At 42.1% G+C, this 144,179-nt stretch overlaps 3 protein-coding genes across 7 annotated transcripts in view; 2 read left to right on the top strand and 1 right to left on the bottom strand.

Annotated features, from left to right (window-relative positions):
- The window catches only part of slc35f6 (solute carrier family 35 member F6), a 43,236-nt gene extending 912 nt beyond the window's left edge, over positions 1-42,324 (top strand). Inside the window, exons 2-6 of the mRNA XM_043685142.2 lie at positions 24,619-24,691; positions 25,201-25,372; positions 33,596-33,811; positions 38,810-38,920; positions 41,106-42,324. Of these exons, the coding sequence (XP_043541077.1) occupies positions 24,619-24,691; positions 25,201-25,372; positions 33,596-33,811; positions 38,810-38,920; positions 41,106-41,578 (1,045 nt within the window). The 3' untranslated portion in view covers positions 41,579-42,324. The remainder of the gene's footprint in view (positions 1-24,618; positions 24,692-25,200; positions 25,373-33,595; positions 33,812-38,809; positions 38,921-41,105) is intronic.
- A 5,949-nt stretch (positions 42,325-48,273) lies between these two features.
- clu (clusterin) lies at positions 48,274-83,559 on the bottom strand. Of its 3 annotated transcripts, none has more exons than XM_043685127.2 (9): positions 83,417-83,559; positions 71,496-71,612; positions 65,578-65,726; positions 63,098-63,262; positions 60,533-60,920; positions 56,762-56,887; positions 54,366-54,586; positions 50,609-50,823; positions 48,274-48,468 (listed from the first exon to the last, which is right to left on the bottom strand). In XM_043685127.2, the coding sequence occupies exons 2-9, from the start codon at positions 71,578-71,580 to the stop codon at positions 48,459-48,461; spliced, it is 1,359 nt and encodes a 452-aa protein (XP_043541062.1). In that variant the 5' UTR covers positions 71,581-71,612; positions 83,417-83,559; the 3' UTR covers positions 48,274-48,458. The 3 variants fall into 3 exon arrangements, with proteins under 3 accessions (XP_043541062.1, XP_043541071.1, XP_043541068.1); XM_043685136.2 differs by lacking the exon at positions 83,417-83,559 and adding an exon at positions 82,237-82,260; XM_043685133.2 differs by lacking the exon at positions 83,417-83,559 and adding an exon at positions 78,372-78,473.
- A 74-nt stretch (positions 83,560-83,633) lies between these two features.
- On the top strand, positions 83,634-143,398 carry scara3 (scavenger receptor class A, member 3). 3 transcript variants are annotated; one of them, XM_087981422.1, is made up of 7 exons: positions 83,634-83,791; positions 84,546-84,645; positions 101,793-101,849; positions 114,908-115,057; positions 116,609-116,707; positions 130,741-131,787; positions 140,008-143,398. In XM_087981422.1, the coding sequence occupies exons 2-7, from the start codon at positions 84,639-84,641 to the stop codon at positions 140,418-140,420; spliced, it is 1,773 nt and encodes a 590-aa protein (XP_087837548.1). In that variant the 5' UTR covers positions 83,634-83,791; positions 84,546-84,638; the 3' UTR covers positions 140,421-143,398. The 3 variants fall into 3 exon arrangements, with proteins under 3 accessions (XP_087837548.1, XP_043541048.1, XP_043541054.1); XM_043685113.2 differs by having other exon boundaries at positions 83,634-83,813; XM_043685119.2 differs by lacking the exon at positions 83,634-83,791 and adding an exon at positions 83,904-84,371.
- The last annotated feature ends 781 nt before the right edge of the window (positions 143,399-144,179 follow it).

Below are 144,179 nucleotides of genomic sequence, written 5' to 3'. Positions count from 1 at the left end.
CAACAGTGGGTCTCCAACCTGTTTTTTTTGTCTTGCTGACAGTCTTAGGCACCTAAAGTAGAAGGTAGCTATAATCATGATGTAGATCACTGAGATCCAGTGCCATGATTAAATTAGTGATCTGTAAGGTTTGTTGGTGTACTTAGGACATGCAGTACCATGTTAAGTCATTACTATGAGTGATTATTTAGAATAAATAGCCTTCTGTTCCTCTGAAGTGCACACTGTCCTCCCCCACCAAAAGAATCCATACTCCAATCAGATCATAAGGCTTCCCCTCATGAGAGGTGACTGGTGATTTAACACTGCCCCCCCTCCCCCTCCCTGCTGTGGGCAGGAGGAGAGATTGAGTCCTTTTGAGGTATGTTTGGCTGGTCATGCATGAATATTTAGTGTTTTATTTGTTTTCCTTTAGGGTGGAAAGGTTTGCAACATTACCAGGGTCCACTTCAAAAACCTAGCAACTGATCAGTTTCCCCCTGATTTTGGGGATCAGGGGTCTGAAACTTTTTTATTGGGGTGGTTGAAATGATTGTGGTGCTTCTGCTCTTGAATTCTTATCTCCTGGTGAGACCCATGTAACTAACTTAAACAAAAGTAGTGATGTCTCTTTAAAACTAAGTTTTTGGTTTTCTATTTGCTCATTTAGAGCAAAATTGTATCAATCTGTACATGTAATCAAGTCTAGATATGTAACAATCTCTCAACACCAGGTTATAGTCCAACAGGTTTAATTGGAAGCAGTTTTCGGAGCACTGCTACTTCAGGTGGTTGTGGAGGACACCTTTGCAATACACAGAATTTATAGCTGAAAATGTGTTGTTGGAAAAGTGCAGCAGGTCAGGCAGCATCCAAGGAACAGGAGAATTGATGTTTCGGGCATAAGCCCTTCCGGCTTGGGTGCTGCCTGACCTGCTGCGCTTTTCCAGCAACACTTTCAGCTCTGATCTGCAGCCCTCACTTTCTTGCTCAGAATTTATAGCAAAAGTTTAATGTGATGTAACTGAAGTTATACACTGAAAAATGTTGTCTGAGTCTTTCATATGTTTGAATACCATGATAGTTTCACTAATTTCATATGTAAATCTCTTAACTTTCTCCAGTTGCATTCTCAGGTTAACTGCAACATTTGATGTTAGCTAGACAACATATCAAGTCTAGTCTGATACAGTCTTAATAGTGCTCTCTACCAATAAAGTAAGACTTGCCTGCTCTTCTACTGTCATTGTATCAAAGAGGGTAGGGGTAGGTTTCTTCCTATCTGAGCCACTCAAAATTATGTATTTCAATAATGTGTCTCTTCAGCCTCCCCTTCTGAGGGAAAACTACTAAGTCTATCTGATCATCTCATAACCAAAGTTATGGTGAATCTCCTCTGCACCCTTTTGGTGCAATCACATCCCTCCTATCATGTGGATTCCAGAACTGAACACAAGATTTATAGTTGTGGTCTAACCAATGTTTGAGTTTCATTATCTCTTCCCTGCTTGTAAACTGCCTTTCCTTTTTTAATAAAGGTAATACCCCATATGCTGCCTTGGAGTTCAGACTTCACCTAAAATTCTACAACTAGAAAAATTCTCGTTTGTTAGCTTCTGTAGAGAAACTCTGTTGATATTGAGTCCAACTCAATTACTTTGAAGTGTTAACTTTCTACTTTCATAGATGCTGCCAGTCTTGCAGTGTTTATCCAGCACTATGTATTTCTGCTTTTCATCATCTGTAGTACTTGGGTTTTATTCATACTGCATTCCCCCTACAATAAAAGCCATTTGATTTTTTCTTTAACTTTCTGTACCTGTGATTCATGTATAAGGGGGCATCCCTCTGCATCACAGCAGTAATACAATGCTTTTCTAATCTCTGCCAAAGTTGATGACATTGCATTTTATCACATGATGTTTCATCTGGTTACTTTCCCATTCACTTAAACCCATCTGTTTCCCTTTGTGGATTCTATCACTATTGTATGAAAACTTGGATATAATGAAAGGTCCCTTTTAATCAAATTATTAGTAGCAATTCAGAATTAGTTGAGGTCCCAGCATGATCCCTGTAGTTCCAGTTTGTCAAAATGAATAAGGCTCCTTTAATTCTAGTTGGTTTTATTTCAATCCTCTATCCATACTAGATCACTCTATTCCACAAAATAGAATACATGAAGTGTAGAATTTTAAATTTTGCAAATCTAAAGATGTTACACTTACTGCTGTTCTCCACCCCCCCCCCCCCCCCCACCTCCTATCCTGGCCAATCCACCCTTCGTTGCATCCTCAAACAACACTATTTCCAGAGTCACAGGTAGATAGGATAGTGAATGAGGAGTTTGGTATGCTTTCCTTTATTGGTCACTGTATTGAGTACAGGAGTTGGGAGGTCACTTTGCAGCTGTACAGGACATTGGTTAGTCCACTGTTGGAATATTGCTTGCAATTCTGGTCTCTTTCCTATCGGAAAGATGAGGTGACCCTTTGAAAGAGTTCAGAAAAGATTTACAAGGATGTTGCTGGGGTTGGAGGACTTGGACTATAGAAGAGGCTGAACAGGCTGGGGCTGTTTTCCCTGGAGTTTCCCTTACAAAATCATGAGGGACATGGTTAGGATAAATAGTCTTTCTCCTGGGGTGGGGAGTCCAGAACTGAAGGGCATAAAGTTTAGGGTGAGGGGGAAGATGAGGCCTATGGGGCAACTTTTTCCAGAGGGTGGTATGTTTATGGAATGAGCTGCCAGAGGAAGTAGATGCTGGTACAATTTCACCATTGAAAAGGCATTTGGATGAGTATATGAATAGGAAGGGTTTGGAAGGATATGGACCAAGTGCTGAAAGGTGGGACTAGATTGGGTTGGGATACCTGGACTGAAGGGTCTGTTTCCATGCTGTACATCTGACTGTCAGTGATTTTGTTGTCTCTGCCTAAGCAGAATACTTGAGATAGAAGTCTCACTTCAAAAACATTGAAATTAAATTGATTAGCCTGATCCTTTTTCAAATAATTAGGCTGATTTTTTTTTATCCCCACTCTAATGGGACTTCCTGGAATTCGTGTAGTTTCTGAAAGTCACCACAAATGCTTGGCACTTTCTGTAGCCACTTGCTTTAAAACACAGGGCATCAAGTCAAACTTGTCAATCTCTTATCGTTGTTTTCTCAGCACTTTTCCCATGATTTGCTTTAGTTCCTAACTCTTCACTTCTATTGTGAAGACAAAAATTGTTTCCCCTCCACTTTCCTGAATAGGCTGGTACAATTCATTCATCTATAATGAGATGGTTGCATTTTTGTGTAATCCCACATTATTGAAAACTTAAGAAACAACACTTAATGTTGGCATGCTTTAGAAACAGTGTCCCCAATTTGTCAATTGTTAGTGAATTTGTTAATGAAATCTGCATTGTAACAGAACAACCTGTGATGAATCTGTTCCTCTTACAAGGTTACCATGCTCTTGAGTTTTTTCAGAAGGGGGTAATTGGCCAGGCTCCAACTAGGCTGGATTTGAAAGGTTTATTGGGCCCTCTTTTGTTCTCCCATCTTGAGCACAAACTGTACAATCAAAGGGGAGCGGCCAGCTAGCTGTGTAGCTAGCCTTCATTTAGGTTAGTTTTGATTCAGTTCAGCAGCAGTATGCCTGAAAGATTGCTCGGGCAGTACAGCTCTGTCCTCCAGTCAAGCCTGTAAGTGTTTTTCACTTTTACTGTGTGCTAAGATGTTGTGACTGTTCCAAGTATTTTTGAAACAGCATCATTTAAGTCCAGATTCTGGGCTTTTAGAAGTTATTTGATTATTCTCTTTTCTGTTCATTTCATTCCATAATTTTGTAAGTAAATTGTTTGTTTAACTTGGCAGTCGGACTGGCTAATTCACCCCAGGACCTGAAACAAATAGGTACAGTCTGGGCGACCTGCTTAATGTTCTGAGGGGTCAGGCCAGGTCCATAACACCTGTAATTGAATGCTTGGGATTTGACTTTTTTGTGAATAGGAAGTAGTATAGTGAAAATTCTACTTGAAATGATGCCTGTAGTTGTATTGGAATAGCTTGGCTAGATTGTGTTCATTTTTGCAGCTTAGTAAGGACTTCAGTAAGGTGTTTAACAAGATTCCCCATGGGATACTTGTTAGCAAGGTGAATCTCATGGAATACAGGGAGAAATAGACATTTGGATACTGAACTGGCTCAAAGGTAAAGGGGGTGGTGGACAGTTGTGTTTCAGATGAGGGGCCTGCAACCAGTACTGTCACAAGGGTTGGTGCTGGGTCCACTGCTTTTCACTTATACTCACATCCAAATTGTTTATACAAGTATAGTTAAGTTTTCAGATGACTCAAATTGGAGGTGTAGTGGACAGTGAAGTTACTTCCAATTACAACAGGATCTCTATCAGATTGGCCAGTGGGCTGAGAAGTGGCAGATGGAATTTAATTTAAATGTGAGGTATTGCATTTTGGGAAAACACATTTGAGCAGGACTTGTACACTTAACGGTAAGGTCCTTGGGAGTGTTGTTGAACAAAGACCTTGGAGTGCAGGTTCATAGCTCCTTGAAAGTGGAGTTGCAGGTAGATAGGATAGTGAAGAAGGCATTTGGTATGCTTTCCTTTATTGGCAAGAGTACAGGAGTTGGGAGGTCACATTGGCTATATAGGACATTGGTTGGTCACTACTTTTAAGTGTGCCATTCTGGTCTCTTTCCCATCAAAGGATGTTGTGAAACTTGTAAGGGTTCAGAAGATTTAAGGATGTTGCCAGGGTTGAAGGATTTGAGATAGGGAGAGGTTGAATAGACTCTGACTATTTTCCCTGAAGTGTCAGAGGCTGAGAGGTGACATAGCTTTATAAAAGCATGAGGGGCAATGATAGGATAAATACAGTCTTCCCCCTGGGGTGGGAGAGTCCAGAACTAGAGGGCATAGGTCTCCTCTTCCCTCACCCTAAATCTAAGGGGCAACTCTTCCATGCAGAAGGTGATACATGTATGAAATGAACTGCCAGAAGAAGTGGAGGCTGGTACAACTGCAACACTTTAAGAGGCATGTGGATGGGGAAATGAAGAATAGGAAGGGTTTGGAGGGATATGGGCCAGGTGCTGGCAGGTGGGACTGATTGGTTTGGGATATCTAGTTGACTTGGACAAAAGGGTCTGTTTCCATGCTGTGCATCTGACTCTATGGATATGACCTTGCAAGGCTGTAGCCTTGGATAAATCTGGGGTGCTTTCATTCTTGTGTAAATTGAGCTGCTTTGGCTGAGCTGCTGGAAAAGCACAGGTCAGGCAGCATCTGAGGAGCAGGAGAATCAATATTTTGGGAATAAGCCCCTGATGAAGGGCTTATGCCTGAGTATGCTGCCTGACCTGTGCTCTTCCAGCATCTGCAGTCCCTACTTTCACTGAAGTCTGGCTTTGTGGTGATGGAGTCATAAGGAGGCAGAGATGGATCACTTGCTCCCCAGGTGTGGTGAAAGGTTTAAAATTGTGTCCCAATACATGTGTGAATCTAACCGAAAATGGAAGGTGTTGCTTAGTCCCGTGTGAATCTTCTTATCTGTATGTGACCAGAATGGAATGTGTTTTTCAGCCTTGCTCTGCTGTTCACATGAATGTTTAGATCTCAAAGAGTATATCAGCTGGAAAAGTCTCCAGTTCGGTAGAGTCTGCTCCGGGGTTGCGTTTAACCGCCGAGCGTGGGTTGTTGGCAACCGCTCTACGAGAACTGACGGCTCCCAGTTCCGGTAACACGTAGTGTGAGTATAAAGCAGACCCGTTGTAAGTACGAGACCTGGTTGTGGCAACGCTGCGGGGAATAAAACACTTATATTCTAGCAGACTCGCCTCTTGGCTGTTTGTTCTGTGTCAGACTACTTTCCTGCGAGCCTGGTCCTTGACCTTGAGAATTTTTTAAAACATTTTGGCGTAGTCGGCAGGATCAATCGCAATTGAGGAAAGATTTTGATACAGAACAATGTTTTGGAAAAAGGCTAAGAAACCAGAGGAACAAACTGTGGAGGTCCCGACTGTCCCGGGATGGCATGGACCGTGGCATGGCGTGGCAGTTTGTTTGAGAAATGGTGGGGGGCGACCGGAGAACTGGGAGGCCGAGGGCGTAGGAACCCCAGGGTCGCTGCTGTCCACCCTTGAGAGGATCCCAGTCCTGCCGAAGAACCCCTTGCCTGGGGTACAGCGGAGGATGTGGGCCTGTGCGGCGGCTTGTAGACAACAGTCAGACAAGCGCCAAAAAGCTGAAGCAGAATTAGCCCTCCTGAAACATGAGCAGGGACTCAGTTCGGGAGATGCCTCTATGTTGAGGCAGGAAATTATGAAGTTAAAAGCTGAATTGACAGCATTAACTGAACTAGCAGGACGAACTATTATGTATCTGTCTGCTAAGAAACGGAAAGAGAAAAGGAAGGTCCCTCGAACCCCGGACCCAGTACAAGTACGGGCGTTTGTAGCCCAGTTAAATAACGGGGATCGGTGGGATATCGATCATTGGGATGGGAACATTTGGGGAGATTCAGATGATCAGTACGAAGAGGACCCACCCGTACTCCAAGCTAAACCAGTGGTTAGGAGAAAGCAGGTTCAGAGACGTCTCCCAGTGCAACGGGAGGTAATGTTAGATGAGGAAGGAAACCCTATACGGAATGAACAAGGGGAGGCAATTATGCATGAATTACCGCGGGCTCAGCCTCCTGCAGAATTCTCTGAATTAACGGAAGACTTCACTACCGATGAGGTGCTGTTTATCACCCAGAAAACCCGACGTAATCCTGGGGAGCCGTTAGAGCTATGGCTAATTCGGCTCCTCGAGGAAGGGGGGCAACAAGTGCAGGTAGACTATCAGGATGCTCCCAAGTTTGGTGGATTAGCAAAGGATGCTGCCATAGACCTGGGGTACCGCAGACAAGCCAAGGATATGGTAATAGATCGCAGTATGGGGACCTTATTTGGGATGTATGCCAGGGCAGTGGCCGAACAGTATCCCTTCCCGTCCGATTGGCCCCCCTTGGAAGGAACTTGGACAACAATTAAGGAAGGGGTTCAGAGGCTAACCCGTTTGTGTGTGCGGGATGCCCTGTTGCTGGGAGTGCTGGACGAGGTAGATAACACAAATGTTAGTAGACAGACTAGAGACCACCTAGTGAAGACTGCCCCCCCCCCCCCCCCATTATAAACCACTGTTATTAACCATAATGTTGAGTGGACGGGGAGAAACCCTAAGAGATGCCCGTAGTATGATGAGGGAGATGGGTGGTTTGGGGGATTGGGGACCCACAACCCGTGCTTCTCAGGGGGGCACGGAGGGGCGTCGCCCTGAGGCTCAGGCAGGGGGAAAAGTAAACCCTAATCAAGGAAGTAACCAAGGCCCCTCACGGCGTGCTTTGTGGCAAGCTTTGATACGGGCGCAGGTCCCAGCATCGGAGATTGATGGCCTACCTACACCGGAATTAAAAGACTTATGCAGACAAAAGGGACTGAAGGTGTCCCGGGTAGAGACGGAGTCCCGACCCACTATGGAAGACCTAGTGGAATTACTAACACAAAAATGTCAGACACGGGGTCCGGTTGTTAATGAGCCTCGAAGGGGTAGAACTTCCACTTCCCAGCGGTGGGAATCCTCGGAGGACGAGGAGGAGGTACGGCCTCCCCTCTGAGAGTGTTATAAAGTGGATAGGCGTGGCTGGAAACCTAGTAAGAAAGGCAAGAACAAAGAAGGGCAAGGCAAACGTCTTTACCCAGTGCTGTCTGGGGAAGATGAATGGGAGGAACAATAGGAATCGGGCCAAGCCCCAAGGGTTTGCCCACGAACGAGCCAATGGTCAGCAGACGACATTCGACCTAATGTATCATTGACTATCTATTGGCGCAAATCCGTCCAAACCGTTATGGCTCTAGTGGACACAGGGGCGGAGGCCACCTTAATCTATGGGACGCCCCATAAGTTTAAAGGAACCCCAGTCACGCTGGTTGGGCTGGGAGGTAATCTGATTGAAGGAAAAACAGTACAATTGCCCCTAAAGATAGGTACAATGCCCATTAAAACTTATTCAATTATCATTACACCAGTTAGAGAATGGATCCTGGGAATGGACATTCTGGCCGGTTTAACACTTCACCTCCAACAAGGGAAGTTTGAATTTGGAATCACGAAAATGGCTTTGCGCTGTAGGACTGTTAGTGGGAAAGGTTAAAATGGACCCCTTCCCCATCCCGATCGCCGATCGCGTAATAAGTCTTAGACAGTATAGGATTCCCGGCGGACATAAAGAAATATCCGCCACAATTAAGGATTATTTGGAAGCGGGAGTGCTTAGGACATGCACCACGGCGTGGAATAACCCCTTATGGCCCGTACATAAAGCCGATGGGTCATGGCGGATGACGGTAGATTATCGGCAACTAAACCGTCACACTCCGGCCTTGACGGCAGCGGTCCCGGATGCCGTCACTATTATAGGACGAATCCAACATCATCCAGGGGTGTGGTATGGAGTAATTGATTTGGCTAATGCCTTCTTCACAATTCCTATTCCCGAAGATAGGCAGGAACAGTTCGCATTCACTTGGGAGGGTAGACAATTCACGTTCACGCGATTGCCCCAAGGATATCTGCATAGCCCTACTATCTGCCACCGGATAGTTGCAGAACACTTGGCTGCCTTTAAAGTGCCTGACGAAGTGATGATCTCTCACTATATTGACGATATGATGATACAGGGGACAAGTCAGAAGCAGGTTCAGGAATTGCTGGACCAACTGGTTCAACATATGCGAGGATATGGGTGGGAGATCAACCCAGCCAAAATCCAGGGTCCCTCACAAACGGTAAAATTCTTAGGAATCGTGTGGAACAAGGGGGAAAGGGAAATCACTGCGAAAGCTAAAAATAAGATTCAGGTCTTTGCCGTCCCTCACACCCAGAAGGACGTGCAGCAATTTATTGAGTTATTCGGATTCTGGAGACAGCATATTCCCCATTTAGGACAAATTTTAAAACCTTTGTATCGAGTTACGAGGAAAAAGGCAGCGTTCGAATGGACGGAGGTCCATCAAACTGCATTTGAAATGGCCAAGCAAGCGATACAGCAAGCTGTATCCTTGGGAAAGATACAGTCAGGACCTGTAGAACTGCAAGTCTCAGCACAGGGGGATTATGCCAATTGGAGCTTATGGCAAAAACAGGGAAGAACCCGTAAGCCATTGGGATTTTGGTCCTGAAAATTACCCCCGGCAGGGGAACGGTATACCCCCTTTGAGAAACAGTTATTAGCATGCTACTGGGGCTTGGTGGAAACCGAAGCCCTGACCATTGGACATGAAGTGATCATGAGAACAGCTATCCCTATTCTTCCGTGGGTACTTAGTGACCCCACTACCCACCGAATAGGAACTGCCCAAGAGAGCAGCATCATTAAATGGAAATGGTATGTGTCGGAGAGAGTGCGGACTGGACAGAAAGGAGTGTCAGTCCTACATGAGCAAGTGGCGGAGGCCCCTGAGGAAGGGGAAAAACGGTTTGAGGTGATTGAATACAAGGAATCACCCGTTAAGATGGGAAAACGGTATGATGAACTGACCCCGGATGAACAAGCCACGGCTTGGTTCGTAGATGGGTCAGCCCAATGGAAAGCAGGACAGCGTAGATGGAAAGCTGCCGCCTTTAACCCAAAACAAGGCACTACCCTAGAAGAATTAGGGGAGGGAAAAAGTAGTCAGTGGGCAGAATTAAAAGCAGTGCATATGGTAGTCATGCAAGCAGGGGTCATGGGAGTTTGTTTGTTCTGACTCGTGGTCAGTGGTTAACGGCATGACACAATGGATGCCAACTTGGCAGGCCAATCAGTGGATGATCCAGAATAGGGAAGTATGGGGTAAACAGTTATGGGAAGATATATGGGAGAAAGCTCCATACCTGGTCATATACATCACCCACGTAGATGCCCATACATCTCGAAATGATGTGGAAGCTCTACATAACCGATATGTGGATGGTATCATCCGAACCATGATTGTGCAAAGGGGCACCTCAGTGGACCTAGCTAGATGGGCACACCTTAAGGCTGGGCACTGGGGAGTGCAAGGAACCTTGCAATGGGCTCGAGACCGAGGAATAGATCTTATGGTAGATGATGTTAAGACTGCAGTAAACCAGTGTGAGCCGTGTCAACATCAGCGGCAGGGAGTGCCCCAACACATGATGGGACATATCCATTGGGGGGATGGTCCGGGACAGAGCTGGCAAATGGACTTTGTGGGTCCCTTACCCTCCTCACAAGGATGTAACCACATATGTACAGCTGTGGACACTATGTCTGGGGTTTTGGTAGCCCATCCCTGTCGTCACAACAATCAACAGGCTACCTTGCGATGTTTAGATTTGATTGAACAATTTTATGGATTGCCCATACAGGTCCAGAGTGACAATGGCTCCCATTTCACAGGAAGGGTGGTAAAGCAGTGGTGTCACAATAACCACGTGGAATGGGTTTATCATGTACCCTATCACCCACAAGCTGCGGGACTTATAGAACGAATGAATGGGCTTCTGAAGTCCTCACTACGAAAAGCAGGAGGTTGCAATGACTTAACAGGTTGGAAGAAGCAACTAATTCGGGTGGTGAAACAAATTAATAACCGCCCATTAGGAAATGGGGTAACACCCTTGAATAGGATGATACGAGTATGTGATACCCCAAAGACTCAGCCTATTAAAATGTGGAAATTCGCTGAGGAAGCTGATATTCCCGTAAGGGCCACGCCGGCTTCGGCTGGACTGGACCTACGAGCACTAACTGCCCAGACTTTGATCCAACAGAAACCTACGGTGATTAAGACCGGATTAGGATTGATTTGTCCCCCTGGAACCTGTGGGCATATCCTCCCGCGGTCGGGACTGTCACTAAAGGGGATTGATGTGATGGCAGGCATAATTGACGCGGACTACCAAGGGGAGTTGGGGGTGGTCCTGGTCAACATCACTGCTGAACCTTACGTGATACAGAAGGGGGACAGAATAGCGCAATTGGTCATTAAGCCATGTAACCTTACAACGGTGGAAGAGACGGGAGCTCCCGTTACAGTTACTGAGCGTGGGACGGGGGGATTTGGGTCTACTGACACTAAGGGGGCCAAGGTATGGGTGCGCCAGACGACCGGCCCCCCCAGGCCGGCCGAAATCATAGCACAGGGGAAGGACAGTCTGGTCACCATTATGTACCCCGGGGACCCGACCTGGGCAAACGTCCCGGCGAACCAGTGCTACTTACGTGAGACCTAAATAATGTAATTGCTATGCACCCGCAGGCTGGCCCTCCGCCTTGAACATGGGGTGGTCATGGGGATTGCGACTCCTATTGGCGATGTTCGCGATCGGATGGCCACTCCAGGGCATCGGTATCACGGCCTGGACGCTGGTACCGGTCGCCCGCCATGAGGTGCGGTGGGAGGCCAGTAGCCAGCGACGGACGCAGGACAATTTTACATGTGAAGCCGGTCAGCAGTGCGTTCTGACTCTCACCAGCGACTGTCAATTGTACACGTGTGCACAGTGCTACATGCACCGGGATGGGGAAAAATATGACATATCGTTCATACCGCCTAATTGCACCCTGGTGGTAAATGCCCAAGTCAAGACGTGTTTGTGGGACTGACGCACCCAGACATGCGGGACAACGGGGACTCATTGGAGCGTCACAGCTTGGGGGGGAAGATCTGTGGCTGCGCAATGCCACCGATATTCGGAATCGTCATCGATTCATGTGGTTAATAATGGTACTGCCCTCGATGAACGCCCCGTCTGAGGCGTTATTAAACCCCACGCGGGGCGGGCCAGCACCGAAGAGGGGTGCCACGGGGGGCGTGCGGTCGCATCGAACACAGTTGGCCCCTATTATGTCAACTTGTCAACAGATGGCCCGGGCGGTACTGCACACTGATGTTCATTGGCGGGTACAGTTGCCCCTCATACCAGAGTGTCATACCAAGAGGCGGCGACGAGCGTGGTACGACACCCCGCTGGGAGGCGCAGGAACTGTTATGGGTATCTCGAATGCCATTGACTCTGAGGTAACCCGTACTAAACTATCTAACACGGGACAGGCCACCTCACAAGGACTAAATACTATTGGAAGGTGGATGCCATCCGTAATGATGACTCAAGGAGAGACAGCTGAAATAATGATACGATCTCTGCAATGGGAACTGGATGTCTGGGGTGCCACTCAGAAACTGTTTGAGAACATTACGGCTCAGTTAAATTGGACTGCCTGTCATATTCAAATGTTGCATGCTCAAATACAGAACGCTTTTTGCGTGTGGTAACATCCCCCAATGTACAAGCGTGGAGGGGAATATGGAATGTATCTGAGAAATTGTGGATGATAACCCATCCAGAACGAACATGGTGTAACGCAACTATGTGTAACGGATACTTTGTTACCATGAATGTAACCCACACTGTTACGGTCTGTCGATATTATGTATTACCAGTGATTACATCTTCTGGATATTATTTTCTGAAGACAAGGGGACAGTGGTTTAGCCCAGATACCAATATTACCTATGATCTGTCCGCTTGTGAACAGACTGATCAGGGGAAAACTTGCCTACTGATGGACAGGTATCGGGACCCTTGCTTGACTAAGGGAACGGCCCTGTGCGAATGGACTGTTGAAACTCCAAGGGACATGATGTGGCAGATTGGGCCACACACGCTCTGTGTGGCTACCAATAATCCACATCCTATGCTTCCCTCAGCACCGTTCTCGGGATGCCTCTCAAATGTCTATCAGTGGCACTGGCAGAATCAGACCTATCTGTTGACCACTTATAGCAGTGCTCGCCACTTTACCAAGGTGCAGTGGAAAGTGCTGATGAATCCTTGGAACATTTCCCTGGATCGGTTTAAGCGAGCATTGGACCGATCCGAGGAGCTTAAGCAGATATTACGAAAGCATCAAACCAATGTCACCAAGGTTACGGTGTCTACCTTTATACATGGACAGGAGGTAGTACATGCTGCCCGTGTAGTGGACGTGGAGTCAGCTCATCATTGGTGGAACATATTGAGTGGTATGTCCTCCACTGCGGGGACATTCCTGTTCCCACCCTTGTCGATCCTGGTAGCGGTCCTGGTGATTTTAACATGCTGTAATGTCCTGACTTGCTTGTATATTTGGCGTGTACGTAGGCGCTTGTTAGAAAGAATACATATGGGCATAATGTAACACATGTATTGGGCCAAGCAGTGGAATGTGGTGAAAGGGTTAAAATTGTGTCCCAATACATGTGTGAATCTAACCGAAAATGGAAGGTGTCGCTTAGTCCCGTGTGAATCTTATTACACACCTTCCCGTGTGAATCTTCTTATCTGTATGTGACCAGAATGGAATGTGTTTTTCAGCCTTGCTCTGCTGTTCACATGAATGTTTAGATCTCAGAGTATATCAGCTGGAAAAGTCTCCAGTTTGGTAGAGTCTGCTCCGGGGTTGCGTTTAACCGCCGAGCGTGGGTTGTTGGCAACCGCTCTACGAGAACTGACGGCTCCCAGTTCCGGTAACACGTAGTGAGTATAAAGCAGACCCGTTGTAAGTACAAGACCTGGTTGTGGCGACGCTGCGGGGAATAAAACACTTATATTCTAGCAGACTCGCCTCTTGGCTGTTTGTTCTGTGTCAGACTACTTTCCTGCGAGCCTGGTCCTTGACCTTGAGAATTTTTTAAAACACCAGGCTGAAGGTGGTTGAACTTGGTGTTGAGGATGGCAATGCCAATGGAGTTTCCTCTTTAATGCCTTCATGAGGGCAGTATTTATTGCCCATCCCTAATTCCCCAAAGGATAGTTGAGTCAACCACACTATGGGTCTAGAGATACTCTTAGGCCAGACCAGCCAAGAATGGTAGTTTCCTTCCCAAAGTAAACCTGATAAGTTTTTCTGACAATTGATGGATTCAATGTCATTAGACTCTGAATTCAATACAAAAAACTAGAATTAAAAGTTCTCCACCTGTTGTGGTGGGATTCAAACCCAGGTTCTCAGACTCACTGGGTTGACAGTCCAGTGGTGATGCCACTAGGCTATCACCAACTCCATGGTTTAATTGGCATCTGCTCTCTACTTCTAAATGTAGTATAGCAACACAAGCTTTGACCTGATCCATTGACTGTGGTATTGCTTTGCTTTCTATAACATGCATGACCTCTATGCAGCTTTGACCTCACCTTTGATATGCCTGGTGCTCCATCCAGCAAGCTGACCTACAATCTTTTCAGTTAGGGCCAGGTCTTTGCTTCATGATTCAAATTTTGGTTGGAGACATACCTAATACAAAAAAATAGGGCTTGCTTGTTGGTTAGTCATTTCAGCTCCAGGAAATCTCTGCAAGAGTGTTTATGTAGTGTCCTCATGCCTTCAGTTGCTTCATGACCCCTTCCCCCCCCCCCCCCCCAATACGGTTGAGTAGAGATGCACACTACAGTCAACACTAGTCATGTCTACTGACATGAATGGTCTATGTGCAAACATAGAAAGATGTAGAGAGTATCTGCATTTGGATAAAATTCATATCTCAAGCCTCAGCCCCCTCCAGCTAGAGGCACTAACCATTGGCCACTGACATTCAGTGGCATCACTATCACAGTATGCCATATCACTAATGTTCTGGGAGTTATGACTGAAAACTGGACTCTTGTCAAAATACTGCATATTCAGGGTTAAAACTGTCAACACTAGGCAGTAATCCAACAGGTTTATTTGGAAGCACTAGCTTTTGGAGCATTGCTCCTTCATCAGTGGTTGTGAAGACAGTGCTCTGGAAGCTAGTGCTTCCAAATAAACCTGTTGGACTATAGCCTAGTGTTGTGATTTTTAACTTTGTACACCCCCAGTCCGATACCAGCATCTCCATCATGCCTCTTCAGGTGCAGATCTGAGGCTAGGAGTTGGCTGTGAATAACTCCTGCTTTTCCCCAGACCCTCCCCATCACTTAAAAGGCACAAGTCAAAAGGATGATGGAATACTTTTCACTTCTGTGGAAGAGTACAGCTCTAACAATATATCTAGGACAAAGCACAAGTATTCATTTGTTTCACCACTTACAGTAGCAGCAGTGTGCCATCTACAAAATGCACTATGGAAAGTTACCAATTTAATACCTTTCAAATCCAAAGTTTCCTTCTAGAAGGACTAGGATATATCACTTGCAATTTCCCCCTTCAAATGCTCTCTAATCTGCCTTGGAGATAGTTGCCACTCCTATTGTTGGATCTAAATCCTGGAATTCCCTTCCAACAGTATCATGCGTCTACCCACACCAAATAAGCAGCAGCAATGTTGTGGTTCTGTTCACCGAGCTGGAATTTGTGTTGCAGATGTTTTGTCCCCTGTCTAGGTGACATCCTCAGTGTTTGGGAACCTCCTGTGAAGCGCTTCTGTGATGTTTCCTCCAGCATTTAGTGATTTTTGTATCTACCGCTTCGGGTTGTCAGTTTCAGCTGCAGTGGCTGGTGTATTGGGTCCAGGTCGATGTGCTTATTGATTGAATCTGTGGATGAGTGCCATGCCTCTAGGCATTCCCTGGCTGTTCTGTTTGGCTTGTCCTATAATAGTAGTGTTGTCCCAGTCAAACTCTTGTTGCTTGTCATCTGCGTGGCTACTAAGGATAGCTGGTCATGTCATTTCACACAACACTACATAGGACAAACAGGAAGACAGCTAACAATCTGCATCCATGAACACCAACTAGCCACAAAACATGACCAGCTATCCTTAGTAGCCACACACTCAGATGACAAGCAACATGAATTCGACTGGGACAACACTACTATTATCGGACAAGCCAAACAGAACAGTCAGGGAATTCCTAGAGGCATGACATTCATCCACAGATTCAATCAATAAGCACATCGACCTGGACCCAATATACCGGCCACTGCAGCGGACAGCTGGAACTGACAACCAGAAGTGGCAGGTACAAATCACTATAAATGCCAGAGAAAACATCACAGTGCTTCACAGGAGGCTCCCAAACAGACTGTCACCTAGATGGGATGAAACGTCTGCAACACAAATTCCCAGCTCGGTGAACAGAACCACAATGAGCACCCAAGCTACAAATATTCTCAACTTTGTAGCAATTCTCAAAAGCAGCTCCTTGTCACTTCCTGAATGTCAGTTTGGGACTGATCATAAATTCCCAGCCAGTGAAGTTGACACTCCAAAAAGGAATAAAAACTCCATAGACTATGGATAGATTAGCTCACCAGATAGGCCATCACAACAAGGACATGCTCTGTGCTTCAGGGTTGGCCAACTTTGAGTTGCCAGATTTGTAGAAATCCCTTGTATTGTGGTACCACACCATGTGACAGATGTATTTTCATGTGTCAAGAGGACTTTTCTCTGGTTAGTCCTTCCTACCAGGAATGTAAATAGCAGATATCAGTATGAACATAGTCTTGTGACTTCATATTATGAAGGTCTGGGTGTGTACACTACTGTGAAAGCTGGCAAGGACTGAATGTGTGCTGAACAACTTTCACAACTAAGTGTTATGTTTTTAAACAAATAGCTGGAGCTGTGTTGCCATGGTACAAATTCAGCCAACCTGTTTAAATTATGCCCCAAGAGACCAAAAACTAATTGTTTTATGTCATTAAAAAATTCAATTTCGGAGCTAGTCTGATGTTTTGGGCAGTACAACAGAGCACCAAAAAGTCAACTGATTAACCAAATACCCCTCAAAGGTACCTGATCATAAATTTGTGCAGCAGAAGACTGAGTCATCTCTTCTGCAATCAGCCAGCTGTGTAGATTCTTGAAGTGATCTTTTCCTTTGGTACATCTTATTGGGGCTTTTATAGGACTAGTATTGTAGAGTGGGAGGTTTGAGAAAGGAGTTTAGTTTTTGGGCTTAAATCACTATTTTAAAGAATAAAATTATTTGAGAAAATTCTTTGCCACTCAATTTAAGATTGTGGGCAGCGCAGTGGCACAGTGGTTAGCACTGCTGCCTCAGCGCCAGAGACCTGGGTTCAATTCCTGCCTCAGGCAACTGACTGTGTGGAGTTTGCACATTCTCCCCATGTCAGTGTGGGTTTCCTCCAGGTGTTCCAGTTTCCTCCAGTCCAAAGATGTGCAGGTCAGGTGAATTGGCCATGCTAAATTGCCTACCTTTAGGTAAGGGGTAAATGTATGGGTGGGTTACACTTCGGTGGGTCAGTGTGGACTTGTTGGGCCGAAGGGCCTGTTTCCACACTAATGTAATCTAATCTAATTAGTGCAAGGTGAGCTTTTGTGCTTGGCCTAAATTAGCGGGTTTTACCTGTGTTCTAATATTTAGGTGTTTGAATCAAAGCTGATAACTATCTAATGAGAGAATGCTGACCTGGAACTTGTATTTGTACCAATGCTATTGTTAAATCGCTTCAGTACTGTCGAGGCTTAATGGAGGTAATCAGTTTCCTTCCTTAATCTAAGAGAAGCACAAGGTCGAGGCTTATCATTGTGCAGACTGATGTATGCTGCCTTTCAGTCTGCCACAAGATTGAGGGGGATGAAAGCTGAGTCTCCTACCAAAGGTGTCACTAAAGGGAACCTGTGGAATTCCACCATAGGAATAACCACTTGCAAGTTCTGAAAAGTTTATCATTTTTCTCAACCTCCTGGAACAAAAATATTTTGCTCCATTTTTGCACTGGTATTTCAGTTTTAACATTAAAATAAAGATTGGTCCTTTGAGTTTGGACATGGAGCTAATGACTAATTGGTGGTTGGATTTTCTTCTCTGCACTGGAAAAGCCCTTGAATTTCAAAGCCACAATATGACTCATTTCCTCTTGATTTAGAGAACAGCAGTGCAAGTCAGCAATTGTTGATCAGCTATATTATGCCTCACTGAGGGTGAGTCAAATTGGAGTGAATGTTCCCAACACTTGAACTGGGGGGTGGAAGGGACAATTTTATTAAAGATTCTACATGTAATGGATAATGGGGAAATTTCTAATGGACTTCCAAAAAGTCTGGAATTGAAGGTAAATGACCACCTAATATGGTTTGGATTGATGTTGACCTTCACACTTACAGTAACCAGGAACTGCACCTCAGTCAAAGACAAGGCAGAAGTAAAACTTGATAGGTGTGGTAATTTAAATGGAACTAGATCAGTTTAGATCATCTCCTTTGGATGAGTTGTACCAAAGGGTTTGTTTCTGTGCTGTTTAACTGACTAATGTAGCTGAATCAGCTACATTGTACATCAAATGTGTTCTGGTCCATATTTGTTTACCATAATACCATTCCTTTTGCAAAACAGTCCTAAAGATCCAGTCATGATAGAAGTGGCTTAATGCTCCAACTATTTTGAAATAAAGCTCCATTGAAGAACTGCTGGTTGCTCTGGTAAGCAGGCTCCAAGGTGGTGTTCTCACCTAGTCTATCATTTGGGTGAGTTTTGCAAGACCTTTCTTTAAAGGACAAATGGTGCCTTTTGTCAGGTGTTATGGTGCAACTATCTGTAAAAGCTATTCCAATCTCAACTATCAAACTTTAGTGACTATAGAACATTTCATTGAATCTCAAACTTTCTTGATTGCTGCCAAAATGCTAACTTTCCATTAAATATGTAACTCCTGAATAACCATAGCCTAGCAACAGTTGGATATTGCCAAAATGATCACCATCAAACAATAACTTTGACTGCTTATGGAATTGAAAGACCACTGATTAAGTGTCAGATATATGGTGAAATTGTTTGGTTTGTGCCTTAGACTCCTTTCCAACAGCTCAGTTTAAGCAGGGCTCTGAAGTGGGTTCAAAAACCCTAAAGGGGTGAAAGTATGATGCCAGAGTAAATCTGGATCTGTTGAATCTGTCCTCTTGTCAAGACCTGATTCATTCAGATGAAATGAGCTTAGAGCAGCCAATTCTAGAAGCTGACAAGTGGTGAGATTTGCCATCCAAACATGACTTCAGACACCAATTCTCTCCAACACCAAATGGCCAATTCATCAGGAGGAATCTCTAACAAGAGTCACTTGGTTTCAATGTTAACTGCTTATCTTATCACAAATGCTGCCAAACCTAGTGTTCTCATTTTTCATTACAAATGTAAGGATTTCTTCAGGAATATCTCAACAGTACAGTACAGGCCCTTCAGCACTCATGTGCCAACCCTTTATCCTACTCTAAATCAGACTAACCTAAATACCCTTAATTGTACTATCTTTCTTGTGCCTATCCAGGAGTCACTTAAATTTCCTAATGTGTTAGACTCTACTACCACTGCCAGCAGTGCATTCCCTGCACCCACCATTGTGTCAAGAACCTGCTTCTGACATCTCTGCTAAACCTTCCTCCAGTTAATTTAAAAGTATGCCCCCTCAAGTCTCTGGCTATCCACTCTAAGCCTCTCATCTGCACACTTCTATGAAGTCACCTCCATCTTCCAATGAGAAGCCCTTGCTCCCTCCACTAAGATATGCCCTACAGTCCAGGCAGCATCCTGGTAAATCTCTGCTGCACCCTCTAAAGCTTTCTCATCTGAGACAACCAGAACTGAACATAATAATCCAAGTGTGATCTAAACTGGGCTCTATAGAGCTGTAGCATAACCTCGTGGCTCTTAAATTCAATCCTCTTGCTAATGAAAGCCAACACATGTCTTAACAGCCTTATCAACCTGGGTGGCAACTTTTGAGGGATTGATGAACTGTTCCTCCACACTACGAAGAATCCTGTCTTTAACCCCATTTTCTGCATTCAAATTTAACCTTTCAAAATGATTAACTGCACCCTTTTTCCAGGTTGAGCTCCATCTGCCAGTTATCAACCCATACTGCATCCTGTCAATGTCTTGTTGCAACCTATAACAGTCCTCCACACTATCCACAACTCCACCAACCTTTGTCATCAGCAAACTTACTCACCCACCCTTCTACTTTGTCATTTATAAAAATCAGAGCAGAGGTCCTAGAATGATCCCTGTGGAACACCACTGGTCACCACTCCACCATATACCATCCATCCACCACCACCCTGTCACCTATGGGACAGCCAATTCTGTATCTGGATAGCCACATTTCCTTGTATTCAATATCTCTTCATTTCTGAATGAGCCTACTGTGGGAAACATTGATTTCAGCAAGGCATTTGATAATGTATACCACATCCACTGCTCTAGCTTCATGTTTTGTCACAGCCTCAAAGAATTCAATAAGGTATGACCTGTCCCTCAAACCATACTGACCATCTCTAATCAAACTTTGCTTTTCAAAGTAATCAATCTTGTCTCAGAATCCTCAAACTTTGCCCACTACTGACTTAAGACTGGTCTGTAACTTCCAGGATTATTGCTATTCCCTTTAATTTGCCACCCTCCAATCATCTGGCAATACTCCAGTGGATAGTAAGGATGCAAGGATCCTCAAAGGTGCAGCAATTTCTTCCCTGTAGCAACCAATGGTATATTCTGACTGGAGGATTTATCTAGCCTTGTGTTTTTGAAACTTTCAGCACATCCTCCTCCCCAATCAACTTTGCTTCCTTATTCAAAGACCTCCCCTACCAACTCCAGACACCACTCTATCCTCTATCCCTGATTTGGCCCTACCCTCACTCTGGCTATCCTCTTGTCTCAAGTGTAGAATGCCTTGAGAGTTTTCCCTAATCCTACCCATTAAAGCTTTAAGTGCCCCCTTCCAGCTCCCCTAAGTCTGTTCTGTCTCCTGTCTGGCTACCTTCTAACCCTCAACCTCTGACTGATCCTTGCCACCTCCACTTTAATCATCCTCCCTCTCTACTAGATGTTCCACATCTCTTGTCACCCAAGGTTCTTTCAACCTAACATTCCATGCTTCAGTGCTGGACAGGTTTGTCTATCAGCAAGTGCTTCCTAAACTCCTCACTTCTGCTGTGGCTTTCCCTGAACATCTGCCAATTTAGGCACCCCAGTTCCTGCCTCAGCATTGTAAATTCTTCTTCCCCCCCCCATTAAGTACTTTCCATACTGTCTGCTTGTATCCCCTCATGAGTACAGTAAAAGTCAGTTGTGATTACTATCCCTGAAATGCTCTCCCACTGAGGTCTGTGAAGATACACAGGGCTTTTGGACTTCATGCCAGAAGGCATTTTTCAGTAAACTGTCTGAGATTCAGTTAATTTTAAATTTTCAACTGAGTTGGACAGATTGTTTTCAGTTTCTACATTGGGAGATAAGTTCTAACTCATGTTGACTTGAAATAGCAGCAGTTCCTTTTAAAGGTCTGGCTCAGTTCTAGTCTAATGGGTTTGGGCTTTTTCAAACACACCTGATGTAGTGTGAAGATCCTTACGGTAATAAGTATCTGGTTCCAGTCACCTATAACCTTTCACAACCACCCTGTCTCATCACTAAACTCATTTTGGATTCAACTTGCCAAGTTACCCTGGATCCCATGAGCTCTTACTTTTCAGTTACCAGCATAAAACCTTGATAAAGCCCTTGCTGAAATCCAAATACTACCTCAAATGCCCTATCCTCATCCAAACACTTGGTCACCACCTTAAAATTCTACCAGACTTATTAGGCATGGCTTCTCTCTGACAAAGGTGTTGCTGACTATCCCTGATCAAATATTGTCTAAATGGAGATTAACTTTCTCCAATGTTTTCTTAGGTTAATTTCCATACAACTATTAGATCAGGTCACAAGACCAGTGAGTCTGTTCCACCCTGTGATGTCAAACCAATTAGCTGTCCTCCAATCCTCTGGCACTTCCTGTGGCTGTGGCCAGAGACCACTTTTAAATTGGGTAAGGGCCTCTGTCATTTCTTCCCTTGTCTTACAACACCCTGGGATATAACTGGATAGAGATGGACAAGTCCCCAGCTCTAAATCTGTCAAAGCCTCTAATGCCACTTGCTAATCAATCGGAATGTCACTCTCTTGAATGCTGTACTTTGCATTGTTATGAGTAAAGATAGATGTGACCTACTCATTTTAACACTAATGTTCATCTTCTCCTTCTCATTGATTTTATTTGCTGCCTTGTTACCTAATAGGGCTTCCTTTTGTTTTGTCCCGTTTTTCCCCCCATCATTCTCCTCCTCCAGTGATGTCCCACAAGGATCAGTACTGGGTCTGCTACTTTTTGTCATTACAAATGACTTTGATGTGAATGTAGGAGGTATAGTTAAATTTGCTGGGGCCAAAATGTTTTTCCCTGCTCCTTGGATGCTGCTTGACCTGTCTTTCAGCAACACTCCAACTCTGATCTCCAGCATCTGCAGACCTCAGTCTCCCAGTGAAGGTTAATTAAATACAATGGAATCCTGATCACTGGGCCAATGGATGGAGTGGCAGATAGCTTATCTAAATAAGCTGAGTTGCATTTTGGAAAAATAAATCAGCAGTACTCTTAATGGTAAAGTCCTGGAGTGTCTGAACAGAGACCTTGGAGTGCAGGTTCATAATTCCTTAAGTGGAGTTGCAGATAGATAGGATGGTGAAGGTGTTTGGTATGCTTTCCGTCATTGGTCAGAGTATTGAGTATAGGAATTAGGAGGTCAAATTGGGGTTGTACAAACCAATTGGGATTGGTTAGGCCACTTTTGGAACATTGTGCCATTCTGGTCTCTTCCTATCAGAAGGATGTTGTGAAACTTGAAAGGGTTCAGAAAAGACTTGCAAGGATGTTGCCAGAGTTGGATTTGAGCTATAGGGAGAGCCAGAATAGGCTGGGGCTGTTTTCCCTAGAGCAGCAGGGGCTGAGGGGTCACCTTCAGAGGTTTATAAAATGAGGGCCATGGATAGGATAAAAAGACAAGTGAGGGGAAAGATAAGACTTGGGGGGACAACTTTATCAGAGGATGGTGTGTGTATGGAAGTGATGGAGGCTAGTACAATTATAGCATTGAGTCATCTGGATCACTATATGCATAGGAAGGGTTTGGAGGGATATAGGCCAGGTACTGGCAAGTGGAACTAGATTAGGTTAGGATAACTGGTTGGCATGGACAAATTGGATCAAAGGGTCTGTTTCCATGCTGTACATATCTGACTCTTGATATACTTGGGTTTCTTTCTAATCTTGCTTTCCAGTGTTTTAACACTCTTTGCTCTCTAGTTGTTTTCTTGTTTTCCTTGCACCTTTTGTCCTTTTCTAGGACTTCTGTTTTGCTGCCTTCTGCATGTCTTTCCCATTTTTTAATCCAGACTGTTGTGGTGCAGTGCATCAGTCTGGGTCAAGTTATGACACGCTGCCTCAAGTGGACCCAGTGACACAGGTTAATAGATCATGACCTCTTTCAACAACCTGCTTTTGATGGCTGAAAGTGGTGTCCAGCTGCTGACTTGCATGTAATACACTTCTCCTCAAGTGAAGACTCTAGTGGTACTTGATGGTTCCAGTCATGAATGGATTGAGTTTTTTTGTTGATCAGGTGTGCTCTTGTGCTGGGTCAGCCTCAAATGGCAACAGCTGATCAGGATTTGAGGGGGTGGAATAGTGTGGGAGCAATAGCCCCTCTGTGAAAGCAGGCTGTTTGACCCACTTAGTCCACACTGACCTGCAGTGTGTCCCCCAGACCCACCTACCCATCCTTGTACTTCCCAAGACTAATCCACCTAGCCTACCCATCCCTGGCAATGATAGGTAATTTAGCATGACCAATCCACCTAATTTGCACAGCTTTGAGGAAACCAGAGCACCTGAAGGAAACCCACAATGTGCAAACCCCTCAGCCACTTGAGGGGGAATGGAACTCTGATCCCTGGAGATGAAAGGCAGCAGGGCTAATCACAGCTATTCTGCCACTTGCCTTGTCCCAGTCCCATGAGTCCAGAGATTTACATCTGCCTACTCAGCAGTTTGCCGAGCAGTGCCTTGGAATAATTGTTTCCAATCACCTTGTGTGGAACAGACTTTCAATCCAAGAAAACTTTTTTGCTGATGCATTTGAAATATTCAGACATGTTGCAAAATCTTGTAGCAGAATAAGCAAAATTTGAACATTACATCTTTCAAGACTGTAGTAACGATTGCTTTTTAAATTCAGCTGCTGACCAAGTGATACTTTCATGGAGAAGTATGATGCAGTTAAGTCAGCTGCCTAGCTTGCTTTATGACCAGTGAGTGCAGCATGGATACTTGCTGCTGACCAGAGAACTATGGTATTTGTTGTTGGAAATGCTGTTTTGGAAATTTTTCACTTAGAACTTGCATTTGAAGTGGTCTTAAGACTTTATTCAGTTTACGAATGAAAGTATACATGCTCAACACAGTAAAGAATATTTCTTCAACCATGGTAGTTCCACCTAGGATCCCTGAAGCCAAGGCAGCCATACTCAGTCAAATCATCAACTAAAGCATGATTTTTCATTTCCTTTAAATGATGAGACCATTTTTCCCCTTCGTCTGTCTCCTGTCTACTTTTCAGCAAGGTAATGGAAGTTTCCCAGTATTGGGTTGTATTGTTTGTCTTGACTTGCTTTTTCACTTGAGGGTAGTTGTTAAACCTTCATTTTTGTACAAAACAGGTTAAGATTAAGTGAGTCTCCATTATTTTCTAACTTGTAAGACAAGCCACACTCTTGCTACAATTGATCAAGCAATGAAAAATTGAATTTTTTGGACTTTCTCCAGGTGGGCTGATGGATTTAGTGCCAATGGTTGCAATGGATCACCAAAACATCTGTTTGATCATCCTTTCCTTCAGGTGAGTAGGCATTATCAGCATTACTGAAAAATCCTCTTAAATCTTAGCAATAATATCAGAACTAATTTGTCCAGCTTGTGTTTTTAAAAAATCATGCTTGTCAAGCAAGCAGAACAATCCCTCCAGCAGTAAGTATTGATCTGTTGTCAGTTTTTTCCCTTGTCTTTGACCTTCGTCACTGAAACAGTGGCTTCCTGTACCCTACTGACTGACCTTTTCATGACATTGCCCCACATTCTCTCTACTCCCATATCCCAGCTGTTCTGTCCTCCATTTAATCAAGATTTTAGCTTTTTTACTTTGGGGTCTGGGGAAAAAAATTCTGAATCATAACTTTGCTTCTGTCATCTGCCCTCAGATTTGCCTAAATGTAAGGCAGTTGGAGCCTAAATACCAACTGAAGGAGATTTTGTGAAGTGGAAGAAACTCTAGGGAATTCAACTGAGTGAGGGGCAGGACAGGGAAGTAGCTTTTCTCACTTACCACCATTATTTCTTGTCTCCTTTCAGGCAGTGGGAATGTTTCTTGGAGAAGTCTCCTGTTTGGCTGTATTCTACATACTTGTATGCCATGATCGAAGAAAACCAGAACCCCAAATGGCTTCTGCAAAGAAATTCAACTCTTTCATTTTCCTACCCCCTGCACTATGTGACATGACAGCCACCAGTATTATGTATATTGGTAAGCATTACTGACCTGACTCTTCCAAGGATTTTTGGTAAATAAACCAAAATACTCAGATCAAGAATAATTAAATATTAATATTTCTTTTGGCATTTTGGTGTAGTTCCACTTTCAATCAGTTAAATTATCAAAATTGAGTACACTAGTCAATTTAAGTATTGCCACCCAGTTAGACTTCAGTTACATTATAACTGATAGAACATTACAGCATAATACAGGCCATTCGGCCCTGATTCCATAGGTTTGCGCAACAATCTGAAGTCTAGCTCATCGTTGTCGATGTACAGCATGGAAACAGACCCTTTGGTCCAACTCAATCTAGTCCCACCTGCCAGCACCTGGCCCATATCCCTCCAAACCCTTCCTATTCATATACCCATTCAAATGCCTCTTAAATGTTGTAATTGTACCAGCCTCCACCACATTCTCTGGCAGCTCATTCCATACAAGTACCACCCTCTGAAAAAGTTGCCCCTTAGGTTTTTGTTATATCTTCCCCTCTCACCCTAAACCTATGCCCTCTAGTTCTGGACTCCATGACCCCAGGGAAAAGACTAATTTATCCTATCCATGCCCCTCATAATTTTGTAAGCCTCTAAGGTCACCCCTCAGCCTCTGACGCTCCAGGGAAAACAGCCCCAACCTGTTCAGCCTCTCCTATATAGCTCCAATCCTCTAACCCTGGCAACATCCTTGTAAATCTTTGTTGAACCCTTTCAAGTTTCACAACATCTTTCTGATAGGAAGGAGACAAATTGCGCACAATATTCCAACAGTGGCCTAACCAATGGCCTGTACAGCTGCAACATGACCTCCCAACTCCTGTACTCTGACCAATAAAGGAAAGCATACCAAACATCTTCACTATCCTATCTACCTGCGACTCCACTTTCAAGAAATATTGAACCTGCACTCAAAGGTCTTTGTTCAGCAACACTTCTGAGGACCCTACCATTAAGTGTATACGTCCTGCTAAGATTTGATTTCCCAAAATGCAGCACCTCTCTCGTCTGAATTAAACTCTATCTGCCACTTCTCAGCCCACTGGCCCATCTGGTCCAATCCTGTTGTAGTCTGAGGTAACCCTCTTTGCTGTCCACTACACCTCCAATTTTGATGTCATCTGCAAACTTACTAACTACCTCTAGTGCTCGCATCCAAATCAATTATCTAAATGACAAAGGAGAGCCCAGCACTGATCCTTGTGGCACTCCACTAGTCGCAGGCCTCCAGTCTGAAAAACAACCCTCCACCACCATCACCCTCTGTCTTCTACCTTTGAGCCAGTTCTGTATCCAAATGGCTAGTTCTCCCTGTATTTCATGAGGTCTAACCTTGCTAATCAGTCTCCCATGGGGAAACCTTGTCAAACGCCTTACTGACATCCATATAGATGTCATGTACTGCTCTGCCCTCATCAATCCTTTGTTACTATTTCAGAAAACCCAATCCAGTTTGAGACGCAATTTCCCACACAAAGCCATGTTGACTATCGTGAATCGGTCCTTGCCTTTCCAAATACATGTACATCCTGTCCCTCTGGATTCCCTCCAACAACTTGCCCACCTGTGAAGTCAGGCTCACCAGACTGTAGTTCCCTGGCTTGTCTTTACTACCCTTCAATAGTGGCACCACATTTGCCAACCTCTAGTTTTCCAGCATCTCACCTGTGACTATCGATGATACAAATATCTCAGCAAGAGGCCCAGCAATCACTTCTGTAGCTTCCCAGAGTTCTCTGGTACACCTGATCAGGTCCTGGGGATTTATCTACTTTTAACTGTTTCAGGATATCCAGCACTTGTAATCTGTAATCTGGACACTTTGCAAGATGTCACCATCTACTTCCCTACAGTCTATATCTTTTCCACAGTAAATACTGATGCACAATATCTCCCACATTTTCTGTGGCTCTACACAAAGGCTGCCTTTGTGATCTTTGAGGGGCCCTATTCTCTCCCTAGTTACCCTTTTGTCATTATTTGTCAAAACCCTTTGGATTCTCCTTAATTCTATTTGCCAAAGCTATCTCATGTCCCCTTTTTTGCCCTCCTGATTTCCCTCTTAAGTATACTCCTACTTCCTTTGTACTCTAAGGATTCACTATCCTGTCTATACCTTACACATTTTTTTTTCTTAACCAAACCCTCAATTTCCTTCATCCAGCATTCCCTATACCTACCAGCCTTCCCTTTCACCCTGACAGGAGTATACTTCTGGATTCTTGTTATCTCATTTATGAAGGCTTCCCATTTTCTAGCTGTCCCTTTTACCTGCAAACATCTGCCTCCAATCAGCTTTCAAAAGTTCTTGCCTAATGCTGTCAAAATTGGCCTTTCTCCAATCTAGAACTTCAACTTTTAGATCTGGTCTATCCTTTTCCATCACTATTTTAAAACAGAATTATAGCTATCCTACACAATTCAACTTGCATCCATATGTTTATCTAATGACTATTTAAAATGCCCTCAGGTTGGAGATTCTATTACTGTTGTAGGGGAGCAGAACAGTCTCATTATGTAAAGAAATTACCTCTGACATCTGTCCTAATATCTATCACCCCTCCATACAAAGCAATGTCCCCTTGTGAGCTGTCTGAGGGGGAAAAAAAGCTCAGTCTCCCTACCTAGCCTTCTGATTATCTTGTCTCAATTAAGTCACCTTTCAACCATCATCTCTCCAACAATAAGTCTCCAGTCCCTCAGCCTTTCTTCAGACCTTCTCTCCATACCAGTCAAATTCTAGTCCATTTCCTCTGAACCCTTTCCAAAGCTTCCACATCCTTCCTTCTAATGCAGCGATCAGAATTGTACACAATACTCAAAGTGCAGTTGCACCAGAGGTTTGTACATGGCTCTGACTCTGAAACTCAATCCCTCCACCAATAAAAGCTAACACCCAGTCTTATCAATCTGGGTGGCAACTTTCAGGGTCTATATACATGGGCACTCAGATCACTCTGCTCATCTACACTACCAAGAATCTTGCCATTAGCCCATAGCTTTTTATTCCCATTGCTCCTTCCAAAGTGAATCACCTCCATTTTCAACATTAAACTCCATTTGCCACCTCAGCCCAGCTCTGCAGCTTACCCATGTCCCTCTGTAACCTACAACATCCTTTGGCACTATCCACAACTCTAATGACCTTAGTCATCTGCATTTACTAACCCATATTGAAGGTTCAAAAGTATCTGGTTTCTAACGAATTAGAGGTTGTTTACTTTGTGTTTTGCCTTCTGTGCCTGTTTGCAAATGTGCAACCTTCTTTGCTTCTCTCCCAGCTAAGAGGTTGAGAAAACCTTTAAAGTTGGTATTGAATTACTAAGGGTGAAGCTAAGCCCTACATTTGGATTTTTGTCCTCTTGAAATTGTAAAGAAAACTAACTTGGAGACTGCATAGATTCAGTTGCTCTTCTTAACCAAAGAACTAATTCTTTTAGAGGAAACCAGCCGTAGAAGTAGATAGAGGAAATTCCCTAAAGAGAAATCCACTTCAGATTAGATGCTGATGTTGTCTCTTTTTTTTGGTGGCATGTGACTATCATGGCAGCAGTGGTTAGCACTGCTGCTTCATAGTGTCAGAGACCTGGGTTCAATTCCTGCCTCGGGCAACTGTGTAGTTTGCACATTCTCCCTGTCTGCATGGGGTTTCCTCCAGGTGCTCAGGTTGTGGGAGGAAACCAAAGTGCAGGTTAGGTGAATTGGTCATGCTGAATCGCCCATAGTATTAGGTGAAGGGGTAAATGTAGGGGAATGGGTCTGGGTGGGTTGCACTTCAGCAGGTCAGTGTGGACTTGTTGGGCCGAAGGGCCTGTTTCCACTGAGTAATCTAATCAACACCTGTCATCTCCTCACCAGAGGTGATATGGGTAAGGCTACACCTTAGACCTGAGCTGTGACATGCAGTTGGGCCCGAAGTGAAAAGAACAGTCTTTCAGTCGTGTCTGAAAGATTTTGGTGGACTGAATGTTGCAGTAAAGAATAAGCTTGTATTGTCAGCTGAATTAAGCTTTAGATAGAAGTTTATTGTTTAGACTAAGCGTAACAATAGATCTCTCTCCATGATTACTAATGACAAGCCTTTTGGTGTTAAAAATTTTTAATCTTGTTATCTCTTTCTTGATTCTTCCAGACCATGTATAAAGTCAGCTGCTTAAAGAGGAAATAGTCTTAATGTCATTAGTAATGTTGTCAAATGGTGACACTTCAATTCAACAAAAATATGGACTTGCAAGAGTTTAATGGTGAAAGGTGTCAATTGTTCTTGAACTCATCTGTTTATTGACTTTTTTGTTGGAAATTTCTACATGTCACTGTAGACTGGACGGATGTCAAGAGCCAAATGGACTGGACAGAATCTCAACTCCCTGACACATGGCAGTAATTTGGTTTGATTTACCCACTTTTTGTACATAGAGAAGTTGATTCAGATTTTTTCCTATAATCTGGTAGATGTTGGTGCTGAAAGTGTTGCTGGAAAAGCGCAGCAGGGCAGGCAGCATCCAAGGAGCTCATGCCCAAAATGTCAATTCTCCTGCTCCTTGGATGCTGCCTGACCTGCTGCGCTTTTCCAGCAACACATTTTCAGCTGATATCCAGCATCTACAGTCCTCACCTTTCTCCTCCAGATAGATGTTGGTGTTTAGTTGCACTCTAACCAAGCTGTTACAGTATAAGTTTTCAGAATATTGTCAAGGAGTACATGCCTTGTCATATCCAGTGCCTTTTGCCACTTCAGATGTTTCTTGGAAATAAGTGTAAGACCAGAAATTGATACTGAACCCCAGAAATAATCTGTCCAGAGATGGATCATCTACTTAATACCTCCTGGCTGATGGTAGATATTTCAGTTTCATCTTGGCACAGATTGGCCAAGCACCTCCTGAGACTAGTATTTATGGAGCTACCTCCTGAGGGGCTGTGGTGATGCCTGAACAGTCAATGTCAGCCTGTTGCTCAACTGGTCTGAGAAAGTTCTCTATTTTAGCATTATTCCCCAGATAGTAGCAAGATGAACTTTGCAGTCAGGTTGGCAAGCTGTGGCATCCTGAGTAGATGCTATTAACTTAAGCTTTTGAGACATTTTAATAGAACAGAATTGCTCGCTAACTCATTTTGAGTAGGAGTCAATCACATGGCTCTAACATGTTGGAATTTACTTTTCATTTTTAAAATGGAGATGTTAGCATTTAGCCACTTGATTTGATAACCAGTGGTTCTCAACTGGGGTTGCATGGAGTATGTCTGAAATAAATGATTGACTGACTTATTTGTTGAATTGCTTTGTCTTTAGTTTCTTTGAGTACGTAACTTGAGCTGTTATACCAGATTTTATTCTTGATGACAACTAGCAATATTTAGCAACAAAATTGTTTTTTTCTTTTAAAGACTTGTATCCCTAGTGTGAACACTGAACTTTAACCAGTTTTGCTTTTCTCCCCTGCTGTTCTAATGTCTGATCTGTGTGCATTTTAGTCCATCAGAATTGGAATTTTTTGGCCTGTATGACTCAGTACCACAGCACAACTGTTACCAATGAATCACTAACAGGAAAGCAAATTAGTGAATGCTGATCAAACATTCACTAATCAAAAGACTGCATTGAGAAAACCCAGTTGCTGCTGTAACAACAAATTTTCTTAATCCTACATTCCAGAAGTAGATCCATCAAGTCTAATTCTCCAAAGATCACACCCAGACACCTCTCCCTATCCCCAAAACTCACATTTTAACCATGGCTAATCCAGAGTCTACACATCCCTGGACAGGGCAGTTTGACATGATCGATCCACCTTACTCTCTCATCTTTGGACTGGGAAGAAACAGGAGCACCCAGTGGAAACAGACACATGCCAACTTCAGTCTCCAAGACTGGAATAGAACCCAGGTGTCTGCTGCTGAGGCAGTAGCACTAACCACTGGCCCACTATGCCCCCCTTCTGTTTTAACTCGTTTCCTGTATTAGTGTTCATATTTTACTACTATGCTGTGGGTGAAAATGACTAACACCTGAAATGTATTTTGATTTGTTCCTGCAGGTTGCAGGAAATTCAGTTTCCTTGACGAGGTTGGGTGAATGTAACTGATTCCAGGACGATTGCTGATCTAAATTGAACAGCATTAACTTGAATGTACAGTTTTTGATCACCTGGCCACCATCCTCATTAATATTCAGTTGTTTTCATGTGTTGTCTACTTGGCCACCTTTTACCAAAATAAAAGGGAAAGTGATGCTGTCCTGAGGTCCACCATTCTATCCTCATAGCACTAAATTTTCTGACTGGGCAGACTTCGTTTCTACAAATGTATAGTGTGCAGAAGTATCTTTGGTAATAAATATTGTTACTGTGGGAGGATGGCAAAACTAAACATAGCTAAAATCCAACGAGATCATCGATCAAGTTGAACAATGGCCTAAACCAAGCATCCATACTATTCTGCTCCTGTGGTTAAATGTTTGGAGTAGTAGATAAATACTCAGATCTAAACTTTATTAGGGAAATAAGCTTAGCTTGTGGGGAAGACCTGTTCGTAGCTGTATCATTTTAAATTTTCTAAATAGTGATAGTTATTAGAGGAGGCTTGTGTTCTATAAAGACTGCATCCATCAGGTATAGTCCTAGCCCCCTTCAGGGAAAATGTTTAAGCAATCCATTGCTGTGCAATGAAAACTAACCTAGACTTTACAATTGACTATTTTTATAGTTCAAGATGATAGGTAATCTAAACTGAGCAACTTGGTACAAATCTTAAACAGGAGGTAGCCATGGGCACCCACATGGGCCCCAGCTATGCCTGCCTCTTCATAGGATATGTGGAACAGTCCATCTTCTGCAGCTACACTGGCACCACCCCCCACCTTTTCCTCCGCTACATCGATGACTATCGGCACTGCCTCATGCTCCCACAAGGAGGTTGAACAGTTCATCCACTTTACCAACACCTTCCACCCTGACCTCATTTACCTGGACCGTCTCAGACTCCTCCCTCCCCTTCCTAATTTACTATAAAACAACCGACTCCCACAGCTACCTAGACTACACCTCCCACCCTGCCCCCTGTAAAAACACCATCCCATATTCCCAATTCCTTCATCTCCGCCACATCTGCTCCCAGGGGGACCTGTTCCAATACCGAACAACCCAGATGGCCTCCTTCAAAGACTGCAATTTCCCCCCAGATGTGATTGATGCTCTCCACTGCATCTTCTCCACTTCCCTTCCACCCTTGAGCCCTGCCCCTCCAATCACCACCAGGACAGAACCCACTGGTCCTCACCTACCACCCCACCAACCTCCATATACATCGTATCATCCATCGTTTCTGCCACCTCCAAACAGACCCCACCACCAAGGATATATTTCCCTCCCCTATCAGTGGTCCGAAAAGACCAACTCCCTCCATGAGTCCCTCGTCAGGTCCACACCCCCCCACCAACCCAACCTGCAACCGCAAGAAATGTAAACTTGCGCCCACACCTCCTCTTCCTTCCCCCCCCCCCCCCCCCCCCCCCCCCCCCCCCCCCCCCCCCCCCCCTCCCCCGTCCCATCCCCGTCTCAGTCAACTACTCAGCATCACCTTCCTAACCTGCAATCTTCTTCCTGACTCCTCCACCCCCACCCCCACTCCAGCCTATCACCTTCACCTTAACCACCACCTATCTATCGCATTTCCAACACCCCTCCTCCCTACCTTTTATCTTGGCCTGCTTGGCACACTTTCCTCATTCCTGAAGAAGGGCTCATGCCCAAAAGTAAATTCTCCTGCTCCTTGGATGCTGCCTGACCTGTGCTTTTCCAGCAACACATTTTCAGCACAAATCTTAAACAGTCAGTAATGGTTTTAGTGTTGGTTTAATTTCTTGCTGGTTAGTCAATTCCCTGATCCTTGTTTGTGCTGTCTTACTTTTGTAAGCCAGCTGTTGGGGGGAGGTGGTGGTGAGTGAAAAGAGGAATGCAATTGGAAGTTGACTGCTGACATGAGTAACCCCTTTTTCTCTCCCTGAATGACATGGGCTTTGTGCTATCAACATATACTGAAATTCCTGTTCTGACAGTTACCTTGCATTATCTTCAAGATAATGCGACCTTGTGCAGTTGTTGTGGGTCTAAACATTTTTCAAAGTTGATCGGTTTTATGCTTCCTCTCCAGCAACTTGCACCAAGTCAGGCCCATCCATTTGAAATGTTTCTTTACTGGATACTATTTTATCTTCCAGCTTTAAACTTGACAAGTGCATCCAGTTTCCAGATGTTACGTGGAGCTGTTATCGTCTTCACTGGCCTGCTCTCTGTTGCCTTCCTAGGCCGTCGTTTAATATCCAGTCAGTGGGTGGGGATTTTTTTCACCATCTGTGGCCTTGTGGTAGTGGGCCTGGCAGACTTTGTCAGTGGAAATAATGATCAAGGCCACAAGTTATCTCAAGTTATAACTGGTAAGTAAATGTATTAAGTGCTGTATATGGATTAGCTTTGAATTTGGTTTGCAGCTACTTTTAAAGCCTGTTGGTTCAGTTATCAGAGCAGGAAAAGAAACTGGCTGGGCAAGTTGCTCTTTGAAGCAGTTCAAATTTGGTCAGTTTCAACACGTTAATGTCTTAATTGTACTTTGTTTTGTTAAGAATCTTTTTGAGAATGAGGGTAGTGAATATGGAATTCTTAACACCAGCTTGGTGGCTTAAATATTTTAAGGCTGAGTTTGTCACTAAGGGATGTTCTGGGGGTAAAGGCTGAAACATGGTCTTCAGCTGAGCTGTGATCTCTGAATGGTGGAGCAGACTCGATGGGATGGATGGCTGCCTGTTTTCTAATGAGCTATTCATTCTAGAACCACTAAAATTCTAGATCATCTACCATTTTCATAACAATCCCAAATCATCTTGGCAAATGCCAGTCAAACAACTAGTACATGGAATAAAAGTGGATTAGATGATCTTCCATACATTCTCACTCTCCAGATGCAGAGACTCTGGGGAAATAGCATTCTTCACACTTTTTTCCAAAAGGGAGTCTAATGTGAGGAATAGCTGTAGTGTGGATTTACTAAAGTTTGAAAGTTCACACTTTTTTTTCCCTCATGCTCTCCACTGCTACTGTATGACTTGTTTGGCACACTTTACTCCACCCTGATTGTTGAATAAAAAAGGCATTCTTGGGGTCAGATGTACAGCCACAGAAACAGACCATTCAGTCCAACTTGTCCATGCCAACCAGATATCCTAATCTAGTCCCACATTCTTACCTGAGCAGACGTCAATTCACCTTTTTTCTAGTTTTTCCATTGTTCAATTGGTTGAATTTTTAACTTTTACCAATGGCTTTTTTAAAATGGCCAGTTTTGAGGAATGGTGACCTTGTGTTTCAGGAAACAATCATTTGTGACACTGCTGTACTAAATGGAATAGAATTCAGACTTATCAGTGAAGCACTGTTGGCTATCTGCAGCAGAATTGCACTCTAACACAATCTGCAACCTTGTGGGCTGGCACATCTTCCTCTATTAGCTTTTAAGCTGAGGAACAAACCTGGTTCAATGAAGAGGGTGTGCAAGGTCCAGAAAGCTTCAGGTTGAAGCTTGCAAAGTAGGGCTGTATGCCAGGCAGCATAAGCTGTAAGTGACAGTTAAGGCTCTCTCTTCCACAACTAAGATTGAAGCTCTGATATCCTGACACATCCATCTGGATTTGAGTCCATATTAAGCATAAGCTTGCAGAATACTCCTTAACTTAGGGCTAAGTCAGCATGGCTTTGTGAAGGGAAGGCCATGCCTGACAGATCTGCCACCTTTTAAAGAATGAGCAAGCTGGCCAACAGCCAGTGGACACTATCTGTTTTGGATTTCTAGAAGGCCTTTTGGTAAGGTGTCTCTCAGGATGCTGCTAAACAAAACTGCTTGTAGTGCAGCAAGGTATGGGCCTGGATAGAAGTTTGGCAGACTGGCAGAGGGTAGGGTTAAAGAGGATTTTTAAGTCTAACTAGTGGAGTTCTGCAGGGGTAAGTGTTGGAACCACCACTATTACATTATATACTAACAACCTAGACAAAGAATTGAGGGCATTATCTTTGTTCACAGGTGAAGGGCAAGCAGAGTTGAAGTGGGGAGGTTGCAAATGGACTTAGGCTAGGAGTGACTAAAGAATTGGCAGTGGAATGCATTGAAGTGACATGATGCTAATGATTGAGTCCCTGCAATGTGGAAACAAGTCTTTCCAGCCCAGCAAGTTGACACCAACCCTGAAGTATCCTACCCAAACTCATTCCCCCTACTGTATTACTCTACACTTATCCTGACTAACACACCTAACCTACACATCTCTGAACGCCAGGGGCAATTTAGCATGGGCCAATTTGCCTAACCTGCCCATCTGTGGACTATGGGAGGAAACCAGAGCATCTGGAAGAAATCCACTCTGACATGAGGAATATGTAAACTCAGTTGCCCAAGGCTAGAATCAAACACATTCCTGGTGCTGAGGCAGTAGTGCCAACCACTCACCACCCACTATAAACACCATGTGGTTATAACTTTGTCCCTAGTCCAGTTTAATTCCAGTACCATTGCACTTAAGATTGCTGGGTGGATGTTAATCTTGTTGTGTGCATGGGACAAATCCAACCCAGCCAATTATTGCCATCCATCTGTACTAGTCTTCCATTGCTCTAATGATAAATTGTCATCTGTGCTATGAAGCACTACTTGGCAGCAGCCTGTTCACTAACATTGTTTGGATTCTGTCCAGGCCCCACACCTCTTACAGCCTTAGTTCAAATTTCAACAGAAATGCTGAATTGCAGAGTTGAGACTCATGTGACAGTCCTCACTTCACTGCTGTTTGACAGTGTGCATCATAGCAAAACCCCAGTCAATGAGACTTGGGTGAAGAGCTTTTTCTGGCATATCATACTTAGCACAGTCTGAGTCATATAGTGTGGAAACCAATGCTTTTAGTCCCAATTTATCCATGCTGACCTGACATCCCAAATGCCAGCATTGGGCACATCCCTCTAATTCTTCCTGTTCTTATACCAATCCAGATGTTTTTAAATGTTGCAATTGTACCAGTCTCCACCTCTGGCAGTTCATTCTCCATACACCACCCTCTATGGAGGAAAAGTTATCCCTCCAGTACTTTTCTAAATCTTCCCCTCTTTAGACATATGCCCTCTTGTTCTGATGCCCTGAGGAAGGGTCACTGGATCTGAAACATCAACTGTGATTTATCGTTGCTGTTAGATCAAGCTTTCCAAGAAATTTGTTTTGCTTTCTCCCTCATTTTGGACTCCCTTCTCCCAGCCTGGGGAAAGGCCTTGGCCATTCAGCCTATCCATGCCCCTTCTGATTGTAATAAACTTCTGTAGGGTTACCTCTCCAACCTCCAATTCTCTGGGTAGAAAATAGCCCCAGCTTATTCAGCCTCTCCAGAGCTCAAACCCTCCAGTCCCAGCAACATCTTTAAATCTCCTTTGAACCCTGTCAAGTTTAACATCCTTCCTATAGAAGGGTGACTGGCCTCACCAATGTCCTGTGCAGCTGTTGCAAGACCTCCCAACTCCTGTACTGTTTTGACCAATAAAGGCAAGCATGCCAAAGCCACTTTCACCACCCTATGTGCAACTCTATCAATGAACTATACATCTGCAACATTCCTACCCCCTTTCTCCCCCACCCCTCCAAAAAAAACCTTGCCCTGGTGTGGGAGAGGAAGTGGATGGCAACTGGAAGGTAGGGTTGATTGATGCATACAGACCAGAGACATTTCCCTGAACCATTCCACAAGTTTGCATTTGGAAACTTGAGACCACATCAAGAGCACTAAAAACAATAGATGAGGTTGGAGGATGTCTAATCTAGATTTGAAATCGTCCTTGGGAGGTGTGGGCACAGGTTTTGCACCTTACAGCAGTGGGGGAAGGGGCCAGGTGTGGAGAGGGGGGGTGGAGAGTATGGAGTTGCAAAGGGGTTAGGGAGGTTAAAATGCTGAGTACTTTAATCATGTTAAGAATGCCTACCCCTAAATGGACTACAGCAGTTCACCACCTTTACTGCCCACCTAGTAGCAGTAAATGCTACCCCAGCCAATAGTGACAGATCTATAAATCACTTCTTTAAAATCCAGAGATCACCTTTTTTGAGACTGTTGTTAATGCACCATTTCTGGTACAACTGGGGAAGAACTTTATAAATACAGGGGAACCTCATGTTAAACGATGACTGCAGCTCCTGCTCTGGTTCCCCTTTCCTACCCCATTTGTCGGCATACACTCTTGTCTGACTCTCAGAAAATACTATCCTATTGGATGTGACTAATTCCTGGAATAAACATCTCTACTTCCATCAGCAACTGAACTGCTGATCCTGCAGCTGCAAGTACTTCCAAAAGCTCCACATTCAGATGTATTGTATAGTTCCTGCTCTGCCCTCAGTTAATTCCTACACTTGTCAAAGTCTCTTTAGCATTCAGTCTCCAATTTTGCAAGTTTACTTTTTTCTGATGTTGCTGTTCTGATTTACCTGCTGTTCCTGCACAAAATTCCACATTCTCCAGTGTGGAAACTGATTGTGGGCTGTTTACCTAATGGTTTCAAATGCTGACTAAAAGCAAAAGCCATATCACTGAAATGGACGGTCTCCATTTTTTAGTGGTGCTGGAAAAGCACAGCAGGTCAGGCAGCATCAGAGGAGCAGGAAAATCTACCTTTTGGGCAAAAGTTCTTCGGTTGGGAGCCTCTGGGGTGGAGAGATGATAAATGGGAGGGGGGTGGGGCTGGGGCTGGGGAGAAGGTAGCCAAGAGTGGATGAAGGTGATAGGGTGGAGCAGATAGATGGGAAGGAAGATTGGCAGGTAGGACCGGTCATGAGGATGGTGCTGAACCAGGGGAAGAGGGGAAATGTGGAAATTGGAAGTCTGCATTGATGCCCTGGGATTGAACTCTTCAGAGGCAGAAGATGTGTTCTTCCTCCAGGCATAAGACCTGCATCTCCTTGGCAGTGTGAAGGAGTTGAAATGTTGCCTCACAGGTTAGTGGGGTTGAATGGTGTGGGTGTCTGAGATCTTCCCTAAAGCGCTCTTGAGACTACATCCAGTTTCCATGTAGAGGAGACCGTATCAGGAGCAACGGATGCAATAAATGACACTATGTGCAGGTGACACTTTGGATGTGCAAGGCTCCTTTTGAGGCCTTGGATGGAGGTGAGGGGATAGGAGAGAAGTGCCTTCAATCCCGAGGAAGGGCTTTTTGCCCAAAATGTTTTCCTGCTTCAGAAGCTGCCTGACCTGATCTTTTCCAGCACCACTCTAATCTAGATTGATCTCCAGCATCTGCAGTCCTCCCTCTTGCCTAGTCTGCCTTGATTGTATCTAGGCAACAGACCAGAATTTCAGTAAACTTCCCACTTCAGTCCTTTCTGTAAACTTCCTTTTTTGTCTTTTTAGGAGACCTCCTAATTATCATTGCACAGATCATTGTGGCTATCCAGATGGTGCTGGAAGAGAAATTTGTTTATAAGCATGATGTACACCCACTTCGAGCTGTAGGTACTGAAGGTATGTTCTACTGATGCCAATGTTCTCTCCTCCGACAGAAGTGAGCATGAATGAAGCTGTGCATACTTGTGTTCTCTTGAGGGAAGGTGCTTGTCTTTATGAACCATTTGTCACTTTGTGTGGTACAATATTCTTAACTGGGGTGTCACTCTTTTTTGTAACATGGTTGGGGTAATGGTGTTTAATAGTGCATGAATAATTGCTTTTAACAAACTTAACCAGTAGGGAGGTGAAGTTTTAACTTGCCTTTTAACATACAATTGTTAATCACTAATTTCAGTAGCTTCATCTACCCTAACATTTTTATAGCTTTTACTTGAATTTAGACAGCCTTAAGGAGAGAACACCCTAACTAGGGGAAAAGTATACATACACACTTCTCTTGAGTTAAATAATGTTAAGGTTGCATCTGCAGAGAACTAACATTTCAGCAAATGCTGCCTCCTGGATTTGTGACATGGTCATTAGGAGAGGAAGTTAGTTCTGTTTTTTGACTTCCTGGTACCTGCTGCATGAGCATAATCTTTTACTCTTGATTTACTGTGGCACATAGTGCAAATTGGAATGAAAAGGTAGTCTCTGACCATGCAACTGCTATCAAATTTTGCAAACCATACAGTTCATGCCCCTCTTTTAGTGAAAGATCTGTGTTTGCTAGGCTTACATGTGACTCCAGGTCCATAGCAAAGACTTAACTGGGGGTAAATGTAATCTGGTAAGGGCAATAAATACTGGCCTTGACAGCAATGTCCACATTTCCATAAATAAACTTAAATCAATCTGGCAATTTTAATTTAATTCAAAAAGTTAATAGAAAACTGTCATCAATGCATCTAACTCTAAATTTACACTTTTTTTACAGGTCAATGAATCTGTTCCTTTATTCCATTGCCTTGCCCCACCATAATGTACATGTAATACCTCCCAAACAGATGAATGAAGTGCAACTTAGCACAAATAGCACTAGTATACCCCTGTCCCTGCTCCAATATTTAATGATTCTGGCATTACACATGCTTGGACAGACTATGCACTTTTTAGTATTCCTGGCTTGCTTACTGTGATGCTATGCCATAAGTTATACTGTCCTTGGCTTTTTTCCAGAGGTTGTAAAAGACACTCCAAGGTCTGGGATGAAGGGTTTTGGGCCTATCCAATTATAGCTAACAGGTAACTGCCTCAGGCAAAAGGCACTTAATTTTTTTAAATAAAAAGCTTGTACAATGAATGGAGAATGGGTAGTTCTCCAGCTCTGCTAATGCCAAACCAGACTAAATCAGAAAAGTGGGGTGTTGAAAAAGCTGCTGGACTCAAAAATAAATAGGAAAAAAAAGCAGGTCCATGTTGATCCTCCCCTCAGACATTTCTCCTCTAAGACCCTGCTTGGTTTTTCACCTCTTGTGCCAAGAGGTGTTTATGGGGATCATTGCAAGTACTTGGAACAGCATAATTAAGTTGTGGTAATCTGTTTTTTTTTCAGAGTTTTAAGCAGAATGTACATAAGATTACCAAATGAAACAAACCACAACACCTTAACCCAAGTGGTTTGACCAACTGCATTGCTCCTGGAATATCTGCACTACATTTGCTTAACCAGCAAAGCTTAGGGTCTGGGCTACTTGATGTTTTGAGGGGTTCTGGCCTGGTCCATAATCATTTCCTTCTCTCATCTGACTCTCTCAATTTTATCCACTCTTGTGGTTTCTCTTACTATTTCTAAAATGCCTCAATTTTGAGTTTGATTATTCTTTTACTTTTTATTAAAAAACTCAATATTAAAATCTTTCCCTAGAGAGCCATTGTGGATTATATTTTGGGATTTTCATTGGAATGTGTTTGAAGTATTCTTTGAGGCAAAGTTTGATTATTCACCTTCAGGCTACCTTTTTGGTCTAACTAATTGGCCTTGGCTAACTGTTCTTAAAATGCAAAGACAGTATGACTAACTTTGTTCTTTTGAACAAGACTGCTCATGTCTAAGTGACTTCTAGTGTGCATACCTAATGACTGCACTTGAACACTGACCAATGCAGTGCACAGCATTTTGAGTGGCAAGTGTTTTAACAAAAGCAAATTACTGAAACGTTTCATTTTATTGTAGAAATTCCACTTGCAAACTTAACTATTTTGTCAACTAATCTTCAGGTTTATGCTAGCAGCTAACATTTGTTTTTCTGCCTTTTAGGAATGTTTGGCTTCATCATCCTAACTGCACTGCTGATTCCAATGTACTATATCCCTGTGGGCCAATTCAGTGGCAATCCCAGAGGTGTCCTCGAAGATGCATTGGATGCTTTCTGTCAAATAGGTCTAAAGCCACTAATCTTTGTCGCCCTCTTGGGAAACATCTTGAGCATTGCATTCTTTAACTTTGCTGGTATTAGTGTCACAAAAGAAATCAGTGCAACCACACGCATGGTTCTGGACAGTCTGAGGACAATGGTAATCTGGATAGTGAGTCTTGCTGTGGGTTGGGAACAGTTCCATGGCCTCCAAATTCTAGGCTTTGTCATCTTGCTGTTAGGTGCAGCACTCTACAATGGCTTTCATAAGCCAGTCCTAGCAAAGCTTCCCTGGTACAGGGAGCGAGTGGAGGAAGAGTATGAAAGGGAACGATTATTGGCTGAAAACAAGGACTCCATTAATGTCAGCCCATGAAACCAATGCTTTAAAGTTGCTCATGGTTTTCCTCCTAAATGGAACTTGTTTTCCAATTGAAGCAGATCCACCTAAATTCCTTAACCTGTTTAATGGTGCTGCAAGACTGTACACTATCTTTGAATATTATGTACAATTGTTTCTCAGTACCATGAGCCAGGCAGATGTGCTGAAACCTTTGGGCAACTTGCATGGTCCTGAAATGTCTGAGACTTGCATCTGTTGTAACTGGCATTGGTTACTGACAGCTTCAGTGAGAAGTATGAGATTACAAATGGGAGGAAACGATGACCTACCTTGATTTCCTATTTTGTCCTAGGTGAAATCTCTTGGATTCTGCAGCTGGCTGTAGTTCAGGCTCAGTGTTGGGTTTTCTCAGTTGGAGCGCTCCTCCTTGGGTTTGCAGATTTGCCAAGTGAGGCAGCCAAACTGCTAACGCCCCCATTTCACCCCTTTGCCTGTCTTGCAGTGATTGTCCTTCCCACTCCCCCAACTTCTTCCTCTTTGTTATGCTGATCTGTATTGAACAGATCTTAAGTTTAATGAGTGTAACTTTTTAAACTGTGCTTTTGATCATTGTACAGAATTATTTTTAAATCCTTTGAGTATTCCATGATTAAAATAAGTTGATTTCTGGGCATTCTCCATGTAATTCCAAGGAAGTAATTTATTTTGCTTTGTAATATGAAATGAAAATGTGTATATAGTTAAATCTAGTGCTTCAAAAAATAAACCACTATTCTAGATCTTTCAGTGCAGGATCTTACATTTAATTCTTTCACTTGTGAATCATTTTTTTGCAGCATCTGTGCACTGAACAGAATTGGGACTGGAACAAATAACATGTAGTTCACCACTGAGATTTGCATGATTTTGACCAGGTCACCTCTGATCGTACTGTCCATTTTGTACCCATGTCCCCTGACCCCACAATTTTACACAATTGTCAGAATGGTTGATGTGCTTTTTTCCCATTAGAATCCCTACAGTGGAAGCAGGCCACTCAGCCCAACAAGTCCACACCAACTCTCTGAACATCCCACCCCCTCCCAAATCTCTGCATTTCCCATGGCTAATTCACCCAACCTACACATTCCTGGACAGTAAGGGGCAATTTAGTATGGCCAATCCACCTAACTTATCCCATCTTTGGACTATGGGAGGAAACCCATACAAACTCCAGTCACCTTAAGGCTGGAATTGAACCCAGGTCCCAGGACTGAGTTCTGGCACTGCTGCTAAAGACCAAGACTTTTGAGTAGAAGGCCTATTTTGGCCATTAGTGGTAAGTCATGGTTGCCATGCAGGCGGCTGAATGTTGTCAGATGTGCAGCATGGAATCAGACCCATTGAGTTGGGATGGACAGGTTGGACCAATCTAGTTCCACTTGCCAGCACTTGGCCCATATCCCTCCCAACTCTTCCTATTCATATACCCATCCAAATGCATTTTTAAATGTTGCAATTGTACCAGCCACCTCCCCTTCCTCTGGGAGCTCATTCCATACATATTCCACCCTCTGGAAAAAGTTCCCCCTTAGGTTTCTTCATTTTTTCCCTCACCCTAAACCTATGCCCTCTAGTTCAGGACTTCCTAATCCCAGGGAAAAGACTATTTACCCTATACATGCCCCTTATACTTCTGTGAACCTCTAAGGTCACCCCTCAGCCTCTGATGCTCCAGGGAAAACAGCCCCAGCCATTCAGCCCCTCCCTGTAGCTCAAATCCTCCAACCCAAGCAACCTCAATCTTTTCTGAACCCTTTCAAGTTTCACAACATCTTTCTGATAAGGAGACGACCAGAATTGCATGCAATATTCCAACAGTGGCCTAGCCAATGCCCTGTACAGCTGCAACATGACCTCCCAACTCCTGTATTCAATACTCTTCCAATAAAGGAAAGCATACCAAAAGCTGCCTTCACTATCCTATCTACCTGTGACTCCACTTTCAAGGAGCTATGAACCACTCAAGGTCTCTGTTCAACAATGCTCCCTAGGACCTTGTTAGCTGGCTCCCACCCTCCATCCTTCTGCCCACTGAGTCTGTTTCTTGGTAGGCCATTTGTTCAAATTCATTTAGGAATAAAAATTACTTCCCCATGGTGTCAAGTGACATTCACTGCCTGAGTTAGGAGGAATGGGTTCAAGTCTTACTTGCTGCAGAGGTGTGCTGTAATATCACTGAACAGATTGATTTGGTTGACTTAAATATGTAACCCCCAGGATTTTATCAACAAACATGTTACTGCAGCTTGTTTTATCTGATGGGGGTGTCTCTCCTGTGATGCTGTGGTAGTGTGCCTATCTCAAAACAGATCTGGGTTTGCATTGCATCTGTTCAAGAGGTGTTCAATAATATCCTGGAACAGGCTGGGGGAGAAATAGTAATAGTCTAGTAGTTCAGACTCTGAGCTATACAGCACAGGAACAGACCCTCTTGGTCTAACTTGTCCATGCTGAACAGATCTCCTAAATTAATCTAGTCCAATTTGTCAGCACTTAGTCTATATTCCTCTAACCACTTCCTCATCCTTATCTTCCCAGCTGCCTTTTGTGTTGTAGTTGTACCAGCCTCTGGAAGCTCATTCCCTGCACATCTCACCCACTGTGTAAGGGGGTGGAAAGAGGAGCAGGGAAGTGGAGGGGAAAAGTTGCTCCCCATGTCCCTCTTTATTTAAATCTTCCCTCTCCTTAAACCCATGCTCTCTAGTTTTGAACTCTCCTAAACTGGGGGTTGGGAGAAAGACCCTGGCTATTCACACTATCCATGCCCCTCATGATGAGAAACCTAAATATTGCCCCTCAGCCTCTGGTATTCAAGGGAAAGCAGCCCCAACCTGTTCAGCCTCTTCCCAAAAGCTTGAAACCTGGCACCATCTTTAATCTTTTCTGAACCCTTTCAAGTTTTGCAATATCCTTATTGCACAGAGACCTGTACAGGTATTCCAAAAGTGGCCTAGCTGCAGCAATATGACGACATACTTTGCCAATAAAGGCAAGTGTACCAAATGATGTTTTCACAATCCTGTCTACCTGTGATTTTGCTTTCAAGAAACTTTGAACCTGTACTCCATGGTCTTTGTTCAGCAATACGCTCTCCAGGACCTTCCTAAGTGTATAAGTCCTGTCCTGATTTGCCTTTGCAAAATGCAGCACCTCACAATTCTCTAAATTAAACTTCATCTGCCACTCCTTGGCCCATTGGCTTATTCGATCAAGAGCCTGTTGTTCTGAGGTAACCTTCACTGTCCACTACACCTAATTTTGGTGTCATCTACCAACTTTCTAACCATACCTGTTACATTTGTATCCAAATCACTTGTATAAATGACAAAGCAGTAGAGCCAGTATCAATCCATGTAGCACTCCACTGGTTACAGGCCTCCAGTCTGGAAGCAACCCTCTGTCTTCTACCTTTTTAGACAGTTCTGTATCCAGATGGTTAGTTCTACTGTATTCCAGGTGATCTAAATCTAGAAATCTAATCTTGCTAACCAGTCCACCATAAGCTTGTTAGATGCCTTCTCTGAAGTCCATATGCATCACATTGACCATTCTGCTCTCATCAATCCTCATCATTCAAAAAAAACTCAAAGATGCTATTTCCCATGTTGACTATCCCTAATCAATGTCAAAGTTTTTGTGTAAAAATGAAAAATGGGGGAAAGCATTCCAATGTCCCTTTTAAGAGATGGTGTACTTTCCTGTGCTTAAAGATTTAAGAATGGATATTTGAACAGCTAAAATTGCACAGACAGTATCTGAATTGAAACAGTTGGTATCAAACAGCCAAGCAGTATTTTTACCCAGACAACTGTTTAAACCCAGCCAGTCACTTTACAAAGACACTTGGAAACTAAGGATCAATTGGCTTCTTAGTGTCAAATTTTTAATTCAATCAAATTGTAAGAATTTAGTGTCATGGGGTAGATAAAACCAGGATTTTTGAAAATTGACAGAGCCAACTGCCAGCAAAAGAAATATCTTGTTCTCATAAGAAATCTCTAAGGAAAAAATGCCATCTATTGATCAAAGGTACCACAGTATTTTCAGCTCAAAACCCTCATGCAGGAATAATCAGAAGTCATTTGTGACATGAAATCAACAGAAGGACAATTAGTGATAAAATGGAGAAGACATAAACTGTGAACTTGGAGAGAGATAAAGTTTTAATTTATTTTCTTATTAATTGGTTTTATACAAATAGGACATTCATTCCAATAGAATTTAGTCCAGTTAGGGAATTACTGGCACTTGGGGGAAAGTTGTCCAGTTTGATAGTAATTTTGCCAGATTGTTTAATATTAGAGTTGAATAAATAAATTATTTGTTAATTGTCGAGTGAGAGAGAGGATTTCATTTCATTTAACCAGTCCTTTGTAACAGATTGGCACATTTCTTTAATAGAATACAATGCAAGGTGATCTTCTCTGGGTGTTTTGATTTTATCAGTGGGGTCTTGACCTTTGCTTTATAACACATCTAAATCCTGTTCCTCAGGATTCCCTCCAACAACTTGTCCATGACTGATGGTGTCAGGCTTACAAATACCAAAGAAATCATTTGCCTCAACCAAAGTCAGAATGAATCTAGTTTTGAAGTCATTTACTGTATATCCAGTGATGCTGATTGGGAATTGAAGGGTCTACTATACCTGATGGAAGACAATGGAGACTGCAGATGCCTGAAGGGTCCTTCCTGACTCTTTTCTTCCTCAGATGCTGCCTGACCTGCTGTGCCTTTTCCAGTGCCACACCTTATCAACTCTGCAGTATCTGATTCCTATCCTTTTAACTAGTGGGACATAACTGGTCAAAGTCTAAGACTTGCCAGCCAATACTTCCTCTGAGCAATTTTGTCCTGTATGTTCTTGACTAAAGTTGGCCTTCACTTCAACAATTTAGCTGAACTGCTCAAGGCAACCACAAGCTTTGTAAATTGTGTAACTTCTAAGGAACCCATGCATTGCCAGGCCTGACATGGCTCCCTTGCATTAAAGTGACATTTCAGATTAGTTATTTAGGTTTTTGGAAAGGTGTGCTGTAAGAAGCCAAAGAATTTTAGTCAAAGGGACCAAAGAGGAAGTGAAATCAGTCTGTTCGAAGCAGTGACTTCATCTTCCAAACTCCTGGTATATCCTGACGATTTCCCAGTTCTTTTATTTGTTCATCCAATTGTTCCAGTATTCAAATACAGGCTCTGATCTATAAATCAATGTGGTACTAAATAATTTGAATTTGTGGTCCAATATTACCCGTGTTTTTAAACAAAGACAGTGATGTTCAAAAAACTCAAACTTTACTTTTAATGTGTAATCATACTAGAAAAAAATCTTGTCCCACAATAGGTTAATCTGTTTAAGATTTGAAAACAAAACAAAACATGGTACGGTTTATACAATTAATAGTAGGGTCTTGGGTAGTGCTGTTTGGCATAGACTGGTTGGGCCAAATGGTCCGTTTCCGTGCTGTATGATTATGTGCACTCCCAGTAAAGCACCTGATCTGTTCTACAGTGATATGGCTAAAGTCAAATATTGGGTCAGTCCACCATTAATCCTGTTCTCATTACTCATGAAAAAGTGTCAGAGACTCAGCCACCACAAATTTGACTCTATTCTCACTGAATGACCATGACCGAACTCCTCTTCCTGATCCTCATGCTGGCTGGTATTATAAAGTGGGTTCCTTTCCTGTGGTAGTGTATATCTCCTCAAGAATCTTAAGAACTCCTCTTCAAAAAAATCACCAGTTGCACCCTATGTGATTGTGTTAAACCATCTAAATCCTTAGCAGATCTTCACCAAGATCTCACCTCTGTCACTGGCTCTATGAATGAAATTGCCCTCATCTAGTTCTATTCATATGGTCTATACAACAGATAGAAATTTTGTTGAGAAGATTTTATATTCACGTTACATCTTAAGATTTTTACAGTGGCAAAACTTGTTGAGGCTGGTATGAAAACTAAGCATAGAGCATCAGCAATATCCATCTCTTCCCCAGGTCTTTGAAGACTCCTTTCCCTCAGCTGCTTTACTTAACACAACTTTTCCAAATTCACTTCACTACCCCATTATGTCAAGGAGAAGAAAAATGTTTACTCCACCAAGCAGTCACGAAAATCTTGGTATTGCTTCTCTCATGCCGATTCTTCCCCTCTGCTCCTTGCAGTTACCTCGGCAGAACGTTTAAGAGGAAATTGCCAAATCTCAGTGATGCTGTGTGTTGTGTCACCATAGTCTTAGGGGAAAATGGGGACTGCAGATCAGAGTCCAGAGTGTGGTGCTGGAAAAGCACAGCAGGAAAATCAACATTTTGGGCATAGGTCCTTCCTGCTGATGTGCCTTTCCAGCACCACACTCAACTCACCACAGTCCTACCAGACCATAGGGGCTGCTCACTCATTACAGAGAAGCAACTGGTGGTGATTTAACCAGAGGGTCACCGAATCTCAGGCAAGGGGAGAGGTTGAGAAGGAGTCCTTCATGGTAACCTCAAACTGGTGACTGGAATTGAACCCACACTAGTCTGTGAACCAACAATCCAGCTAATGGAGCTAAACTAATTCCCTCTCAGGTGATGCATTTCTTTACAGATGGAAATGTGATGAATGTACATGAAGCAAACAGCACCTGGGTTAATTACCAAATCCTGTGATGGTGTTACATTTAAAAGTCAATGTAGTCGATATTTCTTTTGCATACAATAGCATTTATTTAGTAGTTCATGTTGAAGGATTTTAAGCAAAGTGCAGTATGTCAGCAACACATTAGTGCAGAGATTTTCAGTAGCTTTGTGCTGTAAACCTATTTGCTATAGCAATAAAGGTTTATGGAAGTAGTCTTTAAAGCAGATAAAGCGAGATCTTGCTCCCTTCATGCTTCTCTGTAAAAAGGAAAAGATTGACAAATGTTTAAAGATTTAATATTGAATATTTTAAAAAATAAATATTTCCAGAATCTGCATTTTTTACCTTTGCTCCAATACTTAAAATGTATAAGTTGCCAAGTCTAACGTTAAATATTCTACCAAATATGAGAGAATAATCACATTTGAACACAGAACATGCTAGATTTTTTTAAAAAGCCAGTTTACCCAACCTCCTTGTGCAGATTTGTGCTCAGATGTTTGAAGAGACATGAGCAAATGAAAACCGCTGTATACAAGAGTCTTAAGTATTCTCCTTGGCACTGAACACTACTGAATATTAACCATTCATTGAGGTAGGGCTTCTACAAATCACACCTCAGAATGCCTGTGGTAATTCATATCTGAGAAAATGTCCTTGATTTTGGAGAGAATATAATGCATCAATTATGAATTTTGTTTCAGTTGCATAGACATATTTGTAGATTAGCCATGCATGCTGTATAACCAATTTACTATTACAAAAGAGAAGCATGTAATTATGAAAGGATTGAGGCCAGTAGAAAGTAAAAACCTCAATCTTTAGCCAAATCCCCTAGTGGGAGCAAGGCTTGTTGCATGCCTGGAAGGATCATTGTGATGCCTAATGAATTTGGCCAGTTGGATCTCATTGCCATAATGATGAAGGTAAATCGCTCAGCACGTGAACGACCAAAACCTGCACATCCAACATACAGATGAAGGTAGGTTTACAAAAAAAACAGGGTTTAGAGTTAGTGAAGTGATCCTGATTGGACATGTGGGATTGGGCATCACAGTTTCAGCTTTAGGTGACCAGCAGAATGAATAAATGAAATTCATTCACTTCCCACAAAAGTCACTTACTAATGTGAACTCTATTCTCTTTTGTAAAGCCCTCAAAAGACCCTTTAAACATTATAGTAAGTTATTCACTCCTATTATTAAAGAGGGAGGAATACTAATTGACAATGAGCACTACAGTGAAAAAGGCAGAAGGAAGCTTATAACCAGCAAAAAAATCCAAATGAAATAAAGTTTGTGCTTTTTTGGAGCAGACTAGCTTCCATTTGTTTCAAACGTCATGGTTTAAGTATCAGTCAGGATGCTGTGCTCAAGTTCCATTTAAAATGGAGTTTGGAGGACTTTGGATAGCCAGCATGGAAAAGATTTATACAAAAACATTGTGTATGCTGGTTACCCCAAATTTGTAGAGCAGTTGGGAGATTAAAGTGATCTCAAACAAAGCTGATGAAATGACAATATTTAGCAGTGAGTTCCAAGTTATCTACAATTGTCGACTGAAATTGGAAAACATTCAGAGTTCAATTTCTGGGTCAGTAAATCTCACCGGGTATCCATGATGGCTTAGGCTAAGGCAATTAGGCTAAACAATTTAGTAGAAGACAGTCTATAGTTCATTCAGCTTCCATACTGCTCCAATAGTTCCTTGGTGAACAAAAGGAGAGACAGCGTTTCTTGCTAGCCAACAGCGATAAAATAATTTGCCTCTACCAGGTGACCCATATGAGGTTTATGACTGAGGAAACAAGATTGATCATTCTACTCTGTTCTTAGTGTGGCATAGCTGTCATACCAAATCCATCAAGTATGAAAAGATGTCATATTCTGTCACTGGCAAATACAGAGGGCTGGATTTTAAGGGGTGGGGGCAGGGGAGCCATCTGAAAGCTGACACGTTCCTTGAAAATCTGCTTTGTTGCCAAAACACTGAAACATCTAAACAAAAAGTGAACAGTGGGAATTCTCCTGCCAAACCAAACAAAAGTCACTTACAATAACACCGACTGCAGGAAGCGACTCAGTGAAGGTAATGGGAAGATGAAGGCCTGAGGTTTTAGGGCAGGAAGAGGTCCTTTATTGCGGGAGTGGGGGGGGGCGGGTTGGGGGGAAGTAGAGGGACAGGTTCTGTTGGGCAGCCAGTGAGTGTGCACACTGCAAGCCCTGAATTAGGTGGTCCCAACCCAGACCTCTGTTCAGGTATGCTTGCCCACGCCACCCAGCTGCCAATACTGGCCAGTATTATGGCTCTTTGGTTTTAAATCACACTTCAATAAAATACATTTTTTCTTAAATATACAAGATTAACGTGCCACTTCTAAGTAGCAGTGCTACTCACATGGTCTCTAGTTTATGGTCTGGCAGACCTTGTAATATTTTGTTCTCATTGTAATGCTTTAACGCTTGCTGAGCCAGCATTTCGGCAAACTCCGGATCGTCCCAGTTCTGCTGTCCTGGAACCATGAAAGTCAATGGAGGCGAATCAAAGATCTGGACAGTAACTGTGGTGCTGGGATCTTTGGATGGACTCTCATTCGGGGACCTTGACATTATCTGAAAGAAGAGGGAGAATGAGACAAGTCAGTTCCACTGTGTTGGTGCAAACAGAAAGGGATAAGTTCAATTCAGGAACTTTTTCTGTCTTATTTCATCCATCCATTGATTTCTGCTTGTTGCCATGTGTTGACTACTGGTGCAATATCAGACAGTGCATTTCCTCAACTTTAAAGGACAAGGGAATTAAAATGGCTGTACCAAAACAGTTACAGCCTTGGTGCCATTTTGCAGAGTGGATGAGGCACCTCTAAGATCCTACAGGTGGCATGTGCCAACTTAAGTGCCATAAGGTGGTCTCCTTTGAGGTCCAGTGCTCCAGGCAGTTGGCCAAACATCCTCTCTGCCTGGGTGCATGAGTAGTTATAACTACCCTATGAAAGTGTCATGATTTGGAGATGCCGGTGTTGGACTGGGGTGTACAAAGTTAAAAATCACACAACACCAGGTTATAGTCCAACAGGTTTAATTGGAAGCACACTAGCTTTCGGAGCGATGCTCCTTCATCAGGCGATAGTGTGTTAGCCTGCTGCAGGATTCAAAGATGAGAGTGTCACCCTTTATTACAGATTCCTGCTTGTTTTAAAAGTTGGAAAGTTTCTAATTGAAACTTTGACAGCCCACTAACCAGCCAGTCTCCAGGCCAATTAAAGAGGCATCAACTCCTCCACCCCCCAATATCAACATTACAGCGAGTGACTGTTTCTCCAAAAGGCAGGTTTTGGCAGGGGGCCAAGAAACAGCTGTCACCAGTTTCCTACTTTCCAGCTACAGTTCAACTCCAGGACAGTAACCAACACAGAGTTTTGGTCCATACCTAATTAAAAGGTTCCAAAGACAGTGAATGAAAAAAGAAAGACAGAAAGAATGAGTAAAATAGACATAGCAAAATAGCTGATGTGGAGAGGACTGTTTCAGCTGGACTGGAGGAAGATTATTTCCCATGTACAAATGCAAGTTTCTATTACATTGTCATACTGGTAAACCAAAGCAACACAGTTTTAGTCATGTTACTGCTACAGTTTTAACCATTATGTCAATTTTAAACGTAGATGACATACTCAGAGGCTAATTATTTGCATTCACATGCATTTGCAAAAAAAAAGGAAAATGAAACAGTACAGGTGGTTCTGGAATAATGTGCATTTTGGCAGCATGATATAACATCGTTGAAGAATTTAGGGAACGGTATTTTGGACAATGCTTACGTCCACTGGCAATAGCGTGATTCCAGCGGGGGAATGGTTTGCGTGGATTGTTCTGCGCGTGCGCCGGTGCACACAGAAAGCTCCGCACCACTTTGCACATGTGCCGATGTTCTTACCATTCTGAGCATACACTGGTGTCTATGCATATATAGCGATGGTGTCGGTTTCTGTGCCGTTCTGCACATGCGCCGCAGTCTCAGCACAGTTCTGCGTATGTGTTATGATAGCACCAATTTTAGCTGCTGATAGTACATTTAAAAAAATTAAGAAAGCTGCTCTGTGTTAAATTTACTTTTTTTGATTAGTAACTACGATTTCAACCTTTACGCAGGCTGTGCTATACTTTGCATTAAGCTTTTGGGTGATTTTTGAGCAATTGAAAATGTTTTTTTTGCTGGTCTGTCCCCTAACCCCACTTTTCCCATAGGCCCCATTTATTAAGTGCTTTTGTATTAAGTGAGGTTTCACTAGAATGCAACTACGGTGTAACAGGAGAGCTACCTGTATTTGGTTATTCCCACTGCACTATTTTAAATAACATGCAAATAAATTCCCAACATGCAACCATGTTAACAAACAGGAGTTGTATTTCTGAAGAGGCTGGCAGTTGTAATGCTTGCTCAGTGCAGGCATAAAACTGACGTGCAAAGGGGATTGTGTTAAGATAAATGCCCCCCTACCCCAATCAATGAACAAATACCCTAGCTGGTATGGTACAGAGAGCCTTGAATAAAGGAAAGTACTAAATAGCAAAGATGCTAAGTTAAGATGACATCTATCAGACCATTTGACTTCTGCATCACAGGCTTTAGGAAGCACAAACTTAGGTTGATAGGTTGCATCACCTAAGCCATTGTTCCCTTAAAGCATATTGAAGCACTTGGGATGATCAATGGATTTGAAAGCGAGATAGACAGAAACTATTTTTTCTGCTGGGAGAGTACAGAACATATGGACATAACCTGCAAATTAGAGTCAAGATGTTCAGAGCCAAAGGAAACTTTCTTATTAAAATGGTACTAGAAATCTGATACATTTGGTCCAAATAAGTTATCAAAATTAAATTCTAATTCTGTTATATAACACCATTAAGTGATTGATGATGACTACAGTCTTAAAAACAAAAAAAAAGCCAAGGACTATAACAGTAGAATGGAGGAATGGATAAATCAGAGTGTATTTGACAAAGTGAGTTCACTGTTTGACAGCTGTTTGGGATGGTTTGCTAGGCTACTGTAAAAGTTTACAAGTGAATGTGCAGGCCATTGCAAGGAAACAGAGGAGAAGAATGTTTTGGCTCAGAACTTTCAATTACTTAATTGGCTTTTCTCATCTCTTTTAACATCCAATATGATTTAAGAATTTCTAGTGAATGAGTGAGGAAAGTAAGAAGGTCTGACAGCAGGTAAATAAAAGGTGGGATATTTGGGACCAGAGTAGTTGGTGGGGGTGGGGTTTGTTGGGGAAGAGGAGGTGGTGATTGTCAAGTCCAATTGGTCTATTGGGAATGAGAAGGTCAATGGTCAGTGTGAGATGTGGAGGAGCATTCAGTTTAATTATTCCCCAGAAATCACAGTAAGTTTGAATTTCTCTACTTTTTCCAAGGTAACGATTAAGCCAAATCAGTTGGAATCAGTCAGAATCAGTGTCTCAAATGCAAGAGAGGGGGACCCTCTGAGGGGATTCCAGAGAAAGTAATTGCCAACTGGAAATTTCAACTGCCTTATAATGGTGTTGAATATCATGAGGTGGTGGGTAGACTTCCTCTTGTTGGAGATAATCACTCTTTTCACTTATGTGGCATGATTGCTAGTTGCGAGAGTGTGGTGCTGGAAAGGCACACGTCATGCAGTATTCGAAGAGCAAGAGAATTGATGTTTCAGGCATAAGCCCTGATCAAGGGCTTATGCCCAAAACGTAAATTCTACTGCTCCTCGGATGCTGCCTGAACTGCTGTGCTTTTCCAGCACCACACTCGCGACTCTGATCTCCAGCATCTGCAGTCCTCACTTTCTCCTGATTCTTAGTTGCCATTTATTAATCAAACTGGATGTTGTTCAGCTTCTACTGCATGTAAATAACTTCAATGTAAGCTGCATGTCAATAACTTCAAACTGTATCATTGAGGGAAAGTTATTAACAAAGCAAAGCAAGATGTCTGGACTCTGGGCTGTATCACATATGGCTCTTCAGTCCACATTTTGTTCCTGTATTTGGGTATCAGTAAAACTATCATTTTGTTTAAAACATGCTGCTGTTTTGTTATACAATTTGTTTTTCTGAGTGTTGAAAACTGAGTGGCCTCCAAGATTTGCAGGTGTTCTTTAAACTCACAGCCTTAACATGAAAAGATCCATCAGGGCTCCGTGTATAATTTGCCAGCTTAGACACCCATCCAAACTGTTTGTTCAGTTTCTCTAACTCCTTGGTGCCATTTTCCATTCTCTGCTGAAATTCTTTCATTAGATTATCATATTTCTTTGTAAAATGCTCTGCCATGGAGAGAGCCTCTTCAAATGCCTTTCGCAAGGGTTTATGATCCACATCAAAACACTCTGAAACACAAAAAGGAAGAAAAACAGATGAGTCATTGAAAAAAATTCCAGTCATTAAATTAACGTCATGCTGCTTATTATTAATAGATGGGTTACTGTTCACAATTCTACTTTAATATCCAATTTGCAAACTGGCAGTGTGTTAGCAGGTGAAGAAACTTTATGAGCATATGGCCAAAAATATAATGAGCAACTTTAAAGCTTGTTATTCCATGGTGTGAGTCATCTTTCAAACAAATTTTAAATAATTTCATGGTTTCTAATTACAGAGGCTTTGAAATACGATGGTTACAACTACCCCTACACTTGTTAAAATGTTTTATTTAGTTAAGTGAATGAGAATCATAATTTGTAGGAAAATTTTCTATTCGTTTTTTTTAAATTTGTTTATGTTGTTTCTCGGGGTTTGAATCAATTCATTTTTATCCATTTTTTAAAACTTCCTTTTCTTCTTAACTGTCAGCATGACCCCATATTCTTTTTTTTCCCACATCATGCCCAGCCAGTAGCACTTTAAAATATCTCCAAACTATTCAATTCAACTGTCTAAAAAATATGTTAAATCATTTAAGCTTTCATTCTTCATTTGTGTTCCAACATATTACTTTAGTTTATTCACATACATGAGTAGTAATACCTTTGAGTGGGAATGAATTGTTCATAATGGATTTATCAATTTAAAACATTTTGGTGCAGCACTTTTCATGTTGAAGGTATTAAATTTGTGTATTGACAAATATAACAGGCAATTTGCACACAGTAAGATTCCACCAATACCAAAAAACTAATCTAGATTTGTTGATGGATAAATGTCAGCTAAGCCATTGATTGAAGGAGGACAGGGGGATCTCAAAGCATATTTTAATGTGAATTCGAGATAAAGATTTTAGTGACTTAATCAAAAGCCGAAAACTCAACAATACAGCAGTACAATATAGTAACTGATAAGGGACAGAAAATTCTGGGCAGTGCCTTAAATGGATCTATGGTAAATTGAACAATGCATGCAAGGCCCAACTAATGGCACAGGGGCTTGGTCATGTCCATTTACACAAATTTAAATTCCCTGAATTTCACACTTCAAATTTAAAACAAAAAGTTCTTTCACAGAAAGTGGCAGTTGGCTAGGACAGCATGTTTGCTCATTCCAACCACTGTACAGTACATAGACTGTCACATTTAACATCAGAATTAAAGTTGAATTATCACAAAACATGTTCAAAATTACACTGAAACAATATCTAGCTGAATGTAGGAAAACTAGCAATGCAGCACTAATTCATTCAGTCTGGCTTGCAGCTAGTATTTTTGAAATAAATTTCTCCTCAGAGCAGGGTTTAGCTACTCATTGTGAAGAATGGTCTCCTGGGAGGAGATAGAAAAGAGGTCCAAGATGTGATGTGTAACTATCACCCCACATCTTGGTTTCTGATTCAGACACTTGAAAAAAAAATAACTAAACTATATTTCAAAGTTATGATTCAGTTTATTAGAGATCTTTAATTCTCACATCATTTTCTTTCCTCCCCCAACTTAAAATGGACGGACATGCCTAATTGTTTGGAATTCAAAACACCACCCATTACACAGACAGAAACAGACAAGGAGGAACTGCCAATAATTTAGCAGTTATATAATTTTGGATTAAGCAATTATCTTTTCCTTCATCTTCACCTAATTCTTAATGTGCGAGGCACCACCCTGCCAATTTCTTTGTCTTTCTCAAGTAGAATTTAATTAAAAATAATACAGAAGGCAGCCAAATGAGAAAAGGAAAAGGATGCATTATATGGCTACAGATAATGATAAACAGTTTGTTTTAATGATTTTGACAGTGATGATGGATAAATAATAGCCAGTAAACAAAGAAAGTTTCCTTGGTTGTCTTCAAAAGAATGCCATGGGATCTTCTCCATCCACAAAAGCGATGCATAACTTGCTCCATAATACATCAAAGTCACAGCCTGGTTAACAAGAGGTCGAGACACTTCAGCCAAAGGTATGTCACTAAGCAAAAGCTAATATTAACATTGCATGTTTTTAAAATGCATGAAAACTTCTTAAAGATAACAAAACAAATAAATGGCCTCAACCACAAATATAAATCTTATATATTGGAATTTTGTTAGCTTCATTTTCTTTTATGATTTAATTGCTTGAATACTTTAAAATTACCTAGGGACATAAGTTCTTTGCATTTTTCACACTTATCTGAAAGTTTCATGCACCCAGAAGAGTTGCGACGTATTTCACGGCAGATGTACTGATCCCCTCCTTCTGTTGAATTTGTCATATTTGATTCTTATGAAAAGAAGTGCAAAATAAGAGAAAAAAAGTTGAATGGTTATGACAATAAATTATCTGAGTTAACAGAATGCATAGAGTTCCAGAGCACAGAAACAGACACTTCGGTCCACCCAGTCCATGCTGACAATAATCCCAAACTAAACCAGTACCACATGCCTGCACCTAGCCCATAAATCTCCAAACATTTCTTATTCATGTACTTATCCAAATGTATTTTAAACATTATAACTGTACCTGCTTCCACCACTTCCTATGGCAGCTCATTCCACACACGATACCACAGTGCAAAAACACTTGTTCCTCATGCTTTTCTTAAAAATCTCTCTCCTCTCATCTTAAACATATGGCCCCTAGACTTGAAACTGCCCACGATAGGGAAAATACACCTGCCATTCACCCTATGTAAACCCCTCTGATTTTAGAAACCAAGGTCACGCTTCAACCTCCTACACTCCAGCAAAATGACCCAGCCTATCCAATCTCTTTCTATTACTCAAACCTTCCCTGCCCAGCAACATCTTGGTAAATTGTTTCTGAACCCTCTCTAGCTTAATAATATCCTTTCTATAACAGGGTGACCATAGAAACAGTCAGTCATTTAGTCAACAGACCCAACAGGGATCTGAAGACGTCAGTGAATTAGAAATACTAACTGATTCACTCTTGACAGATGCTTTCAGATGTTTGCAGTTTCTCCAGCATTTTCTGTTTTTATTTAACCAAGTTCATGCTGCCTTTTATGTTTCATAAAACTGTTTCTTACTCCTTTTTAAATAGCTTTCCCCTGATTTTGTTATAATTACTCTTTGTGGTCATATATTCCCAATTCAAAATCAACCTGAGCAAAAAGCTTCTCCTGACTTCCACTTTGGATTTCAGTGACCATCTTGTATATATGGTGCCTAGTTATGGTCCTGCTGCCAAGTGAAAACACCTTCTCTACCTCCACCCAATCAAACCTTATATATAAACCTGAAAGGACTCTAACCAAGTCACTCTTCAAATTTTTCCCTTTCTCGAGGAACGAGCTTGTTCAATCTATCCTGATAGTTCCAACTTTTCAGATTTAGTTTAATTTTAGCAAATCTTTTCTTGTCCAGTGATTCCATTATCATTGTTACAACACAGAGCCCAGGTTGTTCACAGGATTTGCAAATGTGGACTAATGAAAAATTCTGAAAAGAAACATTAACTTGTCTTTTTTAGTTCTTATCCCTTCAAATAAATGGACATTTTGTTTGTTTTATATTTTTAAAAAGCCTAATTAACATGAATAGCTACTTTTAGTGACATATAGGCATCTACACCCACAGATCATTCCTTCTCCTGTCTTAGATGCTTACTTTACAAGGATTATGTCCCCTCTGTATTCTTCTATGCAAAATGAGCCATTTCATATTTATCTACCTTCTGATAGTTTGTTGTCATTTACATGCTGTTCTGCAATTCTTCCCAAAGGAAGTTGCAGTTCTTGACCGTACAAACTAAACACCAGCTTGCAGTCAGCTATGCACTTTGGACTTAAATTATTTTGATTCTGGAACTAGTAATACATGTAAAATGTTAAACAAGTGTTCCTACCACTGATCCTTTTGTGAAACTACCTTTAAACTCTTAAAATGTCTGTTTTCTCTAACATAGTTTATTATCCACACTGCTGCTTGTTCACTGACTTCACAACAGTCAGGAGGCTACAATGGCATCAAGGAACTCTAGCAACATTGATTTAATGGGGAAAAATTCTCAGCTGGTCAAAGCACAAAGCTTATGAAAGGATTTTTGGAAATCAGAGTTTGACCACTGCAATATTCTTAAATATCTTTTGTTATTTTCTCAAAACAATTCAATAACATTGGCCTTTCCCTATGGAGATCTGCATTGACTGCTCTCCATTTTGATGACAACTTTTTATAACAACTTTCTTATCTGGTGGAGAAGGTTTAAGCTGCGATTCTTTGCACAATGACTCATTTTGCTTTAATCCTTTATTAAGTGAAACCATTGGCCAGAACTTAATAGTTGTGGCAGTGATTCCATCCGACAGCTAGGAAGCCAGGGGCAACCCTATTGTGGCCATTATTAGGAAGCCCATTGGAATTAAATCCCAGATCCTGCAGGAGGCATTTTCCACAGGAATGTCTCCTGCCGGGCAAATGTCTCATGGTGTTATAGGCCCTGAAAAAGTTAATGAAGAACTTGCCACACCCTTAACCAAGCTGTTCCAGTACAGTTACAACACTGACATCTACCCAGTAAAGTGGAAAAACACCCAGTCATGTCCTGTTTACAAAAGGCAAGCAAAATATCCTATTCACAAGGAGTACAACCTACCTAATCTGACTGACTAGTGCCCCAATTTCCTCGCAAACATCAAAGTAATGGATGGAATCAATGATTGTGGAAGTGCTACTTTGATAGCACTTCCACATCAGTAACTTGCTCACTGCTACATAGTTTGAGTTCTGCCATGAACATGCAGCTCCATATTTTATTACAGCCTTGGATCAAACATGGTGAAAAAGATCCAAACTCCAGAGGAGAGGTGAGAGTGGCTTCTCAAGGCAGGTTTGACAGAGTGCGGCATCAAGGAACCCTAGCAACATTGATTTAATGGGGAAAAATTCTCAGCTGGTCAAAGCACAAAGGAAGATGGCTGTGATTGATAGAGGTCAATCATCTCAGTCCTGGGACATCACTGCACGAGTTCCTATTGGTTGAGTCTTAGGCTCAAAACGTTCAATTGCTTTTGAGCAATAACCTTCCCTCCATCACAAGGTTAGAAGTGATAATGTTTGCTAATAATTCAATAATGTTCAGCACCATTCATAACTTGTCACACATTGAAGTGTTCCTATGCAGTAAGTTCAGCCTTGGGATAATAAGTGGTAAGTAACATTCACACTACCGAAGTTTAAGACAAGTACCATCTGCACCAATGGTGAATGTAACCACCTCCCCTAAATGTCACACCAACGACATCCTGGAAGTGACTACTGACCAGCAACTGAACTGGAGAAGCCACATAAATACCAAGGTTACAAAAGCAAGTCAGATACTGGGAATTCTGTAGAGTGTATTTTAGACCTGACCCAAAGATGCCTGCTTGATTCTTCCTGGGAATGTTTGGTCAGCACCAACATTACTGCAGGTAGCTGACACTACATGTTTACATGATCAGGACCTGCAATCACAGCTCTCTGCCTGTAGTCTCAATGACTGTAGCTGTTCTTAAGGGAGGCTGTATGTGGATGATGGCGGTATAACAATAGTGTAACACATGATCTAAATACCCGGGGGAGATGCATTCAAATGCCACCTTAGCTAGTGGTGCATTTTAGGTCAAGTGGGCACAAAAGCTTGATTCTATCCCCTGCCAAAATGACACTCTCCAAACATTAAATATTCTGTTTAAAATGTTTTTGATACTCACCTGATTTCTTCAATTTTTAGTATTTTTACATGGCTTCTCACACTCTGTGTTTAAGATGGAACGAGGCCTATGCATCCTGCCAAAATACATTAGCTCTTATTTCCCAACACTGTTTTTCATCTGCTAGTTTTTGCCCACCAACTTAAGCCATCTACACCTCTTTAGACTTTGTCATCTTCAACACTGGTCTTTGCATCTATATTTCTTACCTATATTGTGAAAAATTCCTTTATTCAATTCAGCATCGTGCATAATTTTGTGGAATCTCTCAAACATTCGCTGAGTCATCTCAAAGAAAGAGGAAAGCATCCCATGGCTATCGAACATGGAATGCCTAAAGGGGGAAAAAGATGAATCTGGGAATAACGAAAAATGCCTTGGGAAAATTCCAAAATGGCCGAAGGGGCGGTCAATCAGTCTGTCTGTTCCATCAAAGGCCCTCATGCTTTCTCTGAACATTTCATCGATGTCTTCGTACTGTCTTTCAACGTGTTCGAACTGTTGACCCTGCTCTGCATTCTTTTCAACCAGGGAGTCAAATTTGTCCCCATTGACCCATACAGAAGTCAGTGGTGTGTCATTAAAGAACCTTTCTACCTGTTAAAGAAGATAAGTAATGAGATTCCAAAGTTGAATGGTGAGACTATCCTATGCTTAAAAATCGCTGTCTCATTTCAAATTAGCAGGAATGATAAATTAAAGTATCTGGAGATCTATTCAGTTACCTCAGCACTGCTGTTTTAGCAAACCCACAGAAGATTTAAGAAAAGAAATTAATAGCTCATAAAATGTGCAAGCAAGTATTGCAATTTATCGAGGTGTAATAATTTATTTCTTACTAAAGATAAATTCTGAGTGTGTTCACACTTCTTTACTATGGATATTACAATGTAATAAATCTTAAATAGAGACAGACTGATGGGTTAGTGGTTGGTTGCCACTGAATCTTATCGACAAGGCTTGTCTAACAGGTATCCTATGGACCAGAAAACACCGCACAACCCATTTCAAGCACCTAAATTCTCAAAAATTGTTCCTCCAATCAGAGGTCACTTCTCTTCTGCTTTTACTGCTCACTGCTGATAGACAACAGAGTTTAAATTGATTATAATGGATAATTCAATGTGTTGAATCAACTCAATGTTGCAGTTTGCCACGGCTTCAACATCTAGGCTATTAGTCATCATCATGAGATTTGTGACGCCCAACAATCCACTAACACTTTGGGAGGACTTTGCATTTATACAAAAAACATTAGACCTCAGCAATTCTGAGTGAGTTAGACAAGATTTGGTAAGAAAATAGACAGGGAAAAATGCAGTTTTGAAATGGGATGTCAGCAAAACTGACTATTATTGTTAAGGTTTGTTCTCTTCAAGAGCGGAGAAGCTCCTTATTTTAAAAAAATAAGATTAGTGTTTCTGACATTAACTATAGGAGTTGAACCTTTCAGACATCTCTATAATTAGATCATCAGAGCTAATTTTTGGAATATCAATGGAATGATTATGAACTTGAACAGTTTCTCTCTCCATAGATGCTGCCAGATCTGTTCAGTTTCTCCAGCATTTTTATGCCTGTTTTGTTCTAATTGAAAAATATCAAATTTTTTTGTTACTACTTCGATGTCTGCTTCAACCTGAATTTATGTTTCTTCTATTTTCAGTTTACGCACTTAGGTTCAGGATTCTTCTTTTATCAGGAGATACTAAACGTGAGACACTAATCTGGATCACATTTAGCATTCACTTGGATCTTTACAGCAGACTGTTATTTCATGGTTTCAACCACCTTCAGTATATTTAAATTAAACTAGGGTGTTTGGCTGCTGATCCTCATCCACAACAAAATGTCCTTTGACGAAAAGAAATTTGTTAGAATTACAATGTAAACAGGCCTCCAGTATGCTTCAACTTCTTGCTGTTTCTAACAATGCTCAGCCTGTCCATGCTGAGAGTGCCATTGGCCCTGGATGGGAAATTCTAATAAATTTTGAAAAATTCTAATTCCAGTTTCTTGAGCGAATGCCTCACACTGCTTCTGCTTGATTCTGCCAAGGGCTGGAACATTCACCCAACACTGTGTGCAATCAAGCTCTACAGGCTCTGCTATTATCAAATGTTGTTATTCTAAAACCAATTTTATTCAGCTGCATTTTTTGTTACTTTATAATCACCTCATTATATCCTACAAAATTGTATGCAGAGATAAACCGACCATTCTGCTTAGCCAGTTTGTTTACTCTCCATGTGAAGATTCCATATTTAAAACTATCATTGTAACTGTTTATTCCCATCTCCCTCATATTCTTGTCTCAAGTGCCTCTAAACTACTCTCTTTAAGCACTTCCCATCACTTCCAATGATGGGGAGCTCCCCATTCTTGTCACGTTTTGGTATAGTATATTCTGAATTGGTGCCTCTCATAATTAGTTGCTTCTGGTGATCTTGTCTGTCCATCCAAACTTTTCACCGGTCAGCTTCCTTTCCTGGAGTCAAAAGAGACTCAGCCTCTCAATCCTTCCCGATACTATTATTGGTATGTGTCACTGCCCCAAATAGATTTTCCATGAAGTGGAAAAAGTCAAATCAAATCAATAAAGGGATTCACATTTCCTCTTCAAGCAATTGTTTAAAGGAAGTCAACTGGCCCATCATACTAAACAGCACACATTTTAAACCACCATGTTCCGAAACATTTACTACAGATCAGCAATAAATATTTTATAAAGTTGTAAAAATTTTACAAGTGTCTTACAACATTACAGTACTTACATCTTTCTCAACCATAGCAAAGCCCCTTCTGCAAACTCTCGAGTAAAACTGAGTGCACGTTTGCTTCAAGCATGGCTTACAGTCTTCCCATAGACCTTCCTTTGATTGACATTGCTCAGCATTAGTCAGCTTTTTCTGAGCATCTTTAGCAGCTATCAGAGCTTCCTGGTTAATATTAGAAAACCAATAGCCATTTAGCAATTTTGATACTGCAGCATATGTGTAAATAATAAGCTCAAATACAACTATTTTCAGCTTTTTATATCAGCCTAAGCATTTTCAGCTTTTTATATCAAGTTAACACATTTGCCCTAGAGAGGGATGGTGTTGTTGGCAATTTTGTGCATGTGATGTCAAAGTAATGATTAAAGACTTTTGGTTAACTCCACAAAAAGTTGAATAAAGATTAAATACCTCTTTACTTAACAGACAATGTACATTAACCTCAGTTCAAGACAAGCATCATTGTTACCTAATGAACCACTTTTTCAATTAAAACCTCATTGGAACTTTCTGCTCATTTATAGGTTGCATTATACAGTCCTTTTTTTGGAATGAAGTTGACTGAAATCACATGTACCAATATCAATTAAAACCATTATAAAGGATGACAGGAGAGGTGGGCGCCGCAGGGAGTGGAGTGCATCATTTCTCCCTCCAACTCTATTTTGATTTAGTCCCTACCCACCCCTTCACTGTTTTGATCACACAGCACTGCCCTTTGATGCGAAGGGCAGTGTTTGTCACTGGCCACCCGGGTGTTTTCCTATCTTCCTGGTGGTGGAAATTGAATAAAGATTGGTGCACTTTGTGTCTTTCACTGTGTCTCACACCTGCACACACACACCAAAAAAAAAAGAGAAAAAAGAAAGAAAAAAGAAAAAAAAAAGAAAAAAAAAGAAAATAAAGGATGACAGGGGATGTCTCATTCCATCAGACTGGGCATTCAAACCAGAAAAACAAAATTACTACTTCACACAGCTTGTCTTGACTCCTTGAAAGAACTTTACAATTAGTCTCACTCCCTTACTCTTAGCTTATACTAACGCAATTGAAGACAGAAGTCAGGCCTTAGAAGCTCAGTGATGGAAATCTGGGGAGGAATGAATTAGTGGCTACAAATTTACACTGGGGTCAAGAGTAGGAAAAAATTGCAATTTGTCCCCAAAATGGTTCTAATATCAGAAAGAGTCAAGGGAATGAACTCTCCCCACATTAGGAACTTCCTGGATTCATGTTTCATATCATCTAAAGAGCCAAAAGATAAAAAAAGGTCACAAAGTTTAATTCAGAGGTGCTGAGCATTCCAGACCAGGGTCATTGTGTGGAAGGTAACAAAACATCTGCCTCTTTTAAGGCAAGGTGATCAGCAGGATCCCCAAATGGCTCGGTTGTTTGGACTTGCCATTCCTCCCTTGCATTTGACAGCTATGAAGCACCAATGCTGATACAGGTCCCCGAGAAGATAAGGAATTACTTGATTGTTGCAGGATTTCCCCAAGGAGTAAACCGTTGACCGATGGACTTGGAAACTGGACCAGCAGCTTTTGGTGACCTGGGTGATTAGTGTCAGGGACTGGGATAAGCTCAATACACCCCTCCCTTTTCACCTATCAACACTTAATGCGCTGACTGAGAAAATTATTTCATCCCACACTTGGAGAAAAACAATGGAAAAAGGCACAAGATGTGGGCATGGAACACTGACATAATAGTATTAATTATGGTTGTGAATTTCCTTCTTGCCCACTGTAATGCCAATAGAAGAAATTTGGAAATATGGTCATTTACTTTAGGGTGGCTTTCAGAGGCCACCACTTGCCCCACATCCATGACCCCAACTATTCCCAGACTGGGGCTACTGGAGACCTGTACCAGCTCCCTGTACCTTCACCCCACACAATACACCTAGCAGGCAGGTCTTTCTCACCTGCCAGGGAAGAGCCATGCTGACTGGTGAGTGACACAGAAGGACCAGATGACTGTGGACTTAATGAGGTATCTCTAGCCTTGTGCCTGTATCTGTTGTGGATAATTGAAAGGCTCTTAAATAGCCATTAATTGATCACTTAACAGTATCAATTCCTGGCAAGTTGAGATAGTCCTTGGTGGAACTTGTTGCCCAGCAGTTCATAACTGGGGTGGTGAGAAAGGGGAGAGTTACTCTCCGGGTCTAACTCACTGCATTACTTTGCCTTCACACCACCTCTCACACCACATCCAGGGAGGAAACAATTGCATGCTTACTGACAAATGCTCTGCAGTCACACAACTTTGGTTCCAATTTTATTCTAACTTGCTTGGCTGGAATTATGGTTGACAATCATTTTTGACTCATCTGGTTTTAACTTTCCGTTGGTGAGTATAAATCAGTAGGCAGCCCTTTGCTGAAACATTACCATTAGGCAGATTGAATTAAAACTGGGTGCATTGCACAAGTAATATTTAACCACGGCAATCAGTAGAATAGAGCACAATACCTCCTTTTGTTTGCTGGTTTGTTCCAAACGTCGTAGATACTCCTGATGTTGTTGGTCACTTTTATCCGCAATAGATTTCATAGTCTTTGCTCCATTGATAGCATTTTCAATCTGTTTATTGAGATACTTTTGTCCCTCTATTGACAGTTCTGTAAAAATATCCACAAGGATAGCACAAAATTTTATAGTTTTCTCCTTATTGTAGGTGGTGATTTCTCATGTGACTAATATCAACTTGCTTATCCCTCCCTGGTACTAATTTTCTCCTTTTACTATTCTTTATGTGAATATGACCAGTCACCCCAATAGAAATGTGTAATTATATAGATACCTTATAACAATCAATACATTGCCTGCACATATTTGTGCTTCATGCATGAACTATGACCTATTTGATCAGGGAAACAATTGCAATTAATTTAATTCCAACATCATAAATGATCCATAGTTTAATGTTTCCAATTAGCAACTACAAGAATAATATTTATTTGGGTCTCAGTCTGAAGCTAAATTCTAACAACATCCCAGCCAAGATTTGATATGTTGATAATTTTGGATTAAAACAGGGACTTTCCTTTATCATTTAGCTCAGTAATTTTTATTCAGAGACACCAAGTAACCTGATTTTGTTGAAGCAATTGATCCATGAACAAATAATGCAGTCCATCAGGTTCACCTTTGACCATCCTGGTCATTGCATGATGCAATAAAAACAGGGTTGCTGACTAATTATAACAATTAATCTTTTTCAATTATCCACAACAGACACAGGCACAAGGCTAGAGATACCTCATTAAGTCCACAGTCATCTGGTCCTTCTATGTCACTCACCAGTCAGCATGGCTCAAATTTATTTGTGATTTGGAGATGTCGGTGTTGGACTGGGGTGTACAAAGTTTAAAAATCACACAACACCAGGTTATAGTCCAACAGGTTTAATGGAAGCATTAGCTCTCGGAGCGCCGCTCCTTCATCAGGTGGTTGTGGAGGACACAATTGTAAGGCACAGAATTTATAGCAAAAGTTTACAGTGTGATGTAACTGGAATTATACATCGAAAAATACCCTTGATTGTTTGTTGAGTCTTTCATCTGTTCAAATACCATGATAGTTTCACTTCTTTCATATGTAAATCACAAAACTTCTTTTTAAAATGTTACACTCTCAAGTTAACTGTAACAATTGGTGTCAGCCAGATAATATGTTGAAGGTGTTAACCCCCTGTGTTCTCGGTCTGTGCCACAATGCTTAGACTGATTCTAATTTAAAAGTGAGTTCACAGAGTCTTACATGAATTCATGCAGTTTTTGAGCAAAGTACAATGTAACTCTGCAAGTACAAATTCACCCCACAAACATATGTATATGTGTGCATGTGGGTTTAAACCAAGGTCCCGGTTGAGTCCCTCCCTATGGGTGCAAAACTTAGCTGTCAGCCTCTGCTCTGCCACTTTTTGCTGCAGTCTGTCCCGAAGCGGGCCTTGGAGGATGGTCACTCGAAGGTCCGACGTCAAATGTCCTGGACCACTGAAGTGTTCCCCAACTGGGAGGGGAACACTCCTGTCTGTTGATTGTTTGCGGTGCCGATTCATCCGTTGCCATAACCTTTGCTCGGTTTCCCAATGTCCCATGCCTCAGGGCATCCTTGCCTGCAGCGTATAAGATAGACAATGCTGGCTGAGTCACATGAATACCTGCCACGTACATGGTGGGAGGTGTCCCCATGTGTAATGGTGGTATCCATGTCCACACTCTGACACGTCTTGCAGTGCCTACCGTGACAGGGTTGTATGGAGTTGTCCTGAAAGCCGGGCTGGGGAACACTTCAGCGGTCCAGGACATTCAACCTCGGACCTTCGGGTGACCATCCTCCAAGGAGGACTTAGAGACAGGCAGCTGTGAAAAGTGGCTGAGCAGAGGCTGATAGCTAAATTCCGTATCCATAGGGAGGGCTTCAACCGGAACCCTGGGTTCATGTCACATTGCAGGTGACCACCATTGCACTGTACACACACCCACAGGCACTCCTATACACACCCACACACATGGACACACATATACACAGACACACACACTCCCACACTCACAAATGCATCCTCTCACAGACGTAGACCACTTTACACACACACACACACATATACACTCTCTCTCACACTCACAACCCCCCATCCCAGACAGACAGACAGACAGACACACACACACACACACACAAAAACCCACATGCACACATCTACATATACGTTTGTGGGGTGAATTTGTACTTGCAGAGTTACAGTGTACTTTGCTCAAAAACTGCATGTATCCATGTAAGACTATTAACTCACTTTTTAAGATTAGAATCAGTCTAAACATTATGGCACAGACCGAGAACACATGGGGCTAACACCTTCAACATATTATCTGGCTAACACCAATTGTTACAGTTAACCTGAGAATGTAACTTTTAAAAAAAAGTTTTGTGATTTACATATGAAAGAAGTGAAACTATCATGGTATTCGAACAGATGAAAGACTCAACAAACAATCAAGGTATTTTCAATGTATAATTTCAGTTGCATCACACTGTAAACTTTTGCTATAAATTCTGTGTCTTACAATTGTGCCCTCCACAACCACCTGATGAAGGAGCGGTGCTCCGATAGCTAGTGCTTTCAATTAAACCTGTTGGACTATAACCTGGTGTTGTGTGATTTTCAAATCTATTTGGTCACTGTAAACCAAACTATTAGTTTCTGAAAGATATCAAAATGACAAATGAATAAAATCAATACCAACTGTCTCCCATGTCTGCTGAGATGTCAGTTCCATATAATTTACTGTTTGATCTTTGATGTTTCTAGAGATTGGTCATGTACAGCTCTTGCCCTCGGTTTCTACTAATTCTGGGCAAGATAAAACAACTTTTCACAGTTTACATTATCTAATCCCATCAGAATCTGATTCCACCATATTACTATTCATCCTTTTCTTTTCCAGTGGGAAATTATCCCATTGACGTAATCACTTCTCACAATACATGCCCTCCGTTCCCACAAATATCTGAATGCTCCTCTCTATTTTTTCCAACAGCTACAATATCTGTTCATACTGCAGTGACCAGAACTGTCGACGACATTCTGCGCATGACTGCAAATGATTTTTAAAAGCCAGATGATTCCACTAGTTTGCTTCACCACTCACCTTTATCTTACATTTTAGCACCCGGTGTTACCTTGGTTTAAAAACAAGTTTAATTCACAAATTCATCAGGTGATAAAGGCATTCCCATTATTTCATTTGTTCTTATTTGACCCCCAATATTTGAAGAGGCATATTGTGCCTGATTGCTCATTTCTGGCAGGTGTTACACCCTGTTCAAGTAGATCATATTCTGAAATTCAATCCATTTTTTAAAGAAGTCTGGACAAAAACGCTGTCAAAAATGGCTACTAAAAAGGTTACCAGACTTCTTTTGTGGCTTAGAATGATTATCCTGTGTCAAGATGGAATAAAGAGCATCCCATAACGATACCAGTCAACATCATTCTCTAACCAATTAAAAAGATGTTTTATTTTTAGTGAACACCCATATAAAACTACAACACAGAACCAACATAAACACAGCCCATTATTTCAAAAAGACCTTGAAATTGAGAAAAGCTACAAGATTAGACAGCCATAACCATCCACATTCGATTAAAAAGATCAATTAGGGAGTTGTGTGCAGAGAAACCTACCAGTTCAGCCAATCTGGAAAAGAAGCTGTAGGCCATCAGACAGAAAGTATATAACTTGCTCCAGGCTAAAGGTCATCTGAAAATTAAGCTTCTACATATTCATCTCCAAGAAAGCTCACAACCTGCTGTCAGCCTTTCACTTTACAAGATCCTGACTTGTAAAGGATTACATCTATTCAAGACACCATAGGCTTACCATATCAGAGACGGGAGATAATAAAAATTAAGCTGAGTTAAGAACCTGTTAACAAAAACAGAAATTGCTCTGGCAGTATCTGTTAGGGAGAAAGCAGAGTTAATGTTTTGAGTTTCGTTACTCTTTCTTCTCATGGAAACTGCCAGACCTGCTGAGTTTTGTCAGAAATTTCTGTTTTTGTTTCAGAGCTCCATCATCTGCAGTCCTTTATTTTATGAAAATATGTTAACCTGGTTTTAACTGATCTGTACATTTATCTTTACTCAATCTCCTTGAGATTGGTGTGTGTGTGTGTGCAAAACCAAGTTTATGCGGTGTTGTAATTACTATGGAAACGTGTGAAAATAAATAGTCTTTGCTTTTAAAGTTATAAAAGGTTGCTGTTGAATTATTTAATTTGAACAAGGGTAAGAAAGAAAAGCTTATTTCCAAATAGAGCATACTGATTATGGGCAGCAAGATAGCACATAAAAAGTGCGAGACAATAAATGCACTGGTATGAAAATGAGCAGAAAAAAAAAACAGATTGACATCGTACAACTTTGGACCATCATCCATCCCGGATAAACCCACAAAATAGAAAAGTGACAGCAGACCATTTTGGCTGCTAAATGTAAGCTGGCTACTTCTAAAAGAAAATCATTGCAATTTATCAAAAACTGAAAAACAAAATGATATTTCTCGCAAGCACAGAGGCTCAGTGGTTAGCACTGCTGCCTTACAGCGCCAGGGACCTGGTTTCGATTCCAGCCTCGGGCGAGTGTCTGTGTAGAGTTTGCACATTCTCCTAGTATCTGTGTTAGTTTCTTCCCGCAATCGAAAGATGTGCAGGTTAGGTAAATTGGCCATTGTGTTCAGGGACATGTCGGTTAGGTGCATTAGTCAGGGGTAAAAATGTAGGATGGGGAATGGGCCTGGGTGGGTTACTCTTCGGAGGGTCGGTGTTGACTTGTTCGGCCAAAAGGGCCTGTTTCCACACTGTAAGGATTCTCTTTTAAAAAAAAAGGGTACTTTACATACAGCCATACAAAATAGAAACAGAGTAGGCCATTCAGACCCTCACAATTCAATGAGAACATTGTTGATCGGACTGTAACCTCAGACCCATAATCCCATCTACCCCAACAGCTGGCTTAACAAAACTTCTACAATCTCTGCTTGGAAAATATTCAAGGACTCTGTTTCCACCACGTTTTCAGGAAGAGTCCAAAAAGATCATGACCCTCAGAACAAAGTTCACCACGTTTCTATTTAATTTTATGACCCCTGATTTTTAAGTAGTGACCTCTAATTCCTAGATTCTCCCTCAAAAGGCTACATCCTCTCCACATCTATCTTGCCAAGACGCCTCAGGATCTTATGTTTTAATCAAGTTATCTCTTACTCTAAATCTCAATGGACAGAGGTCTAGCTTGTCCAATGCCCTCATAAAAACAACCTCACCATTCCAGGAATTAGTCTAGTAAATCTTCTCGGAACTGCCTCAATGGACAGAGGTCTAGCTTGTCCAATGCCCTCATAAAAACAACCTCACCATTCCAGGAATTAGTCTAGTAAATCTTCTCGGAACTGCCTCTACATCCAATAATCACGCCTGGAATTTGAAATGTTATCTCAGACTCAATACACTTTTGATGTTCACTAAGTGCAATGTGAGGAAGATGCCGGCATGGCGGCCAACGAGTTTCCTACTTCAATGGAATTTTAAAAATCACTAAATATACATGGCAATGCACTTGACACCTTTATATACATTTACTGTCTGATAATATGATTGACAGTGTCATTCTGCTGACCAAACTAATTTTTAAATATTACTATAACTTTAGCAGAAGATGGTTAAACTAAAATACAAGAACACTAGCAGAAATTGTTTAGCACAAATCAGCACCATCAACACCAAGTTTGGAGGTAATAATGATATTCTATCTTAAAACTAACAGCAATGAAGGTAATAAAAGTTATATTTAGTTTAGAAATATTCACTGACAGAAATATATAACTTACTGTGGAGTTTCTCTGGTGGACCCTGTTGCAAACTTTCACTTGCAGCAAGCAGAAGAACAAGCCACACCGTGAACATGATTTTCATCGCTTTCTCAATGGGACTCAGAAATTCTCAATCTGAAACAATGATAAATGACGACTATTACAGTTGAAAGTTAAATCAAGAGAACAATATCCAATTCAATTTGGATTTCAAAAAGTCAGCAAAATGCATACCATTATGCATACATCAATGGCTTGTCACAACAAACAAATTACCAATTCTTTGCACATAAACAACTTGTGTGTTCTTGAATCTTAATATCATAATGACGGGTAAACAGACAAAAAGCGGAGTCTACTACAATTTAATAATTGCACGTTATGAAACAGAAAACCACCAATTGTATGCCATAAAAATAGAGAGAGTGATAATCTAGCAGACCTCAGTAGGGAGGAAACCTTGTACACTTTGTTGATCCTGCATTCTTTTCTAGTGAGGAAAGTGCAGGCCGTTTCATAATCATGGCTCACCCATCCAACCAGTAGTAATTTAGTGGGGATGTGGTGAGTTGCCTTGTGATTCTGATATCTTTGTCCGTACTCCGATCCCATGTTGGAATATAGGCATTTTGGGCTTTATTAACACTTAGCTATTTTTAACCTGCAGCTTGTTTTAGAAAGGTCTAATGTTTGAATTTTGAACCTAAATTATGTATGTAAACACCAATGGATATTCCACTCTCCCTTTTCAACATGAGCAATCATGTAAGCTTTGTAAGGATGAGAACTTGTTGACTTTGCTCATTAAGGAAATCAGGGCAAGACTTATACACTTTATAGTAAGGTCCAGGGGAGTGTTGCTGAACAAACAAGGTACATTGTTCCTTGGTAGTTAAGATAGTGCAGAAAGTGTTTTGTATTCTTTCATCTATTGGTCAATGCATTGGAGTATAGGAGTTGGGATGTCATGTTACTGCTGTACAGGACATTGGTTAGGCCACTTTTGGAATACTGTGTGAGATTCTGGTCTCCCTCCTATCAGAACAATGTTGTGAAATTTGGAAGAATTCAGAAAAGATTTACAAGGATGTTGCCAGGGTTGGAGGGTTTGAGCTAAGGGAGAGGCTGAATATGCTGGGGCTATTTTCCCTGGAGTGTCAGAGGCTGAGGGGTGATCGTATAGAGATTTATTAAATCATGAGGGGCATGGCAGGGTTGGGGGAGTCCAAAACTAGAGGGCATAGTTTAAAATGAGAGGGGGAAAGATTTAAAACTTATTCATGCAGAGGGTGGTGTGTGTATGGGAATGAGCTGCTATAGGAAGTGCCAGAGGCATTTAAACATTTAAAAGGCATTGGGATTGGAATATGAATAGGAAGGATTTAGAGGGATATGGGATTACTGCTGGCAAGCGGGACTAGATGAATTTAGGATATTTGGTCAGCATGGAGGAGTTAGACTGGTGGGTCTGTTTCCATGCTGTACATCTCTATGACTAAGGAATGCCTGTTTCTGCAATTTTGGGGAACATAATGTAACAACTTGGTGCAGGGGAGGTGATTCAGTCTCTTGTGCCTGCTTCACAGTTTAATGTGAAAAATTGGGGTACTGGGATAGTCTTATGGATTTCAGTTCTGCCTCTGATGTCCCCAAAGTACTGTACAATGTATTGCTACTGACAGGATGGGAGTACACAGTGGAAAAAAAAGTGGAAATACTCAATAACAAATACATTGTTGGCAGTTTTCTAACTGCAAAAGATGCTGGTCATGCAGCAAATCAAGTTTGTTGGTGATAAGGTAGCTTTAATGCTGCATTTTTCAGATGTCTAAAAGAGACCAAGAGGCAGGTTCTGCCAGTAGTCTCAGTATCAGTGTTTGCCGTGTTGGTTCAAGCTGCTGCAGCTACTATTTGTCACGGTGGTGTATATTGACCCAGAGGCAATGATGCCATTTCTTTCTGTTGTCAGCTAGTGAGTCCAAAAGCACAAAAACCAATGTTTAGGATTGTCCTGTCATATCTGTGAGCATCTTTGTAGTGGTGTCCTGCTACTCGTTTGCCCAGCTACCTCACCAGACAAGAAGACCCAACCTGTAGGTATGCCCAAGGCAGCAAGGTCATCTCTGCTTGCTGGAGTTTGCCATTGACAGGACTGCCATATTCGTGATTTTATTCTTTCATGAGATGCCCAGAATGTGCCACAAACAGCAAAAATGAAAAGTCTTTGAGCTTCTTTTCTTAATAAGTTATCCATCTTTCACCATTATCCCACCAACATCCTGAAAACACTGGCTTAATGAAACAAGATCTTGATATGAAGAACTGGCTCACGTTATTCAATGCACATATATTAGTCAGTTAACGTGGGCAGCTGCTTTCCTGGTGCATAGGTTCTGCATTAGGAGGCAGACTGCCTTCACTGTAGATCCGAGGTAGCAGAATTTGAATGATCAAGAGTACAGATACCGTACCCCATAACCACGAGTTGTTTGGCACATACAGTAAGGGAGAACAAGCTGCAGGCAACGGAGAGACAATCCATGAGTCAATGTAGCAATAACACACACTGATCAAGTTGATCTCGTATGCTTAATCCTTCAAGTGATAATTGCTCAAAGCTATCAATCAGGTTCACAATTAAATGACCAATGCTGATCAGTCAGGAAATTGTTAATTGACCTGAATATATTTCAAAAGGTTGGACTCTGGATGAACAACCTGAACAATGTCTTCAACACAGGAATCCAAGCAGAGATCTGTGGTGAAGATCAGCTCAAGAGGCATCTTTGTTTTTAAAAATTGCATTATTTGCCACTTATGAAGAGTAGCGGTCCAATTGTTCAATGTGACTGCTGGCACTTAGTACTATCTGCCACCTTTGCCAGTACACGGCACAGGATAAGGATAGTTTGAGATAGCTGCTACCAACCTCCTGTGTCTATACTGTATCTAGGGCTCATCTATGATCAGTGGTAAGTGAAAGGCCAGGGTCTTTACAGAAGATGCAATTATCTTATTTAATAAGATAGTTTATTGCATGATTGCAGTATATACAACTGCCATTACTAGTCACGCAATGCAGAATACACCTGGTCCGTTGCTCCCGATGCGGTCTCCTCTACTGGGGAGACCTGGCGCCTCCTAGCAGAGCGCTTTAGGGAACATCTCCGGGACACCCGCACCAATCAACCACACTGCCCCGTGGCCCAACATTTCAACTCCTCCTCCCACTCTGCCAAGGACATGGAGGTCCTGGGCCTCCTTCACCGCCGCTCCCTCACCCCCAGACGCCTGGAGGAAGAACGCCTCATCTTCCGCCTCGGAACACTTCAACCCCAGGGCATCAATATGGACTTCAACAGTTTCCTCATTTTCCCTTCCCCCACCTCACCCTAGTTCCAAACTTCCAGCTCAGCACTGTCCCCATGACTTGTCCGGACTTGTCCTACCTGCCTATCTCCTTTTCTACCTATCCACTCCACCCTCTCCTCCCTGACCTATCACCTTCATCCCCTTCCCCACTCACCCATTGTACTCTATGCTACTTTCTCCTCACTCCCACCCTCCTCTAGCTTATCTCTCCACGCTTCAGGCTCTGCCTTTATTCCTGATGAAGGGCTTTTGCCCGAAACGTCGATTTCGAAGCTCCTTGGATGCTGCCTGAACTGCTGTGCTCTTCCAGCACCACTAATCCAGAATCTGGTTTAGAACTCCTGTCTCCACCCAAAGACTGGTTACAACATTGGGTTAGCTCCACCTAATCTGACAATGCAGCATTAATTCTTACAGAACCATTACCTTATGCAACAGAAATGGATGGGTGGGTAAAATTACACAGGCTAATTGTGTGGTGGGAGGGTTGTGGGGTGAGAGCTATATTTGGTCAGTTTTGTCGTGTCAGAGGTTAGTAGTCAGGTATTGGGAGGGGTGTTTAGTCAGGTGGTTGGGTTGGCAGAGGGTAGTTGATTTAGATCAAAGGAGGTAATCAGATTTGGTTGAGGAGATTTTCAGGGATCAGTTCTGGGGTTACCTACGCATTAAAATTGGTTTTGATCAGTCTAAATAGTTGCAAAGAAGAGACACTTTGGACTTGAAATGTTAACTCGCTTTGTCTCCCCACAGACGCTGCCAAAATTGCTGAATTGCTTGAGCACTTTGTTTTTATTGCAGATCTTCAGCATCTGCAATACAGGTTGGTCTGCAATAATGTGCATTTCGTCAATGCAAACAGGCTGTAATGAAATCAATGAACAGTGGTGCTGTTTCTGAAGCACAAACTTTTAAAATGGGCGTTAGCTATAACACAACTGCATCACCACACTTGGTAAGTGCTATTTTCATTGTGTGATTTTTATATTGCATGGGGTCGCACAAGAACGCAGCCATTGCATGACAAAAGAACTGCCTGCATTTTGTTTTTATCTGGGTAACTATCAAGGCAAGTTGTCAGGGAACTGTCCAAAATTTCCGACTCTAGCTCAAAAGTGGGAGACATTTATGATGGGAATCTCAGTGAATGGTACTTGATATGAATGAGAATAAAATTCTGCAATTTTGGGCATTACCTCGAGTTCAATGAGTGGTATAGGAGATACAAGTCAGGAAATCATCACAATGGAGGCTAAATATTACAAAACAAAATTGATAAAACATTTCAGCCACAGTTAAGGTTCTGAGGAACTTATGACCTATCCAAGATGATCAAATAAAAAGGAGTCTAAAATGTGATGATCAAGGGGCAGATATGGGTATGCTGAATGTAACTCCTATCTGAAGACAGATGTCACCAAGGGATAGCATGTAGTTGAGAAAGAAAGGTTTTCAACTAGTGTGAAACGGGTGCAGAGTAAATTCTGATGCACAGATTAAAGGGCTCACTAGCCTGGTCAACACATCACACAGCTTTAAATGGTGACTGAAGAACCACAGCACTGTGTTTATCCCTTTCTTTATAGAACCTCCTGCCAACTGCAGTGCCAAGTATTACAAGGCCACTTGTGGCTGATTGGATCTCAAAGTTAGCAAAATGGATATCATTTTGCATACATCAGTGGCTTGTCACAAACAAATTTGCAAATATTTGATGTATTCATGTGACAGGATTGCAACCATTCTGAAAACACACTATCTTTCTTCCTGTTCACCGAAAGTGGAAAAGTTCTTTTGCAAACAGACAGAATGTGCTGAGTAGATAAGAAAGTGTAACCATTTTATTCATGCTCAAGTCAGAACCAAAGAGAACTAACACAATATGCAAAAAAAAAGGGACAGACATAATGCAATATTGCATGATTTAATAGCTCCCAAGAGCTCAGCATACATTGATACAGGCCCAAAGAAACACTGAATATACTGTCATTTCATACGTTAATGCTCACAAAAGGTTTTCCTTTGCTTTTAAAAATTCCTGTAGACCCAAATAGATTAAAAATGACAAAGAGAAATTCACAATGACAGCAGAACTGTGTACACGTGAGGGGTGGCACGATGGCTCAGTGGTTAGCACTGATGCTTTATAGCGCCAGGGACCCAGGTTAGCACTGCTGCCTCAGGCAACTGTGTGTGGAGTTTGCACATTCTCCCCGTGGGTTTCCTGCTACAATCCAAAATAATGTGCAGGTTAGGTGAATTGGCCATGGCAAATTGTCCACAGTGTTCAGGGATGTATAGGTTGGGTGCATTAGACAGGGGTAAGTGTAGAGTAATAGGGTAGGGGAATGGGTCTGGGTGGTTATTCTTCGGTGTGAACCTGTTGGGCAAAATGGCCAGTTTGCACACCGTAGAGATTCCATGGGGCAGCTCAGTGGTTAGCACTGTTGCCTCACAGCACCAAAGACCCAGGTTCAATTCCAGCCTCGGGCGAATGTCTGTGTGGAATTTGCACATTCTACCCGTGTCTGTCTGGGTTTCCTCCGGGTGCTCCGGTTTCCTCCCAAAATCCAAAGATGTGCAGGTCAGATGAATTGGCTATGCTAAATTGCCCGTAGTGTTAGGTGCATTAGTCAGAGGGAAATGGGTTAGGCAGGTTACTCTTTGGAGGGCCGGTGTGGACTTGTTGGGCTAAATGGCATGTCTCCACACCGCAGGAATCTGATTAGGACCATTTTTATGCAGATGCTAAACATCAACATGGACTGGCTGGGCTGGGCCTGTTTCCTTGTTATAACTTCTATGTAATTTTTTTGAGAACATCAATAGACTGTATTTATATAACAGATTTTGGTGGGGTACAAGTAGTGTAAAAAGTGGAGGACAGGTGCTATGCAGTGAACTCAGGAAGTATACTAGAAAGCAAAGAGTTAAGACCTAGATTGTAAGGAGTTCCATAGCGTAAAGGATATTGTTACCCCCAACGGGTGGGCACAGAAAGCAGTCAGATTGGAAGGAATAAGATTGGAGGGATACAGGAAGATGATAAAAGATGGTGTTAACCATGATGCAGGAGGAGGAAAATGACATGGCTGAGGGGCTGATATGAATATGCACAAAGAAGCTGATGTAGAGGTTGGAGGATTGGATCAGAGTGACGCCAGGATGAACAAAAACAAAATGAACTGACATGGAAGTTGAAATCACCAAGATTGAGAACGTGGGGTGGGCTAAGTGCACGTTGATAGGAGAGGAGACAGCAGTTGAATAAATGTGTTGCTGAAAAAAAAAGGTGCCAGAAGAAACAAACAGTGGGTTCTATTTACTGGAATAGGGTGAAAGCTAAGGTCAAATGAGCAGGAGTAACATTTGCCCAAGCTTGCATCTGTTCAGGGTTCAAAGAATGAGCTATCCATTAACAAAGTGCATTTGGATGATCCAACTCATGTGATGTGATGTACAAACCAAATATTTTGAACAACCTCTGTTAAAACATCAATTACCAAATAAATGAATGCTACTTACAAATTTGGTGAAGACAGAGTAATGCTCCAGATAAGGATGATGGAAGAGGAAAAGCATTTACAGTACTGTATAATGCTCTGTATTTAATACACAGCAAAATGCCTAAATGGAAGTGGAATAAATTGAATTTTGATAACAATATATAAATAAATGGTTTGTCAGACCTGCAATGGTACACATTAATCAGCTGAAAAACCTCTATATAGGGTTACATTTTCTACTATAGAGAGCCCTTTTAAAATCCTTGGAAAGAAATGGTCTAATTCTTAGTAATTAAAGTCACAGTTAATTTCTACACTTTGGGAAATCAGATGCTTGTACATTGGGGGTTGGTTAGCTGGATGACTGTTTACAACACAGACGATACCAACAGTTTTGATTCAATTCCTGCACAGGCTGAGGTTACCATGAATCATAGAATAGAATTATATAATCCCTATAGTGTATAAGCAGGCCATTCAGCCTATTGAGTCTACACCAATCCTCCGAAGAGCATCCCACTCAGACCCACCCTATCCCTGTAACCCTGCATTTCTCGTGGCCCAACCTGCACATCTTTGGACTGTGGGAGGAAACCAGAGCGCCCAGAGGAAACCCATGCAGACACAGGGAGAACGTTCAAACTCTTCACAGACAGTTGGCAGAGGCTGAAATCAAAGCCAGCTGAGGTAGTGCTAACCACTGAGCCACGCAGTGCTAACTCTCCTTCTCAACCTCTCCCTTTGACTGAGGCATGGTGACCCTCCAGTTAAACCACCAACAGTTGTCTCTCTGCAATGAGAGAGAGAGAGAATGGAATTGTGGTGACTTTACCTTTACACAGCAATCAGCTGGGTGGAATGAATGGTCTTCCTCAATTTGATGTTTCATAAGAGAGTATTGATTGTTTATAAAAAGCAAAGAAAACCCAATGGGAATTTATTATAGAAATTGAAATGGTTAAAAATTCTTATGGAGTCAGTTCATCCAATTCATCTTCTTTCAAAGACGTCAATTATCTTGCCAGCTGGAGATCCTCAGATATTCCCTGATGCTGAGTGACTCGGACTCCTGTGATGAGTGGTTCAGCTGCTAAAATGGGAAAGCTTAACTTCAAATCACTCCAACGTCCATGTGGATCGACCAAGCCCTGGAAACGTTTTATAGGTTTGGAGTGCAAATTTCTTGGAAAAACAATTGCAATTGGACCAAGATGTTTTACAGGAGTAAAAGAAATCAACTAATTTTACACAAGGGAACTGAAGTTTTGCAAATGCTAATAGGATGAGTAACTTTAGGGAAGGTCTTCAGGAAGTAGTATTTCTGGAAATGTAACAATACAAATGTAGCATAAACAAGTTAACAAAAATAATCTTTAAGCCATAGGACAGCCTTGATGGAGAATTAACAGTTATATTAACAAAGCCATACTAGGTTATCTCCTTTAGATTAGATTACTTACAGCATGGAAACAGGTCCTTCTGCCCAAAAAGTCCACCTCAACCCGCCGAAGTGCAACCCACCCAGACCCATTCCCCTACATTTACCCCTTCACCTAACACTACGGGCAATTAAGCATGGCCAATTCACCTAACCTGCACATCTTTGGACTGTGGGAGGAAACCGGAGCATCCAGAGGAAACCCACACAGACACGGGGAGAATGTGCAAACTCCAAACAGTCAGTCGCCTGAGGTGGGAATTGAAACCGGGTCTCTGGCGCTGAGAGACAGCAGTGCTAACCACTGTGCCACCATGCTGCCCATGTTTCCAAGTTTTGTGCAGAGCCACAGAAACAATCTCTGGTGTCCTGAGTTGCTTCAGGAACTATCTGCCAGGAACTTTGGACATTCACAAGGTTTTTAAAAAAAAAATGTAACTATTCTTATACCATTTGGATTTCTGATCGGATTGTGCTACGGCCAAAATACCTTATTCATCATTATGTATTTTATCACCTGATGATCTCTGATAAATTACAAAGAAGTCTAGTCACAAATCTCACTAATCCCAGGGTCACTCTGCTCCAACTTCCAAATGAATTTATGACATATTTAAAACCAGCACTGCAACCATGTCATTTCCCTAGAGGAGAAAATAAAGCTTCTTGTATTATTCTGTGGTTTTCTGGGCATTGTTTTAAATTTCTGCTGCTTGATCCAATAAAACAGACCCTAGGCAAAATTCAAACTGAAATATTAGTGTGAAAACATTATGGATTCATTTGCTAGCAATGCTTGTTATATTTTACATTGATGCAAGATATCATTGTTAATATAAACTGTCAAATTGTCTTTACGTCATTGTCACAAATGGCTGTTCTGTCCCTTAAAATGTAACTTAATCCTGCATTGTCAAATGTTGACTCAGTAGCAAATGTTGCTTAACTTTAAGCCTGAAAATTAGCAATTTAAGCCCCACTTCAGAAATGTATGCACATTTTTATACTGTCACTCAGTGTGCTATACCATTGAAGATGCTGCTCTCGCTCTCTCTCTCTGATGAGATGTTGAGCTGAAAGCCCAGTCTGCCCTTTTACCTGGCTGTAAGATTTTGAAGAGACAGGAAATTTCCCCGTATCCTGGCCAATGATTGTCTCCCTATCAATGTCACTAAAAGAAAGTATTCTGATCGATATTAGTGTGGTATGTGAAACTGTGTGGAAGAACATCACTACATTTCCTACAATAAAATTGTGACTGCTCCTACAAAAAATAAAAAGATGTTGATCATGCAGCATGATGAGGTTATGAGCCTTTCTTAACAGTGTGTAATTCTCCCTGACCTGGCTGGAATGAACAATATCTAAGAGCTAAGGAATCCACATTCTATTCCTCCATGGTACACTATAATTAAACCTGGTCATCACCTGGAGCCACAGACTTAATAGACACAGCTATAAATCCCATTACAAGCAGATCTTCATTAAATCCCAGATATAGTTAATTTGATGATTCAAAGTGAAAGGCATCAAGGATTACTTTCTAACCATACACAGCAAGATCCATTGTATTCTTTAATTTTACATTAAAAAAGGAATCACCTACACCTAAGAGCAGTTACATTAACAAAGATCTAATAATATTTTACAAAAGCAAAATTACTCCAGAAACCTTGAAGTAAAAAAATCTAAAAATTGCTAGAAATCCTCAAAACTGCCCTGACGAAAGGTCACAGACTTGAAATGCTAATGATGTTTCCCTCTTCATCAATGCTGAGAATTTGCAGCATTTTATTACTAATAGTTGTCGAAGGTCTAAATAAAGTGCTATACTGCAGGTCTTCATAAACATTAAATTTTCAGCATTCAAGTGATTTTTTTGGTGCCCTTCCCCATCTTGTGAAGCCATCATTTTATAGATCAGTATCCAAAGAGCTCAATGATCCCAATTTGTTCTATGTATCAGCACAGCTAATTGCTTTGGTTCAAAAATTAAAATTAAACATTATATATTTTTTTAAATGATCAAACCACATAACTACACCAATGTTCCGCCTCGCTTTAGAGCAGTTGTTCTGGTAAACAGTAAAAAAAAATCAGCATGTTGAGTTTCTGTTTTAAAATACTGTCTGAGATGCAGTCAGCCTGTAGCAGACTAGAAACATACAACTGCAGTCTGGCAGTGAGCCAACACCCAGAACAATAACCTTGACTATCCTAAACGATAGCCAGAAAGAAAAAGAGCTGTCTCCATTATCATGTTTTCATCATATTGTTACAGTAACCTTATTAATGACAGTTAAGAAAGGTGTTTAAAACCAAGTACCTTTTAATTTTATTTATTTAACTGATTCTGTCTATCTTGCTCATCTTCCCAAGTTTATGCAATGGTGACTACTGGGAGGGGTATGTTGGCAGCAACCACTAAACAAAGAATGACACTCACCCTCTACACAGTTCTTCCCATCTTCTTGCGTCTGCCTTTGTCCAATTTCCTCTCTCGGTAAGAGGAAAGGAAAACGCTACATTATTGTTCTCTTGTTCAAAACTTCTCACATCTAGCATATACACCCATGACAAAGATATTCAGCACTTTTAAAATAAAAATCAAACCGTGGGAACTGCACCATAGGCCGTTACTATCTTTGCAATGTACCACCAGCTACTTCCCCCATTCTTTCGGTAGAATGTTTGCATACCTATCAATTTAGCCAACCCTGTCGCGATAGTTGATTATTCTAGTTCTTAGAGTTTAGCATTTTTTAAAGGCAGGAAAATGTGTTTTACTTAAGTTGAACTTTTTTGCAAACCAGATTTTGAACTAATTTAAAGTCAACATTATAAATCTACAAGCTATTATCAGTCTCTGCAGAGCAATGTTCCTGTTTTGTTTTTATTAAATAATGCAGACTTTGTGTGCCGAAGGCCCTACCCATTTCTCAACGCAAGGTGGAGTAGCTACATTGACTTACAATGATGTGCCCAAATCACAACAATATGCAGTAATTGGACAACACTTCTGTGGAATTCCTTGTGGCAATAACTGAAGCAAGACTTCTCTTCAGACTAATTACAGTATTAGGCGTCTGTATATGCATTTTGCAGTCTTACCTCAAGTATTAGTGGCAGACAGCTCACAATAACTTTGCAACTTAGTTAGAAGCACACGCCAAATATCAAGATTCGTCAACTCACCCTTCAGTTCAAACTTTAGGATAGAAAATGGTTAATGCAACTCTGGCTCTGACTGACAAGATATAATAGGGTGCTGTTTACATTAATTCTTTCAAATAACATAAAAATTAAAATGAGCTTATATTATCCACAATGTATTTCAGCCTATTCCGATCGCTCAGCCTATTGTTTAAAGTTTAATTGCTCCAGGTTAAATTTGATCTTCATATGTTACAAGCATTAAATTTACCGTTGGCTATATCTACCTCTACATTACTGATCACTCGTCGCACTCTATGTTTTGGAACAACATTCTTCCAAACAGGATTGTTTAATTTAAAAATAAACTTAAATAATAGCTTATTTTAAATAATGTATGATGCAACACTAGTCAACAATTCCCCCTCCGAACCATTAACAACTGTAAAATAAACGCTTTCTTGGGTCCATACCTTGCACAGAGACCTGCCCCTGCCCTTCCTGATCTCCGCCTCGCGCAGCAGTCCTGGACCTTTTTATCCTGGCACTCAAGGTTACATTTACATGTTTTGCTGAGTCACCAATACGCAATGTTGAATAGCTTTCTGGGACTTTCTGGAAAAATCTACATGGACTGTCTTATCCAGTCGAAAAAAACCCCCCGAATGACTGGCATCCAAGCGTTCGGTGCTAATGCTGTGAGGATCCAGCAGTGGGCAACACGACACAGGCTATAAAGCGTGAAGGGAGCACAGACGTCTTCCACAAACAGCAGGGAGTTTTATCCTGGTTCACTGTCAATTATTTTCCTTCATCATCGCCTCTGAGAGCGTTTATGAGACTCAAAGGCACGGGAAATACTTAAATCAGGTTAAATGACCAGTAGGAATGTACATTCTGATCATGATAAGTTTTTATTTTTATGAACTTGCCGGGAATTGTTGAGGGATATTATCTTCTAATGTTGAGAAGCATTAGGAGAACCAGGCATTGAAAAATGTTTTTTCACGTTAGTTTCTAAGGGATGAGTTACACTTTGTATGTTGCTAGACGTTTCTTTCCAATTAGACTAAAGGGAACTTTGAACGAAACTTTTTACACTTTTAAGAGCTCTGATCTGCATATTTGTCACCATAAAGTGATTTTTTTTTTAAAAACCCTATTTGTTTACCATTTGCATCCCCCAACTGCGGTTACCCTGCAAGCTGACAACATGGTCGCTGCTTCCCTGGAAATATTTGTGTAAAATGAGCTAAGGTCACGGTTCTCCAAATGTGAAACATATCGCCTGGGCAAAAACGTCCAGCTTTCTTTTAAAAGTGAGGATGTTTATTCAGGCTCCAGAACAAGTAAGATTAGTGCAAGTTTTAAGTTGCAGTCAGCGTTTCTCAGACATGTTTTCATGAAGGAAAGTTAGCCGAAAGCTGGGTATGTAATCATGACGTGCTTTGAAAAAAAATCGTCTGTAATTTTTAAAATATAAATAAAACGATCATAATTAAATCTATACTTCAGACTTTTTTTTTGCAACTAATTGCATGTCTGCGTCTTTCTGTGCTTGTGTTCATTTCAACATTATCTGAAACGTTTATTGAATTACAGGAAGTTCTTGTCTGGCTAACTTTCCAAGGAAGGTTTTGTTTTCATGGTGCGATGCAACAGGCGTTTATTGCAGATAGAATACAATAACAGAACATGAAAGGTTAGTACTTTATCTCCGTTTCCTTTTGCTGAAAAGTTTGTGCGCTCAGTTTTTTTTTCGATACTTGTTTTCCATCTCTGCAACTCTACTAATGCAGTCAGCATTAAAAGGCATGTGTATATTTAATGTGCATCTCTCTACGCGCTCATTCTTGTAGCAAGTATGGCCCAGGACCTTTTAGAGTGGCCAAGTGCTTGCTTTAGAATATTGGATTAAATTTGATTGTTACCATTTTTGACATCATTGTTGCTATGGGATTGTGTTAACAATTTTCAGAACAATTTCTACTGTAGTACACTGCAATTGTGAAACAAGATTATTTGTCATGTAATTTTTTGGTGCAATATCAGTTTGTACTTGTTCAAACATTCTACATATATATATTTGTGAATAGCATTGAGAATAGAGCATTCCCTCAAAGGATATTCACTATCAAGTAAATGTGTCATTTTAATCTCAATAACTAGTGGAATAGATAGCCTTTAATAACCAGAAGGGTAGAACATACAGCTGCAACTAGATAAAGCTAGATAAAACCTTGCTTAGATCACAGCTGGAGCACTGTCTCCAGTTCTTGGCCTCCCACCCTGGGAAATATATATTGTTCTGGGAAAAAATGCATTTTGGGTTCACCAGGGTATTATCAGGAGTTTGAGTTAAATTACAAGGAGAGATTACATCAACTTGAATCATTGAATGGTTACAGTACAGACAGTGACCATTTGGCATGCTATGTGTGGGCCAGCTGTTTGTAGGGAAAATCATTTAACCTTACTCCTTCATGTGTATCCCTACCTCTCAGATTTTTGTTTTCCGTTTCAGGTGCTTTTCTAAAGCCTTTTTTGAAAGCCATAATTATACTTCATTTACACTCTCAGGAAGTTCAGTAAGGCTTGTGTTCTCTGGCATTAAAGAGTAGTTTGATTAAGCATTTTAGAATTTTGAACATAATTTGCAGGATAGGCAGAAATAAACAATTTCTGCTGGTGGGAGAATAAGAACACAGGAGCAGGAGTAGGCCAGACTGTGCTCTGCTTTTCTATATCATGGCTGATCATCTACCTCCACTGTATTCCTGCACCATCCCCATAATACTCCTTGGTCCTTTGTCCCATTAATCCCTAGAATTTCATCTATTTCAATCTTGAACATTGAGCTACCAAAGCTCTCTAGGACAAATAATTCTAAAGATTTACCAATATCTGAGTGAAGAAGTTCCCTCTCACTTCAGTAATAAATGGCATAACTCTTATTTGAAGATTGTGACCTTTGGTTCTAGCGCACCCATCAGCCAGCGGAAACATCCTTTCTGCCTCTACTTTGTCTATCACTTTACCAGTGCTTCAAGTTTCAGTGTGATGAACTCTCAGTCTTCTTAATTATAGAAAATAGAGGCCCAAGTTCTTCAGTCTCTCTTCTCATAGGACAACCTACTCATTCCAGAGATTAGTCAAGCGAACCTCCATTGCATTCCCTCTATGGCAAGCATATCCTTCATTAGTAGAGGACAAAAACTCCACACCCTTCTCCAGAAGGGAGCCTCATGAAGGCTCTATACAGTTGAATCCTGTACTCATGATATAAAGGTCAATATGCCATTTGCTTTCCTAGTTGCTTATTGCACATACATGCTTGGGTAAGTGACTTATGAACGAGGAAACTCAGGTCTCTTTAAATGTGAATATTTCTCAAGCTCACACCATTTAACAAATACTCTGCTCACTTCTATTCCTTTTACCAACATGATAAATCTTGCACGCGTCCACTTTATAGACTGTCTGCCATATTCTTGCCCATTCATCCAGCCTGGCCAAAACCAATTGAAGCCTTTTTGCAACATCCTCATGTAACACATGCCCACCTGCTTTGTGTTATCCACAAACTTGGATACATTATGTTTGCTTCTGACATGTATCATTGATGTAGAGTGGGAAAAGCTGTGGCTCAAGCACTAATCAGTGCAACACCTCACTAGGACCTTAGAGCCTGCTAACGTGAAAATGACCTATTTATTCTTACTGTTTGTTTTCTTTCTGTTCACTATTCCTCAGTCTGTGCCAGTACACTCACTCACATCTCATGAGCTCTAATTTTATTTACTAACTTCTTGTGAGTCCTTTGTAGAAAGTCATCTGAAAACACAAACATACCACATCTCTTGGTTTCCCCTTATCTACTCAGTCAGAAACATGTTCAAACAGATTTGTCAAATGTGACGTCCTCTTTGTAAATCTATGTTGGCCCAGCCTAATCAAATTATTATTTAAATATCCATTTATCACATCCTTTATTATAGAATCAAGTACTTTCCCAACGGCCAATATCAGACGAAGAGGTCTGGAGGCTTTTTCTGTTCTTCCATTGTTTAAATAGCGCAGTTACATTTGCAACCTTTCAATCTATAGACACAGTCCCGAACCTATAGAATTTTGAAACATGATCACTAATACATCCACCATCTCTGTGGCCACCTCCATCAACACTCTAGGATGTAGATTGTTGAGTCCCTAGGATTTGAGAACTTTCACTGTTATTAATTCCTCCAATGCTACTTTCTTACAAATACTAATTTCTTCTCATTAGTGTCTTAGATCCATTATTTCTGCGATCTCTTATGTCTCCTCCTCCACAATAGACACAGTAATTATTTAGCTTCCTGTCATTTCCTTATTCCCTACTATAAAATTTCCTGTGCCCGATATTTGCTTTTGACAATCTTTTCCTTTTTCGGAGCCTATTGTCTTTATAAAGGCTCCTTGCTAGTTTACGTTCATATTCTAATCTCCCTTTCTATACCAAATTGTTGATCATCTTTTGACAAATTCTAATCTGTTTCTAATCCTCAGGCTTATTACATTTTGGTAACTTGATCAGCCTAATATATTCTTCGACCTAATATATTCTTCAAGTATATTTGTTAGCTAGAGGTGTTTCACCTTTCCTGTTGAATTTTTGTGCTTTAAAGCAATGTGTGTTTGTTGTAAACAATGCATAAATTCATTAAATACTAGCTATCACCAGCGTTTCCCCAATCCACCCCAGTAAACTTGCATTTCGTACCTTTGTAGTTTTCTTTGTTTACTTTTAAGACCCTAGTTTTTGGATTTTTCCTTAAAAATCAGAGCTTCATCATTTAGTAGAAGCAGATCATTTTGAGTAGGATAGTAAGTATGTGGAACTCATTTCCACCAACAGCAATAGATGCTACATCAATTAATAATGTAAAATCAATGATCTAAGCAGGATTGGATTAGATTAGATTCTGTACAGTATGGAAACAGGCCCTTCGACCCAACAAGTCCACACCAACCCTCTGAAGAGTAACCCACCCAGACCCTACCTCCTACTACTACGGGCAATTTAGCATGGCCAATTCACCTGACCTGCACATCTTTGGATCATGGGAGGAACCGGAGCACCTGGAGAAAACCCCATGCAGGCACGGGGAGAATGTGCAAACTCCACACAGTCACCCGAGGCGGGCCCCTGGTGCTGTATGACAGCAGTGCTAACCACTGAGCCACCGTCCCGCCCGAGTATGAGCTTGGTTTATTGTTGTCACATGTATGGAGATACAATAAAACATGTTGTTTTGCATGCTATGCAGGCAGATTGTTCTGCTCCCCGATGCACTTTGTGTGGTACAGAGTATAGAATACAGTATTACAGCCACAGAGAAGGTGCAGAGAGAGAGAGAGAGAGACCAACATTAATATTTGAGAGGTCTGAGTATGGAGTGCTATGACATTAAGGTGGATCACTGCTGTTAGGATGCAGATCCAATGTGATCTATTTGAATGACCAAACAAGCTTGAAGGACTGAATGAGTGCAGCTGTTCCACTGTTTCAAGATCCTGAGCCCAGGTTACATCAACTACAAATTTGAGGTAGCAATTGAGAGCACAGTTTCTTGTAGAACCTTTGATCTACAACTGTATGCAGGAAATATAGAGTTCCCACTACATTGGCATGGTTTCTGCAATTACAGGGTCCCAACTTGTAACTTGTGAATTTTGGTGAGGACAAGGATGACTTTGGTGGTAATGCTCGTTCAGTCATAAAACCACTACCAGTACTCACTGACTGTGTATCCGAAAAGCTGAGCTGATAGTTATTATGTATTGCACTAAGACTAACACATGCTCAACTGCAGACGACTGTTATTGAGCACACTTTATTTACACTTATCAACAGTGAGGGAAATACAATAAAATGCTTGAGATCTAGTCTTTTTTACACTTACTCCTCACTTGAATAATACTTGTACATGTACCATTTTATATTTTAACATATATATGTTTCTAGAATGTCCATGATTAAACTAACGTTGATGATACCTGAAAATTTAAGTTGGGTTGCTACTTTTACAGCCAAGTGCTGGCAAATGAGACTAGATTAATTCAGGATATCTGGTCAGCATGGACAAGTTGGACTGAAGGGTTTGTTTGAGCAGTATGAGCAATGGATTGCTCATATACAGTATGAGCAATGGATTGATTTAAAAGTTTTTAAGATATCTTACCACTAGTGTGTTGTTAATAAAATATTATCATTTAGCAAGAAAGAATGAAAATAGCATGGGCTTTCAAGTCCTGAAGAAGGGCTTATGCCCGAAACGTCGATTCTCCTGTTCCCTGGATGCTGCCTGACCTGCTGCGCTTTTCCAGCAACACATTTCCAGCTCTGATCTCCAGCATCTGCAGACCCCACTTTCTCCTGGGGAAAAACCCTTGGCTATTCACCGTAACCGTGAGTCTTGTAATTTAATAAACCTCAAAAAGGTCACCCCTCAGCCTCTGACACTTCAGGGAAAATAGTCCCAGCCTATTCAGCCTCACCCATATAGCTCAAGCCCTCCAATTTTGACAGTGTCCTTGTAAATCTTTTCTGAGCCCTTTCAAGTTTCACAACATCTTTCCTATAGCAGTGAGACCAGAATTGAACACAGTATTCCAAAAGTGGCCAAATGTCCTGTACAGCTGCAACATGACCTCCCAACTCTTGTACACAATGTGGTGACTATTAAAGGCAAGCATGCCAAACAACTTCTTCACTATCCTGCCTACCTGTGATTCCACTTTCAAGGAACTATGAACCTGTGCCCCCTTTTGTCAGTCTTCCTCTTTCAAGTAACTTAACATCATGAAACTGGAAGCAGGCCCTTTGGCCCATCAAGTACACTCTGACCCTCCAAAGAGCATCCCACCCAGACCCACCCCATCTCTGTAACCCTGCAATTCCCATGCCTAACACACACAATGGGCAATTTAGCATGGCCAATATACCTGGCCTGCTCATCTTTGGACTGTGGGAGGAAACCGGAGCATCAAGAGGAAACCAGTGCAGACATGGGGGGAATGTGCAAACTCCACACAGATAGTTGCCCAAAGGTGGAATTGAACCCAGGTCCCTTGCGTAATGCGGCAGCATTGCTAACCACTGAGCCACTATGCTGCCCACTTTCTTCCACATCATCACCTTTCTGTTATACCAAAACTAACACATGATCAACAGCACACAGCGAATATTGAACTAGATTTATTTATACGTCCTCAAATGAGAAGCCATTGTCACAAACTAATCTGACCTTTAAACATGCTGCAATTGGTAACATTAATCAGTCAATACCTATAGAGTCATTGGTGTAATTTTGTAGTCTTGGTCTGAATTTTCAATTTGAGGGCAGGAGGTAGAAGCCCGGATTGTTTCTCAGTCTTGATCTGACCCATGGGCTAACAGTCACTCACTGGAATTTAGACTGGTGGCAAGGAGACACATTCCATGTCCACTTAAAGGTGGAAAGTGGGCTTTCAAAATGCTTTCAAAGTGGCAGGAAGGTGGTGGCAGAATATCTTGGAATTTCCTCCACAGGATGGCCTTTACCTGGACTCATCCATGTCAGACAGGGAAGACATGTAGTTGTCTTGCGACCGTCGCCCAGCTTGTTGCTGGTTGGCTCCCTCCAGGTAGTAAAAGCTTCAAAGATACCCCCTCCCAATCACCTCTGGCTCCACACTACCCCCATTGCATCAGGAAACTGGGAGTGACTGGGAAAATCCTTATTTACTGTTAACAAGGCTCCAATTGCCTGTCATTCTAAGCAGGAATGATATATGGTGAAGAGAATGTGAACCAAATTTGGCAAATAAGTGCTATTTTTAATTTTCTAACTCATTCCTGAAACATAGGACCCCAGTAGAACTTCAGAATCAAATATTGTGTGCTAACAGGAATTTCTGCCATCTGCAAGGGATAGGGCAGAAATGAAGAAAGAAAGTATTTGGAGTAATTTAGCAATCAGTTAAAGCTTTGCTAATATTGTTACCAGATATCTAGTTCAGAGGAGATTTTTCTTGGAGCTGGAAATGTAATCCAAATTTCAAATTAAAGCTGTATTGTGGCTTCAAATCATTTCATGTACAACACAACTCATTCCAATGATATCTTGGTTGGACTATATGCAGAATTTTTAAACAGACACAATTTTAAAAGAAGTGTAAAGCTTGGTATCTTACAGAAAAAATAATTTTATGTAAATCAAAAGGAAAAAAGCACAGAAATACAAGAACTGAATTTTCCATGGACTAATGGCAAGATGCCTACAACTTTCCAATATGTGCTGTTTTCTGGTGTGGTTTGTCACTGCCAGCACTATTCAAAAATTATGCTTTTAACTTTCTCATTTTGTTCAAACTACAATTATGCTAATACAAATTAAAATTAAACATAGGCAATTCAGACTTATTCTGTGATTCGCTGGAATGTTATTCACTAGCTTTTTGCCCAAGGCTGCAATCCCTTGCTGAGATTTGCTCAAGAACCACTCTGTGGAGCACTCACTTTGGAATGATGGGGGTCATCTATGATCCTGATTTTAATAATCATTTTAATTAGTAAAGAACAGTAGTAGGTGCTAATAAAGAACCAATCACCTCTGCACAGACAAGAGATAAGAGTCCATAGGCAGAATCTTCTGAGCCCTGAACAATGTAGGCATTGGTGAAGAAGTCAGAAGAATCACATGAGATTGCCATGAGGAGCTTCTTGACATCAAGAGCAAAAAGTTCCCTTTTCTAACCAGATGCTGAACAGTGGGATGAGATTATCACCAGTGAGTGGTGAGAAGCCTATTTGCATGCACCTACTTGTCATAATATCCTCATTATTCTGTCATTTCGCCTCATTGATATGCTTTCCCATTCTCCCATCTGCCAGACAGAAACTAAACATCGACCATTCCTGATATGAAAATCAAAGCACTTACCTGGTGGCTCCAGCTTGCTGGTTGCTCCTCTGGCCCTCCATTTGTCACCAGCATCTCAGGGCATTCTTCATGGTCAGTGATCACATGTAGGCTCATCCACTAGGATAAAGTGTGTTGCTGGAAAAGCGCAGCAGGTCAGGCAGCATTGAAGGAGCAGGTGAATCGAAGGGCTTATGCCCGAAACGTCGATTCTCCATTCACTAGAATGCCCAGTTTCCCCTCAGTAAAGTTGGTAACATGTCTGAGCCAATTGAAAGGAATCACGAAGGATAGCTGTAGACTGCCAGCATTGTGTAAAGATGATAGTGCCTGTATTAGAACTTCTTCAGTACTGCAAAAGAGAAACTGCCTAATTTATGTACCTATGTCTATTCATGTGAGAAATGAACTTATAACCTCCTGATTTAAATGCAGGTTTGCTGTCTTGAGCTGAAGTTAATATCTAGATCAAATTATGAGAGACATTTATCCAAACTTCTGCAAGCCTAGCCATTCCTTTTAGTTATGGCTTTACCAACAACACAGTTTTATAAAATATTGACAGATTCATCAATGTTTAGCATCGGAATGCAATCCCACAACCAACAGATCTGATTTAAGTAACAGTCCTGCCAAAACCAGTTGTGGATGGTAGTAGACAATTGTGGAACTAACAGAAGCAGCAGATACCATAAACATTCCCATCCTCCTTGAGAGGGTAAGGACAATAATACAAGAGACCAGGTTGAAGCATTTGCATCATTTTCACCCAGAGTGGATGATCCATCACAGCCTCTTCTTGAGGTCCCCAACATTATAGAACATAGACACCATTCTTCAGCCAATTTGATTTACTCTTTTTATATCAAGAAACAGCTGAAGGTACTGGACACAGTAAAGGCTATGTGTCCTGATAATGAGCCAACAATAATACAGAAGATTGTTCTTGAAATAGTCACATCTCTCTCCATGTTTTGCCACCATCACTATCCAGTGGAATTACCCGATCATGTGATGTCCTGTTCAGACAAAGTGGAACAAATCCATTCTTGCTAATGATTGCTTCTTGGAAGGCGTCATCAACAGTATCATCGAGCAGTAATAACCTGCTCACTGAAGCTCAGTTTGGGTTCTGCCTGGGCCATTCAGTCTCTAACTTCATGAAGGCCTTGGACAAACATGGACAAAAGAGCAGAATTCAAAGGGAAGTCAGACTTGATTGATTGTAATGACTTCAAGGTAGCAGTTGATCAAATGTAACATCCTGGAGTCCTTACCAAATTGAAATCAATAGGAATTGAGTGAAAATTGTCACTAATTCTCTCAGAAACTTTGGGGATATAATGCAAATGGCTGAACTTGATTTTTTATAAGGAAAGATCAGCAGTTCGGAGAGCAGACGCAAGCTTTGCTTCCATGATGCTGATTATACTAAGAAATCTCATAATAATCTTAGCAAATGTTAGTAGTTTGTCAGTTGACATCTCTAATGTTAGGAAATGTACTTTTGGTACATTAATGGTGTATGTGCATTGTTTGATATTGTACCTTCTGAGGTTTGGAACTGAAGTGTAGGTCATGCTTGATGGAACCCCAAGGTAAGAATATGAATAATTGTGGAACAGTTTTGTCTCAATTCTGGAACAATCAGACCTTCTATGTGAAGCCAGATATGAAACACTTGCAGGAACTCAAAGTCAGTTTCTTCCTTCTGTGCAGCCTTTTAGTGGAGGAAAATGCTTCAGTTTCAAATAACACTGTCCTCCTTTGATGTACCCTCTGCAACACAACTGCAACTCCTCAACATCAAAGGAGCAATGTTGCCACATGTTTCTACGGACATCACAGCTTTCTCTTTAAAGGCAAATTCCAGCCTTTTAAGAGCAGCTGTTACTCCGGAATTCCTGTTCCTGTTCCTTGTTGTAAGTGGGTTGCTACAAGCTGAGCTCTCTGTGAGTGCCACTCTCTACCCAGAATAGGGGGAAAGACTGCCATTGGAAAAGTTAAAATAATCTGCAGCCTGGGGTCAATTTTTGTTTTGCCAGAGTTACAAAATTGAGCTTCAGAAAAGTTTTTAATTAGTAAGAAAGAGATAAATTGTATCTAATGAATAATCATTTTTCCTAATTTCAAATTGGGGTTCTGCACATGATGTTTCTGAATGGATTAATTGAGTCAGTCAGTAAATGACTTAAAGCACATGTGAGTTCTGAAGAAGAATCATACTGAACTCAAGAAGTTAAATCTATTTTTCTCTTCACAGTGCTGCAAGACTTACTGAGCTTCTCCTGCACTTGCCTTTTTTCACTAAAGGTCTCCAGCATCTGCAGTACTTTACTTGTATTAGAGCACAAATGGAAATGTTTCATGAGTAAGACCTCAAAACCAACTCCAAGCTCATCAGCTACAGAGTGTGTATGCAGTTCTGGATATAGCGGAGATGTGAACAATGAACAGCAGACAGCTCAGGTGCTCAGAGAAATCTTAACAGTGATGCATTGGCAAAATCCCACAAATTCAGTGGCAGGATAAGCACTCCTATATCAATTTCTCCTCTCAGGCCAACATTTCCACCATTAAGGCACTGGTTGTGGTTAATCTGCTGTAATGATTGGGCCACATTTTCTGTTTGCCTGACCGAAGACTCCTCAAGTAAGTGCTCTACGTAGAGCTTTGTCATGGCAAGTGTCTGCCAGGAGGGCAGAGAAAATGCTTCAAGGATATTGTCAAAATGTCCCTAAAATTGCAACATCCTACCGACTCATGGGACTCCCATCTTCCCCCACCCTGACCCCCATACTACCACGTAGCAGGGTGAACTGTTTACTTACTTCAGGATCCACTTTGGAGTGGAAGAAATTCATCCTCAATCATGAGAGTTTGCCTAAGAAGTGTCATGGCTGTACCCTTGGCCTTTTTAGTAATTGCAGAGCGATCAATTTCTTTAATTACTTTACAGGTGTTGTGTATTTTTAAAGAAATGTCTGAGTGATGTATAGTAGTTGCTAAACATTGCAAGAAAATGCGCTGTAGTCCCTGCACATTGTGAAAGTGGGACACTATCAGGTAACTTTTTTTGTGTTTGATGTAGCTGGGGTGTGGTGCTGAGCCTGGTGCACAATAGAATGTGTTTGATTTACATTTTGGAGTTATTTTATGCTGTCATAAATCACGCTTCAGTAATATTCTTAGGCCAGCAGGAGATCAGCAATCAATACACAGTGAGAGTTAGGAAGCAGAGCTTTCAGTCAGTCAGTATGTAGTCCATCTGAGATTTAGATCCAGTGTCTAGCACGAAGTGCTTTGGGATCCTTGTCTGCTGCTGATCCTATTGTTGTCAGCTAGTCATGACTACTCCTCCCACCCGGTCCTCCACAATGTGCTAGCAGTAACATAGTATACACTACCTATTTTTTTTCCCTGATACTGGAAAGAAGGTGCTTTATGATGCTGATCCTGGATGTTAATCATCACCACCCTGACCAGTATGCCCAGCAAGATGATCATTCTTTACTTGTTCCATGCAATATACCCTTGTAATCTGTAAACATGATTCTAACCAATAGGTCAAAGTGTTGTTCAATTCATTGTGAATGGTTGCATACTCTTTAAGGATGCCACATTCAGAATTATAAGCAAAGAGAGAACGCAACTAAGCTGATGACAATTGAAATGCTTACACTTTACAATGTCCTACGGAATGACATTTATGTAGGCACGTGCGCAGAAGGCAGCAGCGACTGACAGCATTGCATGTCTTTGGTCAGTTGAAGTTATACTCCTGTCAAAGTTTGTCCTCTTCACAGAGAAACACAAAGTGCTGGGAATTGGTATTGACCAATATAACCATAATTCACAGTATCCTGCAGCAAATTCAGTGCACGCTTCAAGCACTCACCTAGGTACTTGAACCTGGAGTGAGTTTGTAGAAGTAACTCAGGTGTGATACAGTTCAAAACTGTTTCTTGTCATATGACCAGGCATTTTCTGAGGCCTGCTTCCACTCTTGAGTATTGGCCTTAATGCAGTACTCAGGCTCACATATTAAACAAAGTTCTGTTGCTTACACAAAGCGTATTGTCATAGCAATACCAGTGACATCTGCAGCGACATAAACCACGATAGTATAACACTCCTGAATTCTCTAGTGTGAAGAGGCTGTGAGTTCAAGACTCTCAGCATTTTTCTGCCCGTTTCAACTCACTAAAATTATAATGAATATCCTTGCACCAGAGATTTCTGAGCCAGTTCCTTACCCCTGCTGTGGAGAGACACTTGCAGGGTTCTCACTGTTGTGCTCACAACAATTTTAACAGCTGGATTACAACAGGACAAGGAACGAAGTACATGGCTAGTACAAGGATCTGCCTATTCCAGTGATCATGCTTTGTTTTAATGACTATCTGCAGGATTTGATGGCAGGCCTCATCTGCACCAGAGGGATGTTCTTAAGTTCTTAGCTTACCCAAGATGGTCAAGCTAAATGATCCGTTATCTGAGGAATGTGTATATACTGAATGCATGTTCTGCTGTTGGATGTGAGTGGCTTAAGTCCTTGCAGTAGGAACTGTTTTGAAAATGAGAACAGACTAAAATTTATCCTAAAATAAAAATATTGTGTAAGCTTCTGCAAAAATGAGATTGGACTTGTACTATTCTCCATATTGATGCTCAAATACTGGTTATTTGTTAATAGGATTGATTTCAGTTCTGTTTTTATTTAGAGTCATACAGCATGGAAATGGACCCATTGGTCCAACCAGTCTATGCCGAACAGAATCCCAAACTAAACTTGTCCCATCTGCTTTTGGCCCATAACCCTCCAAATCTTGCTTATTCGTGTACTTATCCAAATGTCTTTTAAATGTTGTAATTGTACTCACATCCACCATTTCCTCAGGAAGTTCATTCCACATGGGAACCACCCTCTATGTTTAAAAAAAAATGCCCTTTGTGTCTTTTTAAAATCTCTCTCCTCTCACCTTAAAAATGTGCCCCCTGTTCTGCACAGGGTGACATAAGTGCATTCAGTGTCTCATGTACTGTTGGGAAAGTAACACTGATCGACTCAAAGACTTACTGATGCTGAATTTGATGTAAGCATTTTCATGATGGAATAAGTGAATCAGTGAAGCACCAACATCTGACCAACTTTAGCAGTTACCTGGATAAGTGTTCAATGTCATGACCATTTTCATTGGCATTCATCTATTTACTGACCTTGATGAAGAGGCCAAATATATTGTAGCTAAATTTGTTAGTTATACAAAGATGAGTTGGAGAGCAAGTTGTGAGAAGGATATAAGTCTGAAAAGAGGTATAGATGGGTTAAGTGAGTGTTCAAAAATTGGCAGATAGTGTATGGGGAAAATGTGAGACTGTCCAGACTGGCAGGAAGAATTGTAAAGGAAAGTATTACTTTAATGGAGAGATACAGAATGCTGTGATACAAATGGATCTGGTTGTCCTTGCACATGATTCACAAAATGTTAGCATTGTAGGTACAGCAAGTAATTATGAATGCAAATAGAATGTTGGCCTTCATTGCAAGGACCATGGAGTATAAAAATAGGAGTCTTGTTATTGTTTCATTGTATTCTAATGTAGGTTCTTCGGGTCTTAATGCAAGCTCAGGCCAAATTCCATAGGAATAGTTTTACAATGTGAACATCGAATCCTCATACAGTGGAAGCAGGCCATTCATCACATCAAGTCCATTCCAACAAGACCCAACCCCCTATAACCCTGCATTTCCCATTGCCAATCCACCCTAACCTGCACATCTTTGGACTCTGGGAGGAAACTGGAGTCCTCTGAGGAAAACCATGTAGACACGGGGAGAAAGTGTAAAATGCACACACAGACAGTAACTCGAGGCTGGAATCGAACCCAGGTACCTGCTGTGTGAGGCAGCAGTGCTAACCACTGAGCCACTATGTTGCCGTAATGGTGACCATGACATGATCACTGATTGTTGTAAAAACCCATCTGGTTCAGTCATATCCTTTTGGGAATCTGCCAGCCTTAACGTGTTCTTCCCTAAACCTGGCCTCTTAACTACCCTTTGAAATGGCCTCACAAGTTATTCAGTTCAAAGACAACTAAATGCTGGCAGGCCTCTCATGAAAGAATAATAATTCCAGGAAGAACTTGGAAAATCGCTGATTGCGCTGACTATGTAGAGACAGATGCACAGAGTGAGAACCTGGCGGCCAACAAGGTTGGATTCCAGCCACCTTCCAGTGCACACACTCACACTAAGCCTGTCTATTGTTTTACTGTACATGATGGGAGGCCAAGGAACGGATTCCAACTTCTTCATAGAACACTAACTCATGACTGTTAAGGTCACAGTCACATCACTGCTTATCTACATATTCATCAAGCCATGTCACTGCAATTATACACAGCATTGGTGAGACTGTACTATGAGACCTAAGTACAGCATTAATTGGAAACACTAGCTTTCGGAGCACCGCTCCTTCGTCAGGTGGTTGTGGAGAATACAATTATATGACGCAGAATTTATAGCAAAAGTTTACAGTGTGATATAACTGAAATTATACATTGAAAAATACCTTGATTGTCTGTTGAGTCTTTCATCTGTTCGAATACCATGATAGTTTCACTTCTTTCATATGTAAATCACAAAACTTTTTTTAAAAAGTTACATTCTCAGGTTAACTGTAACAGTTGGTATCAGCCAGATAATATGTTGAAAATGTTAACCCCCTATGTTCTCGGTCTGTGCCATAATGCTTAAACTGATTCTAATCTAAAAAGTGAGATAATAGAGTCTGACATGAATTCATGCAGTTTTTGAGCAAAGTACAAGGCAAGTCTGCGAGTACAAATACACCCCACAAATGTATATGTGTGTGTGTCTGTCTGTCTGTCTGTTTGGGGTGGGGGATTGTGAATGTGAGAGTGAGCGTATATGTGTGTGTGTGTATGTGAGTGTAGAGTGTCTAAGTCTGTGAGAGGGTGCATGTGGGAGTGTGTGTGTCTGTAGGACTGTGTGTGTCTGGGGTGGGGGGTTGTGAGTGTCTGTGAGAGACAGTGTATATATGTGTGTGAGTGTAAAGTGGTCTAAGTCTGTGAGAAGATGCATTTGTGAGTATGGGAGTGTGTGTGTGCGTGTCTGTGTATACGTGTGTCTGTGTATACGTGTGTCTGTGTATACGTGTGTCTGTGTGTAGGAGTGTCTGTGTGTATGTATAGTGCAATGGTGGCCACCTGTAGTGTGACATGAACCCAAGGTCCCGGTTGAGGCCCTCGCTATGGGTACGGAATTTAGCTATCAGCCTCTGCTCGGCCACTTTTCGCTGCTGCCTGTCTCGAAGTCCGTCTTGGAGGATGGTCACCCAAAAGTCCGAGGTTGAATGTCCTGGATTGCTGAAGTGTTCCCCAACTGTGTTGGGGACAGGCAGCAGGGAAAAGTGGCCAAGCAGAGACTGATAGCTAAATTCCGTACCCATAGGGAGGGCCTCAATTGGGACCTTGGGTTCATGACACACTACAGGTAACTACCATTGCACTATACACACACATACACACACACGCGCACTCCTATACACACACAGACACACATATATATATATAGACATGCACACAGACACTCACACACACTCGTACAGACACAGACACTCCCACACTCTCACATGCATCCTCTCACAGACTTACACCACTTTACACTCACACACACACACACACTCTCTCTCACAGACACTCACAACCCTCCACTCCAGGCAACATACATACACACATACTCCTGCAGACACACGCCCTCACACTCACACATGCACCCTCTCATAGACTTAGACACTCTACACTCACATACACACACATATACACACTCTCTCTCACTCACAACCCCCCACCCCAGACAGACAGACACACACACACACACACACACACACACAAAAACCCACATGCACACATCTACATATACGTTTGTGGGGTGAATTTGTACTTGCAGAGTTACATTGTACTTTGCTCAAAATCTGCATGTATCCGTGTAAGAATTTGTTAACTCACTTTTTAGATTCGAATCAGTCTAAACATTATGGCACAGAGAGAACACAGGGGGCTAACACCTTCCACATTTTATCTGGCTGACACCAATTGTTACAGTTAACCTGAGAATGTAACTTTTAAAAAGAAGTTTTGTGATTTACATATGAAAGAAGTGAAACTATCATGGTGTTCTAACAGATGAAAGACTCAACAAACAATCAAGGTATTTTTCAATGTATAATTTCAGTTATATCACACTGTAAACTTTTGCTATAAATTCTGCGTCTGACAATTGTGTCCTCCACAACCACCTGATGAAGGAGCAGCGCACCGAAAGCTAGTGCTTCCAATTAAACCTTTTGGACTACAACCTGGTGTTATGTGATTTTTAACATTGTACACCCCAGTCCAACACCGGCAGCTCCAAATCATAAGTACAGTATACAGTTATGGCCAACTTAAGGACTTCCTCACTTAAGCCACAGTTATATTGAAAGTACTTCAGAGAAAAGGTTGTGTAGGTTGCGCTTGAACTCTTTGAAGTTCAGAAGAATGAGATAATCTTATTGAAACATCTAAGATTCTGAGGGGATTTGACAGTATTGATGCTGAAAGGATATTTCTGCCATGGGGCAATCTAAAACAGGAGACACAGTTTAAAAAGAAGGGTCCTCTCATTTAAGATGGAGATGAGGAATTTCTTCTTTGAGGTTCGTTCCTATTTGGAGATGGAGTCAATGAATATATTCATGATAGACAGATTGTTAATTGAAAAGGAGTCAAGGCTCATCTGGAGTTAAGGTCAAACCAAGTCAGCCATGATCTTAGCGAAGGATAGAGTAAGCTTGAGGAGCTGAGTAGGGAAGAAAGAAATGAAGTTCAAAACAGACTAATTGTGCATGTATGTAAATTGGGGTTGGTTAGCTCAGTAGGCTAGCGCAAGTTCAATTCCCACACAGAAGGTCCTACCTTCTGAAATGCAGCCTTGCTTGGTGTCAAATCACCACCAGTTGTCTCTCTTCAATGAAAGAAAAAACAAAGTGACTTTACCTTTTTCTATGTAAGTGCACAGAGTATAGTAAATACGGTTGGAAAGTTACAGAATATGGAATTATGATGTTGTGGCGTCGTGGTGATGGTGACTGGGTGTTAAGTATTCCTGGATATTAGCAATTCGGGAAGGATGAGAAATGGAAGAAGAGGAGGAGGGGTAGGTGTACTGGTTAAGAAGGACATTGCAGTGTTGAAAAGAAAGATGTTTCAGAGGGTTCGAGTACAGCATTAGATGGAGCTACAGAATAAAAAGTGCAAATACATTGCTTGGTGTAGACTGTAGACAATCAACCAGTGGAAAGAATGTAGAGGAACAAATCTGCAGGGAAATTATAGAGAAATGCCAACATTATAGTGTAGCTATAATGGGGGACTTCAATTACCCAAATATAGACTGAGATATTGGTAGTGTAAGAAGCAGCAATCATTTGATGAAAAGCTGACTTTAATGGGGTAAGAACAGAGTTGAGTAGGAGTCATTGGAATAAACAATTGACGGGAGTAACTGTAACCAAGTAATGAGCTGGCTTCAAAATGATTCCAGTGCGCTTAAGGTATCTTTTCCCGAACAAAAAAGAAACGGCAAACAAATACTGAGTTCCCTGGATGACACAGGAGGTAGAAATTCACATTAGGAAGAACAAGTTTGCTTATGACAGATGTAATGTAGAAAATACAATTAGGAATCAACAGGAATACTCGGAAGTTCTCAGGAAGTGTCATTAATTGGAAACGTTAACTCTTCCCTCTTTGGATGCTGTCAGACCTGCTGAACATTTTAATGCAGACTTTCAACATTTACATGGTTTTTATTTTTTATATGTTTGCATTTTAGACAACAACTTCTCTGGAGAAGAAGAAGAAATGCATTCATTCAGATGTGAACAAAGTGGTTTGTAAAAAGTTTCCATTTCTTTCACAATGATATCGTAACTTTCATATTTTAAGTTTATGTAGTAGCAGAATTCAGTTAAATAATTGGTGAATGGAACCCACCCTTTTAAGAGTCTGGGGAGCGCAGGTGGATTTAACTTCCATTAACTCCTTTGTTGAACCATTTACTCAACACTAGGGTTGGAATAACTGGCACTTATGGCATGGTAGTCCAGATCTATATCAATGCCACAAAGGTGACCAGTAACTGCCTACTGAGGTATTGGAAATTGGCAAAGACTTTGCCACTCAACCAGAAGGATCCAATGCCCACAAAGTACAAAAGATATACAGAGGAATCTCGATTATCTGAATATCAATAATCAGAATTTTGGATTATCCGAAGGGGATCTCAAGATCCTGATAGAAACATTACGTCAAAGAGCTTTTCAACCCTGATCGTGTCTTTTGTTTATAGGTACAATGATAAAGACGAACTCGGGTCACTGAACTGCTGTCTAGAACAGTCCTGGATAGTCCAGGCACAGTCTCTAAATGACTGACGTCCTGCCGTCTCTCTCTCTCTCTCGCTCGCTCGTTCACTCTCATCCCCCACACTTTCCCTGGAGTTCTACATAGGAGTGGACATACACCACCCCCCCCCCCCCCCTCCGCAGATAATCTCGTCAACATTGTCCTGTATAGAGCAAAGGTGGAACCTGTCAAGATGTGTGTGTGTCTTACCCCACAAAGGCACCAGCAGCTTTATTGTAGATGTCCAGTCCGGCTGCCCCGAAGACAGGGAGGGGAGTGGGTCAGCCATTCGGTCGGTGGGTGGGGGTGCAGGAATCGGGTCGGGATGGGGGCAGACAGGATTGGGGGAGCGGACGAGGTTGGGGGGGCAGATGGGTTCGAGGGGGGATGAGTTGGGAGGGTGGGATGGGGCTAGATGAGGTTGGTGGGGTGACAGGTTGGGAGGGTGGATGAGGTTGGAGGGTGATGGGTTGGGAGAAAGGGGAGGGGGGTCATAGGTTGGGAGAGAGGGGTGAGGGCAGATGAGGTTGGGGGGGGCAACGGGTTGGGAGGGCGGGGTGGGGGCGGATGAGGTTGGGGGGATGGGGCGGGGTGGGGGCAATAGACAATAGGTGCAGGAGTAGGCCATTCTGCCCTTCAAGCCTGCACCACCATTCAGCATGATCATGGCTGATCATCCTTAATCAGTATCCTGTTCCTGCCTTATCTCCATAACCCTTGATTCCACTATCCTTGAGAGCTTTATCCAACTCTTTCTTAAATGAATCCAGAGACTGGGCCTCCACTGCCGTCTGGGGCAATGCATTCCACACACCCACCACTCTCTGGGTGAAGAAGTTTCTCCTCATCTCTGTCCTAAATGGTCTACCCCGTATTTTTAAGTTGTGTTCTCTGGTTCGGCACTCACCCATCAGCGGAAACATGTTTCCTGTCTCCAGAGTGTCCAATCCTTTAATAATCTTATATGTCTCAATCAGATCTCCTCTCAGTCTTCTAAACTAAAGGGTATACAAGCCCAGTCGCTCCAGTCTTTCAGTGTAAGGTAGTCCCACCATTCCAGGAATTGACCTCGTGAACCTACGCTGCGCTTCCTCAATAGCCAGAATGTCTTTCCTCAAATTTGGAGACCAGAACTGCACACAATATTCCAGGTGTGGTCTCACCAGGGTCCTGTATAGCTGCAGAAGAACCTCTTTGCTTCTATACTCAATCCCTCTGGTTATGAAGGCCAGCATGCTATTAGCCTTCTTCACTACCTGCTGTACCTGCACGCTTCATTGACTGATGTACAAGAACACCCAGATCTCTTTGTACTGCCCCTTTACCTAAATTGATTCCATTTAGGTAGTAATCTGCCTTCCTCTTCTTGCCACCAAAGTGGATAACCATACATTTATCCACATTAAACTGCATCTGCTATGCATCTGACCACTCACCTAACCTGTCCAGGTCACCCTGCAATCTCCTAACATCCTCCTCACATTTCACCCTGCCACCCAGCTTAGTATCATCAGCAAATTTGCTAATGTTATTACTAATACCATCTTCTATATCATTAATATATATTGTAAAAAGCTGCGGTCCCAGCACTGATACCTGCGGTACCCCACTGGTCACTGCCTGCCATTCCGAAATGGAGCCGTTTATCACTACCCTTTGTTTCCTGTCAGCCAACCAACTTTTAATCCAAGTTAGTACTTTGCCCCCAATAACATGCACCCTAATTTTGCTCACTAACCTCCGATGTGGGACTTTATCAAAAGCTTTCTGAAATTCCAGGTACACTACATCTACTGGATCTCCCTCGTCCATCTTCAGAGTTACATCCTCAAAAAATTCCAGAAGATTAGTCAAGCATGATTTCCTCTTCATAAATCCATGTTGACTCTGACCTATCCTGTTACTACTATCCAGATGTGTCGTAATTTCATCCTTTATAATAGACTCCAGCATCTTTCCCACCACTGAGGTCAGACTAACTGGTCTATAATTTCCTGCTTTCTCTCTCCCACCTTTCTTAAAAAGTGGTACAACATTAGCCACCCTCCAATCCACAGGAACTGATCCTAAATCTATCGAACTCTGGAAAATAAACGCCAACTCATCCACGATTTCTCGAGCCACCTCCTTCAGTACCCTGGGATGTAGACCATCAGGCCCAGGGGACTTATCAACCTTCAGACCTAAAACTCTCTCCAACACCAATTCCTGGCAAATATAAATTCCCTTATGTTCAGGTCCTTTAGCCACTGTTACCTCAGGGAGATTGCTTTTGTCTTCCCCAGTGAACACAGATCTGAAGTACCAATTCAATTCTTCTGCCATTTCTTTGTTCCCCGTAATATATTCCCCTGTTTCTGTCTTCAAGGGCCCAATTTTAGTCTTAACCATTTTTTTGCCTTTCACATACCTAAAAAAGTTTTTACTATCCTCCTTTATATTTTTGGCCAGTTTACCTTCGTACCTCATTTTTTCTCTGCGTATTTCCTTCTTAGTAATCCTCTGTTGTTCTTTAAAAGCTTCCCAGTCCTCTGTTTTCCCACTTATCTTTGCTATGTTATACTTTGTCTCTTTTAACTTAACTTCCCTCGTCAGCCAAGACCACCCATGCCTCCTCCTAGGATCTTTCTTCCTTTTTGGAATGAACTGATCCTGCATCTTCTGCATTATACACAGAAATATCTGTCATCCCTGCTAAGGTATTGCCCCATTGAACTTTGACCAGCTCCTCCCTCATAGCTCCATAGTTCCCTTTATTCAACTGAAATATTGTCACTTCCGATTGTACCCTCTCCCTCTCAAATTGCAGATTGAAGCTTATTGATGGGTGGATGAGGTTGGGGGGGGTGACGGATTAGGAGAGAGGGGAGGGGCGGATGAGGTTGGGGGTTGACGGGTTGGGAGGGTGGGGTGGGCGCGGATGAGTTGAAGGGGTTGACGGGTTGGGGGCAAGGCAGGGTGGGGGCGGATGAGGTTGGGAGGGTGACGGGGTGGGGCGGATGAGGTTGGGGGGGTGACGGGTTGGGAGGAAGGGCGGGATGGGGGCGGATGAGTTTGGGGGGTAACAGGTTGGGAGGGTGGGGAGTGGGCGGATAAGGTTGGGGGCAAGGTGGGGTGGGGGCGGATGAGGTTGGGGCGGTAGATGAGGTTGGGTTGACGGGTTGGGTGGGTGGGCTGGGGGCGGATGAGGTTGGGAGGGTGACGGGTTGGGGGTGAGGCAGGGTGGGGGCGGATGAAGTTAGGGGGTTGACGGGTTGGGGGTGAGGAGGGGTGGGGGCGGATGAGGTTGGGGGGTGACAGGTGGGGAGTGGGCGGATGAGGTTGGGGGCGGGGTGGGGGCGGATGAGGTTGGGAGGGTGATGGGTTGGGGCAGCGGATGAGGTGGGAGAGTGATGGGTTGGGACGGCGGATGAGGTGGGAGGGTGGGGAGGGGGCAGATGAGGTTGGGGGGTAGATGAGGCTGGAGGGTGACGAGTTGGGTGGGTGGGCTGGGGGCTAATGAGGTTAGGGGGGTTACGAGTTGGGAGAGAGGGGAGAGGGCAAATAAGGTTGGGGGGTGGGTGACGGGTTGGGAGAGGGCGAATGAGGTTGGGGGGTGACGGGTTGGGGGGGCCGGGAAAGGGCGAATGAGGTTGGGGGGCTGACGGGTTGGGAGGGCGGGGTGGGGGCGGATGAGGTTGGGGAGGTGACGGGTTGGGAGGGCGGGGTGGGGGCGGATGAGGTTGGGGAGGTGACGGGTTGGGGGAGAGGGGTGGGGGTGGATTAGGTTGGGGGGCGGAGTTGTGGTGCGGGGAGAGGGCGGACGAGGTTGGGAGCGAGCAGGGGGTGGGGTGCAGGGTTGGGGAGGATGCGGGTGCTGGGCGGGGGCGTGCTCGCAGTATGCTGCTGCCTCGTCTCCTGAACAGGGACCAGACTTCACAGAAGTTTTTCTTCTGTCTCAGTGACCCTCATACCTTCAGATGGCTTCATTGCATCTGTTCTCTATTAGTTGCTGAAGAGGCCTCCATGTTGACACATGGCCGTGGGTTATGAACTGCCTTAGAAGAATTCACACCATTCTGAGCTGCAGAGCCCACTGGAATCAACCTTCTGTCCTTAATAAGACATCGGGCATCTAATTAGCAGGCTTCCAGCTGCAAGAATACACCAGCCAGTGTGGCTACAAAATATCTGTTTGCTCCCAATGTTAGCATCCCAAAGTCTGTGGGAAAACCAGCCCTTGGGTGTCAGTTCACATTGCAAGTAAAACCTGCTTTTTCTGACTGGGAAATGGTTAACCTTGAAAATAGGCCTTCTTGTCATGAAGCAATGATGGAAGCTGGTGTGTTTTCTTAAAAACAGCTTTCAAAGAGCTTCTACTGATATATTGGACCATAAGAATCATAACTTACTGTAGTCATTTCCCATTTCCAAAAACAACAATAAACTGATCGAGGTAGCCAGTGTCTATAAAATCCCTGCACCTGAAATGGGCAAAAGTCATAGTAGTTCTTGCCAACTTGGAAAATGTATTTCCTGGACAGGCCTGCCTCACTGAAAACATTCAAAATTTGTTGGCTGTGCTAAAAACAAAATCGACGCTCATCGCAGGATTGTGTTATTTTGCAGTTGGCATCAGCTCTTTCAACTCAAGTAATTTTATGCAGAAAACTACAGTAATCAGTATAGGTGGGAACGCTTTAGTGCCAGAGTTCATTTCAAACTGATTGAAAACGGCTGTTCCTTCCAACCTGGCTTTTCTTTTGAGAAAATGATTTGTAGCACCGTACTCAAAGCAGAACCTCGCATTAAGCCGCACGATTTCTTCTTAAAATACATTTCCTGGCAGACATGTGAAAGTAAGGAAGAAAACATCTGCACTGACTTTGAAAAGAAAAGTTAACATCTTGTCCCCAGTGTAACACACGCATTCAATATTCCTTTCGAGGTTGTTCCAGTTAAACCATGAGAGGATATGATGTAATTGTCTACTCCTTATCAATGTTGGCAGAATTTATACCTTGCCAAGGCTCAGTGTCGGAAGTTCCCGATCTTTACTTCGAGATTGTTGCAGATGAATGACAAGAGAAGCAGCAATATCCCCACCAACAGCAGCAGCAGTACCAGTTGCCTTGCCTCAGCCAGAAGCACCACCTCAGGGATGTTGGGATGAGCATCTAGATTGAAAGGAATGGAAGGCTTGTCCCCAACACAGGCTCAATAGACAGATGATCAACTCTATTGACACAGGAAGGTCAGGTTCTCCTGGCAAGTCACTTCTAACTGCAGTCTGCCAGAACAAGACTACCTTCCTGGTGGAGCAGGTGGGCACACAGTGATAATGTCCAAGAATGTACCTGTATTGTGGAGGGCTGGTGGGGGGGCACGTTAGGGAAGAATCTCTTCTTTCTCTACTCCAGAGACAGGCAGACAGTTGTGTGCGTTGGCATGGAAAAGGGTGACTGCTGTGAGGAATGGGTGAAAGTGGGAAATAGACTGAACAAGGTGACTCCATGGAGAGGAATGAATGAAGCTGCTAGAAGTTTGGGGTCGTCACGCATGAATCACCAAAGATAGCATCCAGGTTCCGAAGTCCTAACAGACCAGAGAACTACCCTCTTATTAGAAAGAGATGACCGGCGATGGATTAACCTGAGGGTCACCTCACCTCAGGTGAGGAGAGGAGTGGACAGTCCTTCATGGTAACCTCAGTTGGGGTAGGACTTGAGCCCATGCTGTTAACATTACTCAGTATTACAAACCAGCCATCCAGCTAATTGAGCTCACTGACACACCTCCAAGGTCAGTGGGTAAAAGGGAAGGCAAATAGAATGTTGCCTTAATTTCAAAGAGGAAATACAATGAATATAAGAAAGCCTTATTAAAACTATGCAATCCAACCTCACCTGCGATACTGTGAACAGTGCCTAGATAAGGAATTATACGCTGGCATTGGAGATAATGTGGAGAAAGTTCACAAGGTTGATCCTAGGTATGGAGGAGTGTCTAACACAGAAATGTTGAGCCGATTGGACTTGTACTCATTGGAGTTTAGAAGAACAGAGGATTCCTTACTTCACTGTTTAAGATTCTTCGGGGATTTGACAAGATAGGGAGAGCTTGACAGGGAGAGATTGTTTCTCCTTCTGGAAGAGTAGGACGAGAGGACATATCTTAGAAGAAAGGGTCATCTATTTAAGACAGAATCAGAGGGAGCACCACTCTGAAAGTTTGTGATTTTAAATAAACCTGTTCGACCATAGTCTGGTATCTTGTGACTTATGACTTTGTCCACCCTCAGTTAAACACCAGCATCTCCACATCATATTTAAGACAGAGATAGAAATATTTTTTTCTCTCAGAAGGTAGTGAATCTGTGGAATTCTTTACCACAGAGGATTGTCGAGGCTGGATTTTTTAAATATATTCTCTGCTGAGATAGGCACATTATTTATCAGGAAGGGAGTCATGGGTTATGGCGATAAGGAAGGAAAGTGTAGTTGAAGATGATCAAATCAGACATGATCTCATTGAATGGCGGAGCAGAACAAATGGATAAATGCCCTTCTTAGAACATAGGACATAGAAAGGTACAGCACAGAACAGGGCCTTTGGCCCACGATGTTGTGCTGAGGATTAATCCTAATGTAAAATAAAATAACTTAACCTACACACCCCTCAATCCACTGCTATCCATGTGCATGTCCAGCAGACGCTTAAATGTCCCTAATGACTCTGCTTTCACCACCACCGCTGGCAATGCATTCCAGGCATTCACAACTCTCTGCATAAAGAACCTTCCTCTGGTGTCCCCTCTGAAACTTTCTCCTAATATCTTAAAACTAAGACCCCTCATGCCAGTCAATTCTGCCCTAGGGAAAAGTCTTTGGTTATTGACTCTATCCATTCCTCTCATTATCTTGTATACCTCGATCAGGTCACCTCTCTTCCTCCTATCCAGAGAGAAGAGTCCGAGCTTAGTCAACCTTTCTTCATAAGGCAAGCCCTCCAGTCCAGGCAGCATCCTGGTAAACCTTCTTTGCATCCTCTCCAGAGCCTCTGTATCTTTCTGATAGTAGGGCGACCAGAACTGGACACATTATTCCAAGTGTGGTCTCACCAGGGACTTGTGAAGCTGTAGCAAAACCTCGCGGCTCTTAGACTCGATCTTCCTGTTAATGAAAGCCAAAACACCATATGCTTTCTTAACAACCCAATCCACTTGGGTGGCAACTTTGAGGGATTTATGTTCTTGAACACCAAGATCCCTCTGTTCCTCCACACTGCCAAGAATCCTGTCTTTAATCCTATATTCAGCATACAAGTTCAACCTTCCAAAATCCATCACTTCGCATTTTTCCAGGTTGAACTCCATTTCCCATTTCTCAGCCCAGCTCTGCATCCTGTGTATGTCTCGCTGCAGCCTGCAATAGCCCTTAATACTATCAACGGCCCCTCCAACCTTTGTGTCATCTGCAAATTTACTAACCCAGCCCTCAACCTCGTCATCCAAGTCTTTTATAAAAGCTACAAAGAGCAGAGTCCCAAGAACAGAGCTCTGTGGGACCCCAATCAACACTGACCTCCAGGCAGAATACCTTCCACCTACAACACTCTGCCTTCTGTCAGCCAACCAATTCTGAATCCAAAAATCCAAATCTCCCTGTATCCCATACTTCCTGACTTTATGAATGAGCCTACCATGGGGAACCTTAACATATGCCTTGTGGAGGTTCATATACACCACATCCACTGCTCGACCTTCGTTGACCTGTCTTGTCACCTCCTCAAAGAACTCAATAAGATTTGTGAGGCATGACCTGCCCCTCACAAAGCCATACTGAATACCTTTAATCACACTATGCTTTGCCAAATAGTCATAAATCCTATCTCTCAGAATTCTTTCCAAACCTTTGCTGACCACAGACGTAAGGCTGACTGGTGTGTAATTGCCAGGAATTTCTCTATTACCCTCTTGAAAAGAGGAACAACATGTGTCTCCTTCCAATCCTCCGATACGACTCCCATGGAGAGTGAGGAGGCAAAGATCTTCGCCAGCAGCTTAACAACCTCCTTTGTCGCTTCCCGGAGCAGTCTAGGATAAATGTGGTCTGACCCTGGGGACTTATCAATCTTAATGTTTGCTGTAATTTCCAGCACATCAACTTCATCAATCTTGATCTGTTCAAGCCTCTATCCCAACTCCTCAAAGTTCTCATTCACAACAAGGTCCCTTTCCTTGGTGAAAACTAAAGCAAAAAACTCATTTAGGGCTTCCCCTATCTGCTCAGACTTCACGCACAAGTTCCCTATGCTATCCCTGATTGGCCCTACTTTCTCCTGGATCATTCTTTTATTCCTCACATTTGAGTAAAATGGCATTGGGCTCTCCCTAATCCTTTTTGCCAAACGTTTTTCATACCCCCTCCTGGCTCTCCTCAGTCCATTTTTGAGCTCCTTTCTAGTAAGCCTCTAATCTTGTAAAGCTGTGATAGATTCTTGCTTTCTCCATCTTATGTAAGCTGCCTTCTTCCTTTTGACGAGGAGCTCCTCTCTTCTCATCATCTAAGGTTCCTTAATCTTACCCCTTCTTACCTGTCTCAGAGGAACAAATTCGTGCATCAGTCGCCACAACTGTTCCTTACAGTCTCCACACATCTGCTGTGCCCTTTCTGTGCAACAATTGCTCCCAGTCTGTACTTCCCAACTCCTGTCTGATAGCATCATAATTTTCTTTTCCCCAATTAAATAGCTTTCCTCGGTAACTGCTCCTTTCCCTCTCCAAGGCTATGGTAAATGTGAGGCAGTTATGGTCACTCACCAAAGTGTTCTCCCACTGCGAGATCTGATATCTGTTCTGGCTCATTGTTGAGCACCAAATCCAAAATGGCCTCTCCTCTCATCTGTCTGTCTATATACTGAGTAAGGAAACCCCTCCTGAACACATCTGACAAAAACAGCTTCATCCAAACCATCTGCACTAAGGAGGTTCCAGTCAATATTGGGAAAGTTGAAGTCATCCATAACAACAACCCTGCTACACCTACATTTTTCATAAATTGCCAGCCTAATGGTTCTTCAATCTCCTTACTGCTATTAGGGGGTCTGTAGAAAATCCCCAGTGAGGTGGCTGTTCCCTTTCTGTTCCTAACTTCCACCCACACTGACTCAGTACATAAACCTTCCTCAACAACCTTCTTTCTGTAGCTGTGATGCATTCTCCGATTAGTAATGCTACACCCCTTCCTCTTTTTCCACCTCCCTGTTATTTTTAAACACTCTAAACCCTGGAACATCAAGCAACCATTCCTGTCCCTATAAAACCCACGTCACTATAAAACCCACAACATCAGAGCTCCAAGTACTGATCCATGCTGTAAGTTCACCACTCTTATTTCTGACACTCCTTGTTTTAAAGCAGACACACTTTAACCAACCCCTTTGTTTCATTGTGTGAGAAACCTTCCCGATAGATTCACTACATCCTGTCACTGCTACATCTGCAACTGCTCCCCTCTCAGATATGTGGCTCTGATTCCCACCCCCCTGCCAAACTAGTTTAAACCCTCCCGAACACACAAGCAAATCTCCCACCCAGGACAGTTGTGTCCCTCCAGTGCAGGTCCCACCTTCCCAGAGGGTATCCCAATGGTCTAGGTATCTGAAGCCCTCCCTCCTGCACCAGCCTCACAGCCACATGTTAAGCTGCATTCGCTGACTGTTCTCACCTCACTATCTCATGGCACCAGTAGCAAACCTGAGATTACTAGTATACTCATCTTGCTCTTCAGCTTCGAACCTAACTCTCTCTAGTCACTTTTCAGATCCACAATCCCTTTCCTGGCTATATCATTGGTGCCAATATGTACCACGATTTCTGGCTGCTCACCCTCCCCCTTCAGAATCCTGTAAACCTGATCGGCGACATCACCCGGAAGGTACGTTGTCTCCCTGGACTCCTATTCCTGCTCTTGTGTCTTAGGGTCCTCTTCCTGAAGGCCCAGAAGAGGAGGAGATGTCTTCACATCCTGGCAGCCTGGTCTGGTGTGCCACCCAGTGTCAGTGTGGCTTTTACAGTCTGGAGGGATAGCCAGCAGTGCACAAGAACAGTACCCTGCTCTGTCAGGGTAAGTGCCACACTCTTCTCTACCTCAGTCTCACTCTATCTCTGCTACTGTGCAGTCGTTCCTCCAAGCCTCCTGCTCTGTCACTCTTACTATTGCCTGAAACATTTTCCCTCACTTGCTCACTCATGTTCTCCCAACCGCCCAAATCACTAATCCAGAGGCTGCAGTTACGCAATGGAAACCCAGTGGTTTCAAGCCTGTGACTGTTTGCCATCATACATTGCCATGGAGAACAAGGCCTAACACCGTCAAGGTTTGCTGGAGAGATGCCCACACCTACGCTCCATCACTGCAGCCATTGATCCTCACAACAGGGGGACAGGGAACCTGACACAATTTAGGTGCCTCCTTCTCGCAAAAAGACAGGGCAGTGCCACAAACACCCACGCTGAAGAATGAACCAGACAGAGGCCATCTCAAAAGTCTCTTCGACACCTCAGGGGCAGCCAGGCCCCCTCCTCCTTACCCTGCCGGCCTTTTCGACCCTAGGAGGTCAAGCAGAGGAGGGTCCACTTGCCTCTGACACAAATGCCGTCAGGGCTGCCTGAGCAAATCTTTAAGGCCAACATGCTCCTCTGGTGAGTATTATCCCTCTATCCCAGCTGCAAACCTGATGCAACTCTGAGATATAGTGGGAGGAAAAGAAAGAAAGAACCTTTTGAGGACACTTTGCCATCACACAGTCACATGGTTGCTTAACTGTTATTTGTTTTGCATTATAACTGTTTGCTTGAGACTTCATGGAGCTTTGAATGTAACTGTGCCAGCATGATCCCTAACTTTGTGCACATACTGGACATACCATCGATTGATGTCTATACTGAGTGCCTGTGCAGCACTCGAAACAAGGTGTATTTAGGGCAAAGGGTTTTGCTGTCACTGTTGCTCCTCTTGGTCAAAGGTCCTTAGTCTTTCCCTGGCCTCTGGGACAAAGGTGATGATGTGAATGAGGTGGTCAGTGATCTGTGGTGCAGTGAGGTGTACAGTATACAGGGAGTGAATGCAGGGACCCCACAGGTCTGTGTCCTGTACAGTGTGTCTGTGAATAATGTTGATTTCTTCGAATGGGTCTCAGTTTGATGGGTCTTACAGCCACCTACCTCATGGGTTGAGACACTTACCTTGCCCACTCCTGGTGTGGTCACTGCAATTTTTGTTCACATTGTGTCATTTCAATTTGCAGCACGATGGAAAGCAGCAGAGGACATTCCTCGGCCAGTGGTTTTCACCTTCTGCCTCTGCCGTTGGTGAGGCTGGTAACGTCTCCATCCTGTTCCTGAAAGCCTTTCCCGTGAACCACATAGGCTTTGCACCTCCCAGGAGCATGCCAAGCACTTCTGCATGAGCTTCCATCTTCCCAAACTCTCTGTCTTCCCCACCGCTCTCCAACCCAAACCCTGGGATGTGAAGTGACCAGGCCAGGTCTGGTCATACCTTGTCCCCACTTTGATGCCAGTGTCCTCCTGACGGTGGATGACCCCTCTGCTGCCTTGCGCCATTCCTGTTTATACTTTACTGTATGCCTTATTTATGATTACACTGCCCCCCTTGCACAATTGTCACCTCTGCCTCTACATGCCCCCCTCCCCCAGCCCCATCACTTTGCAGCCCCAAACCCCGTGAATAGGTTACCGAGTATCCGACCCACAATACCCCTCCTTTGCAACCCCTCCCCAACCCCTTTCCCCCAGTTTCTCTGGATGGATATTATTTTCCTCGTTACCCTTTCTGCCACCAGATGTTAAATCCAACAGAATATTGTGACAGTAATTGTCAGGATAGAAATGAAAAGTTATTTACACTATTTCTGTGGTCCTACTGCCCTATTTCCAACCCTTGTTTAAAATTATTTGAACTGTGCAACTTAGATTTTACATTATACAGGTCGTTCCACTATAATGCGCATTTTGTTAACGTGAATTCATTGAACGTGATTGACAAATTGAGGACATTTTGTATAATGCAAACCTTTAAAGCGTGCAATTCCAGTCCCGTTGATTAAAATGGTGCTGCTATTACGTAATTTTCTTATGACACGGGATTGCATGAGAACAGAATTACTGCATTAAAGGAGAACTGACAGTATGTGATCAGAATTATTTTGTCCTGTGGGTCAGCAGTCATGGGCTGGAGCAATGCAAATGTATTTCACTTAAGCCTTTTAATTTCTACTTGAGAATTCTTGATGCCAAAACTAGATTAAGTATAAATGTGTTCTTTAGTGTCTAACCTTCTCCCAACGAAACAAAAGTTGAGTAAGTCACTTTTTCGAATGAAGGTTTTTCAGTTTGCACGAAGAAAAAAGTAGAATCGTTCATTCGAGTTGGAGACAACCAAAATGGCTGTTTTAAACAGCATTTTACATAAAGTGCGTACAATAATTCTGACAATGTAGTTTTAATAATACGTTTGCAATCTTTTTCACCTTAAATTACAGATGCAATTTTGTTTTCAAATGAAGTAGAGAGGACTTCGAGACCTGGACGTTGCAAATGTCAAACTGCATGGTCATTGAGTCTGGCTGTGAAAGTGCTGTACATATTCTTTAGTTGTCTCATTATAGCTGTTGCTGTTCTTGCATCTGTAGGTAAGATGGTTCTATTATTTCTTAGACACAATGTTAACAAAGTACTTAGCACAGATACAGTTGAAGAGATGTTCCCCAGTATTTATAGAGCATGCAGATCTTCTCTTTGTTTAACCCCATCAATATACAGTATCTCCTAGGATGTGTCTACACTAGTCAGCCTGTTACTCTATCTGGTAGTGAATTCCATGATATTCCACTTCTAGATATAAAAGCTTATTCTGAATTCTCTATCGGATTTATAGACCCTTGTTGTCTTATCAACAAGTGGTATTTTCCTTTCCATGACAACTTAACCAAAACATTTATAATTTTGAAGATCTCCACAGATCACTTCTTGATCTTCACCTTTCCAGATTCATGTGACTTTTCTGTAGGTATGACCTCTTAGTTTTGGTATCATTCTAGTTAATTTTCCTTCCACCTTCTCCATCAGCTCTTGACCTGTGTTAGCAGTAGTGCAACTGGTTAAAGAAAGATTCGGTAGAAGTTTAATATCACTCCTTGTGAATTCTATTTATTTTTAGTTCTAATACATCAGTCATAAATAGATCAATGATCAGGCGATGAAATCTCATCTCAATAGCAGTCTGGGTCATGCCCGTATTACCTTGAACCAAAAGCACTTCTTCTATTATTTTACCTTTGTCCCCTTCTCAGTTGATATGAGAAAGGTTTGGGGGAAAATTCAAGAAAACGTACCTGTATTTTGCATTTTATGACGTTGAGCTTCTTTAGAATGGAGTTGTAAAGTTACACCATTTACAGTGCCAGGTGAAATCCACAAATTATAATTCTCTTCCACGAAATCCAAATATTTTAATTCACTTCCAAGCAACAGGCCATTATAACTTGGAACTATATTGCTGTTCCTTCACTATTACTGGATCAGAATTCTGCAACTCCCTAACAACAGTGTGGGTGTCCCTGCAGCACAGAGTTCAGCAATACCTTCTCAAAGCTAATTAAAGATGAGCAATAAATCCCGGCAAAGCCAACAAAACACACATATCAACGAATAAAAATAAACACTCATTTGCATAATTAACAAGATAATGTAACAAAACAACACAACCCTTCCAATGTGCTGTGAATCAACGGGAAACTTAATTTTCTGATGTCTAATCGTGCAACACAGTTACTTGTTGCCATTTTAAATGTGTTGACTATTCTGGAGATGCATGTCCATTTAAAAATTTATTGAGCGATATAATAATCAGGGAAAGGACCTTAATTCTGTTTGTCATGATATACAGTTCAGTATCATCTGTACCCAAATTGATTTTTCCCTCTGGGGAAACCAAGACCACTATCTCTGTGGCTGGGAAATCGGAATGCCGCTGGGCGTTCTGAAATCGTATGCTTCAACATTACACCTCACTCTCCAAGGAGAGTCGAATGTCTTTTCATTTGATCTATTATGATTCAGCTATAAATAAAATTGACCACAAAGGCATGATAACTATTTAGGTATTATTTGTGTGATTGAATAGCCTACTTCTGTTTTTACATCGTATGCTCATATGACAACGGAATCTTGCATTGTTACAGTGTTCAAAAAGGTTGACTCCATAACTGAAGATCTCAACATGGCCCAATCATTCTATGAGACAAAGATTAGTTCTGTTCAGACAAACATTAAAGCACTTGGTGAGTACTGTTCCTTGCATTCTGCAGCAGGTTTGCTCCTAACTTCCACAATGTCACAATAGGAGTTACCATTAATGTATTCCATACATTAATAAAGATATAAGCTGTTAATCTATTTGTTGATTAAATGCTCCAGAGCATTACTTGCTGAATAGATGTCAGAATAACTATGGACTGGACATTACCAGAAACCGATTAAATGTCATTTTCATTGACTTTTGTAAGGTCTGGCGAGTTTTCACATGCTGTTGTCCCAAATCCACCCAAATAACTGGGTCCTGTGCCCCAATGGAGCCCCATTTGTTCAAAGCTAGTCCGATTCTCCAACTCACTGTAGTCACCTGCAGTAATACCAGCCAGCCCTTTCATCTCACTCAATCCTCCCTTTACCTCATTGAGAGAGAAACGGTCCAATGTGAGAGAGAATCAACTGACATTCAGTTCCTTGGCCCTGACTTAAGAGAGAATACTTGTTTACCAAGCCGAATAACTAACTGACTGTGCCCAAGCCCCTTGACTGATGTTGAGTGAACCCCTTGGCTGATAGCTGCCCTTTTTGACTTGACCGAGGACTTAGTCCCATTCGAGTTGGAGGCATGGCTGTTTGTTTGATGCAAGTGCTGTGTGTAGGCTGCTCGCATATGCTCCAAGTATGACATTGAGGTGGGACAGAATTGTATAGCAAACTGCCTACCTCCTTGACTGCTAACTGCTGACATCGCGTCTGCACTGACCCTCCGAATAATATCCCAGCCAAACCCATTCCCCCTCCCCACTCATATTTAACGTGGCTCTAATCCACCTAGCATACACATCCCTGGACACTGTGGGGCAACTTAGCATGGCCAATCCACCTAACCTGTACATCTTTGGAATGAGAGAGGAATTCTAAGCAACCAGAGGAAACCTGCATAGTCATGTAGAGAATGTGCAAAACTCTACACAGACAGACAGTCATTCCAAGGCTGGAGTTGAACCTGGGTCCCTGGCACTGTGAGGCAGACATGTTAAGCACTGAAGCACCATCCCGCCAAGTGGCCTTGGCACTATTATACTTTGAAACTACAACAGTTCTGGCAACTATCATCAATTCAAATATTGGATGGAATCTTTTACTTTAGTAATGCAGTGCCAATATCGGGTCTGGAAACCAACTTACTGAATGGTACAAATAGCAATAGTTCTCTTTTTCTCTCTCATTCATCCACCCCAAATTCAAGCTACTTTCATGGTCCCCAGCTAAATGGGGAGGGACAGCAGGATGACAGACTCTGGCACCAGGAATAGAAGGTAGGCCTGAGAAAGCTGCTGTTCAGCTCTTTCATTCTTAGCTTGAAACCCTGCTATGGCATCGGAGAAGCTGCAGTGAGCTGAGCTGGCCCAAGAATGGGAGAATGGCATGGAAGGGAGGTGTCTGAGGAAAGCTGCAGAAGGAGAGTGCTTCCTCCAAAAAGACAGTGCACCAGTGAGTCCAGGACCTCTTTGGTTCCTAGTAATCTCCTGCACAACACTCTCCAGGTCAACAGCACAAATCCTTCCCTCTCTGGGCCTATCACATTTCCATCTGAGCAGCCAATACTCTCACTCACTCTACATTGCATTGTCCTCTTGCAACCATACATTACAGTCACCGTCCACAGACGCTATCTCTCCCTCCTCTCCATGTGAGCAGTTACAATCACTTTGAACTTCTCAACATTTTCATCTTGCTTGAGAAGAGAACAGACAACTTGTTGAGAAGCAGAGATGGGCAGAGGTGGGGGATAGAACATAGAACAATACAGCACAGAACAGGCCCTTCGGCCCACGATGTTGTGCCGAACATTTGTCCTAGCTTAAGCACCCATCCATGTACCTATCCAATTGCCGCTTAAAGGTCACCAAAGATTCTGACTCTACCACTCCCACAGACAGCGCATTCCATGCCCCCACCACTCTCAGGGTAAAGAACCCACCCCTGACATCTCCCCTAAACCTTCCACCCTTCACCTTGAATTTATGTCCCCTTGTAACACTCCGTTGTACTCGGGGAAAAAGTTTCTGACTGTCTACTCTATCTATTCCTCTGATCATCTTATAAACCTCTATCAAGTCACCCCTCATCCTTCGCCGTTCCAACGAGAAAAGGCCTAGCACTCTCAACCTATCCTCGTACGACCTATTCTCCATTCCAGGCAACATCCTGGTAAATCTTCTCTGCACCCTCTCCAAAGCTTCCACATCTTTCCTAAAGTGAGGCGACCAGAACTGCACACAGTACTCCAAATGTGGCCTAACCAAAGTCCTGTACAGTTGCAACATCACTTCACGACTCTTGAATTCAATCCCTCTGCTAATGAACGCTAATACACCATAGGCCTTCTTACAAGCTCTATCCACCTGAGTGGCAACTTTCAAAGATCTATGAACATAGACCCCAAGATCCCTCTGTTCCTCCACCTGACTAAGAACCCTACCGTTAACCCTGTATTCCGCATTCTTATTTGTCTTTCCAAAATGGACAACCTCACATTTGGCAGGGTTGAACTCCATCTGCCACTCCTCAGCCCAGCTCTGTATCATATCTAAGTCCCTTTGCAGCCGACAACAGCCCTCCTCACTATCCACAACTCCACCAATCTTCGTATCATCTTCAAATTTACTGACCCATCCTTCGACTCCCTCATCCAGTCCACTTTCTTTGATTCAGGTGATTTGACAGGCTAGTTCAAGCATGTCAATGGCTGCTGAGTCTGTGGGAAGATAGATCTTAAATGGTCTTCTCTTTACTAGTTTCTTTGCTGGGATGATGGGACTGCCTTACTGTCAGCCACTAACAGTGAGTTCCCCTCCCCCTATACATCAGGGAAGGAATCTTGTTTACAGATGCTACAAATGTCAACAGTGGTAGCATTGGTGTAATGGTTAGACACCATCTTGGTTCAAGAGGTCAGAACTGAGAATCGATTGGGGTGAAGTTTGAGGAAACTAACAGAAACCAGTCACATGTAGGGCTGGTCGACAAGCTCCCTAATATGAACTATGATATAGGAAGAAGTATACAAGAAGAAATAATGGGTGCTTGTGATTAATGGCTTGCCATCACCCTGGGTGATTTTAATCTACATGTAATCGAGAAAAGTCAGATTTGCGAGGGTAGCATGGATGAGGAATTTAGAGATTGTTTTTGAGGTTATTTCCAGATGTAGAATCATAGAGTCCCCACAGTGTAGATACAGGCCCTTTGGCCCAATAAGTCCACACCAACCCTCTGAAGAGTAATCTAAGAATGAAATTTACTAAAGAGGAGGAGCACAACAATAAACTGCCATTCCTAGATGTCGCAGTAGAGCGAACAGCCAATGGGGAACTTCAAACCAGCGTCTACAGGAAAACAACACATACGGACCAAATATTGAACTACAGAAGCAATCATCCCAACAGCCGAAAAATGAAGCTGCATCAGAACATTATTTCAACGAGCACCACACACTACAGCACAGAGGAACTATGCAGAGCAAAGGAAAATCACCTATACAGTGTATTAAAAAAGAATGGGTACCCAATGAACACAGTCCACCGATTTCTCAGCAACAAACCCAAACAAACAGACAAAATGCGTCCAGAAACCTGAGCCACTCTCCCCTACATTAAACAGCAGCTAATGAACTTGAAAGACCCGATACAGACAACAAGCAAAACTAATGTCATTTACAAAATACCATGCAAGAACTGTAACAAACACTACATTGGACAAACAGGCAGAAAACTAGCCAACAGGATACATTAACATCAACTAACCACAAAACGATATGAACCTCTCTCACGAGTATCCTTACATACAGATAAGGAAGGACATCACTTCGACTGGGACAGCACATATATCCTAGGACAAGCCAAACAGAGACATGCACGAGAATTCCTAGAAGCATGACATTCCAATCGGAACTCTATCAACAAACACATTGACTTGGTCCCCATTTACCACCCCCTGAGAAAAAACAGGAAATGACATCATCATAGGAAATGACTTCACTGTAGGAAATGATATCACCAACCCAAAGAAACCCAAACTTATAAATAGAAAGCAGGAATCATCAGCAGTGCTTCGTCTGGAGGTTCACTGATGATGTTACCTAGTATAGTAACGAAACGTCTGAAAATGAACCTTCCAGCTCAGTGAACACACCTACCTCCAGGAAGGATCAGAATTTATCATGATATATGGGAATTCTACCTATTACTGAAGATTCACAAAGCTGACTGCCCTGGTCAACCCATTGTCTCAGCCTGTGCCTGTCCCACTGAACTCATTCCTTCCTACCTCGACACCGTCCTGTCCCCCTTAGTCCAAGAACTCCCCACCTACATTCGGGACACCACCCAAGCCCTTCACTTCCTCCAAGATTTTCGTTACCCCAGCCCCCAATGCCTCACCTTCACCATGAACATTCAGTCTCTGTACGCATTGATCCGCCACAACGAAGGTCTCCAAGCTCTCCGTTTCTTCCTCTCACACCGTCCCAACCAGTAACCCTCCACCGACATCCTCATCTGCCTGCCTGCCTGAATTGGTCCTTAACCTCAACAACTTCTCCTTCCAACCCTCCCACTTCCTCCAAACCAAAAGGGTAGCCATACGCACCGCATGGGACCCAGCTATGCCAGCCTGTTTGTCGGGTACGTGGAACAATCCATCTTCCGCAGTTGTACTAGCACCACCCCCCCACCTGTTCCTCTGCTACATTGATGACTGTATTAGCCCCGCCTCGTGCTCCCACGAGGAGGTTGAACAGTTCAGCAACTTTACCAACACCTTCCATCCTGACCTCAAATTCACCTGGACCATCTCGGACACTCCCCCCCTCCCCCCTCACCCCTTCACTTCCTAGACCTCTCCATCACTATCTCTGGCAATCAACTAATCACAGAAATCTACAAGCCCACCTACTCCCATAGCTACCTAGACTACACCTCCTCCCCTCCACGTCATGTACAAATACCATCCCTTATTCTCAATTCCTCTGCCTCCGCCGCATCTGTTCCCAGAATGACCAATTCCACTTCAAAGTCCCAGGTGGCCTCCTTCTTCCAAGATCGCAACTTCCCTTCCCACGTGGTTGATGATGCCCTCCAGCATAACTCCTCCATTCCTGCACTACCGCCTTTGAGCTCCACCCCTCCCAACGCAACAAGGAGAGAACCCCCTGGTGCTCACCTTCCACTGCACCAACCTCCGCATACATCGCATCATCCTCCACCACTTCCACCACCTCCAACCGGACCCCATACCAAAGGTATATTTCCCTCCCCAATCCTATCAGTGTTCCAGAGAGACCATTCCCTCCGCAACTCCCTCGTCAGGTCCATGCCCCCCACCAGCCCACATCCCGCTCCTGGCATCTTCCCCTGCCACCACAGGAATTGCAAAACCTACACCCACACCTCACCCCTCACCTCTATCCAAGGCCCCAAGTGATCCTTCCACATCCGTCAGAAATTTACCTGTACCTCCACTAAACTATATCTACTGCATCCATTGCACCTGATGTGGTCTCCTCTACATTGGGGAAACAGGACACCTTCTTGCGGATCGTTTCAGAGAAGATCTCTGGGGCACCCACACCCACCAATCTCACGACCCCATGGCTGAACACTTCAACTCCCCCACACTCCGTCAAGGGCATGCAGATTCTGGGCCTCCTCCACCGCCAAACTGTTACCATCCAACGACTGGAGGAAGAACTCCTCATATTCTGCCTTGCAACCCTGCAACGGGATAAATGTGGATTTCACTAGCTTCCTCATTTCCCCTTCCTCGACATTATCCCAGACCAAAGTCTCCAACTCGGCACCGCCCTCTTGACCTGTCCATCACTACCTCTTCCTACCTATCACCTTCTCCCTCACCTTCATCCACCTATCATTTTCTCAGCTACCTTCTCCCAAGCCCACCCCCTACTTCCCATTTATCTCTCAGCCCCAGCCCTCAAGCCTTGTTCCTGATGAGGGACTTATGCCCGAAACATTGATAGTCCTGCTCCTTGGATGCTGCCTGACCTGCTGTGCTTTTCCAGCAACACACTCTCGACTCTGATCTCCAGCATCTGCAGTCCTCACATTTTCTCCTAGATGGGAATGTGGAATTCAAAACAAAACAGATAGACCGTGTTCTTACTGTATGGAGTAGGCTCAAGGGGCTGAATGGCCTACAGCTGCTCTTAATTCCTATGTTTATACATTTGTGTTACCTGCCATGCAAGCCAAACCCTCCAGAGGCTCTGGTGGTAAGACATATTGAGTGAGTGGATTCAGCCTTCCAATCCTGGGGGGTCCTCGCTAATTCCACCTGAATTTTGTTGATTATCTCTACTGCCCTGTCGAGCGGCATGGACCGAGGTGAAGGACGGTGTTTCTGCCTTGGCCACTGTGAAGCTGTTGATGGTGATGTGTCCTATACTCTTCACCTTCAGTAAATGTGGAATGTGAACCTACATATGTCACTTCCTTGCCTTGGTGAAAGTTAGCAGCAGACTGTGAGCAAAGAGCTAGAAAGGTGAAGTGATTTTCAAGAAGTTGGCAATTACCTGGTGTACAACCAAAACCTTTGGGAAGAAGTGCATTAAAGAGGTGCTTCTCACTAGGCTGTGCCTCGACACTTCACTGTGACTGATCGAGACTTTCCCAGCTGAGAAAATCTTCCCACTCTGCACTCAACCAGGTGACCCTGGCTGACATGTTGGGATGCAGGTTCCGTAACTGGAAAATTCAAGGCGAAAGGAGTTTAATTCTTTAAGAAGTGTAATTGGCTTCTTAACAATCTCAACTTTTACATGTCTCCATTACTTAGCTGACAGACCCAAGAGGGTACCCTGCTCACCTTCCGAGTCACCCTGGAGAAAGCCAAAAAGATCATGTTTGCATTGAGATCTCCATCCGATGGGAATGTCCTGATCTTGAACCCTGCTTGGCCCGTGGATCTACCTCCAATAGCGTGAGAACATTTAGCCCATTAACTTAGTTTTCCTTTCTCTACAGGAGTTTACTTACCCGCTGAGAATTTATGATACTTTCTGTTCTTATTTGAGATTTTCACCATCTGCAGTTTATTTGATTTTTTAAAAAATTGACTGATTTTAACTGGGCTCACATTAAGGTGAGAGGGGAAAAGTTTAAGGGAAATATGCTTGGAAAGTTCTTTACACAGAAGGTGGTGGGTACCTGGAACACATTGCCAGCAGAGATGGTAGAGGCGGGCACGAGAGCGTTGTTTAAGATGTATCTAGACAGACACATGAATGGGTGGGGAGCAGAGGGATGCGGATCCCTGGAAATTAGGCGGCAGGTTTAGATAGAGGATCTGGATCGGTGCAGGCTTGGAGGGCTGAAGGGCCTGTTCCTGTGCTGTAATTTTCTTTGTTCTTTGTTTCTTAAATGCTGAAGTATTTCTTTATCACATATTAGAAATTTCCAAAGATTTTTCTCAGGATTGTAACTTTGTAAAAACTATAGGAAAAGGAAGCTGGGTATCAATATCATTCACAATGATATGGACTACATGAATGACATAATATTTGCTTTAAAATGTTATGCAGCCATAGAAGACGCTCCAACATCACATACAAACTGACCCAAGGACTGGTGCCAGGCTATACAACTGCTGCTACCTACTGATAATGAAATGAAACTGTCCTACAGTTCATTGTTAGGAAGACAAATGATATTGCTTGACATCGGTGTGTTCCATGTCTGCAGTTCTAACTCTCATTAATCTACCTGAGCACATATTTATGTTGAACCACAAGGACCAGCTGAGATTTAAAATGTCCGACCAAGACTGCCTCTCTGCGCTTCCATGTCATTGTCCTCGTGATTTAATCTAAATAAGCAGTAAATTTAGAGGTCCCCTTTTAATGCAGTAATCCTGCGCTTTTAAGATGATGATGTACACCTCGGTGATTATTGGATGCCAAAGGGAGGAAAAGGGAAAACCTCTCCCTTTTATATTGGCATGATCAAATAGAAAATGAGGGCAGAATTTTCCAGTTTAAATTAAATCCTGAGTAGGAAAGTTCATTGAGGGAAGCCTGTGGCCTACCTTTTTTTCACAAAACACTATATCACATGTCAGCAAGACAGCTGATTGGCCAGTCAGAGATCTGATCTGAGGTGGGGGGGGATCACAGAGAAACGGAGCACAAAGACTTTGGAAATGAAGACAGGTGAGTGACTCTCAAAAGCTGTCCTAAATTAGAGCAGATTGAGAGAGACTCCTCCCCAAACTGACAGCCTACCTACATTGCCCAACCACCAGGCAAGTAGGCTGGTTCATTCCTGTCCATCCAGGAGCTGAAGTAATTGTAGCCAAGGATGTTTGCGGCACTGAAGTGGACTTTCCTGCACTTTATTTCTGCGTGGCAGGAAAGAGGCAATTGTCAACCTGTCTGATAATTTGCCCCCTTCCTCCAACCTTTCCCAACGTTTCTCATGAGAAGAAATTCCACCCCGTCTGGCATTTTCTGAAAGGGAAACCAATTGGGTTTTCATATGAATCTGACATGTGCGTGGTCACTTTTGCTGATCAACTGACCTTTAAAACTAGATGCATGTCCTCAAACTGCAACAGCAGGATTTGAATTAACATTTGTTTCAATATGCATTTAGTATTGGTCTACAGATCATAGTGATCATAGTGGTCTACAGATCATACAGATCCTGATTCTTCAGGAATCAGGGCTTATGCCCGAAACGTCGATTCTCCTGTTCCTTGGATGCTGCCTGACCTGCTGTATTATTTGCGGCTCAGTTACTAGCCTTCGTGTTTCTGAGGCCAGAAGGATGTGTTTTAAATTCAATTCAAGGACTTGGATATAACAGTACACACTGACAGTTTAGTTCTGTCTTGGATGAGATACCAAATTAAGGTTCCAGTCATAAGCCGAAAGATCCTATGAAACTACAGCAAACTTTTCATTAACTGGCAAGTATGGGACGAGCAGTGTGCTGGTTGATCAAATATTCCACAGAATCAAGAGGTACATGTAACCTCAGTGAACCCCAACCAAGCGAAGCTTCAATACATCAACATCCCTAAAGCAAAATCAATATAAAAACATCAACACACCTCCTAAAAATCAATGTAAAATTACACAGTAAGCAATAGAAACATAGTGCAGGGGTATACACATCACTTAAATTTTTTTACAGCGTAAATATTTGGACATCTCAGTAGATCATGGTATTTGAGGGATATCATTTTTTTGCCAGTTTATCAAGAGTGTCAGGTTTTAACAAAGCTTGCTGTATTTTGAAACAGAGTGCTGAAGTGGGTGTAACCTATGCCGGCCTTCAGATTTTTATCCCACAGTCAACATCGCAGTAATAGGTTATCTGGTCATTATCATGTTGCTATTTATTGCTGAAAAAAGCAAAGTATTGCCAACACTTCTTGCCTTGCACATACATCAAGACAAATGCAAGAATGCCAAATTTCATGGTTCACAGGAGAAAAGGGTTCTGATTGGTTAGCAAGTGAGTTCTGATTGGCTAATGCATTAACGTGCAAGAAGCAACAGGGAACTGTATTGCTTCCAAACTGTTTCAGAGTTTGCAGTGTACAAATTAGCTGCTGTATTTCCTTCTTTACTAAAGTGACTACACTTTAAAACTATTTAATTGGCTATAAAGAACTTTGGGATGATTAGGATTTATGAAAGATCCGACTCTTTCTTAACTACAACTGGTCACAGCTGTACCTGTGATACTATATTAAAAATAAGCAATTAATAGCTTCAGAACAGCTGAACAAGTGAATCGTTGTGTAGACAGTAATGTCATCTCCAAATACAATAACTTAGAGAATCCTATCACGTAGACTACTCAGATTGACAAGGATTTGAAGATACTCCCATTCCCTCTTACCTCCAGTAGAAAAGACCACAGATTTTTCTTTGTATGGACTAAGCAACTTCTGAACACATCAGAAATTAAATGATCATATTATGGCTTGGAACACTGGCTTCTGATGTTAAATTGTAACCCATATTGGCAAACCTTTCATAGCAGCTTAAGTATTGAGCAATTGAACTGAATACTTAACAAATTAATTGAGTTGATTGAAGTTGTGACTAATTGCAGCCAATCTGTACTCACAATTATGTGCCAGTTTTCCTGGAGATTACAACACATTTCAAGTTTGTATGAGTCAGCTGAAGTGTGCACTCTGGCTCGATTACAAGTGACTTTTACCTCTCGGAGAAGATTGTGGGTTCACATCATACTTCAGAATTTGTGCACAGCAATTTAGACTGATACTATATTGTGGTATTGAGGGAATGGGATACTGTTTGTGAAGTTACCTCTGGATTAAGGAGGAGAAAGTGAGGACTGCAGATGCTGGAGATCAGAGCTGAAAATGTTTTGCTGGAAAAGCGCAGCAGGTCAGGCAGCATCCAAGGTGCAGGAGAATCGACGTTTCGGGCATGAGCCCTTCTTCAGGAACCATTCCTGAATAAGGGCTCATGCCCAAAACGTCGATTCTCCTGTTCCTTGGATGCTGCCTGACCTGCTGCGCTTTTCTAACAACACATTTTCAGCTCTACCTCTGGATTAAGCCAAGAATAACTAGAGATAGAATAGGAACCCTCAAGGACCAAAGTGGACATGTATATGTAGAGCCGCAGGAGATGGATGAGGTCATCAATGAATATTTCTTCTCTGGGTTTACTGTGGAGAAAGAAAAGAAGACTTGGGGAAGTTAGTGGTGACATCTTGGGGACAGTCCATATGACAGTAGAGGAGGTGTTGGAAGCATTGGAATGTATGTAGGTGAAGAAATCTCCTGGTCCTGACCAGTTATATCCAAGAACACTGCAAGACAAGAAACTGTGGGGCGCTGCCTGATATTTTTCCGTCATCATTGGCCATGGGTGAGGTCCCTGAAGTCTGGAGGGTAGCAATTGTCGTGAAGGGTTGAAAGGAAAAACTGGGAAATATAGACCAGTAAGCCTAACATCTGTAGTAGGTAAGTTACTTGAGAAGGTTCTGGGAGATAAGGTATTTTGAAAGACTGGCTTTGTGTGAGATCATGCCTCATAAATTTCTTAGAGTTCTTTGATGAAGTGACCAGGAAGGTTGACAAAGACAGGGGTGGTATATGTAGTCTAAATGAATTTCATTAAGGCATTTGATAAGGTTTTACATAGTAGGCTGTTCTGGAAGATTAAAGTGCATGGAATCCAGGGGAAGCTGGCAAATTGGATACACAATTGGTTTGATAGTAGGAAGCAGAAGGTAATAGTGGAAGGATGCTTGTCAGACTGGAGGCCTGTGACTAATGGAGTGCATTAGGGGTAGGGGTTGGTGCTGGACATTTTGCTCTTTGTTATCTATGACGGAAATGTGTTGCCGGAAAAGTGCAGCAGGTCAGGCAGCATCTAGGGAACAGGAGAATCGACGTTTCGGGCATTAGCCCTTCTTCAGGAATCATTGCCCGAAACGTCGATTCTCCTGTTCCCTAGATGCTGCCTGACCTGCTGCGCTTTTCCGGCAACACATTTCCGTCTCTGATCTCCAGCATCTGCAGACCTCACTTTCTCCTCTTTGTTATCTATATGAATGATTTGGATGAGAATGTACAAGGCATGGTTAGTAAGCTTGTAGATGACACTAAAATAGGTGATGTTGTGGACAGTGAGGAAGGTTATCAGAAATTGCACCAGGACCTTGGTCAGCTATGAAAGTGGGCTGGAAATGGCAAATGGAGTTTAATATAGATAAGTGTGAAGTGTTGCATTTTAGAAAGTCAAATCAAGGTAGGAGTTTCATAGTGAATGGTAGGGCCTTAAGGAGTGTAGTGGAACAGAGGGACCTTGGAGTTCAGGTGCATGGTTCTCTGAAAGTGGAGTCACAGGTAGACAGGGCAGTGAAGAAGGCTTTTGGCACATTGGCTTTCATCAGTCAGGGCATTGAGTATTGAAGTTGGGAAGTTATGTTGTAGTTGTACAAGACATTAGTGAGGCTGCACTTGGAATATTGTGCTCAGTTTTGATCACCTTGTGATAGGAAGGCTGTTATTAAACTGGCAAGAGTACAGAAGAAATTTACAAGGATTTTGCCAGGACTCGAGCGTCTGAGTTATGGGAAGAAGTTAGACAAGCAAGGACTTTTTTCCTCAGGAAACTGAGGGGGGAAATCTTATAGGAATGTTGAGGATCATGAGAAGCCTGGATAGGGTGAATGCAGCCAGTCTTTTTCCCAGGGTTGGGGAATCAGGGATGAGAGGGCATCATTTTAAGGTTAGAGGGGAAAGAATAAAAGGGAACCTGAGGTGCAATGTTTTTACACAGGATGGTCGCATGTGGAATGAGCTGCCAGTGGAAGTGGTTGAGGCTAGTACATTAGCAATATTTAAAAGGCATTTGGACAAATACATGGATAGGAAAGGTTTAGAAGGATATAGCGGCATGGACTAGTTTGGGCCAAAGGGCCTGTCTCCATGCTGTAGGACGCTATGACTTTATGACTCCATGACTCAGTTTGTCTTCCCAGATGGCAGTAAGGTATCCTGTGGAACTATTTTGAAGAAAAATAGGCAAGCTATTCCTGGTAAATATTACATCACTAAAACAGATGATCTAGTCATTATCACTTTTGTGTTTTTGGGAACTTGCTGTGCAAAAGTTGACTGCCATGTTTTGATAATATAACTGTTTCTTCAATTCAGAAGTACTTTATTGGATGAAATTTTTGAGGAATTATCTTCACAGGTGCTACGTAAATGAAAGTTACATTTCTTTCTTTTGGTTATTATTAGCACACGGACTGATGCTGTGAACTATAATGTGATATTTTCATTATGAAAAGAATCCTGTTCAATGTGCGCAGTGCAGTTTTCATGGGATTCCAGTACTTTCTTGTTTTGTTTTAACTTATTGCAGTTGGGAATGAAATTAACTGTCAAGTGAAACAATGGATTGCTTTTGGTAGGGGGACATATGCTTTCTGCAGTGAGCATTTATTTTACAAGTAATCAGCTAAATTAATTGACATTAATGCTCATTAGATGTATATCTTTAACGTATTTATTTCTGTGCTAAGTTGGTTGATCTAAATTTAAAAACTGTTGGACAAGTGAGGAAAGCTACCAAACAGGTATCCTACATTTTACTGCGATTCAGTGACATCTGCTGTACTTGAATGGATGTGGCTTCTTATAGGAACTGGTTCATTATCAGATACATTATCAAAAATTATATAAGTAGAAATAAGTGGCTATAAAGAATTGCCTGGTATCAGAGGAGTGCTCATGCATCTGGAACCATGTCTTATTGCAAGGTTCGATCTGAGAGAGGAAGGGGTTTAGTTTTCAAAAGTTTCTCTTCACAATTATTTAAGTACACTGAATCAAAACTTCATTTTTTTTCTAAACAATATTTGAAGGAGACGTGAGCAAAAAGGAAAATTGAGTTGTAATAAATGATTTTTAAAAACGTATCATCAGGAATATTGCTCACAATTACTCACTTCATTACCAGAAAGTGGCAGAAATAGCTTACGTTCATAAATGAAGCTGTGTTCATTCCAACAAATATTTGGTGCTGAGCAGCTCCAAGGATGATCCTGACTCGTACATAATTTAATGTGGCTCTTAGACACAAAATTACATCAACCTGTTCAAACATAGATGCACTGGACATTATTTGGAAAGGAAGTAGTCAACCTTTTATTCTGTCCATGAACATGTTGCTAGTTTCTTTGTGAGTATTGGTTATTTCTTGTTAATGTATACTTGTGCTTACCATCCATTTTTTTAGGTCACTGTAAGTGTAGACACTTATTGTTTTTCATCATAATGTCAGTCATAAGACTCAATTACTTATTTGTAAGATCTCCGTTTCATCTTAACTTCTTCGTGAGGACATATATAATCATTTGAATTTCAAGCATTATGGGAAGTAAGCTAGCAGAGGGACAAATCCAATAAGGGAAACAACAGGGGAAAGAATAAAGCAATATAATATTTTTTATTCTCTTCCCCTCCCCGGTTACCCCAGATAAAAAATCCACAAGCAAAAATTGTTCTTCTTGCCATGACGTTTCCCAGTTTGCACAAGAAATCATTGGCTTGCAGAAAGAGTTTGAGGAGATCCAGCAGTTACTGTTGACTCAAGAGCCTGCTCTGGATAAGACTGTCCAAAACCACTTGACCCTTTTGACTGACAACAGACGAATCAATAAGGAGGTTATGCATTATTCAACATCTATTGAACAGATCAACCAAACGGTGGAAAGTGTTTCAGTGCAAGTAAATGGATTGCAAAGCCTTATAAAGGAACTTGATGAGTTTATGAGGAAACTGACCCAGGACCAGTACAAAATAAGGATTAGTGTGCAACACATTAACTTCACCACCAACCAGAATACATTATGGCGTGAAGAAATTCAAAGGAAAGCTGATGAGGAAACGTTAATATTACGGAAGATAGTGGCAGACTGGCAGAACTCCTCAAAAGCTTTTGGAAGTTTGAAGACTTCAATGAGCAGGATGAATGATGTGGTGAAAGGTATTCAGAGCACTCTGGTCACTACACTGCAGAGAGTCTCTCAAAATGCTGAGGTCATGCATGACTTAAGCTTGCAACTGCTAGTGGTGCATGAGCAGTTTGAAAATATCTCCACCTTCCTTGATGACCATGAAGAAAATATTCAGGACATTGTTTATCATGCAAGGTATTATGAAAACAGGACAGCTGAGAGGTTTGAAACCATTATGGGGCGAATGATTTCCCATGAAACTGAAATTAACACCATACTGGCCAACATCAATGCTACAAATAATCATGTACACAGCATGATAAAGTATATCAGTGATGTGAGGACATCTTGTTCAAGTGGGATTGGAACACATTCAGAAGAACTTTACCATCTCAACAATTCCCTGACCATTATTCAGAGCGCCACCGATCTGCTACGACAGCAGTATAATCTCCTAACAGCAACAGTGGAAGAGGAAATAAGCAAGCTTGCTGTTGTAATGGAAGAAATGAAAATTGTTGATGCACAACATGGAGAGGCAATCAAAAATGTCACTATTTTAAGAGGTGAGTGGCTTTTAATCATTTTGTAACATCAGAATAATGTAGTATAACTGTGTTACATTTGGTAGTCACTTTGGCTGAAGATGCCAGTGTAGAATACAATCAGAGCTGAAAATGTGTTGCTGGAAAAGCGCAGCAGGTCAGGCAGCATCCAAGGAGCAGGAGAATCGACGTTTCAGGCATAAGCCCTTCTTCAATTACCAAACCTCCAGGATTGCCCTGGAGTCTCCAGGAAATAGAGGTGAATTTGCTGCACAATAACCCAGGAGGGAAAAAAAATCATAGGGACACTTTATGAAAAATTATGCACTTTTATTTAACAGTATAAAAATATTAGGCAAAGCTAAAGGCTGATTGATAGTCCATATTCAGCTATTTGAGTCATATAGCTATTACGACCAGGTGAGGAGGCCTCTCAGTTGACCGCAACAAAGATGTTGATTTCTTTTTAGCCACAGCTATATTTTAGATCACAAATACAAAATTCAAGAACCAATAACAAGGTTTTATTTTATTAGTTTCCAATTCCAAGAAAATAATAAACTCTGACATCAAAGACACACACAAACACAGATGGAAATATACAATGGAGAGAGTGTCTAACACAAGAAGGAAGATTTAAAAAAAAACATAGTTTAAATGTCCTTAGAGTTCTTGAGGTGTAAGTTTTAGCTTGAGTCTAGAGCTAGTTAGTTGATCTTGTATTCACAGCAGTAGTAAAATTTGCCATTTAAGTTCTCAGTGAACAGATGGATCTCCATTTTGCTTGGTCATTCACAGAACCTCTACAGTGTGGAGCAGGCCATTTGGCTCACGGCGTCCACACTGACCCTCTGAAGAGCATCCCACCCAGACCTATCCCCTTACCCAATCCCTATAACTCTGCATTTCCCATGGTTAACTCATGTAGCCTGCACATACCCAGACACTATGGACAATTTACCATGGCTTATCCACCTAATGTACACATCTTTGGACTGTGGGAAGAAACCAGAGAACCCGGAAGAAATTCACACTGACACATGGAGAATGAGCAAACTCCACACAGAGAGGCACCCAAGGATGGAATTGAACCTGGGTCCCTGGCACTGTGAGGCAGCAGTGCTAACCACTGAGCTACCATGCCATCCATCATCACGCATTGTCCCTGAGTGGTTAAGAGAAAACAAGGGGAGAGTGAGTCTTCCAGTCCTACTGTTTCCATTTTTTCCTTTCTCTCTGTTTTGCCCAAAAGCAATTACTTTAAGTACAGATATTTTATGTATTCCCATTTCTGGCTTCATTGTTTTTCCATGCTGATCATTTGCAAATGACTTCCATCTCCAGTATGCAAAACCTACTAAGAAAAAGGAACACTTACTCGATCAGGCCCAACTGGCTGACTTCATTACAATCACCACATCTGCCACTACTGGGCCAGGCGATACTATCACTAGAATCTTAATCCGGAAACTCAACTGTTCTGGGGGCCTAGGTTCAAATCCTGCAGATGGTGGAATTTGAATTTAGTGAAAAAAATCTGGAGTTAAGGACCTATTAATGACCATGAAACTGTTGCTGATCAGGAAAAAACCTATCTGTCTCACTAAAGTTCTTTAGTGAAGGAAATCTGCCATCTTTATCCAGTTTGACTTCTATGTGACTCCAGACACGCAACAATGTGGTTCACTTTTAACTGCCTTCTGAAAGGGCCCAACAAGCCACTCAGACTAAGGGCAGCTAGGGAAGGGCAGTCGGTGAGGCCCACCAGTGAATAAAGAGCAAGTTACTGCAATGGACCCACACACAACTTATTCCCAGAGGCGAAATGAATGAAGGCTGGTCGAGGGGACCTTTTATCAAAGACACTCAGTGCCTGATTAAAGGCGTGGACATAAGGAAGAGGACTGGCCATTGAGAACCATACCATTGCCCTTGCATTTGAAAGGCCCTGCTCTCCTCACCTTTATAGTCTCCACTCCTGAACCCCCACCCCTCCCTGACACCACGCTCGCCCCAACCTGCTCAAATTTGTCTTGGATCTTGCCCTCTGAGATTGGTCTCTGGACAGCCTCCTACATGGCAGTGTCAAGTGCAGGAGCTGCCAGCTCTGATTGCCAGCAGTTCCTGTTGGGTACGACTTGTAGCCCCAGGAACCCAGCTCCAGGAGAAGGCCCTGCAGTGTTCTTGGAATTGAGCGACTGGCTGAGGATCTAGTAGGGCTCCTCTGCAGAAGCAGATCCCCAGCTGGCAGGTGAGAGCTCACTGCCAACTGACGTTTCCACTCACACATTCCTATGGCCATCCTCTTAATGTCCATAAGTTTAATAAATGTAGACAAATACCTCCCACAATATTGTCAGCGTACATTTAAAATTGTTCCACTCATCTTGTAGGCACAAAAAGCATACAAAGGAAGTGCAGGAATTTAGGAGTACAGTTGGCACAAATTTCGAAGTTGCAAACAGCATGTGTAAACAAGTCGGCTGAGTAAGTCCCAAGACAAGACTGCAGCACAAGGCTACCAAACTTTCCAATAGGGTTACTCTGGATGCCTCTGAAAGGAAGTGTATGGTCTATGTGAAGGTCACACCATTGAAACATTAGATCAAATATGCAAGTTTATTTGGAACAAAGTATCAGGTAAAACATTTGCTAATCTCTGTGGTGGTTAATTAAATCTACTATTGTTGTGATGGCTTGGACTGTTATTATAACCACATAGGAAACAAAAATCCTTGTGCTTTCTCCACTTTTGCACTTGTCGAGGAAGAAACCCAGAAGTGTTGATGGATCAAGGTCAGATCAGAAATGGGAGTATCTTGGGGTCCAGCACAGTTTGGTGATGATGGTGGAATGAGAATTGCTGTGGTGCCCATAGTATGATGTTGAGGTGAAATATAATAGCATTGGAAATTGGCAGGGGGCTGCAGCCAGTGCTGTCAAGTGAGAATTTCTTTTAGTCTACCTATGGAGTAATGGGTTGACAGACGGGTCTAAGAGATCATGATGTATTGTTAATGTAAGGTCACGTGCCTAAGAAACTATTGGAGAGAAACCTCAACGAGGAATGGCTTGTGTGGAGCCATAACTCTGTTGATAGTCTAGAGAGAAAAGGTTATTGTTCAAATTGAAACAGATTATTGTAAAGTCATTTGAGAGACAGTCAGACCCTTGGCCACACCTTCAGAAGGCAAAACCTTTGTAAGGTCCAGAATGCTGTTGTAAAGTTAATGCAGACATTAGGCTTACTTCACAACAGAAGCATGATTATAAGAACAAGGAGGTTATCATGGAGTTATATATAGCATTAGTTAAGCCAAAGCTGGATTTCTGAGTGCAGGTCTGGTCACCATATTACAGGAAGGATGTCCATGCTATAGGGAGACTGAAAAACAGGTTTGCAGGCAATAAAAAGTGTTGCCTTGGCAGTAGCAATTTAGCTAAGAACAGAGACCAGATAGGCTGAGGTTGTTTCCCTTAGAGCAAAGAAGGTTGAGGGGGATCTTCCTGAGGTATACCAAGTTATAAGAGGCATAGGTAGATTAGATAGGGAGAACTATTTCCCCTTAGTGCAGGGGTTAGAACAACGGGCACAGTTTTAAGGGAACAAGCAGAAAGCTTAGAGGTGATACAAGGAAATGTTTTTCACTCTGAGGATTTTGACATTTGGAACTCAATGCCTAAGAGGCTGGTAGAGACAGGAACCTTGAGACATTTAAGAACTATTCAGATTAACACTTGAAATGCTATAGTCTACATTACTATGGGTCATGTGCTGGGAAATGATATTAGAAAAGAAGGATGTTTGAAGACTGGCATGGATAAAAGTGGCTGGATGGCCCCTTTCTGTGCTATGAAAACTCCATGGTTATATAACATGCAAGGAGAAAAATTGAGTCAGAAGTCGAGAAGAGAAGGAGGTTATTCAGTTAGCAATGACTTAAGTACAAAATAGTCATGGAATATCATTAGATTATAAGAAATAGGAACAGAAATATGCATTTGGCTCCCAAACCTGCTTGGCCATTCAATAGGATTGTGGCTGATCTGACACTCCTCACATTCACTTTCCTGCTCTTTTCCCATAATCCTTGATTCCCTTACTGATCAAGAATTTATATATCTCAGCCTTAAATATACACAAATGGCCTGCCCCATAGCTTTCTGTGGCAAGGAGTTCCAAAGACACTCAACTTTCTGAGAGAAGAAATTCTTCCTCATCTCAGTATTAAATTTTCAGCCCTTTATTCTGAGACTATTCCCTCTGGTCTTAGTCTCTTCCATGAGGAGAAGCAGCCTCACAACGTTTATCCTATCAAACGCCTTAAGAATCCTCGATGTCTCCATGAGATTGCACCTCATTCATCTCAATTCTAGAGTAGTGCCCTAAACTGTTTAGCCTTGCCCATAGGATAGTCCCTCCATACCAAGGATCATCCTCATGAACCTTCTCTGAATTGCCTCCAATGAAGTGATATCTTTCCTTAAATAAGGTGACCAAAGCTGCTAACTGTACTGATGATGTGGTCTCACCAAGCGCCTTGTATGAGGTAGTGAAGGAAATCCCAAAAGAAGTCAAGGAGCTGCAGGAGAGTGCACATGTTAGATAGGGACTGGATAGTAAGATAGCGCTTGACCTTTACAAAGACATCACCTCTGTGGGTGAGTTTTACTCAGGAAGAACAGGGGGAAAAGGTAGAGAACTGAAAAGATTGAGAGATATGGGAGCTAGTCAGTTTCTAATAGTAAGAGATTAAAGTATTTCCTTCTGAAATGTTACCTAGGAAAGTGATATCTATGTTCTCTCTACGTTTTTGCTTTTAAGATGGAATGCACTGGTCCAAAGTTGGATGTGTGAAACCTTTGTGTGGGTGATTGATTGGTCAGATATCAGTTCCAGGAGTCGAACACAATTTCTTCTCTTGAAAAATCTTCTTTAAGATATAGCGAGGGACATTGCTGAAATAGAACTTCTGTTTCACTGTTTTGGTGGAAAAAAGTTGATTCTTTGCAAAGAACACAAATACAAGATGTTGGCTGATTTTTGTAGACAGAACGTTTTTTTATTTGGAGCTTGGAATCTGATGTTATGGTCAGTAGTTGTTCTATGGGGCAGTGTTAACCCCTTAACTGCTTGCATTTTCAAAATTGAATGGCTTAAAATCAGTGGATTCAGTACTGTAGGAGTCATGTTACCATGCATCCATGGGAGGTGGGAGTAACAGACCCCATCCAGACAAAATCTTACATTCAAATAAATAACTGTCTATGGTACATCCTGGAGGTGATGTGGAAATTAAAGTATCTTACAGGATAAGTGTAACATACAATTCTATTATGTAGATATTTTAACCTCCTGGAGACAGTTGTGTCTGTAACAGTTTATAACACAGTAGTTAGTATTCCCATTAGAAGGAACACTAGGCATTGGTTGGCTGGCTGACGTTGACTGTGAGAAGATTCTGGAAGTTTACTGCTAAATTCAATCATATGATTTAGCAGCCATTTTTGTTGGACACTTGAATATGTTTTGAAAACAATCATTTATAGAAATGCATTAAAGTTATCTTTCTAAATCCAATCATGACACCAGCAAGAAATTCTTTTCTGTAGCCATTGTGAAGATGTGGGCAAACAACATGTTCCCCGAAGGAAATTGAAGTCAGATGAATTAAGCTGACTTGCAGCGACATCAAAACACACAGATAATTATGTCATTGTTAAATTACTGATTTTTGCATAGTCTTCAATGTTCATTTTCTAACAAAGTTCAATGTGAAAATTCACCACATCACCTTGTTTTTGACATCCCTGTGACAAATGCAGGTCAGGAATCTTTTATCCAAAAATCTTGGGAGCAAATGATTTTTCAATAAAAGATATTTTTCATTTTTGGTTCCCCCTTGCCCACACACCTTAGCTCCATTTGGTTAAAAATGAGGTTCTTTTTAATCAAAGGGCACAATATCAGCGTGTCTGCACGTCAATTCGGGTCCATTCTGATCAGCTTTTAAAAGGCCTCTTATTTTTAAGTTTCTATAATTTTTGAACTGTAACTAAAGGATACCAGAACTAAAGCAGAATTTTATCCTTTTTAAGTTTGTGCGTAATTCTAAAAGAGGGTTAGAGTCATACAGCATGGAAACACATCCTTTGGTCCAACCTGTCAATGCCAACCAGGTTTCCTAACCAGAACCAGTCCAATTTGCCTGATTTTGGCCATTATGTCTCTAAACCTTGCCATGTACCTGTTTAAATGTCTTTTAAATATTGTAACTCTACCTGTCTCTATCACTTTCTCTGTGTGAAAAAGTTGTCCCTCAAGTCCCTTCAAAATCTTACCCCCTCACCTCAAAGTGATACCCTCTAGTTTTGGATCCCCTACTCGGGAAAAAATCTTGGCTATTCACCTTGTCTCTTGCCCCTCATGGTTTTTATAAATTTCTATATAGCCACCCTTGAACCTCCTACGCTTCAAGGAAATAAATTCCACACTATCCAGCCTCTCCTTATAACTCAAACCTTCCAGTCAAGGTGATATCCTTGTAAATCATTTTTACACCCTTTCCAGTTTAACACATCTGTCCCAACTCCTGTATTCAATGCTCTGACCAATACCTTCTTCACCACCCTGTCTACCTATGATGTCACTTTCAAGAAACTATGTACCTGCACCCCTAGGTACTATGTACCTGAACCTGTGTTCAACAACATTCCCAGGACCCTTACATTAACTGTGTAAGTCCTGCCCTGGTTTGTCTTACCAAAATGAAACACCTTGCATTTATCTGCATTAAGCTCCATCTGCCATTCCTTGGCCCACTGCTCCAGTTGATGAAGATCCCATTGTACTCTGAGATAACCTTCTTCACTGTCATTATACCACCAATTTTGGTGTCATCTGCAAACTTAGTAACCATGCATCCAATAATCTCATCGAAGTTGTTTATACACATGACATACAACAATGGACCCAGCACCAGTTTTTGTGGCACACCGCTGGTCACAGGCCCCTAGTCTGAACAACAACCCTTTATCAACATCCTTTTTCTCTTACTGTCAAGCCAATCTTGTATCCAATTGGCTAGCTCTCCTTGTATCCCATGTGACCTAATTTTACGAAAATGTCTACCATGCAGAATTGTGCCAAAGGTCTTGTTAAAGTCCATGTAGACATCTACTAGTCTGCCTTCATCTACTGTCTTGGTCACCTCTTCAAAGAATTTAACCAAGTTTGTGAGACATGATTTCCCATGCACAAAGTCAGTCTGACTATCTCTAATCTGTCCTTGCCTTTCTAATTTGATTCACAAACTGATTAAAAATTGGTTTTGTAGTGATTGGAAGCAGGGCCAGTGGATCTTATTGGCTATGACATCCTTGATTGAGGTTGTTAACCTCGGCCACCAGGGAGCCCTGGCTGATAGATATAACCAGGAGATTCAGAATGTCTCCTCAGTCTAGGGACTGGCTTTGAGCTGGCTGGTCTGAGCCCTGGTACTGAACACATGTAGTATAAGTTTCACTGCCAATGTGTTACCATGTATTTAGGCCATATATCCTAATGACTGGTGGAACATATAAAACATGTCTTTCTGACTGTTCCATAGCCGGCAGTGTGTTTGTGTGTCTCAGAACATCAAGGTCAGCATTAAATATGATTCTGTTATTGGGCAACATTTACTGACTAATCCAGATTGTGCTGAGAGTTACATCAGAAACCAGTTCAAAATGACCAGTTTGATTCATTTGCACACACTTGAATTCACATATATTTGCAGAGAGGCCCCTGTTCTGTGTAGGCAAAATTAATTTGTCTGTACATTACATCTTTTTCAATCAGGAAAAGATTATAGAGACTACCACCTGCTGCTGCATTCCACATGGCAATTGCCCAGAGCGGTTGGGGTTTACCTGTATGGTCTGAAATGAATCAATCTGCTAAAATTGACAGCAAACATTTCTTTGACAATCAGCAGTCTTTTATGCTGTATAAATTGTTACCTTATTATATTTAGTTTATTGCATCCCAGTCGTAAGGAGATAAGCTGAAGAGAATCAACTTTGTGTCTCTCTTTAGCAACAGGTTCAGCTTCTGAACTACCAAGCAATTTTCTAAATCAGGCTGTGTAAAACCACAGAGGCAATTGAAATATACATAGAGTCATCTTAATCAGAATGATTAACTTTTCTGATCTAAGTTATCAAAATCCATTCAGATTTATTATATTTTCCCCATAGGTTTGCCAGGTCTGCCAGGACCAAAAGGAAATAAAGGGGAGGCAGGAATAAAAGGAAACGTTGGCCCTGTCGGACCAAAAGGTGACACAGGTGAACGGGGACCCGCAGGAAAGTCTGGCGCACGAGGTTTAGATGGACCTCCGGGTGCTCGTGGAGACAAAGGCTCAAAAGGTCCAATCGGGGCACCTGGTCTTAAAGGAAGTAAAGGTTCTTTCGGGAAGTCTGGCTCACGAGGAGATGCTGGTCCTAAGGGAGACAGAGGACCACCAGGACCAGAAGGAAAGCCAGGACCACGTGGGCCCAAAGGGCAATCAGGTGCTAAAGGAGATCCTGGAATTCCAGGCCCACAGGGACCAAAGGGAGAAATGGGAAATACAGGCCCCCCAGGATCTCGAGGACCACCAGGTCCATGAACAGAAGCATCTTTGTTTTGTTTTGATCTGTTGCACCCTCCTGAATGTTTGTTACATAATTGCGCAAAGAAAAACAGCCAGATTTATGCTTACTTTCCAAGAAATCTTAAAACTAATTAATTGAAACAGATATGGTACACACCATTGTCACATGACTCCCTGGTCACACGTGATAGGTTACCACCAAGTTTATATAATAATTTGTTAAAGATGGCATATAAAGTACCTACTAGGATGAGGCTAATCTTCTTCTCATTTTGACCTAGATCAGACTCACAATCAAATGTCTAGATCAGAGTCATAATCATCCCAGTGCTCAGTTTTAACTGCCTTATTTGAATTGTTCAGATATAAGATGTAACATGACGGAACATTACTTAATGAGGTACCTGAAGGCTGGGAAATCCATAAAGATCCAGTTCACTGTGAATCACTGTCTTTAGGAGAGAAAGACGTAAGGTAGTTGCAACAAAAATAATTGTTCAACATCCCACCTACATAGCACGATTGCAGGACATTATCTTGATATTCAGTTTTGAACTTACAGGCATCCAGAGGCAACCTAGAACGTGTTTTGTAGAAATGAAGGACTTGAAGCTCGGGCCCTTCTGCTCAAATCAGTGTTTGGCAGTCAAATAGCTGGGCCTAGTCCGCTCAAGATTATGAAGTGGTCACTTGTTGACTGATTCTAAAAGGCAAGATTTTAGCAAAAACAAATAAATTCATTTGGTGGTTCAGGAGTAGCAGAAACTGTCCCCAATTTCACTTCATTCTGATTAACCATGCCCCACAAACCTAACTATCGGCGAGAGGTCTAGTATCCATTGTTTTAAATGAATATGCTCCATGTGGAGCTTTAAAAGGTGCCAGCCTCTCACACAAATTAATGTGGCTTGAGTTCCAATTTTGGCTCAGACCTGGGCATCCTTCAGGGACATGTTGTAGGTTCATTGCTGCCACCATGCTAGAATTTATTACCATTGAACTGTTATTCTTGATAATATGACCATATGGTCAGGATCATACCATTTAAAGACTGCTATTTACTTAACTTTAAATGACTGTTATGCGAGATTTTGCAATTTAAGTTAAGCCAGAAATAATTCACCTTTTAAACGTAGGGCCTACAGCAATTTTGAAATATTTTCTGATTAATTTTCAGCTGATTTTGACTCTTTATAAATGTTCTCATCAATAAGTGCTTGCAAATTCCTTAAAGTTAACTTTTCCACATTTCCTGGACAAGTGGTTTGTTCTGAAATTTCTGCTGAAAATGAATCCAGCCGGTAATTACACGGATTATAGGAAGTGTTGTGAGTACACAGTAGTCAGCGTCTGCACAACACGTTGGTCTTCACACTTCGATGCCAATGCTGCCGAGTGGTTGTCTATCCTAAAACACCTCTGGGTGGAGCAGAACTCACTAGATACGTAAAGTCTCTCTATGGGCGTACACTTATTTTTATGCAAACTGAATAAGCTTATTGGAATTTAAAAGGGCCAGTATACCTCATTTTTTGAATCTGCAGAAGACATTTGATCATCTCTCATGGCGCCATGATCACAGTGCTGGAAACCCAGACAGCATGCCTGGAACAAACAGCTTGCAGCTACCTGAGGCTGTCCTCAGGCTTTTTCTGCTGTCGTATTTTGCCCAAGCCCAAGTCAGTGAAACACATACAACACAGTCAACAGTGTGGTGCTGGAAAAGCACAGCAGCACCACGCTCTCGACTCTGATCTCCTGCATCTGCAGTCCTCACTTTCCCACATGCAGACATAGGCAAAACAGAAACAATTGGGGTCTAACATTCCCATGCATAAAACCTTAGATATGTTGCCCTAGATGCTGTGAGAAATAAAACCGTTTACTGTGTGATGGCAAATGATATTTAGATAAATTGAATACACATCTATTGAGAATAGTAATCTTTTCTGCACCTGTAACACGTTGTGTGTTAACACTGATGCAATTTGTGTGACTAAATATAGGAGCAAAAGCAGGTCAACGTTTCTCAGGATTTTGTTTTTTAGAAAATGAGATTTACCTTGGAGTACCAAAGTTCAACACCTTCCAACATTGCAACCCCTTTACCCGTCATGAAAACAAATGAGACAAAATATAATGAAATCCTTGCAACCATAAAGACTCTTTTTTAAATTAACATTTGTTTATTAAATGAATCCATAGGGAAAAAAGAGGTTTTGTATTACAGTTTATATTTCAAAAGATGTGATGTATCCAGGATAGAATTTGCTGAAATTTTCAGACATTCAGAAACACAAGAAAATTACACCTAAGAAGGTGTAAGGTTTATGTTCACTTTCACATTTCAATAGTTATAATTGATATATTTCAGGATTAGGAAAGACTAAAGAATAAATGATACATTATTCATTTTGCATGCATTCATTAATTTGTCATTTTTCTTTTGAAAAATACAAAGACAATTGCTATGACCATGATGTTTTGCAAGTATTGCATACTCTTAAGATTTGCACTGTAACTATAAGATACGTGCAAAGTTATAAACCTGGGAAATGGCCATGTTTACATTTTATGTTAAATGTATTATTGTTTGCTAGTGTGTCAGTTTAACTTGTTAATTACTTGTTTGCTTTAAAATACCCTTTACAGCATATTCAAATGAATGCTACCAAAAACACTCACAATTAAGGATTTTATGCAGGCCATGTGCTCAGTTTTTTTTACTCTTTTCAGTAAAATCTATGACACAGTAAAAACATTAAGGTTTAAAATATTTTAATTGTGTATAACAATCTGAAATACTTTCAAGAAAATAGAGTATTGTTTTATTATAATTGGAAAAAATGAACTGGTTTCCTGAATTTTGTAACGTGTTAAAACTGCAGCTGGTTTGCATGCTATTGTAGTTGTCATCCAACCTATGTAAACATTGTAACTTCTAATTATAGCCAGTTAGCTGAAGTCCTGGCTTAATAAATGCAGTGCATAACTATTATTGTACAGCATCAAATGAGAAGATAACTAAGGTGACGAGTTTTCTCTTATGGGAAGTAATAATAAATCATGACCTTACTTTATAGCAAGAAAGCAGCTCACTGCCAGCTTCTCAAGGGCAACTAGGGATAGCCAAAAAGTCCTGGCTCAGCCAGCGATGCCCACATCCAATAGATATGTAGAAAACAGGAGCAAGAGTAGGCCATTTGGCCATTTTGAGCCTGCTCCACTATTCATTATGAGCATGGCTGATCATCCGATTCAATAGCTTGTTCCTAATCTCCCCCCCACTTCCCCATATTCTTTGATTCCTTAACCACCAAGTGCTATATCCAACTCCTTCTTGAAATCTTAGTTCTTTGGCCTTGAATGCTTCTTGTGCGAGTGAATTCCGCATGCTCACCATTCCCTGGATGAAGAAATTTCTCCTCAGTGGCTAGACTGTGACCTCTGGTTCTAGACACCATGCCAAGGGGAACGCCTATCCTGCATTGACCTTGTCTCGTCATAGAATCCCTACTGTGTGGAAATAGTCCTTCCAGTTAGAATTTTGTGGATTTCTATGCGGTGCTCCCTAATTCTTATGAACTCCAGCGAAATAACCCTGATTGATTCAACCTTTCCTCATACAGCAATCCTGCCATCCCAGGAATTAGCCTTGTAAACATTCACTGCACTCCCTCTACGGCAAGAACATCTTTCCTTAGATAAGGACACCAAAACTGCACACAGTATTCGAGGTGTAGTCACACCGAGGCCCTCTATATTTTCATCCTC

Source organism: Chiloscyllium plagiosum, unplaced genomic scaffold, assembly GCF_037043375.1.
Source record: "Chiloscyllium plagiosum isolate Xiang-an unplaced genomic scaffold, Cpla_swu_hap1 HiC_scaffold_3, whole genome shotgun sequence".
Lineage (NCBI taxonomy): Eukaryota > Metazoa > Chordata > Chondrichthyes > Orectolobiformes > Hemiscylliidae > Chiloscyllium > Chiloscyllium plagiosum.
Note: the sequence above shows the minus strand (reverse complement) of the source record. Positions and strands in the feature narration are given on the sequence as shown.

Excerpts from the sequence above, each read along its gene's own strand:
- scara3 (XM_087981422.1), top strand. Across the intron at positions 101,850-114,907 it reads ATTCAGATGTGAACAAAGTG|ATGCAATTTTGTTTTCAAAT; the intron begins GTTTGTAAAAAG and ends CTTAAATTACAG. Across the intron at positions 116,708-130,740 it reads GACAAACATTAAAGCACTTG|ATAAAAAATCCACAAGCAAA; the intron begins GTGAGTACTGTT and ends CGGTTACCCCAG.
- clu (XM_043685127.2), bottom strand. The coding sequence starts at position 71,580 with ATGAAAATCATGTTCACGGTGTGGCTTGTTCTTCTGCTTGCTGCAAGT. Across the intron at positions 60,921-63,097 it reads TTGCTATGGTTGAGAAAGAT|GTAGAAAGGTTCTTTAATGA; the intron begins GTAAGTACTGTA and ends CTTCTTTAACAG. Across the intron at positions 56,888-60,532 it reads AGGAATTTTTCACAATATAG|AATCAAATATGACAAATTCA; the intron begins GTAAGAAATATA and ends TCTTTTCATAAG.